General features: G+C 41.3%; 5 protein-coding genes and 1 non-coding gene across 12 annotated transcripts; 4 read left to right on the top strand and 2 right to left on the bottom strand.

The window, feature by feature from the left end:
• The first annotated feature begins 3810 nt into the window (after positions 1-3810).
• LOC119743035 (presenilin-1-like) lies at positions 3811-22426 on the top strand. Of its 2 annotated transcripts, none has more exons than XM_038219352.1 (10): positions 3811-4065; positions 9377-9618; positions 13005-13146; positions 15917-15984; positions 17074-17294; positions 18734-18832; positions 20132-20224; positions 20687-20890; positions 21732-21844; positions 22185-22340. In XM_038219352.1, exons 1-10 carry the CDS (start codon positions 3949-3951, stop codon positions 22338-22340), a joined length of 1455 nt encoding a protein of 484 aa, XP_038075280.1. In that variant the 5' UTR covers positions 3811-3948. The 2 variants fall into 2 exon arrangements, with proteins under 2 accessions (XP_038075280.1, XP_038075279.1); XM_038219351.1 differs by lacking the exon at positions 3811-4065 and adding an exon at positions 7438-7548 and having other exon boundaries at positions 22185-22426.
• A 4505-nt stretch (positions 22427-26931) lies between these two features.
• LOC119744134 lies at positions 26932-27036 on the bottom strand. Its single transcript, XR_005273544.1, has one exon. It is a non-coding gene; the product is annotated as a U6 spliceosomal RNA (small nuclear RNA).
• A 7603-nt stretch (positions 27037-34639) lies between these two features.
• LOC119743575 (WD repeat-containing protein 64-like) lies at positions 34640-73356 on the top strand. Of its 6 annotated transcripts, none has more exons than XR_005273059.1 (28): positions 34640-35432; positions 37886-38016; positions 40704-40809; positions 41898-42004; positions 42547-42579; positions 42842-42952; positions 43588-43799; positions 45011-45053; positions 46068-46165; positions 47073-47163; positions 47327-47455; positions 48933-49059; positions 50023-50171; positions 51063-51186; positions 52192-52364; positions 52905-53090; positions 56755-56879; positions 58230-58358; positions 58860-59056; positions 60702-60910; positions 62108-62213; positions 63491-63552; positions 64344-64456; positions 65110-65325; positions 66492-66669; positions 68979-69113; positions 71846-72076; positions 72454-73356. XR_005273059.1 is itself a non-coding variant. In XM_038219997.1 (28 exons), exons 1-28 carry the CDS (start codon positions 35279-35281, stop codon positions 71991-71993), a joined length of 3534 nt encoding a protein of 1177 aa, XP_038075925.1. In that variant the 5' UTR covers positions 34640-35278; the 3' UTR covers positions 71994-72312. The 6 variants fall into 6 exon arrangements, 2 of the variants coding, with proteins under 2 accessions (XP_038075925.1, XP_038075924.1); XR_005273058.1 differs by having other exon boundaries at positions 72425-73356; XR_005273057.1 differs by having other exon boundaries at positions 71846-72279.
• Positions 73357-74875: 1519 nt separating this feature from the next.
• LOC119743555 (testis-specific serine/threonine-protein kinase 4-like) lies at positions 74876-76413 on the bottom strand. The gene is made up of 2 exons (XM_038219978.1): positions 76178-76413; positions 74876-75767 (listed from the first exon to the last, which is right to left on the bottom strand). Exons 1-2 carry the CDS (start codon positions 76286-76288, stop codon positions 74883-74885), a joined length of 996 nt encoding a protein of 331 aa, XP_038075906.1. The 5' UTR covers positions 76289-76413; the 3' UTR covers positions 74876-74882.
• Positions 76414-76821: 408 nt separating this feature from the next.
• On the top strand, positions 76822-79011 carry LOC119743554 (testis-specific serine/threonine-protein kinase 1-like). Its single transcript, XM_038219977.1, has 2 exons — positions 76822-77674; positions 78203-79011. Exons 1-2 carry the CDS (start codon positions 77062-77064, stop codon positions 78667-78669), a joined length of 1080 nt encoding a protein of 359 aa, XP_038075905.1. The 5' UTR covers positions 76822-77061; the 3' UTR covers positions 78670-79011.
• Positions 79012-82353: 3342 nt separating this feature from the next.
• LOC119743284 (TPR and ankyrin repeat-containing protein 1-like) lies at positions 82354-102964 on the top strand. Its single transcript, XM_038219686.1, has 20 exons — positions 82354-82456; positions 82845-82912; positions 88550-88793; positions 89284-89454; positions 89714-90007; positions 90785-90910; positions 91252-91575; positions 91733-91915; positions 92579-92709; positions 92883-93075; positions 94164-94328; positions 95309-95514; positions 96260-96400; positions 98232-98378; positions 98776-98935; positions 100073-100195; positions 101338-101376; positions 101690-101737; positions 102481-102519; positions 102876-102964. The coding sequence occupies exons 1-20, from the start codon at positions 82354-82356 to the stop codon at positions 102962-102964; spliced, it is 2994 nt and encodes a 997-aa protein (XP_038075614.1).
• Positions 102965-106383: the final 3419 nt, after the last annotated feature.

Genomic DNA, 106383 nt, shown 5'->3' with positions numbered 1-106383 from the left:
TGTACTGCAATGCATTGTGCAAAAAGACTCCTCTGCTATAACATTTTCATGGTTTAGATAAAACAGCGCCCTCTTGTTGATCTGAGTGAATGCAAAATGTTTCGTTTTTTAGCAGAGGGCGCTATGTTCATTTGGCCATTGATTAAAAAACAAGTAAGCTGCAAGGCTCTTCCTACACCTACCCAGAATACATTGGGAATCACACACCCATTTCCAGAGCATGGAGATTGACGTGGGTGGTTTTTGAACTGCCAAAACCTTGCCTTAAAGGTAGAGTCCATCATTTGCAGCCATCCGAAAAGTAACTGGCGTAATTATTGTTGAAAAACTAACTTGGTTGAAAGATAGTAAGGAGACTAAACTCCCTGTGAAATTATTCTTTCTGGGAAGCTGTCATTTTGAAGTAATCAACGAAAGAAGGCATTTCCAACGGTGATTCTTAAGAAGCACCGTAGGAAAATTTAAATTAGTAGTTCGTTTTGTTATTCAGCGCAGCGCGCACAAGTATTCGAACGACGCACACGCGCGCGCGGTTGTTATAATTCGTCGGATCAGTGCGCGACGTCGCGTATAGTTGCAATTCAAAACAATTCAAAAACATGATTCAGCAACTTTTGATTTGAAATTGAGATCTTAGAATGCTGTTTTTCTCAGAATGTACAGCTGAAGCTTAGTTGAAACTTCATCAGGTTAGTTGCTCAGTATCCTTCATTAGATTTTGAACTCTTTTGTTGCTTCAAACGAACAAAATGCACAAATTACAAATGATGGACTCTACCTTTAAAATTGGATTTAAGGTCTCAAATTTTGCAGGTGACATGCTTGCAACTATAGCATTTTGATGTATGTGTTGTGTGGGCATTAATTAGCCAAATGGTGAGTAAAAAAACGTCAGTAGTAATTTTGCACGTTTCTATGCACTCACGGTCCCAGTCTGGCGCAGCTGGTGCTCGGCAGCGACAAGACCGTTATCTTGTCGTGCATTCTTAAGAATGTGCCCTCAATCTGGAAGAGGTTTTTTTTTGCGAAGATTGCGCAAGGATCCAGTTGCGCAATCATAAGAATGTGCATGCGCATTCTTATGATTGCGCAAATCACAAGAAAGCACACAATAGCGTCAAAAACAAGCGTCAACGTTCGTCAACCCAAATAAGTTTTGGAACATCAAAAAAAAACTTCAATTATATGGTAGAAATAGCGACAAAGAACACCTTCAGCATATAAATTAAACTTAAAATTATTTGAAAAGTTTTTTAACGCGAAACATAGGCCTACGACAAGTTAGTGTTGGCCGCCATCTTGTTTACGTGATGCATGTATGAAGTGTACAGTGCCAAACCAAACAAGATGGCGGCCAACACTAACTTGACAAACTCGTTGTACGTTTTGCGTTGAAAAAACAACTTTGTGAATAATTTAAACTTTAATTTATAAGCTGAGGGTGTTCGTTGTCGCTATTTCTACCATAGCATATAAAGCATTTTTTGATGTTCCAAAACTTATACACAACATGTTGATGCTGGGTTGACGACCGTTGACGCTTGTTGACGCATTTTAGTAGGACCCCATGCAGACTTGCCCTGTATGCACTGTCATGACTGTAGTGCAGTGGTGTTCCCTACATGTGTATTTACCTGTATTAGTTACCAGATTATCATTATGTGGCGCACTTCAACGTTTTCCCCGACTTTCCTCATGCAGTGTTGCCAAACCTCTTTGCTGACTAGCTTGAGTAACTCCAGCTGACATGCTCATAATCATTCATAAGTAGCGCTGGAGACATAACTAGGGAGAGTGTGGTAGCAAGAGACCCTTCCAGAATGGCCTCCCAAAAATTGTCCTTTTTCACCTCTAATATCCCACCCCAGATTTCATTTACATACCTCATACATTCAGCTGTCATTCACGAAGCTAATGATCGACTTGAAACAGACCACACAAAAAACAAATGTGAAAAATCTTGACGATTTCGGTGGCTTGTCCGTAAAAAAACATCCAGTTCCAACGGCTGTCGTCCATTTTGTTTGGTTAATTTATGTAAATGTATGCATCACGTGATGACATCGAAAAAAAATCTGCGCGCGCGATGTATGTGGGTACCACACCACTTTCAGGCGCCGCAAGAGAGTTCAATTTTCGTCTGGTGCGTTGTCGTGGAAAGCATTCTCGTTGTCTTGCTTTCCGCGACAACACACCAGACAAAACTTTTACCCAAGCATCCCACTTTTTCACCAAAATTAGGACTTCCCAATGGTTCCTTCATGTGAAATTTGTCTCTATATTTGCCAACCGAAGTGGATTCCGTCATTGTCCATGTGGAATGAAATGCACACAATTTGACAAAATATGCAAGTTAGGCTAGTGGCAAATTAGGAGACCCATTTCGGAAAGAACGTTGCATCCTGACGCCACTTTTTTCACCATGTATCTCAATGAAGGTCAGTCTAAAGACATGAATCTGGGACTGAAAATTATTTCCAATTTTGTTAGAAAATACTTTGAAAATGCATGCAACTCTCCATAGACCATGGTGCACAGACTTTGTAAAAGATGTGGCGTCTGAATGCTACATTCTTTGTCAAGTTTTGCCAAAAGGGACTACATGTATTGTAGTCCCTTTTGTCCTAATAAGTGAAAAAGTGGGATGCTTGGGTAAAAGAACACGCCATGCCGAGTTTATTTCTCGAACTTTCAATGGCATAGGATCTATCATTCCAAAGAAATTATCAGGGTGAAAATGGAGCCCATACGAACGTGTAGAAAATCTGGTTTGACGGCATCTTGGATGGCAGCGCATGGTACCCAGAATCCTTTCATTGCAAAGTAGTAGGAACCCTCCGATTTATCCGGTCCATCCACCCAGCGCATGCTCACAAGTCACATGATTCTCCAGTGTTGTTTCCACAAGTTAGTTAACGGCTGTTTCATGTCTCAACAATGCAGCCAAATGAATCGATCAGCTCAGCTCAGTGTAGTGGGACATTTGATTGTTCTAATTTCAGGTTAGCTTTTTCATTTGTACTGACAAATAAAAAACCTAACCTGAAATTCGAAGAATTTAGACGAATGTCGTACTGAACTGAGCTCAGCTGATCGATTCATTTGGCTACATTGCTTTCAAGGTATGTATTTTCAATGTCTTTATTTCTCAAAATTTTGTTAATTTTTTCTCGGCGTACTGAAGTGGAAGCTGCCATTTTTGTTGATAAACATAGTATGCGACCACAACCCTCTGTTGACTGGTTGTCAACTGCAATGCTCTCCGTTCTAGATTGAGCGGGAACCAGCAAAATACACATCGATACCTTGAAATGTGTGGATGTTTATACAATAGGGAGGTTTCGCAAGCGAACGGATACGCTTACACTTACGTTTAGCTATCCGTATCCGTTCTTTACTTATGTGTAGCGAGTGAGATATGCGTGTCGTCTGCAAGCTTAGCGGACAGTGAGTGGCGTATGACGTCATAACTGATGACGTATCCGTCGCACTAAACGTATCCGTTTGCATGCGAAACCTCTCTAATAATAAAAAAAACCCAATTTTGCAGAGTCACCCGAAAAAGGTGACTATTGAAAGTATGCAATACACTGATTTATGTTTACTACTTGGAAGCCTGATATAAATAATAATTGGTTAACTTTCCTACATGTATGTGAAAGTGAAATGTGTATGTACTTCCTACATACAATAAAACATGCCAAAAGCAGTGTGACTATTTCGTGCATGATTATTTCAGGTAGTGAACTGCGTGTTCCTTATGAAGCCCATAATTAACAATATCCTCTTTCCTGTATCCATACAGTTTAGGAACAACCATAGTCTGTAGTCAGGCTGCTGTGTCAGCACGTCTAAAGACCACACCCTGGACGCAAGGAACCAGACAATACAACCGAGCCAAACCCTTTTGCATGCCTTCAAGGCTTCCACGTGATATGACAAAGGCTTATGGCTAATTTGTGTGCAGACAACGATTCTCTGTCGGAAAGAACAAGCCTTATGGATTCCCACGCTGAGGCTCGCAACCCCACCCAGTCATTGGCAGCCGGAAGGCCCTCCACTGGGGTAATTTTTGGAAGCATTTTCCTTTTGTTTGTGTGTGTGCAGTGTGCATGTTTATGGTGTAAATCGAGGACACGCATGTGAAGCATCATCGAGCAGAACAGGAGTCAAATCGAGGACGACCTCGATTAGAAAACGTGTGCAAAACCAATGGGAGCTGTTGCAAAAAAAGTAAAACAAAAGATCGATGATGAGGAACAATAGAAAATCCTTGATTTACAGCCTGAACAAACGTGTGTTGGTTATGTGTCACTCTGAGGGACACAAATAAGACGTTTAAACAAGCTTAGACTGAGCTCCGTTTGGTTGTACATGTATTGTGTTGGCATGGTTGGAGTGGGGTTGACATGAATTTATGAGTGCTCCCTAACCCCTAGGGTATGGCTAGAAACCCTGCTGAACACAGCAACATGCAACACTTGTCAAAATGACAAGCATGTTAGCAAAATCCATCAGGTCAAAAATCACAATGCCCAAACTGCCTCACTCAGAGTCTGTGGTCATCAACTGCATCATGATGCAACTGTATGGCATTTTTCAATGGGACTAGCTCTCATTGTTTCAGAATTGGCCCTTTATGCACTGGCTTTGACTGTCTTGGGACAAGACGTTAATTGTATTTATTGGATACACGATCACCCCCAAAAAGCAGGTTATCACGTACCGGTATCTAATATACAACAACAACGTCTTCAGCCAAGACTGTTGCATTGATGGCTCACTGCAGCAAGGTCCCACATACTATTACACCTGATGAACTGTGTTGCGTCCGGCATGGTTAGGGTTATCCCATCTTGTCCATTGTCAGGGACAGATCTTTGTAAAGGTCTGTGTACAGTTATAACCTCTCAAGGTGACATGTTCCCATAGATCCATCTTTGATCAGGTCAAATTTTCAAAAAAATATTGCATCCTATAGTTTCAAGTTTATTTCCCCTAATGCGGCATGGAAGCATAAATTGTGATTTTGCATTGCCTGCAACATGCATAGCGTACAAATGTGCATGTACTATTGTTGCACTATCCGCATTTCTTTCAAACATAACACAATCCTCTGTCTGCCTTCGTATACATGCCAACATTTTCCATTTTGAAACTTTATGTTAACCACTGTAGCAAGTTAGCATGTGGTGGCAATTTTAATTTCAAATATAGGCCTAAAAGGCTCTCAAACATTGTTGCGGAGTATAGTAAAAAGTGGAAAAGCAGAAAACACACAAAGCTGTCCGTCCGTGAAAAAGTTTCAGAAAATGGAAGGGGAAGACACCAGCTTACACTTGGTTTGTTCATTGCAGAAACTGACATGTGTGCACTTGAATAATACAAGTACATGTACATGTACATGTATCCATTTTGCTTTCATTTCTGCTGAGGATGTGTGAACATTTTAGAACACACATTGAAAAGTTTACCCCAACTCCAATTACTTTCATGTAAGATCGATCTTGGCAAGATGGCATGTTGGGGAAAATTTGAACACAATCGATTGTAAGAAATGTACAAAGATGTATGGTTGACCCCCCAAAAGATACTTATTTTGTTGGTCGTGGACAAATAATCAAACCTCCTCCCATTGTGCAGGCATTTGACCATGATGATTGCCATTGCAATTCTTGGATGTATTTACTGACACTGGTTGTTCTCTTACAAAACAGCCTACTGGGCTAGCAGGTTCAGTTGTCACACAGATACAGGTAAATGATGCATTGGTTATGATGTTTGTGAGAAGTAAAACAGACTATAAATTGTGACTCATGGCAACCCCTTTTTATAAGCTCCCTCTATATGATGCCGTGTAAAACATGGTCTGTGTCATGCTTTCCATTCTGTACAAAATGTACAGGCTTAGTACGTGCATGGAATTTGGAAAAAACGTACTGTATTTAAGGAACAGTACAGGGCAGCGTTCCATTCTTGCAAAAGTTCCCAAGTTTGCGACCAGTTTGTGCATATATTCCAATGGAAAATCATTTGCCGACGTTGTCAAACGTTTGTGTTGTAAGTAACGCACCCAGTAGATATGTAGAAGTAGATGCAGATGTGCATGAATGTGTTTGGTGTGTACATTTGTATGTTATGCTGATTGCACCATGTGATGGGTCTTTCATTACATTCATTATCATTGTGAGCCCTTAAGCTGATAATTTTCTGACATTGAGCATGTCACCATATGCGCAATACATGTATGTCCAAAGTGATGTGATGGGTGTCACCAAATTTATTCCTTTTTGTCGGATCATATACATGTATTTTGTGTGTCTGCTTGTCTGGTGTCTGCTTGTCTGTATTCTGTAAATTTGCATGTGATTTTCCACTTAGGAATTGTCATTGCATTTGTTCTCAAATGAGGACTTTTTGTAGTTTACATGTACCCATGCATATCTGTTGTAGGTTAACGTACACAAAGTACATTTAATGCGCAGTTCCAAAGTTTGTATGTATTGTCTTATGCACAATGTACCGGTACATAAAAGGATACATGTACCTTTACTGGCCACACATGTGCCAAAAAACTGTCTTTGATTTTTAATCGACGTTTCTACGAATTAAGTTGATTCTAGAAAAACATGTTGCTTCATATTTTACTTGTGTTCATTTGCACTGTCATACACCGTACACTGTACGTTGTTACTATGAATGTCAGACAAGTCGACCGTTGAGACAACTCGACTCAGGACAAGTCGACCGTTGAGACAACTCGACCGTTGAGACAAGTCGACCGTTGAGACAACTCGACTCGGGACAACTCGACCGTTGAGACAGCGCTACTTAATGGAAATGTATACACGTGGAGCGGAAAAAGTTGCAAAAATCTGTGGCAGGCAAGTGGGCGCACAGGCCCGGCAAAAACGATGTCACCGTGCACGGTACAGCCACGTTGACCGGGGATAACGGTGCGCGCACACGCCCGGCAAAAACGATGTCACCGTGCACGGTACGGACAAGTTGACCGGCAACGGTGGGTGCAAAGGCCTGGCACAAAAACGATACCACCGTGCACGGTACGGCTACGTTGACCGGGGATGCACGCACAGGCCCAGAAAAAACGAAAGATGTGCACGGACAATCTCGCTGCGCTATATCGGCTCTGTTAGTGTTATATGCAACAAAAAAACTCAGCCGCCGTCAAAGATCCCCGGTACTATCCCCAAAACTAGGCCCAAAAACATGCGAGGCGACTTGTCTCAACGGTCGACTTGTCTCAACGGTCGACTTGTCTTTCCATTTATCGCACATACGGTCGAGTTGTCTCAATGGTCGAGTTGTCTCAACGGTCGACTCGTCCCGAGTCGAGTTGTCTCAACGGTCGACTTGTCTGACCCCCGTTACTATGTAATGCGTGTGTAAAACAAAATGAGTTTTGCTTTAAAAACCAAAAAGCCTGATACAATGGATGGCGGGTGTGCAGAGTGTGCTGTGCTGTTGCTAGATACAGACCGACATGATGTAATCTTTGCCAGGAATGGATTGGAACCCATGAGAAAGGTTTGTCTACGTGTACTCATGCCCCTACGTGTAGTCATGTCCAGTGGTAATGGACTTCGTGCACAAGTACCCCCTCAATAGTTGCATAGCATGCATAGGGAGAGTTGGGGAGACAGGGGGGGGGGGGGGTTGAATGCATTAGGACTGTCCATTTTCAAATAATTTAGTATTCGATTACTTGAAACTGTGTTGGACCGTATATTCGGATATTTTAAGCTGCCAGCTGCAACTACATGCTGCGCCCGTTAAAAGTTGACGAAGAGTGCGCTATTGAAAGTTTGTGTGCGGCAATCGATATGGGGCGCTGGAGTGTTTTGACGTATTCTATACCGGAACAAGCTTGTAAAAGGGCTTTAACCTGCTAAAAGGATGGGAACAATGAACTGGCGTTGACAAAAAATTACAGTCAACAAAAACAGTGGCACCTGACAATAAAGCGCCGCAACTTTACAATAAAATAACATTGCAGTCGTGCGTGTATGTGCATAGTTTTTTTTTCTCTCGAATATTCAAACCGGCTAAAAGCTATATGAATATTAGGTTGATGATCCAACATTCGACTATTCGGTATATTCAGGACAGTCCTACGTACATGTAGAATGCATTCCCAACACAACATGCCAGGACGATCATGCAAACCTTTGTGCACATTCATAATAAAATAAGTCATGCTTACATTGCACAATACACGCACATGCAGTGTGTCCCTGGCCCTCCTACTGGGGCTGTCGAAAGTGGTCACGAAGCGCCATCTACATGCATGTATGGAGTCCATTAGTTCAGTGAAGGTGATGTGGTTTGCATGTATGCTGTCTCAGAGTGAGTCGAGAATTTTGAAATCTGTCTGTCAGTGAATTACCGTACCAACATGCATGCATTGATGTTTTCCATGTAATACTATTCACATATATCGTGTAATGTGATGGTTGGCAGCTCCTCAGATAGCAATCTTTACTGCAGACAATGCTTGGTTCAAATTTGAATTTGGGGCTTGTCATAGTATTTGTGGACGCCATACAGAATTAACTTCATTAAGTTAAAACCCTCCTGCTGTTTGAACAGTCACAGACAGTAAAAAAAAAAATCCCATGCCATGCCTTTTAGTCCGGCTAGTCACCAACAGTCAGATCACAAGCAAGCACTGAGACTAGTCAAGAGCAGGCAAGAAGTAGGCACAGCTGGCTTATCAGTCACCTGCAGTCAAAGCATAGCTATGCATCAAGTTACATAAACAGTCACAGCCAGTCCATCCTGCTTTACATGTATGTAGGATGGGAGCTCTTAACTGTTAAAAAAACGAGTCACTTGATTGATTTTGACGGCAAGGACAACTTCGCACAGAATGTATGTTGTTTGCACAGGAGGGTTAAGAACATCGTTTGCAGATTGTTGTCTGTGAAAGGATTGCGACTTTCAAACTTGCAACCACAACTTTTGCCCACTGCTGCCCTGTAAACTTTTTATATACTCAGTGGAGAACACCGCAGATTTTTGCAAAAGTCCTTAACCCAAACAGAACTCAACCCATCAAACCCCAACAACATGTTTTGTTGGAATCTGTCAGGATGGGTACAGTACCCCTAAACTGACAGTCTTTTACATCGGTTTGGCACACCTCCAGAATCAAAATCAGAAATATGTGTGTACAGTTTCCCATATGGTGTTGGAAATTTGCCAGGATGGGTATGGTTCCAAGTAAATCATGCTAAAGTTAGGGTTAACATAGGTTTGCAACATGACATGCAGTGCATTGATGGTAGATTCCTAGGGGCTCATATCTTGAACATGACACCTAATGGATACTTCTTTTTTCATCCCGCTTCCATAGGATGGAGAGGCGACCGAAGTGAGACGCAGCCGGAATGCAGGCTCTGGGGATCAGAACAGTGAGAGGAGCCGGGGCCAGCGGCAGCGCAATGCCAGCGAGGAGGCTGAGGACGAGGAGGAGATGCTTAAATACGGAGCCAAGCACGTCATCATGCTGTTTGTTCCTGTCTCGCTGTGCATGATTGTTGTAGTGACCACCATATCTACTGTGACGTTCTACACAGCGCCTGGAGGGGGTTACCTGTGAGCTTATGTCACCACACAATTCCATCACAAGTCCATCAAAAGTTTATCGCAAGTCAATCAAAAGTTTATCACAAGTCAATCAAGAGTCAATCACAAGTCCATCACAAGTCAATCACAAGTCCATCACAAGTCCATCACAAGTCCATCACAAGTCCATCACAAGTCCATCACAAGTCCATCACAAGTCCATCAAAAGTCCATCACTAGTCCATCACAAGTCCATCACAAGTCCATCACAAGTCCATCACAAGTCCATCACAAGTCCATCACAAGTCCATCACAAGTCCATCACAACTCCATCACAACTCCATCACAAGTCCATCACAAGTCCATCACAAGTCCATCACAAGTCCATCACAAGTCCATCACAAGTCAATCAAAAGTTTATCACAAGCCAATCAAAAGTCCATCACAAGTCCATCACAAGTCCATCACAAGTCCATCACTAGTCCATCACAAGTCAATCAAAAGTCAATCAAAAGTTTATCACAAGCCAATCAAAAGTCAATCACAGGTCCATCACAAGTCCATCACAAGTCAATCAAAAGTTTATCACAAGTGCATCACAAGTCCATCAAAAGTCCATCACAAGTCCATCACAAGTCCAGAGATGCCAACATACACGATTTGGGCGTAGCATTTACGAATTTGATTCGTGAATACGACTCTACGCTTATAGTTCATTGAAATACGATTTTTATAAATTAATTGACAATTGTATTTATGTAATTGTTACATGTACAAGTTAACAGTTTATGAAGTATTACATGTAAATGGATATAGAAATGATAAATGAAATAAAATATAAATAAAAACCTTTTATTTAATTAAAAGAAGATTATGAAGACCGCCGTCAAAAGCATTGCGATCGTGGAGGTGTTTCTTACCACCACGTTCGAGCGGCGAGCTGCGACTGACTATTTGACAACCATTAGTCGATTTTCCATGGTAACCTATGCACAAGATACATATTGGGTACCAGGCAAAATCGACCAGTGGTTGACAAATAGTCGCCAGGCGAGGCGAATTCGCATATGTACATGTATACATGTATATACACATCCGCGTTAGACTCGATTGCCAGAAACCAGCCCCACTCTAGACTTGATTTCAAGTCTGAGATCGCGGTTGCGCCGCGCAATATTTTGCAAAAGTTAACTTAATACAGTACCACTGTGCTATCATTCAATATTCGCTCCATAAGCCCAAAGAGGGCGCTATTTACGATATGGTTATGGAGAACAACCATAGACCCACAATCACAGACTTGAAACCAAGTCTAGTTTTACGCATGCGGGGCGTGATTGTACCCAGTGATTTTCATTGCATATATATAATACAGAATAGTGAGCGTACGTATGGGGAACGAAGTTGCCGCACTGCTGTACGGGTACGACGTACTGTATGTAGCTACATGTAGCTGTGCACGTACTAAGCTAGCTGCATCGATTCACCATCGAAGCTTAGCCCGGGAAAGCTGGAATAATGGAGACTCCTCTGAAAAAAAAGGAGACTTTCTGAGCAGAAATACCTTCCGAGTACACAACTGAGTGGCCTGTAATCGTGCGATCTAAGCTTGACGGTTTCCATGCATTCTGTGTTCTTTGCAAGTGCGACTTCAGCGTCAGGCATGCAGGAAAGAACGACGTGGCTAAGGCCAAAAAAAAAAGTCTCCGGTTTCTGGTATGGAGCTTGCCCAAAAAGTGGTGCGGTGACGCAGCTTTTTTTTTTTTCACCTCTTTTTTTGGCTTCAAATGTCGGCTGATGACTGCAAATGGTGCCCGACTAAACTAGGTGCAAATATTATGGGAGACCAGAGAGGCCACATAAAGCTTATTCTCGATCATAACCCCATTTAAAAACACGTTAAAATTGTGCAGCAGCAGGATTCCAGTCAAACCAGTGAGTTTGGCGGTTTTGAGACATCATCTTTCATTGAAACAAAATTTTTTTCATTTTGCCGACAGGCATGGCTACAGCGACGCGCGCGCATACCAGAAACCGGAGACTTTTTTTTTTTGGCCTAAGCATATTAACACTGCAAAACACTAGTCTTACCAGACGGCTGTGGAGTCAAATTTAGCATTGACAAAAACGAAGCATTTACTTAGAAAACACTTAAAATTTTTCAGAGCAGTCTCATACTAGGGTTTGTGCACAGGGTGTTGTAACGAGTTCCACTCGGAAGTAAAAAAAAAAATCACTTTTGATGACACACCCCCTCAAAAATCTTGCCTCCAAGCTGAAAACACAAGCAAATTTGATTTAAACAGTCGGGGAAAAATGGCCCTGAAATGCCTCAGATTTCACCACAGAGCATCTGGAGTCCAAATTCGTTTTCTTAACTGCTATTTTTCTAGCAATACAAAAGTTATTCACTTCTGAATGAGACATCGATCGAAAAAATAATCGGCCCATGTTTAATTATTGAATTATTACTTTACAATTGCTAATTATTGGCTGCCAGACAGTACTTCCATTCTCGCGGGGTAGGCTGGTTCCGGCCCCACAATCGGTATCGATAATGTACGTACCGGGAGCCAGTCTGCTCGCAAAGTGGATCTATTTGTGCATAAAATGAAAAACCCTTTTCAGAGGGTTGCAGAATGCAGATGGAAAAAGGAGATTTTGGTTGGAATACAACATAAGGCCAAAAAAATAATAGTTCTGCTTCCGGTTTCCCTACCTACCCTATTCTGACAGCCCTTACCCTAATTTTTTTATGGGAAAAATGAGGGGAAAAAACACCCAAAATCATCAATTTCTACCTTTTACCCTCATATGATCGTACACAAAAAAAATTGGCAAAAATAATTTTTCCCTACCTACCTACCTACCTACCCTATTTTCAAATGCCATGTAATCGGAAGCAGAACTATTATTTTTATTTGGCCTGAGTTAAAAATTTAAAAACATCAAATTTGTTGACGAACACAGGGAATACAACTTTAACATTGCCTGACATTTTCTTTTCTGGAGATCCAAGAACAATTACTTGCACATTACCTTGTTTGACAAGATTTGTATGTGGCTCCGAAAACTAGCTGGTTATATCACCATTTTGTGTGGTATTCCTACATCTAAACATTTTGATGTGAAATGTGCATTACCCACAATGTGCCAAATGAAAATAACTAAGCAAAATTGTGATTAAACAAGCAACTTTTTTTCCGAGCCGCATACATATCCTGTAGACGTACCACTTCTGATGGTCCCTATTATTTTGTTAAAGACTGATATAAGATCAACACTGTAACACATCGATGTATCCTGCCAATGCTGATTGAGTTGCTTTGTCCCATACAGAACCTCAAAAAGAAACAAACTGCAGGAAAGTTTAGTGTTAAATTTTTGTTTGTTCTCTGCTTGTTGCATTTACACAGTGTGTACACGCCATTCCATGAAGACCAAGGTGGAGCAGGGACCAAAGCCTGGAACGCTGTCGTCAACGCCCTCATCATTATTGCCATTGTCTTGGCATTGACTGTCGTGCTGGTTATGCTCTATAAGTACAGATGCTACAAGGTACGATGTTACCCGCAGCAGCAGTCAAGTCCATCACTTGTCAAATCACAAGTCAATGTCAAGTGGGGTTTCAAGTAGCAGGGATTGTATTTGTCACAGTTCATTTCTATATGTACATGTACTTGTACATTTATATGTACATGTGCATGTACATGTGCATGTACATGTGCATGTGCATGTGCATGTACATGTGCATGTGCATGTGCATGAACATGTGCATGAACATGTGCATGTACATGTGCATGTTCATGTGCATGTACATGTACATGTACATGTACATGTACATGCACATGAACATGAACATGCACATGAACATGCACATGAACATGCACATGAACATGCACATGAACATGCACATGAACATGCACATGTACCTGTACATGTACATACAGATACCGCAAATAAAGAAAGTCCACCTTCATTGGAGGGGTCATAATTTTGAATTTATATGGACCTTTGGAAAATTTTGTTAGCTTCATCTTGATACCCCGTTTGCTACCAAAGACTGTGAATTGACAAAGATTGACAACGGTGTATGAAAAATGATGCAGTTTGGAAAGTTGCAAATTTAAAGATTACGGGCAGAGAAATTGCTAAACATAACCACGCATGTCCGTAATGGGTCCCTATGGACGGCACAGTGCCCGAACAAAGCGCAGATAATTCAAATAACGTGCTCCCATGCATGCAAGCACTGTGCGATCGGTATCCCCTGCCGTTCATTTCGGGCAGTGTGACATTGCCATGCAGCAATTTCCATTGGCGTAATCTTTAAATTTGCAACTTTTCTAACTGCATCATTTTTCATAAATCGTTATCCATGTTGGACAATTTACAGTCTTTGGTAGCTAAAAACATTCTCCAATGGTCTATATAAATGACACTATCATAAGACGAGCAGATTTTAAATTTTGACCCTTCAAACGATTGTGGACTTTCTTTTTTTTGCGGTGTTTAGCAACATAAAGAGACTTGACTTGCTTAAGAATGAATGACTTGAGATTGGCTTGATTACAAGTTTTCAAGCAAGGCACTTAACCATTATTGCTTCGTCCTTTGGATGGGACGTGAAGCCGTAGGTCCCGTGTGTTGTGTAATGCACGTTAAAGAACCCAGTACACTTATCGCTAAGAGAAGGGGTTCGCCCCGGTGTTTCTGGCAGTGCAATTATCTTCAGGCATGAAGTCTGCACTTGTAAGGAAGAAAAAGAAAAAGAAGAAAATCCGCAATTGGTGTAAAAATAACAAAGCACTGTTTTCAGGACTGTTACTTCCAATCCTGTTGTCACTTTTTGTATTTTTTTTATATAAATTTATGTTGTGCTAAAGTAATCACTCGGGGTCTACTATGCCACATTATTGTTTTTGTCTCAATATTGGGTTGTGCCCTTAACCAACGTATTTTATAAACACTGTATACTCTGTGTTGTCCGGAGTGATTGTGAGAAAAATTCATAGATTATGGTTTATCATCACCCGATGAATGTTTTTTTTGTGGTAACCGTTGCTGTATCAGATTCGAACCGGCTAGCTGACCCCAGCAAGCTCGGTGGTCGAGTGGTAAGAGGTATGCGCTAGTATGCAGGAAGTCGTTGGTTCAAATCCCACCTGAGTAGTTTTCTCACAATTCGTGAATTTTTCTCACAATCATGGATTGCCTTGAGCGCATCCAATATCGTGCTGCCCGCTTCATCACTGGCGACTATAGGGGTGCATACCGGTAAATCGATCCGCCAAGCTCATGAATAAAAGTTATACCCTCAAAATATTCTATATTAGAGAGTTCTGAGCGCCGTAAAATTGGGGAATTGAAGAGATATGGTAGTGAACCTCTGGCCCGGACTTGGGGCTTTCAATTCTGAGCATTTTGGATGCTATTGGGCTCGAAAGTGGCGCTATTTTGCCATGTTGTGGAGGGATCGTTTTTCAAGATGGCTACTTTTCCGCTTTGGGGAAAATAGGGGTCGTCTTCTTTGCGTGAAAATATCTCGAAAAGTCAATGGTCAACCCACCATAAATTGAAAAGAAAATGAAAGATGACACATTGATCATCATTTTTCTGTGCAGCTTGAATACCTGTGAGAGTTTTGAGTATTTTTAAAAGAATTTTGAAGTATGGGCATTTAGCACTAGTGTCTATGGGAGTTTATTTGCAGGTATGCACCCTATAGATCACGGCAAACAGGATGTATTACTAAAATGCTGCAAACCCTGAAATTACCATCCGTTCAGGAAAGACAAAAACATCTACATGTACGCCTGATACTCCTTTACAAAGTAGTTGCAAGGCTGGTACCGGCCATCCCCTCACATCTATACCTAATACCCAGGAAACAAGGCAGAAAAATTCGGCCAAGAAAGATTGACGGTACATCCTCATCGAATACCATTGAAAGTTCCATCGCCATAAACTCCAAGTGCTTCAAAGTATCCTGGTGCAACACAGATCAACTTAAAAACTCATTCTTTAACAAATCAATTATTGACTGGAACCATCTTGAGGAAAACCTTGTTCAAGCCGACTCGGTCAAGAGGTTTAAAATTCTCCTCGGCCATGGACCTCACTCAGTGTAACATCCCAGCGTACACCCTCTCTCTCCGTTGCGTTAATGCCTGAATAGGTTTCTGCAACGTACCCATACAGATACAGAATCACTTGGGACAACACTGAGTATACAACGTTTATAAGATGCGTCAGTGAAGGGCAAAATCCAGTTTTGAGTTCACATCACTCGCAAATTACATCTTACGAGTATTTTGTCTTCCTGTAGGTGATCCATGGCTGGCTGATATTGTCGTCCTTGTTGCTGCTGTTTTTCTTTGCTTTCTTATATCTCCAGTAAGTTTTTCCTCATCTCAAGAAATTTGGAATTTTAACAAATCCAAGGTGTCAAGTTGGCCTAGTCAGTGGTACTCTCCTTAGGCACACATGTGGATTAGGATTTCAGTCCCTGCTGAATTCTTTGATAGTCACTGATTGTTCTTTCAATATGGTTCAACTGTTTCTCCAATAAGTTCTTCAAAATATTTCTCTTTTAAATTTCTTCTAGCAGTTAAACAACTGTGCCGCACATATGTGCACATTTGTATGTATTTTTCCCACCTGAAAGAATTATATGAATTTAAGTAAATGAACTGATGAAATGTCTGACTGCACTGAAGCAGATCCTCTATCATGTACCTGGACAAGATTTATGAAGGAAAATCGAGAGGATCTGAAAAAAAAATATCCTCTGCTCCCCACCCATTAACATCTGGTTCACAAAGATCAACTTTGGTCGGTCAGTTTCTTATGTCTGCCCATGCCGACATCTCTATGGACAAAACTGGCTTGAACTCATGCTTAAAATACATACTACACTTAGGTCGAAATTAAACTATACAAGTCACCAGCATGGAAGTGTCACTGAATGGGATAGCGCCATCATTTTTCATTACCATAGAATCAATATAGGTAATGAGAAGAATAGATTCTGCGTAGGGAAATGGAGAGGTTTTCCCCCTACATTTCTGATACATTACGGGAACCCATTTGGCCTTGTAAACGGCAAGCTGGCCGTTGTCGTTGCACAGTTTCATGGTGTTCATATATCGTTGTGTCCGTGCAACAAGGTAGTATCTCCTAAAATGACGTGTGACGTCATGTACATAAAACGCGAGTTTTCAATGTCAAAAGGTCGTATCTCACTAAAAATAACCCGGATGTACACACAAAGTCAATGGACGTCGCGACACGCCAGATACGACCTTGTTGCATGGAGCGCATACGCGCGAGATATGACTATGTTGCAGAATCGAGTTATGACCTTATTGCACTGATGCGACGATATGCACTTCCATGTTGCAAAGTTAATCTCAGGTGTACACATTCCTGCAAAAACAGAAGTGTAATTTTGATCATTTATTTTCCATACGCATCACCCGCCAGAGAGCTGATGCTAACGTACAATGTGCCCCTGGATTACTTCACCGCCTGCCTGGTCATGTGGAACTTTGGCGTGGTAGGAATGATTTGTATCCATTGGAAGGGACCACTGCGGCTCCAGCAGATCTATCTTATCGTCATATCCGCCCTGCTTGCCTTAACCTTCATCAAGTACCTACCTGAGTGGACACTGTGGACTATACTGGCAGCCATTGCTATATATGGTGAGTTTAGTACTGTTGCCTTCTGTGTACATGTAGTCCAACTGCAGAGCTGGTAAAAAAAAAAGTAAAGGGGACGAACCTGTGTTCACAGGAACGGAGTGCCCATCTCTCTTTCATTAATGATTGGGCCAGACTCGTACTGCTGTGGGGGGGATCGCCACACCTCCTCCACAGCGAGTCTGTTACCTTCCCAGCATTGAATAATGCCGGTATCCATTTAGCACCTGGGTCGAGAGGATAATTGAGGTGAAGCGCCTTACTCAAGGGCACAACACGCATGGCCACGGCAGGGCTCGATCCCACTACCTCACGATCGCGAATCCTGTGCTCTACCGCTAGACCACACATGCCCACCAACTGCAGAGCACCGCGCCAAGTTGTGCACACCTGTATGGGTTGACCCTGTGTCGGAGGTCATGAGGCAACAGTTTGTTGGTCATTTCCAGACTGTATCTGTAAGAGTGCTATACGCCTCTGTACCGATGACTTTGTTTACATGTGTGTTTTCTTATGGGAGCTTGGTGGGGACGACGGTTTTGTGGCCCCATAGAAAAGCGTACACGTTAACAAAGTGTGACGTCATCAGTACAGAGGCTTATTGAGGCTGTGATCAGTATATGCTGCCTGCTACAGTGTGATATGTATAGATTCATAACTCCAGCTATTACTACCCTCTAAAGCCAGGTCAAAAAAGTTAACTAAACTTTTCAAAACCATTTTCTTCTGACAAACACTCTTAGTCAAACTACTTCATGGTAATAAGATGGATTTTTTTATGTTTAGCTCGGTCGTCGAGTGGTAAGACATCTGCACTAGAAAGCAGGAGGTTGTGGGTTCGAGTCCCACCCGAGTGATTTTTTTCCAACTTTCACTCGGGAGGTAACACACTGAGTATACAGTGTTTAAACGTCAGTGAAGGGCAAAACCTTATTTGATTTACTTCATGGTTAATATTCATTCTTGTTGAATGGCTTCTCTTTTACTGACTGGTTCCATCATGTCAGTATCAGTCCCTCGTAGTTCAAATTTTGGCTGGTACCAGAGGGCCATCCGATTGTCCCCCGTACCTATCTTATTGACTGTCACTTGTGAGCCGGGCAGTGCTATCCTATAGGGTCACCTTGCAACCCCAACGAATGAGCTAAATCCGGCCCATTGTGTAGACCAGATGCATGAAAAGACTTCCAGTGAACAGCTATTTTGAGTCAATCGAATAGAATGCCGTGACGAGCCTAATACTAAGCAGAAAGCCTGCTTAGTCTTGCGATAAATTGTGTCAAGTTGTTGAAAAATTAACCACTGAAGATGAGGGGTCGAAACCCTGGTATGTTCTGTCCCCAACTGCACACAATTTTGCATGGCCCAGCTTACAGATGCATATCAAAAATATTAAATGAAATATCAATTTGTAAGTGTAATTTTCTTTTCTTTATTTGCAGACCTGTTTGCCGTCCTGGCGCCCAAGGGGCCGTTGAGGGTTTTGGTGGAGACAGCTCAGGAGAGGAATGAGCCTATATTCCCTGCTCTCATTTACTCGTGTAAGTAGTTACTTGGTAGGAATTCTTCAAACTTCCAATTTGGATGCATGTCGTAACGTTTGACGGTAGAACGTGATCAGTACTATTTCAGTTCAGGAGAAACAAAATTTGTAAATGTCAAATTTTATCGACTGTGAATCCAGGCCTACTCTGGTCAAGCAATGAGATGTCCGCACTAATAATCCTAACCCTGATCACCCAAAATCCATATCCTAAAAAAAATTTGTGTAGAGTTTGTCAAGGATTTTTCGTGATTGAGGAAGGTAACTTGTAGCTTATTTAATGGGACACAGTGTTTTCTGAAAGTTTAGTTCTAGAGAAAGTGTTTAGTTAGCTCGTGTGTAGTGGTGAATTTTTGATGATTAAGGAGGGTTTCAAGCAAACAAAAACTAACTTCTGTGGAGTTTGGGTTAAGTGCATGTAGGTGGTGTAAGTTTGGAAAGCCCTAAGCAAACGGTGCCTTTATCATTACATTTGTGGGGAGCAAAACCAGGTAATATAATCGAAATTGTTGCTGTTAAGGAGTTTAAATGGCTCTTCTGAGTTTTGTGGGTCCCAAAATATGTTCAAATGAAGGATACCCAGCGCCCCAATCCTTCAAAATCGTCAAGACAGTCCTGCCTGTCAAAATGCATTCATCCTCAATCCTCCAAAAAAAAAATCATCCACCTCTTCAAACACTATTCATCCTCAATCCTCCAAAATCCTCAAAACTGCCAGGAGGATTTTGTAGGATTGAGGTTGGTTAGGGTCAATGATAATAATGTAGTTAACAATTATTACCCCTGTTCATTAGGCCTTGAGACCATTTTTCTGCAGCAGCTTGAGATCTGCACAATGTGGTCTCTGCCGACACAAGTACACATTGTTATACTCCTGGTTGAAGGGAGGCAATTGTAGTAAAGTGCCTTGCCCAAGAACATAGGCACCATGTTCCTCATCAGGGTTTGCATCGGCAAACCATCTTACATAAGTCAGACACTCAGTAATCATTGCACCAGAGTGCTCTAGAATGTCACTTATCTTTTCATAAGTGCTTCAATTTCTTTGTTGACCCTAACTTCCCAGCATAATTTACTAGGAACCATACCCATCCAGGCAAATTCCAACACCCACATGGGAAATCGTACACACACTGTTGGACTTAGTTTCTGGAGGTATGCCAAACCCAAATTTAAAAGACCATCAGTTCAGGGGTACTGTACCTATCCCAACAGATTTCAACAAATACCTGCTGGGTGGACTTTGATGGGTTGAGTTCGGTTAGGGTTAATCACAAGTTTCTTTTATGTACTGCAGCAACCATGGCTTGGATGGTTGGAATGGCAAACAATGATCCCAACAAGCCCAGATCGGACGGGTGTGAAAACCCAGGCCTGGAAGAATCAACAGGTAACATCAGTTTCTTGGATTTTGAAACAAAAATTCTGTTGTCTCAGGGATCAGAACATTATTGAAGTTGTAGATGAAGCTGAAAATAAATATGAACCTTAAGACCAAGTGTTGCATAAAAAAACTGCCAGTGTCTATAACAAATAACACAAAGAATGTGTACACACCAAGAACAACTTGTTGGACCAAATCGTATTGCATTCTTTCTAAAGTAAACTCGTCTTAGGAGTCTAGTGTATTTGAAGCATGTTGAAATTCAACCGTGCTGTAGTTCATTGATGAGCATGGTTGAAAACAAAAAAGACCCGCCCAGGATTGTATTTCGGATCTTTGCCGGGTAAAATGAACTTTTTTGGGTCTAAGCTGACTGAAACCTTGGAGGTAAATTTGTCCCATCCAAAGGCTCATCCTGTGAATTCTTATGTTTTGTTCTTGTCTTGGTTTGTTTATTTGATAATGAAGAATCAGGCGCAGGCAACACAGAACCGGACGAGGAGGAAACTGCAGGAGGTTTTGACGTTGAATTCCGCCAGCGGCAAGACCGGGACCTGCAGAGAGATTTGAGCAACTCCGAAGAGGCTCGCGCCGCTGTGAACGCCCTGCGCCAGGCCCCTGAGAGGAGTCAGAGGAGGCAGCAGACCGAAGATGATGAGGACGACGAAGAACGTAAGTTGCTGAAAAGTGGACAAAGATGGAATTCCCCATGTGGACCAGAATGTAGCCGAAGGTCGCCCTCTGGTTGACGTTGTGACGACACAGAAAAGTCGGCAACTGACTTGACAAGATCAAGCTGCGTCTGAGCTGCGAGCGTCCTGAACATTTTTTTTTCAATCTAAGTACAATTGCGACATTATTATTGACAATCGGCATCAGTCAGCACTGAAATAAAATCGACAGTCCCAAAAGTAGAAAAATATCAACTGCAAAGGAACGTGTTCCAGAGAGGCGCAAATCAATAGCAGTCGGCCTGTATGAAGTTAGGACATTCTGCGCGCATCCGGATTATTTAATTAAATTGTGTAGATCGTTTGATGGGAGGAGAAAACAGGACTCGAAGAATTGTTGAAGTACCAAAAGAAAAGCTCTAGCAGAGCTTCCGGAGGCGCGTAGTAAAATGTATTAATGTAATAATACAATAAATATTACAATTTTCAATCTTTTAGATAGAAAATCTCGGTGAAATACACAGTTTTAAACACCATCCATTGTCAACATATGTGCCGCCATTTTGAACAAGTCACGTTATAACGTCTGCATAACTTTATTCGTGTCTTGGTTGACCTGAGCATGGTTGCGGACTTGCGGTTCTTCTGTGGCGAGATACTGCTTACTCCAGGATAATCACACTATTACTCAGTTTTGTGAACTGAACATAAATGTTGTGCTTGATGCTGATGGTTCTGTTGCGGCGTAAGCAAATCGCAGGGCGACTTAATAGACGAGTCAAATCCCTTGTTACATGTCTGTCAGCCTCAAGTCACAATGTGTTTAATTTTTTTGTGTTTAGGTGGTGTGAAACTAGGTTTGGGAGATTTCATTTTCTACAGTGTCTTAGTCGGCAAGGCTTCAGCTCAGGGGGACTGGACCACCACAGTCGCTTGCTTTGTAGCCATTCTTATCGTAAGTACACATGCGCATTATTTAAATTAGTATCCGGGGCACACCTTGGAGTATTGAAACATATGAGGTTTCGGCAAGAAATATCGTACAAATACTGTTGAAATCACTCTTGCAAATCAGTATTTTGTGGAGTTTGGCTATATATCAGAAGTTGGCTGGGAAATTTTGCCTTTCGAAAATTTTGAAATTTTCGGCAAAAATAAACCCGGCGCGAAGTGGTTAAGAGACCTCCAACCTTGTCTTTGTAACCATTGAGGGGGTGCTTGTTCAAAGTGCATGGAGTCCACTGACCATTACTCTTCATCGTCATTAGTGTTCTGTTGTTTGCATCTATTTACAGGGACTCTGTCTGACCCTGATCCTGCTGGCCATCTTCAAGAAAGCCCTCCCTGCTCTACCCATCTCCATCTGCTTCGGTCTGGTCTTCTACTTCTGCACCAGCCTTCTAGTGTTCCCCTTCACCGACTCCCTGGCCAGCAGCCAGGTCTTCGTATAGTACCGCCTCTTTCCTCACAATCACAAGTGGAGCATTTGGCTGGGCTTTGTGTCGCATCTGTCTTGCTTGATACTTTTTCTTTTCAAATGTGTGAGGCGTTTTGGCAAAATGAGACAGAACTGGGCAGAGGTCAAATTGAGGGTTTGTGGGTATTAGAAAAGAGCATGTAATTCTCCTTACAATACCGTTTGTCGCACTACAGTCGGACATTCCATTGACAAGTTATGGCTGTTTACAGTTTGAATTTAACGAAATACTGAGAAAAAGACCTTTAAAGTTTCAAGTTTTGTTCTTGGGAAAATGAAAGATGCAAGTTGTTTTCGTTAAAACCCCTTTATGCCACTTGTTTATACTATTTCTTGAATACGTGTGTGGTAGACATATCAAAGATTACAAATATCAATCAATCTGAAAAAAAAAAAAATCACCCCCATTCGGTTTTTGCATTTTTTCAAGTTCAGCCTCTGCCCAGTTCCATCTAATTTTGCCAGAATACGGTACCTCACATATTATCTTGTGCCCTTTTTTTCTTATTTCCCAAATTTGTGTATGGACATTGAGCTGGTTTGGCTTAATGACTGTGGTAGAAAAGTAGTTTCTTACCGCACAATTCGGGCAATTCACAGTGCAGTGCGCCACCATGGGTTTGACACCGAGAGTCAATTTTTCAAGTTCACGGTCGACAAAACATGGCCCAATCGAATGAGTGTCAGTAGACAACTTGAGCTAATTTGTTATAGATTAGGGGCATAGTGTTCTGCCGCCTTACAAAAAAACACCATATTGATAACAAGAAAAGAAATGGGCAAACAGATACTCGAATCATACGCTTACAAAACCACTGACTGGAATAACTAACAATTTCAAATGTCCTGCGCTGCGAATTTGTCGACCATCTCCCAAACTCTTGGTGGGGCACTGCATTGTGAATCGCCCAAATTGGTGTGCTTATTAATTGGTAGTTAAATGTGACATGGTTTGTCAAAATAAGTCAGAACTGGGCCGATGCTCACAAAACGAAGCAGCCATGGTTTTGACATTCCTCCACCTCTTTATATAGTTACATGTATGTCAATACTTATTGTTAGCCTGAATAGGTCTTCAATCACCCAAACTTTGATTTGTGATTTCTTTGTCCCTGAATGAAAATTGATCGCAATGTAAAAAATGAGATATTAACCCTCCTATGTAAACATACATTCTGTGCCAAGTTGTCCTTGCAGTCAAAATCAATCAAGTGACTGTTTTCAACCCGTAAGATTTCCCAGCCCACCTAAAGCAGGATTGACTGCCGTGGACTGTTAAAGTAACTTGATACAGCTATGCTTTGACTCCGGGCGAGTGATAAAACAGCTGTGACCACAACTTGCCTTTGTCTGTTGACCCAGTGTGACTAGACAAAGTACGTGCTTGACATACGATCTGACTGGTGGTGACCAGCCTTTGTTAAAAGTATAGAAGGGGAAGTGGAAGTGATTTTTGACTGTCTGTGACTGCTTAAATAGCTGGAGGGTTAATGAGAAAGCATTTTTGAACAGACCTATATGGCATGTAATGTATTAGTAATGTAATTGAAGTTATCTATTTGTTGTCGTGTAATGACATTGGAACCCTTGTAATTGCATGTGAATGGTTAAGTCCCGCAAAGGACTCTGTGCAACTCAATTCTTCTCCATTTTTTGCAAGGAGAAGCAAACTTTGTTCGAAGTGTTTATTTCCTATTTGATGAAATGAACCACATATTAAGAGGACCCTAGAACATTGACAAGGTTGCAGTTATGCATTGGTTTATTACACATAGCAATGATACAGTCCTAATTTTCATGACATTATTTCCTTGAAGACAATTATTTTTTCAGCATTGTTATTTTTTGTGTATAATGTATTTGTTCCTTTTCAGGTATTTGATTACCAAGTTGGTGTGAAGAGTACCACATTTTTATTATTCATAAAATGGCATTTGCATCGGGATAATGAAAGATCAATATTGGGGTTTGCCCCTCACCGACATATTTTATAAACACTGTATACTTGGTGTTAAATAAAAATGTTGAGTTGCTGTGTTGAGTTTCTGCTACGCCATGGATCTTGTTTGGTACTTAAAAAGAACCCACTTTCTGGCAAGTTGTGAAGCAGTAGTAATGAATAATTGGGATGTTTTAAAAAATTACATCAAACAAGTCTTACTGTCAAGACTTTGTGATGGGAGAGTCGGACTGAGAGAAAGTGTTTGTTTTTTCTTTTTAAAGGGCCCGTGTAATGGAATATTTGTAATGTAATCATTGAAATGTACGTTGGAGTTTCATGTAACTTTATTTTGCCATTGTAAGGTCATTTTGGTGCCTTTTTGGTTTTTATGCTAATGCAAATTTCCATATTAATGAGCAGAACTGTGATGTCCTTCAATCAAGGCGGAAACTTAAGTTTCACATCTGCTTCGGCATAAAAAGTCACCAGAAGTTTAGGGGTTTGCTGTGGTTATTTTTCTGCTTTCAGTGGTTTATTGTTGTTTCAGTATATGACAGTAAGACAATGTGAAAACTTTACGCACTGAATGTTTTTAATAAGCAGAATTTTGGGTTTACAATTTGAAGAGAAATACCCTCATCAGAAAAGTACGTTCTTGAAGTGACATCACAGCAACAGCGCCCTCGGTTGTCAGGAAAAGAATGACACATTTTAAAATGTTAAAAAAGTGCACTTTGCAAATACTTACCAAAAAGAGATGTCTCATAGTTTTTTTTATATACATTTCAGAGGAATGGATATTTGCTACAAAAATATGCTCCCATGTAAAATTCTTTTCAAGGACCCTTTAATGAGAAAATTGTTCAGTGGAACGCCGCTATAACGAACACAGCGGGATCCACACAAATTGTTCGTAATGGCGATCATTCGGTACCGGTGCCCCGGTGTCATATGAATATCCAACTCCTATGAAAATCGGACCCCTTTTCCCTATTATTGGTTAATCCCTCGCACGTGACGGGTAACTCTCCCCATATGATCCTGAAAACAGTATTATCGTTCTTCCGCATGCGCAATACTACCAATGAGTCCACATTTCATGGAGTCGGATATTCACGCTACACCGGTACTCACTTTTCAATAAATGGCGCCCTTCAGAACTTCACCCTGCCTCCACTGGTAGTTACTGAAAGACGACTTTGAACACATGCCGATTATTGAATAATGTAGTTACACAGTTTTTGAGCTTACTACCTACAGCAATGGATGGCGTTCCCCAGCTATTCCTTGGGGAAATAATAGCCACTTGTCGCTTTTCTGTTGACATTTGTCAACAACAATTTTCGGTACGTTTTGTACACAAAAATCGGGAGCCAAAGACGATGTTCGGTATAACCGAATGTTCGGTATAGCGGTGTTCGTATTACCCTTGATTGAGTTGGGTAATCCATCTTGTGATTTGTTGCTCCCTGTATCTCATTAAAGAGCAACCATCTGTAATTTTCTTCTTCAATCTTGTAACATTGATACTTTAAAAAGATATAGATCTTATGAAGGTATGCTCAATAAGCCAAAATGTCTAATTGCGCATTTATGAGCACAATAAATCCACCTAATTTGCACTAACATGTAAACTTGCTTGTAGCTCAAATTGGACGGACCATCAAGTGGTTTTTTGGTTTTATTTGGATTTCGGAGGACCAGTCTTACATTTTTTGAAATTATTCTGTATAATTGGTCACATGTAAACAGAAATTGCGTACATTGTACAAAGTACGTGTTTTTATGTACATTGGAAATGAGTGTATATGAACATTGTAAAAACTGTGTAAACTTGTGTTGTTTATACAAATAGGCTTGAAGATTGCTTGGTTTTCGTTATGGTTAATTTTTGTCAGTTTTTAAACTAACAATCATCCGTAACATGTGTATGGGGTCGTCTTGTTATGTAATATGGTCATCTTTTGTATAACAACATGCAAGATAAGTATCATTTTCTTAATTATTTTAGTTTTTCAAAGCCTATTTTGAGGGGAAATCATGGTGAATAAGGTTATACACGAGTCGGTCATCACAATTGACTTGATTTTATTGTTTTGATTTTGTAACAAGAGTTACTCAAATGTATTGCATCCAGAACTTCAGCTGCAAAATGAAAGGAAGATTGACATTTCTGCAGTTTTGTAATAATGTGCTTAGAATAAATTAGGCTCAGATTAACTGTACTTTCTGCATAACTTGTATTTGTAACTTACTCCGATTCTTCTTCTTTTTTTGGGGGGGGGGGGATGGGAAAAAGCCAACTGTAGTTTAATAGCTGAAAACAACACAAACTATTCAGACATCATCAGATTGATGTGTCCTTCATATGTCATATTCGGTTTGAATTTAGGTTTGCTGGAACGAATAACCCTACCGTATGTCAAAACTGAATTTGGATGATGGGGTTAAACAAATGAACATGTACATGATATAGGCCTACTGCACGTTTTCACTTTAGGATAGTATTGCGTACAATAATTTGGTCGTAAATGTTGACAAAGTTGAAGAAAAAGAATCCCCCCCCCCAAAAAAAAAACCAAGAAAATGAAAACCTGTGGATGCCGGGTGGAAGGCCAAAGAAAAAAATTCGGAACGCTTCACGATTGTGCGTGTCATCCTTGGGCAGGGGCTCGCTAATCTTCTCTGTATCGTTCCAATTTTGAAAATGTGCAGCTTACGCTCGCACACTTTGATAGAGAACCTGCTTTGCTTTTAAGTGCCGTTATTTTCCATCCTTTGCTATCCCGGTTAACAAGCGAAGCACGCGCGTGTCGACATTAGCAAAACGTTTCAGTGCCCAGCTGTAAGGGCGGAGGTTACGCATGCGCGCATACGACCAATGTACCGTGCCCACTATTATACAAATAACGAATGTTTGTGAGTGCGATGGTAAGAATAATTTTATGAGGTGACAGATTGAATGTTCTATTCCACGAGGCGAAGCCGAGTGGAATAGAACATTCAATCTGTCACCGAATGAAATTATTCTTTCCATCGCACGAACGTAAAACATTCGTTATTTGTTTTATACAACACCTGAATAAATTCTCGTCATTTGATTGGTAAATTATAAACTACAATTTATTTTGATTTTAAAGATGTTGAACTACCCCTTCACGAAAATGTTTGAACCCAACGCTGTAGCGCTGGCTCTTTGGAACAATACGCGCTACGCTGAACGCGCACACCAGCATGCATTTTGCACGCAAATACCGCGTCATGGAACAAGCGCAAAGTGAACGCATGGTCGCACCGTGCATTATACCGAATAATAATATGTCACGTGATCTACAATACACCAATCAGATGACGGGGATTTATTCAGGTGTTGTATAAACCAAGATATACATGGACATAGTACGGCTTGAAATTACACACTATAGAGTTATTGAAATATAACTCTTTGGCTATAGTACACACTGTGTATGCAGCCGGGAAGCGGCTCATACTAGTGTGTGTAATTGCAAGCCGTAGTGAAGTAATTCGGACACGGCCAAAAGTCAACGCGCAAAATGATGTCAGCCGCAGAACGTTAACTGTATTATTTTGTAAGGGAAGATTAATGTGGAAGCCGGATGGGTACGGTACCACTGGATAGGGGAAGAATATATATTTTTTGAGACGCCTGGCAATATTATTTTTATGTTCCGTAATAACTGTCAGTCGCAGCGGCCGCCACATGTAATATCTGGCAGCGGCCACATAATATCTGGCGGCAGCCACAATGTCTGCATGGCGGCCGCAACATAAATATCTGGCGTATGCTACTTTATGTGGCGGCCGCTACATAAGTATCTGGCGGCCTACAACCGTGGCAATGGGCCACATTATGATAATAATTACTGATAAGTACATAAGTATACTATATAGCGGCCTCCAGCTGTTATGTGGCGGGCGGTGCCGGTAACAGCACAACAAATTATAACCATGGGGGTCTAAAAATATATATATATTCATCTCTCATACCCGGTGGCAAAAATTAAGTATCGATGTGGCGGTCGCAAACCGTAAATATACGTGTATCTATATATTCCCGCGCGAAAAGAAAATATAGGCCTAGTCATTGTCTTTACCCCAGTGGCATCATCCGATAATTAAGTGGTGGCCTCCAGATGTTACGGGTGCGGCCGCCAGATGACGTTAAAGAACATATTCCCGTGCGTCCTCGAAAAAAAAATCAGTGGCACCATCCGACATTGTGGCGGCCGCCAGATCGACTCCGGTACAAAAAATAAGGGCCACGCCTTTCAAAAATAATATGCTCAAAAAACGTATATCTCGTTAGGTGGCACCGTAATTTTTGGTATAGGGAATTATAACGACCGTTGTGTTCCTTTTTACCCACCAACTCAGTGCAATAATTGAAATAGACATAAGTGATGGAGCGGTTGATCCACAAACAATGAGCTATAGTTCTTTGAGTTTTTTATATTGGTGCCTAAAATAATCCTATAATTTTAAAGTATGGTCATTAATAGGGAAAAGTTCCATTCCGCTATGAATAGCGCTACCTACACTATGGTCAGATGTACGTAATTTCGCATTTCAAGAGCGCACATATTAATTATACAGCCCGATGTCAGTCAGGAAATTTGCTTAAAAGTTAAAGCAAAAAAAAAAAATTAAAAATGAGAAGATGCCTTCACTATGCCCTTTTAATACGGCGACCACAGTTCAACTCCCCCCCCCCCAAAAAAAAATCCCATTGCTTGTTACGCGACAGGTCTACTGTATTTTTGGTAACAGCCGATACTCCATCCAAGGTTGAATACTTGCCTGAAAGTAAACCCATTCAAGTCCGCCGAAGCGTAACCAAGTAGCACTCGATGCAGGTACTGCCTGATAATGGTATACTCCGCGTAACTTAGGAGTATAGTTTTCAATAATACGGCTGTTGCGCGGTTGGCATAGGCCTATTGGTTGGAGACTGTTCTCGATGCGGAGTAGCTATACGTTGGAATTAATTACATCTTGCACTCTTGTTAGTTCTGCCATCTGCCAGCGCGTGGCTGACAGATGGCATTACGGTATTTATTGCATGCACTGCATTATGGTATGCTCAGTGCAAGGTCAACCGATGACCCCAGTCTAGAATCAGGAACCAAACTCATTTCCAGAACTTGGCGCGGACTGTAACGTGTGATGATCGCGGCCTTTCACATTTAGGTTACGAACATTCCGACGGCCCAGCGAAAGGCAAATCTTCGTACAGTTGAAGGGTGAACTAGTGGACTGTTGAATCCCAGAGTTGGGGGCCTTACTCTATGGTTGGATGAACGGTGATGACTAATAAGATTACTACATGACTTGGTTACATGCATGTGGAGCAATAATGCAGTAGAAGTCAACACAGTCGCGGATCGCATGCAGGACGGAGGACGTGCTTCAGTGTACATGTACTACAATGTACATGTACATGTACATGTACATCATACCACCATCAAACACGAACGTTGAAGTCTAGATCGACAAGGGCTTTCCTCCATGGGTACCGCATGTTGGCATTTTGGATAACGAGGAATTAGGAGCATGAGATGAGTTCGGCTCCCGTGATAATTCCGAGGCTCAATCTGAAGATGCTTGAAATAAATGCCGAAACTGAAACTGCAAATGCTACCGTGTCGATCGTCGTGATGAAAAGATATTATTCTGGTTTATTTAAACCTTCAAGTTCAACCAACTGAGAAACGTTGTAGGTCCAGGCCAGTTCGCGAAGTTTTACTTCAAAATGCCGACTCGTAAGAAAAAGGGCGAAGCGAAAAAAGCCGGCACCGAAACTAAGGGAGGGACACGCCCATCTCGTGGTACGCGTCCAGTCAAACTGGAAAGAGATTTAACTTCCTCCGATTATCCTACTTCTGGCGAAGAAAGACTGGAAGTTGAAGGGGAAATATTCTTTGATGCTACCAATGATCTGACAAAAGCCAGAGACTGTGCCACCGCTCTGGCGCCCTCTGTTGACACAACTGAAAGTAAAGGCCACAAATCTCGGTCACGAGTGACTGAAATTGGGCAAGCTCCACAGAAAAGGACACCTTACTTCCCGAAGTATTTTTCACGACCTACCAGGTATAGCGTTGGCGTCCAAACCGTACCCCTGGAAAAGAATGGTGGTGGAATCAAAAATCCATCAGTAGAGACACTTCGATGGGGAGGCATCGACCCGGAAGAGATGGAAATGCTCCATCGTGAGAACTCATCTGAAGAGGAATACGAAGACGCCAGGGAGAACTTGGCCGAGAATCCCCTATTGAGACAGGAGGAAAGAGGCCGGGAACGGATGAGGTCGAAGGTCAAGTCCAGAGATCGCAGGGATCAAATGGTCCAGGTATCGTGCCCGAGAGAGACTTGCCAGGAAACGACGGACCTTGGAAGCCGGACTACCGGCAATCGTCTTGAGAAACATCCTCGCCAAGCCGGAGGCCCGGATAACTCGGTCGAGGAAGGATACCAAGACTCCCAGGAGCCTTCCTGCTGTTCTTGCTTGCTGACTGTACTATACTGGCTGGCTCTGATGCTCCTCATATCTTTGTTGCTGTCCTTGTTTCTCACTGTCTTCCTCCTGTTTTCTTGCAATCACGGTCTGGGGATCGGACCAGGCCTTCTGTACTCAGACGTGGGGCACATCCGGAACCAGGTCGACCCATATTTGGACCTCCGTCACAAGGGCCCCCCTCCGACGTAATACGTATTGCGGGTAAAAAACACAAAGAAACTGAAGCTCTATTGTATAGCGAGCCACAGACAAAATTAGGAGGCAACATGCCCCTGCTAAATGTTTTTGCAGTATTTTTGCCACTTTTTTATTCCGAAAACCAAATGTTTGATTTTTATGAATAATACAAAAAACACGACTTTGTACTGCAGCCTGAATAAGCATCCGACGATTGTTACGATAGTTTCAATTGTAGCTTTTTGAAAGTTAGTTAAGGACTGGGTATTTAGTTAATTTTTAAATTGTAATTATACTTTTAAAAGACAATTTACAGTACCCCATGACCCACTGTATATATCTTATCCAATAAGTTAACTTCAAAATAGTGCGGGTGTCTTTCATTCTAAATCCCCACTCTGTATTTAATTTTTTTAAAAAGAACTCATGAACGGTTCTGTCAAAGATTTCTTCATGCCTTGAATTGACATAGAACTTTTTCAGTAAACATAAATTATGCTTTCTTTGTTAATAGCGTTGTTAACTGTAATTGTAAACTACTGGCGCATTTCAAATTGATTTTCAAAGATTTTTTTTCAAACATTTTAACTTGACATTTTTTTGAGCTGAAAACTCAAATATCTGTTTATATTATATTGCTGCAAATCAATAGTTTTTGTATCGGCTTATTGAAGTGGACAGAGGAGCGTAGAATATTATAATTCAAAAATGCGTAATGTACCTTTGTTGTACCTGTGTGTTATTTCATTTCCAAAAGAAGGGCGAATCTGGGTAGCCGGCATTCCTCTTTTATCAATATGCAACTATCATGTACATTGTATTTTATTTATGGACCTTCCTTTCCCAGTTGGCAGTAGATATCCAGTTTTGATGTCGGGGGTGGGGGGTGGGGGGTGGGGGGGGGGGTTCAGCCCGCACGTCCGCGCCGAAATGTAGACTTTTTTTCTCCGGACAAAAAACTGGCCTCCGTAATATAAAAAAAAACGGGGGGGGGGCGCTCTTCAAAACTGACCATTAATACTATGCATAATCGAACATTTTATGCCGATTTTAACGGCGCGTTGTTATGGTTTTTGGAGCTGGTTTTCTTTTTTCGTGGTTCATGTCAGATCTTACTTACCCGCCCCCTGCCCCCACCCACCCTCTGGTTACGCCACTGTTTCCTAGAAGATAACTAGAGGTCACCCTGCAGCGCCCTTGGCTAATCGACCTAAAAAACACACACACACGAGGCCGAGAACATTCCAACTCCCATGTTCCTCATTAGAAAAAAATGATGATCGTGGATCGCATGACACTGCTTATGATGGTGACTACATCATAAAAGTGGAATGAAGAAACACATAACGGCGAACAGTGTGATGAAAAGGACGATGTACATTGTATATTACTCAGAAACCGTAATCGTGTATTGACGAAATTTAAATCTTCGACAATGTCCGCCTTATACTTATAGTAATATGTTAAGATTCTGATCAACATTTTCTATACTGTTAGTTGGCATTGGAGCAATACAGCTCATTATAATGATGTAGAAAGTAATTTTTAATGGGTGATTTTAAGAAAAATGTTTAACGTCAAACACAAAGTGTAGTAAAAAGTACGGAGGTCACTAATTTCCAACTTGTCCGAAATTTCGCTCTCTTTTGTAGAAAATACCAAATAATTTGCCAAGTAGGCTGCGACCGCTCGGCACACTTCAGAAGCTTTGTTCAAGACAGTTACTTTTACTACATTTTGTGTGAATTAATCCTCTGCCGTAATAATTAGAATCCTTAAAGTAATGATCCAGTGAAAGATTTACTGTCCGTGCTATTTTTCGTTTTACACCCCCCCCCCAAAGAAATACTGTAGTTTCGAAACAAATAAGTCTTTTTATTTGTTAACATTGTTACTTAGTGGAGCAGACGGGGGACGAGAAACATGTTATTCATTTTACTTGGCCCAATTGCTTAATTTTCCCCAGAAATACAAAGTTATTCACTATCGCCTCAAAAATACAATGTAGAAACAAAAGTAGCCATTTTTTCCCCGTTGAAATAAAACAGAGACCCCTGTCACTTGGAAATTCGCCAAGAGAGATGTTTGTTCCACTGCAGAACACGGCAGCCTGGGATATGGGACCTTATTACCTTTAACATTTTAGAAATTTTAGGCAATGTGATCTTCATTTTAACCCTCCTTAAAAATTGTCAAAAAATACCCCTCCCCACCCGTACCCTTGAGTTTGTTTCTGCATTCAAGGTTTTTTTTACATTGGTTTAAAATATACTCTTATTTTACAAGCCTTTTAGGTTTCTTCTGTTCTGCATTTGATAACCATGTATTTTCGTCTGCATAATTATTTTCGTGAATTTTATTTTTGAAAAGGAATTGTACAGACTTAGTTTGTAAACTGTTGGCAATGTTGCAAGGATGCTTTCTCATGACATGTTTTGTTTCAAGTTGAAAATTTCAGTTTATCAATAAGAACAAACCGCTTGAAGATGTATATTGAATTCAAGTTTAAAATGAAATTTCCACTTCCGCTGTGGTTTGATTGAATAGTCTACACACTGCAATTCTATTCCTCGAAAAACGCAATTTATGAAAGGTTAATTTTAATTTTAGGGTTCAGCGGGGTCCAGTGGCCCCCGCGGCGCCCCCCCCCCCCCCCCCATGGGCGTCGCGAGGGGCGCTTGCCCCCCCCCGGAAAAGTAACCAAAAAAAAGAAGAAAAAAAGAGAGAAAAAAGCAAAGAAAAAGAGGCGCGAAGTCATAGTGGTGTAAATTTAATGAGGGGGGGGGGGCAAAATGTCCCTGCCCCCTCTAAAACTGAGAAATCGAGAATATGTTGAGAAATACAGGATTTTTTTGGGAAAGATATATGTTTTGCCCCCCTCTAGAAAAAATCCTGGCTACGCCCATGGCCCCCCCCCCCCGGTTCCTACGTGCCTGAGGGTTCTGTCCTGAGTCTTACTCCACACCGATACGGTAAAAGAAGGACCTACTACATGTATATTACACAAAGTTTCTATAGCCTAAGCCTTATCCCCTGCGTTCCATCATCTTTTATTTAGTTAATTTACCTTTTCATTTATTTAAACGGATAACACAGGGGACAATACCCGGCACTCGATCGAAGTATCTTGCCTGGAGGTGCTCACATCACATAATCTCCGGCGGACATTATATGTCTCGTTTGCGGTCAATATTTTCGATTTTGTTCACTGCCCTTCGCAGCTCGAATCCTCCAGATGGTCACGGTTTCGGGATCACCGCATGCGGGTTGATCTCATTGATTTCGGACATTTAAAAAAAAATCTTCCTACTCAAAAACTGCAATTAAAAAGTTCAGAATTCAGAACACTTCAGACACAAAATAATTTTAATCATCGTTCGATAGCCCTAAAAAATGCGAGATATCGGCAAGAGATAGCAGGCTAGTCCTAGCTAGATCAGCGTTTCGATTTATAGTCACATGCGAGGCACCTGCTAAAATCACACCCACTCAAGCTGAGCGTCTGTCTCCATGGGTACAGCACTGAGGTCATTGGACCATGGCAGACGTGGTAAGCGCTAGCATGCCGTGTGTGCAGGCGTACCGCGTACGCACTGTGTACGTACATTATGACAATGATACAAAATGCATGCTAGCCGGCCGGTTCGCAATTCAGCAGGCTGACACCGCACAGAGAATCTGTCGTCATTTTGGATGGCTTAAGTTGTTCATCGAGTGTGACCATGGTGTGACAGTGTAATTCACTATTTGATCTTCACTCATTTTGGCCGATATCTAGTATTGGTGGTAGGAACATAATCAATTGACTGCAAAGGAACATTTGCACTTCTTAGGCCTACATTGCAACTGCAGGCCGACCACTGTCAGCTGACTGGAGTGGATATCTCGGATTGATCACCATGGGCTGTTGTGGTACACTGTTTGTGGACATGGTGGCCGAGTTTGACTATATAGGCCTCAAGTTTTTTCATCAACTTTGTGAAGCAACTTACTGCTGCTAAAGTGCTAATCTTTTTTTTACTACACTCTGTGACACAAAACCTGCCTTATCCTAAAGCGTAAGGCAACAACAAGCTGAATCCGTTTTAATTACCTCTTCTGTTTTTGACAATGACATAGAAATAGCATCTTTTTGACATATGATTGAAATAGAATGAGCTCCATTTTGAACAATGTTGATGGTGTCTCGTTGATCCAGATTCCAAGTTATGACATTTAAGTAGTAGCAGAACACTTGCATTTAATAGGCCTATAAATGGCATCAGTGGAGAAGGATTTCGGTGGACTGGGACGTCCCTACACATCACAAACGTTTACTCTGAAGTTGAAGAAATTTGAGTCGTACATTGCAGAACTGACCCAACAGGACAGTGAGGCTAGTGCGGAGGAGAGACGCCAAATTCTAAATGGTAAAAACCAATAAGGTGTAATATGCGCCATCTTGCCCGCGGCGGGGCAATTTTAAATGCGTTGCTGTGTACGCATCATCAGTGGAACACTTTCGCGCTTCCGAGTCATCACGCATTCACTCCAAAATGCGCCCGCGTCTAGCAACACGTGTTCTTTTTGTCCTGTGAACAAGATGGCGTATATTACTGTGAAACACCTTGTTCATGATGATATTGTTGGAAAATAATTAAAGGGGGGGGGGGGGGGGGGAGTGGATTCCTTCCCCTTCCTCTGCTGAGGACCTTCCACAGCATCCCAAATCAGGAACCACTTTCACACTAGCATTAATCCGACACAGCTTCTCATGGGTCTGGCAGGTAATCTAAAACCTACAGCTGACCATGCACATCGCACTGTGTAAGTGTGAACGGAACGCCGCAGCGTACCAGGGTTTGATTGTACACATGTCTGCTTCAACTTCTGGTTGACCCGTGTTGATTTCAACATGTGTAGGGGAGAAAATACTGAAATAGTATGGAAAGACATTTATTGAAAGGGAATGTACAACATTTGCTCTTGCTGCAATTTTCAGTAGTAAATGGATTTGGGGGATAAGAATAATCCCGGGACATACCGTTATTTCGTTTTACCGTTTTGCATTTCCTCAAAAACAAAAACAGTAAACGCACTGTTGACCGTTTTTTCGTTTTATAGTTTTGTAAAAGGTCAAACGGTATTAGGTCACAAAAAACAATGACCTTTTTGTTGTTTTTCTTAATTGTTGAAAGCGATAAACGGTTAGTTGCTTCATTTCAGAGTGTTGTTTTACAAGAACATGACAATGAAAAACGGTCAATAATCCTGTCGACCATTTTTTGATTTAGGTTTGGCAATTAAGCAATGCACCTAGGAATGTTAATGCGTCCTCATGGGATCGAATCATTGCCTGGGACCCAAATTACCCTCCTCACATTTCGTTCTCACGACATAGTTTTCGAACTGGCTATTGAAGAGCCGCGCCAAACTCCAATTTCCTTCAAATATCTGCAACTTCTTCAAACGTATTACCATCCTGTATTCATTGTAAAAAGTAATGTCATCCCTTGAAGTTTTCCAGCGCCATTTTTGCTTGCAACTCTTAAGCCCCACCAACTGAATCGCGTGAGAAGGGGGGTCAGGGTCACGCCAGGAATCACACCACGCATTATGCCGAGGTAACACTTTTTCATGTAACGCATGGTCACCCTCCATCCCCCTTGCCCAGCACCACAAAATGCACCACGGACTGCTCACTATGACACTGAAATAAAAAAAAAAACAGTCTGTATTCAATACTGACCGTTTTGCTGTTTTTCAAAGTTATTTGTGTAAAACTGTAAAACAAAAATCATTGATCGTGATGCTGTAATGAATTTTATTAAACTTATAAAACAGAGAAACCGTATTTTTTTTAATACCGTTTGACCGTTTTACAAAACTGTAAAACGACAAAACGGCCAATGGTTTGTTTACTGTTTTTGTTTTGAGGAAATGCAAAACGGTAAAACGAAATAACGGTATGTCCCGGGATTTAGAATGTTATAGCAAACATTGCTAAACTGACTTGTTTCACGTTTTGGGCTTGAAGATGCTGGAAAAACCAAGAAAAACATCATGTTCTTGGAGTTTGGTTCTCTGACCCCACTTGAGATGAAACAAAGCAGTTTGTCAACTTTGGGGAATTGTAAGGTCAGAGAATTAGTCCGGCAAGCTTGTACCCCTTCACAGGTGTGTAATCAATTGCAAAGAAAATGCGGAAAAAAACTAATTATGAACATTCAAGAGCAGTTTTTGAAAAAAGCCAGTTTTTAATACAATTTTCTTGAAAATGTCAGCACACCAGGAGCCACGATTTTACAGGATGCTTTAGAATGTCATTCCCTAACATCCCAGTAAGATATTTCGTAATAATTTGATCAGTTTCGTTTTTTGATGTTTGCAAATGTTGTATCTTCCCTTTAAGAATACTTCTGAATCCTTTGCCTACACCCATGTGTACATGGAGTTGTAGAGCTTTAATACTCTTTTGCACATCCAACAGATTTTCAATGGCATGTTTGAACTGACAGAGTTTTGGCAAACTTTTCTAGAGCTTGACTCTAAAAAAGTTTCTGGAAACACTGGACATGTTTGTAGCATAGGCCACAACAAAGTCTATGGAGAGTCACTTGAGTGCATTTTCAAAATGTTTTCCAGCAAAATTGGAAATGTTTCTCAGTCCCAGATTCATGTCCTTTCAACATTTTTGCAATGATTGACCTTCACTGAGATAATAATATGATGAAAAAGGTGGAGTCAGGATGTAATTCTTTCCAAGTTTCCAGAGAGACAAAAGTTTTTGGAAAGTTTCTAGAGCTTGGTTAGAATTGTCTGTTCAACCACAAATTAAAGTCTGCTTCAGATATTTTCAAAATGTTTTATTTTCAAAATGCAGAGAACCTTCGTTTTGACGTGTTCTGTGAGGCGATCCGTTCTTTGTTTGGCCCGGATATACGCAGTCAAGACTTGAAGGCCATTTTCAGAAAGATCAGCACCAACCCTGATGCTAAGGTGGACTGGAGTGAGGTATGATATTGGATTTAAGGAATGTTCTTCCTTTTTCTAATACCAACAGAAGCCAGCGCGGCAACGCTGTTAGATGGTGTTGATTTTCAATGCAATATAACTTAAAGCTATAGTCCATCATTTGCAGCCATCCGAAAAGTAACTGGCGTAATTATTGTTGAAAAACAAACTTGGTTGAAAGATAGTAAGGGAACTAAACTCCCTGTGAAATTATTCCTTCTGGGAAGCTGTCATTTTGAAGTAATCAACGAAAGAAGGCATTTCCAACGGTGATTCTTAAGAAGCACCGTAGGAAAATTTAAATTAGTAGTTCGTTTTGTTATTCAGCGCAGCGCGCACAAGTATTGGAACGACGCACACGCGCGCGTGGTTGTTATAATTCGTCGGATCAGTGCGCTACGTCGTGTAAAGCTGCAATTCAAAACAATTCAAAACATGATTCAGTAACTTTTGATTTGAAATTGAGATCTTAGAATGCTGTTTTTCTCGGAATGTACAGCTGAAGCTTAGCTGAAACTTCATCAGGTTAGTTGTTCAGTATCCTTCATTAGATTTTGAACCCTTTTGTTGCTTCAAACGAACAAAATGCACAAATAACAAATGATGGACTATAGCTTCAAGGCCAAGTACAAAATAAGCCAGTTTCACGTCCCCACCTGCTTCTTTTTTTCACGGTCAGTCATCTTCCTTTTAAAGGGAATATACATCATTTGCTTTTGCTGTAATTTTCAGAAATGGATGGAATTGGGGGGTTGGAAATATAAAGCAAATATAGTTACACTGACTTTTTGGAGGTTTTGGGTTCGAAAATGCTATAAAAACCAAGAAAAACGATCATTTTCCTGTAGTCTGGTTCCCTGACTCCATATAAGAAGAAACAGAGCAGTTTACATACATTTGGGAATTGTAAGGTCAGGGAACCAGTCTAGCTGGCTCGTACCCGTTCATAGGTTTGTAATCGATTGCAAACAAGTGCAATGGTCAATTGGGGCCAGTATTTGAAAAAAAAGCCAGTTGTTTCCAACGCTGATCGGCCGATCAGCGTTGGAAATTGATACAAAAATACCACTTTTCTTGAAAATGACAGTATACCAGGTGCCATAATTTTACAGGATGCTTTAGACTGTCATTTACCAACATCCAATTAAGGTATTTCGCAAAAACTTGGTAGTTTTATTTTTCGATGTTTGCAAATGTTGTATATTCCCTTTAATTTTTAAAAAAATTAAATTCATACATTGCAATATATAAGAATCCATCCGCCATCTTGGAAAATCAACCATCTTGGGGGAAAAAAATATAGAAAAAAATGCCTGCCTCCTTCATTTTTTCAACTGTTGGCAACACAAGAAGAATATATAGTTTTCTATTTGTCCAAGTATCATTTGATTTCGATGGAAATTTCATGTACATGATGTAAGTGCATGTGTTATAGTCAGCAGTTGTATGTGGAATTGTTGCCATAAATTGTCTGGCTGTTTAAAACAACGTAGGTACAATATCTTTCATTCAATGGCATTTTAAAATGGGGTTCTCATTTCTTGTAAAGTTCAGAATTGTGCCTTCCTGTTTCACTTGTATAGCTTGTTCCCTTAAACCTCAAATCAAAACCTGTTTTTGAGCATTGGCTATCTGCTGTTCCTAGCTCCATGGTTCTAGTCAATCTAGATAGCTAAATGGTCAGCTAAACAAACTTGACTTTTTGTTTGATCAGTTCACTGTACTACAATCACTGAGTCAACATGGACTTAGTTATAGATGCGTGGCAACTGGCAACCATTTCAAACATGCCGGCAATATCTGGGGGCTGGAGAATGTTTTGATGGACAAAGTGCCTCATTTGTTGAAGAGCCCAACAAGTTGAAATGTCCACAACAAAGAAAGGAGTAGACATTTGTTTTGGATTTAGTTGAGCTTCTGGCTGAGTATTCATTGCAACTGTATGTTTGAGCAGGGGTTAAAAACAGACTGGAACCTTCAGTGCAGAAAACATGCAAAAGAAATTCAGGCCAACATTACTCAACTCTTAAGCTGATAAAATTCTCCAAAATTTTCACGAGGAGAAATTAGGCAAGGTCCTCAGTATTTTACCAGCCACGTTTGAAGTCTCAATTCAATTTTTCAAGGAGACTTTTCATCAAAGGTTTGCACCTGAGAGTGAAGCCAAGTGATTTCAATTTGAAGCCTAAGACTAGACTGGTTCATGTCCAACTGTTTGAAAAGATTGATCCTTCAGTGGTCTAGTGGTGGACTATGGAGAGATGTGTAGAATTAGACTGCGTACCAGATGTTTCTTTTGACACGGTTGAAAAAGGGGTGTTGGGCTGGTTGTTTCATGTGCCAGTCTATTTTCCTGTGTTGCATGTTTTCAGTACCTCAAGTTTTGGGGCTCTCATACACGGTATTGAGAGTCCAAAATTGTTAGACTATAGGGGTAAAAATGGCAACTTGATGAACACTAGATACATTTGCATGTCTAGTTTTCATTCCGAAATGTTTTTCTGGATAAATATTGTCTTGTTTGTGTATTGTTTGAATAAATTCCAAGCAACTATAGACATGTTTTCTTCTATTCGCATCACTGTTAAAAATACTTTATCCACTTTGCTAGACAGACATCCTTAAGAAAATAAGGATTAGTCTGCTTACTGTGTGATTGACGCTTTTTTGTCATTTTTGCCATACAGCTCTTTGGCTACTTCCAGTCTGAAGATGAGGAACCAGACCAGATTCTTAATGAAGACATCAGTGTCTTCACAGTATCTAAGAAGCACCGCATTGGCGAAGCTGCAGGTACATGCACGACTTAATTCTCTCTGTAAAGGCACATTTGCAACGTGGCTACCAATTTAAGAAGAAAATCCTTACTCAATGTGAAGGTACCGGTAGAACTGGTACCAAATACCCTGTGAAATTATTCTGTCTGATGTGGTGTCATTCGGAAGCAAACAATCATTGAAGGTGGTTTTAGAAAATGTGTCAGTGTGCACAGTTTTTTTTTTACGTGAGCTAACAATGGAATCCATGTTACAAAACCCCCAAAATTGTACATGCATTTTCTCTGTTTTCTCAAAATGTATAGTATCCATTGAGCTGAAAGTTCAACAAAGTTGTTAGGCACCCTTCAAGATTTTGAGAAATGTTGAGAAATGTTGAAAAATGCACAAAAAATAAATAATGTTATGTACCTTAATTCAAATAATTAGAGTGCTAACTCCTCATTCCCTCACGCAAAATACTTTCGTATGCATTCTTGTGGCAGATGGTTAAATGAATGCGCATAATCGTAGAACATGACATGACTTTTAAGCCAGTAAGCTGTTTGCTAAGCACATTTTTATGCACTTAGCAAAATTCTGTACTTGGCAGCCGAACGAAATTGCCCCGTGTACTGTCCTCACTTGTCAGATAAATTTGTCATCCGCAAGGTTGCTTTTTGTTATGGATATAGCAAAATTTTATTATTTGCCAAAAAAGCCTTATTGTTGTTTTTTAATTTGGTGTTTTGAACATGTGTGGTCTAGCGGTAGAGCACAGGATTCATGATCGTGAGGTTGTGGGTTCGAGCCCCGCAGTGGCCATGCGTGTTATGTCCTTGAGTAAAGCGCTTTACCTCAATTTCTCCTCTCAACCCAGGTGTTAAATGGGTACCAGCATTATTCAATGCTGGGAAGGTAACAGACTCGATGTGGAGGAGGTGTGGCGATCCCCCCACAGCAGCATATGAGTCTGGCCCAATCGCTAATGAAAGAGAGATGGGCACTCCGTTCCTGTGAACACAGGTTCATCCCCTTTTGAGCATGTGTACTCATTCTTTCTTCATTTGATAGTATCTGAGCTCATTAAAGTCGCACTCTTCAATTTTGATTTCTCTTTAACAGGAGACAAGAAGCGGCGTGATGTAATCAGTGCCGTCAACTACAATCCCAATGTGGACATCTACACCTCTGCCTCACAGAAGGGTGCCATATCTGTCTGGAACAGCAAAGTAGGGTTTGCTATTAGGATCAGTAATCGTAGTGTGCATTTATGGGTGGTACGGGAACCGGGTACCCTATTGGAGTAAAACATGGGTACCTGGGTATCTGTAAAACCCCCAACTTCAAATCCTGGAAGTTCTCTGCGGGCTTGACAGCTTTACGGTGTAAACTGCAACTTATTTCAACCGCAACTTTCACAAGTGTTATCAGTCATGCGTGAAAATGCACATAAATGTGAAATCTGCTTTGGTTTTCCATGTAGCCTGGTTTTCATTTTGAAAATTCGCCATAAATGGCATTCAAAACCTTTCTGTTTCATTGTTTGGGAAGTAATTTGCAAAGTTGTTACGGGTACCCGATCCCATAATCTGGAACCGGTTCCTGACATCGACGGTCGGGTACTCGGGTACCTTTGTTCCAATGCACAGCCCTAATCGGTGATGTAGACGAAACCGTTTTTTTTAAAACAACAGGTAACTACGCTTTTGGAGGTGTAACAAATTTTTACAAAAAATTAACCTTTGACCTTACAATGTTTTTTTTTAACCAGAACCTGAGGCTGCAAGCATGCTGTGATTTAAATGTGAGTGTTCCTTCCCCCCCCCCCCCCCCCCGGAAAAAAAAACCCTCTTGCAATTTTTTCTTTTTTTGTAATATACTCAGGTGTGTGTTGTCAATTCGTAATGGTTTAAATTCAAATCTTGATAATCTTTTTGGCAACAAAAATTTGGTAGTGCTTTGTTTCATTGATCAATTTCATAAAGTTTGTCTGTATATTTCTTTCCCTAATCATCTTGCCTCAGACCTTTTTCTTTGTATTTTGGGTTTGGTTTTTGTCAATACAGGAAACATCATGGGTGACAGGTATTGACTATTTGCCTAGCCTGAGAAGAGTGACAGCAGCCACCGAACGCAGTATATGCATATGGGATCACAGGGCCAAAGGAAAGAACCAGGTTAGAAACCTTATAGGCTCCGTGCACAAGTACTCCCTTGTGCAATCAGTTTAATACAGAGAAAGATGGGAGGGACTGGAGTACATTACAACCATATGCCTGGGGCTGAGGCAAAGCCGAAATGGGTTTGTGTACATTCAGAATGAAATGAATTGTGTGTGCTTGGCATGGTCGATGATCTTGGCAAAAAAATTTGCCAGAGCCATGCTTAAGAAGAAAAGGGTGAAATGTACTTTATCACAAAACAGGACTTGATTTAATACAATTTAGGGAAGAAATTTCACTTTGGGGTAAACAAATTGAAAATGTAAAATTCCTCCATGATTTCAACCTTTAAATGTTGAAATAGTGACAGAAAATTCTCTTTTAATTGGTTCAAAGAATCAGCAAAAAGTCATGAAAAGGTCACAAAAAGGTCGTGCTGAGATTTTGGCTCTGAAAAACAATGTTAACCTGACAATGAATGTTGAATCAAATATCAGTACTTACTCCTTCATCAAATAATAAAAATCAATTAGGCTACCGTACTTCTTGACATATTTTGTCTCTGGAAATTTATCACTTTGACAGAAATTAATTGTGCCTGTGCTTGGGGTGTATGTAAAATGACTGGAACTGTCTCTTCTTCATTTCAGAGTATCTTTTGCATCAAGCCGACAGACAACTCCGTTCAGTGCATGACGTACGTGCCGTACAACACCACAATTCACGAAGACTGTCTCCTGTTCGGCGATGACCTTGGTTATGTCAGCCTGCTGCGAATAGCGGCTAAAGACCTGAACACAAAACACGCTAAGATTGACAAGCGCAATGGGAACTTGGTGATTGAACCATCCACATTGACCTAGTAAGTCACTTTACAAAACTGGACGTGTTAACATGCTTTGTTGCGATACATAGTACACAGGGGGCTGTATGATGTACATGTATCAGTCACTCTTAAAGAGGTTGTGGAATGCTCGAAGACATTTCCGTCATTTTTTGGGTATATGTAGCCTAAGGTGTGATGAAATAAAAACGACTATTGTTTCTGTCATGAAATGAGTACAAAGGGTACTTTTGAGAGCTATTTTTCAGGCCCTGTTTCGACCCGAACGTGCAATTTGTGTAAAAGTCGTTGTTGCGGGCAGCAAACAAAACACAGTAAATCGTGACGTAATAAACAGGACTCGTTTATGCTACTCTGCATCGGGAGTCCTGTTTATTACGTCACGATTTACTGTGTTTTGTTTGCTGCCCGCAACGACGACTTTTACACAAATTGCACGTTCTGGTCGAAACAGGCATGACAGGACTTGAAAAACAGCTCTCAAAAGTACCTTTTGTACTCATTTTATGACAGACACAATAGTTGTTTTTATTTCATCACACCTTAGGCTACATATACCCGAAAAATGACGGAAATGTCTTCGAGCATTCCACAACCTCTTTAAACCAGAATCACATATTTGTATAAATATTGTACAACAGACGGGTAGTGTATTGTTGTTAATAGCGGCAATATAAAAACAGAGGCGATGAACCTTGTGGTCTCAGTAAAATGAATTTGTGTCTCTTTTGGGGGGGGGGGGGGGGGGGGGGGTATTTTTTCTCCCCAAAATAGTGGACACAATTTCGGAGGATTTTAAGGAATTTGAAAATGGGTAATTCAGAACTTCTATCACTTAAGAAAACACAGGATGAAATGTGTATATAATCAAACGATTAATACAAGTTTCTTATTTATAATTATCATCCTGAATTTATCTCTTTTTTTTTATCGAAATGGTATTCTGACAAATGAAAGCTATAATCTTGAAAGTCTGTTTATTTAGCAGTCTCTATATGGATGTAATTTTGATTGATAGTGTTTTGTAGATTTTTCTTTAAAAATGGTTCTTGCAAGGAAACTGAGTCATTGAAAATGGAATTTCAAAGCAAGTAATCTGCCTAAATTTTTGGTATGTCAGTTATGACAGAAATATGAAAAATATATAACTTTTTTTCTTTTTTTACTTGCTTATGCAGAGATTTTTTAAAGTCATAACGTCCCACACGATTTGTTCTTTCTCTGTGCAGCCCGATTCAGAAGAGGAAACTTCACGATGATTGGGTCTTGAAGGTAAGAATTTGACTCATCGCTTGTACTTCAGTTTGTTCACTTAGCCATGCAGTACTTTGTAGAAGGCCATCGTTTATTAAGGTTACAAGCAAGCAAATTTGTGAGGTTGAAGGGAATATACAACATGCAAACATCAACAATCAAACGACCAAATTATTATGAAATACCCTACTGGACTGCTAGTGAGTGACAGTCTAAAGAATCCTGTAAAATCATGGCACCTGGTGTGCTGTCATTTTCAAGAAAAGTACTAATTTTATATCAATTTCCAATGCTGGTCAGCCGACCAGCAATATTTACTGTACAGATCGTTCATAAAGGTCTGCACTATATTATCATGCAGCACGATACAAGTGTGTGCACGAGCTCAATATGTAGCTTAACGGTGTAAATTGCATTTTTGCTAGCGTCATTATCGAGAATCTGTTTTGGTTTTCCATGTAGCCTGCTTTTCATTTTGAAAATCTCCACAATTGACATTCAAAACCTTTTTTTTTTTCATTGTCTGAGCAGTTTATACTAACATGAACACACATTCTGGAATTTGTATTCTTGTGGAGACATTTCTTTGGTCTCGTGTAGTAAAGTTCTCGAGTTTGAAATTGAAGTTTCAAAATGCTCTTATTTTAACCAGAATTAATTTCCTGGGCTGAAATTTGGACTAAATATCCCTTTTCTAAAACTCTTCCATTTGCGACAAATCAACCTACCTTGGAAATTCCTAGTTTTTGAGTAAAATCCATATATCTATTTTGTGAAATTCTTGTGGAGACGTATTCATCTATAGAAATGTTCTTGTGGAGACGAATACAATCTTTTGTTCCCTATTGTGTGCATGTCTCCGTAAGGTAGTAAATTCCAGCACGTTTATGCTAAGTAATAAGTGAGGTTGGTTACGATGCACAGCCGTACCTCCCATCCCAGTGGCCTCCCTCCAACTTTCTCTGTTTAACTGTTGAAGGAGTACTTGTGCATGGCTCCATACATTTAATTTCTTTGTGTTTTTCCCAACAGGTGAAGTATCTACCTGACCTTCGATGCTTTGCCTCATGCTCTCCAAGTAGCAACACATCCTTTGTCTTAGAATCTGTGGACAGATTAACAGATACTATGTAAGTGTGAATGAGAATGTATTTCATGTGTATCCATGCCATCTTGTTTCTTCTCAATTCGATTTACATTAACTCGTGAATCTTTGACAAAAATTAATTTGCAATTGTATCATACACACTGTCTTTGAATGATCCTATTTGAGCCACTCTCAGTGTCAACGTGAGTTTTAAAAATATAGTTTGGACAGTTGAAACAGTTATATCCGTTGTTTTGTTAAGGCAAAACCTTTTCCCGTTAACTATTTCAGAATTTGTTGTCCTTCTCAAATAGAACATGACTTTAAGTGTCTGGATGAGGGGTTCACTTGGGTCAAAGGTCTAAATTGACTTGTCAATGCCTGGCTTTGCTCAAGAGTTAAAGGGAATATACAACATTTGCAAACATCGGAAAATAAAACTACCAAGTTTTTGTGAAATACCTTAATAGGATGTTGGTAAATGACAGTCTAAAGCATCCTGTAAAATTATGGCACCTGGTATACTGTCATTTTCAAGAAAAGTGGTATTTTTGTATCAATTTCCAACGCTGATCGGCCGATCAGCGTTGGAAACAACTGGCTTTTTTTTCAAATACTGGCCCCAGTTGACCATTGCACTTGTCTGCAATCGATTACAAACCTATGAACGGGTACGAGCCAGCTAGACTGGTTCCCTGACCTTACAATTCCCCAATGTATGTAAACTGCTCTGTTTCTTCTTATATGGAGTCAGGGAACCAGACTACAGGAAAATGATCGTTTTTCTTGGTTTTTATAGCATTTTCGAACCCAAAACCTCCAAAAAGTCAGTGTAACTATATTTGCTTTATAATTCCAACCCCCCAATTCCATCCATTTCTGAAAATTACAGCAAAAGCAAATGATGTATATTCCCTTTAAACAGGAACTTTCTTTTGTGTATTTCTTAGACCCTGCAAGTCACTGAGCATTCCGAAGGGGGTCAACTGTTTTGCATTCTGTTCCCATGCCAACGTCATCGCAACGGGCGGCAACGACAAGATGAAAATTGACTTGTCAATGCCTGGCTTTACTCAAGAGTTAAACAGGAACTTTCTTTTGTGTATTTCTTAGACCCTGCAAGTCACTGAGCATTCCGAAGGGGGTCAACTGTTTTGCATTCTGTTCCCATGCCAACGTCATCGCAACGGGCGGCAACGACAAGATGATCCGCATCTGGCACCCTCACATCTTCTCCCGACCCACGGGGAAGATGATCGGGCACCTGTTCACAATCATCGACATTGCTGTCAACGAGAAAGATCAACACGTGATCAGCTTATCGACAGCCAGGGTCTGTAGATATCCATGTCAAAAATGGTCCAAGTATGGATTTGCATTTTATTCCTCTAGTCCAGCCGGTACCTGACAAGTGCAGTAAAGCTGCCGAGGCAGTAGTATACAAATATAACATGGGTTGAGGGTGGATAGTCGATATTAGCTCCCCGAGGCATTGGAAGTTGACAAAGTTTGCCTTGGGAACTAGTTTGTCAACTTCCAATACCAAGGGGAGCTAATATACAAATATTGAATGCTTCGAGTGGTGTAGTAAAACTAGCCTCCGAGGTGATCCATGGACCATTCTATTTTCCCGAGGCAAAGCCGAGGGAAAATAGAATGGTCCATAGATCACCAAGGGAGGCTAGTTTTACTTCACCACGAGATAAAGCATTCAATATTTGTTTTATAACACTTCACCCACAGATTCTGCTTGATTTTAATATTTTAAATTATTTAAATCTGAACACAGTTGAAATAAACTTCAATTTCAATACAAAATTGGTGGAAAATGTATCTCTCTCTTCCAAACTACCCCTTCACGAAATGTTTGAACCGAAGTCTGCGACGCGCTCTCTTTGGAATAATACGCGCTACGCACAACGCGCAACGCGCACACCAGCATGCATTTGCACACAAATACCGCGCCGTGGAAATAGTACTTTGGTTGCTAATGGTATAGTACTTTGGTTGCTATGCGCATAGTACTTTTGGCTGTGCACAGAAAGATAGCAAAATTAGAAAGTAACATGTGACTCGCTCTCGGCCAATCAAGACACAGAATCTGTGGGTGAGGTGTTATAATATCAACTATCCACCCAAAATAAACCATGTTATATTTGTTGTACTATACCTCATACATATTCAGTTGCCGACTGAATTTTCCCGTTGCAGTATGCACCTCGGGGGCTTAAAATCTTTGGAGAAACTTGTCCAGCTCACCAGAAGAATATTGCTCAACCTCAGAAAAGTTGTTGCTGAACAACTAACCTGATGAAGTTACAGCTCAGTGAATGCTGTATATTCCGAGAAAATTATATTCTAGGATCTTGATTTCAAATCATAAGTTGCTGAGTCATGTTTTAAATTGGGCCTGAATTCAGCGTCCGAGACACGTTCTCACTGAGCCGATTGCAGCTACGTGATGTCGCGCACTGAACCTAGCAATTATAGCAACCGCGCACACGTGTGCGTTGTGTCAACACTTGCGCGAGCTTTGCCGAATTAAAAACGAACTACTAATGGAAGTTTCCAAGAATGCGTCTTTAGACGCATCGTCAGAAATGGCCTTCCTCCATTGATTTCTTCAAAATGACAGCTTTCCAGAAAGAATAACTTCACAGGGAGTTTAGTGCAATTACTATCTTTAAACCAAGTATGTTTTTCAACAATAATTACGCCAGTTACTTTTTGGATAGTTGCAAATGATAGACTGTACCTTTAATTGACATAAGAAGTTCAATCATCGTTACTGAATTCTGCTCTGGTTGCAGGTATTCCGTGTATGGGACATCCACACACTGACTAGCCTGCAAGTCTTCACTGATAACGAGGAGAGACCAGGAGAGAAGCGGATTCACTGCATGGTGTATGATGAAAGACACGAGCGACTCATTACAGGTGACTGTACTATTATGCCCAAGTGTATTGCATCTTCTACATTTATTAAAAACTTCCAACAGTTGTTTGTGTGGTTATTACTTTGAAAGTTGAGCCATTGAGCATTTTGACCCTAGTTTGCCATTCAGACTCTTGATATAACTATTCAGAATATTGTGACAGGCATCGGTGCTTTAGTACTGACTGAGGTGGCATAATGGTTAGTGGTGGTGAACCAAACGTTAGGCATCATCTAAACACTGCAGTCTTGATCATACCTTTTACCAACACTAGGGCATGCACAGTAGCCTAGTGTTGGATTTTTCTTGGGGGAGGGGGGTTTACCCAAAATTTTGTTGGACTTGGGCTGGCTGTGAAAATTTGAAAAGGGGAGGGGGGGGGTTCACTGTTCATAAAGGTTTGTAGAACACCATGGTCCAGTGGTTACGGTGTTTGACACTTGTACGAAGGTGCGTGGGTTCGAACCCTGCCCAGGAACATGGTGTTTGTGCCCTTGGGCAAGACACTTAACTACAATTGCCCCTCTCAACCCAGAAGTATAAATGGGTACCTGTGAGGGTCGAGGACCGATTGAGCGCTGATATCGGCTGCCGCGTGATCCCATGGCCTGATGAGATTGAGATTGTTGATACGATGGAAAGTGCTATATAAGCACAATTATTATAATTATTAATTATTATTATAATACAGACATGTAGGATGTGTGCACTGTATAGCAGTATTACTGCATTTAAGGTATGTCCATGCACTTTTTAATATTACATTTCCTGACTTTGAATAGCTATAACTTCTCTAAAAGCATCTGTTTTTTTCCTTTGAACACCGCCCCAAGACGTGACTGCAAAACATAGCGGAACAATGTTTCTGCTTCGTGTCAACCACCTCTATGAAACTGGCTCCCAGTATGGAATATGACTTCATTCACACCACGTTTAAACTTGAGATTTCTTCCTTTGGTTGTAGGGTCCAGTGTGCTGGATTTATGGCCACTGACCAGGACAGTACAGGACACAATGCAAGTTCCCCACACCCATGACCGACCAGTGGCTCAAGTACTCTTCAATCAAGAACTGAACCAGGTTGTCACTGTCTGCACTGAGTCTATCATCAAGGTAAGACCACTGCTCAACGTGCCCCTGCTTAACTGTAAGCGAAAAAATCCCACTTACGGCTGGCAAATGTCACAGTTTAGTAAGGAATTTGAGCTTATGTGCATTTTACCTTTCGTAACTAAGGATTCTGTGCTAACAGAGTTAGCATATCATTTTTTGACTAACGCTGTTAACACAGAATGGTGATCGTAGGCGCAGAATGCTGTGGTTAGCAGAGCCGTAAAATTGGGCCCAGATCCAAATTTCATGGCCCTGCTGAACCATAAGCACAAATACCTGCTTACTGTAGCAGGAAAACCAATGCTTATAGTTAGCGAGGATTTTTTGCTTATGCGCATACGTTTATCCAGTAACTATAAAGATTATGTGCTTACAGGGTTAGCACAGAACTTTTTTCTGCTAGCACTGTTACTGGAGAATGGTGATCGTAGATGCAAAAATACTGTGGTCAGTCATGAAATTGGGCAAAGAAGATGGGGCTGTTATAAACATGGAAATTCTTCTAAACACCGAAGATATTTGTGAAGCAAGAAAACAGGGGACAAGTACACGAAACTCATCTTTTATGACTCGCCTTAGGAATTAAGACGAGCCCCCGTTCTAAGATCGATCCTAGCTTAAGATGCGTCCTCAGACCGATTTCACTAAATGCATCTTAAGCAAGATGTAACAGAAATACAGTTAAATGCCAACTATGACAGCTGTTTCATGTTTGTTACTGCTGGACGAAACGGTCCGTCGGTGAGTAACGCGCAAAACCAATTTTTTTAGGGCGTTATTAATAGAACAGAATTTTCACCTGGAAAACAATTATGGCGTTTTGAAGTGGAGACTCATTTCTTTTACATTTGACAATAAGAAAAAAGACCTTTCACTTTTTTGTTAATCTAGGTGTGGGAGTTGGAGTCCGGCAAGCAGGTTTATCATGTGACTGAGTCACATGGTCCTAACGTGGAGGTCACAGCCATTGCTGTCGACAGAACAGGGTACAGACTAGCATCTGGGGCACTCGATGGTAAGGCATTGTGGGCTTGGCTTTCTTCACTGGTTTTCGAATAGCTCTGACGTGAATAGGCTAATTAAAACATTCACAATAACCTTAAAGGTTACATTCAAACTAAAAAAAACCCCAACTTTCTTCAATCAATCAATCAATCAATCAATCAAAAGAAATTTATAAAGCGCCAAAATCAAAAAGTTGGCTCTAAGGCGCTGATGGGGCACCAAAAAGAAGAAAAATTATTGATGGTACACCTCCTGAAACTGGTGAGCTTTCAGGAGTGTCTTGAATGTATGCAGTGAGGTGGTATCTCTACTGTATTCTGGAAGTTTGTTCCAAATTCTGGAGTAAAGATAGGACTGGTACAAATCATCCTTTGCACTAAGCCAGTTCGCAATCTCGATGAAGTAGTCCATGTCAAAGGTCAGTCGGGATCAAATCGCTGACATGATAAGTGTTACGCGGATGCACATTCTAGTTGTTATTAGCGCAAGAGCGTTGTGCGCCCATCTCCGTGCGCGTTCATACGCCTCAATTATCCTGACTGACCTGTGACCCATATCGTTGTGCATATGCCGTAGCTGAAATACCGAACTGGCGTATTATTTTGACACACCCAAACTGGCTTTTTGCACTTTTAAATGCACAAAAAGGTCTGCCTGATATATTGGCGGGTCACAAGCTATAGGAAATTTGTAAAGTATTTATTTTCTCATTCAAAGTGTCTCTCAAAACTGGTAAAACATTTGTATACCTGAAAAAAGAATCCCATTATTTTTATTTTTTATATATCTGTTTTTTGGGTGTGTGTTTTATTTTTTTTTTTTTGGGGGGGGGGGGGGGAATGAAGGATCTCAAAAAGAACTACGACAGTACATATTTCACAAGCTTAGCCCTGCCCCTTTAATACTAGAAACCCAAACACAGGAAAATACTGAGAAGTAAGTATTTACATTTAATGACTCCCCAAACAAAAAGTATATTTTAATCAAGACTTACAATATCCGATTGTATTGACAGGCTCCCTGAAGGTCTGGGACTTTGGCAGTGGCCAGGAGATCAGGTCTTGGATGCCCAGTCAGGAAGCAGAGAGAGACGAAGACATCGGTGTCACCAGCCTACTGTACATTGAAGTCAACGAGAAACGCTGCATTGTGGCGTCGGGGTGGAACAACAAGCTGAGATTGCTGGAGGTATAAGGACAAGAATCAGTCCCCTCCCCTCCCTGCACTTCCAGTAAATGTCCAAAATAGCCAAACCAGCATTAAAAGTCAGTTGGCTTCGTTAAGTCTTTTGTCCAGCTAGTTTTCTTTGCTAGTTCCTGATGACCGTACTTTCAAGCAATGGACTCACTTTGCTGCCTTTATTACTTCCATTTACTGTCATAGTTCCTCAGTCTAGCACTGTGAGATATTTGTCAAGTTTTTCACTTCGTACCGCCTTTCTCTGGAACTCCTTACCTGAATCTTGCTTCACTTCTATGTAATGTCTTTTGCAATTCAAACGAAATGTGAACAGATACCACCTGTCACTGTGACTTTTTCTATTCTTTTTCTATTCTCTTTGTAGCTAATTGACTATCCTCTGCCTTCCACAGAAACAGCATCCAGTTTGTAAACAAATGTAAAATGGCCTTAAGACCGTCTCAGATAAGTCATGGAGATTTGATGTCCCCTTCTGTATAAAGAAAACTTAACAAAAGTAACACATCCTTTTTTTTCACATATCTGCAGGACTCACTAGACGTCGGTGACTTGACACCCTACGCGGAGTTCTCGGATCTGTTCTATCTGCCGTTGGACACACCATCCAATCACCCACTGAGCATGAGCAGTCGGAGTTCAAGCCCATTCAGTCGGACCAGGCCGTTGCCAAGTATCGGCCACGCATCGGCGCAAGTCACAAACATCACCAGAAAGGTATGGCAAGCACGAGACGAATACCGTAATTTCCTGCGGATAAGGCGCGCGGCGGATAAGGCGCAGGTCCCTAAAACACCTCAAAAAAATTCAAACGCCAACAGATAAGGCGCACCGCCGCATAAGACGCATGTTTGACCGCACACAGAAGAACACCAGGCGTCACCCGGTGTCGGTACATCGCCACAAAGGGGCCATTGTGTTGCCTTAGAACGATCACACTATTCGGAGGATGAATTAAACCGTAACCACATTGGCTGGTCACATGTAGAGCCATGAAGAAAAGACCAATGTAAATTGATACCGACCTTCATCCATTCAGCCAACGCGCGCTGTGCATGCTTGCTTGCAGTTTCCAATCCTGGCCTTCCTTGGCCTTAAAAACGATGGTCCACGCGCTGTCTTAAGATATTGCAACACGCACGCCGGATCAGATTCGTAGACTTGCCCAGTCCCTCCGAGCCAGATGTTGCGCCCTCTACCGGTGACTAATACAAAAACTAGCGAGTGAATGCGATTTCCAAACGTTTAAGTAATTCTGATTGCAGCATTTTCGGAATGAAAAAACGGCCACAAAGAAAAACGTTTGTATGACGGCATTGTTGGAACGAAAGCACGATCACTAAGGGGGATCAACGCATTGCAGCATTGTTGGAATGAAAGCACGATCATGGAGGATCAACACATCGCGGCATTGTTGGAATGAAAATACGGTCACAATGTCTGGAGAGTTGAGCCTTGGTTGACCGCATTATTGATTGCGGCATTGAAAGAATTCTTCACACAAAGACCGTCACTTTGAACTCAAGCGACACCAGATAAGGCGCACCTGTAGATAAGGCGCAGCGATGTTTTTGTGGTCTAGAAAGTCAGATAAGACGCGTCTTATCCGCAGGAAATTACGGTAAGTACATTCTGGTCTGAAAACCTTGTATGTGTGTCAGGGATGTAGTGGAAGGTCATTTGAATAGCTTGTGAGTTGAATTGGGCTGGATGACTTGTGATGGACTTGCAGGGACTTGTGATCAAAGGCACAAAATCGTGCTTGGGTGTGTCGAGTCCATCACAAGTCCCTGAAAGTCCGTCACGAATTCTCCAGTCCCAATTTGTCATCGGCACCACGAACTGACACTCACATGTGCGTGAGACCAGGATATTTTAGGTTTCACGAACTGACACTGACCTTAATTCCACCTATTGAAACGGTTTTTAATTAAATTTTTGTGTCAGCACACAAGTATACGGATGGATTAAATTCGTGTGAAACCTTTCAAACCGTTTATTGCAGCATCATGCTTGGGTGTCAGTTTGTGAAAATGAAAATCTTTCTATTTTGCATCAGTGTCTGATGTGCACGCGCACTACTGTGTGTCAGTTCGTGAAACTGAAATTGTTGATTTCATGGTTTTCACGAACTGACACCCACTTGCACGTGAGTGTCAGTTTTTGGTGCCAATGCCGAATTCAATTCATATTAAGCTATTCAAATGACCTTTGATATAGGTATAACTTTGTTGTTGTTCATCCACTGTTTCTTGTGACTGGATTTGTGATAGACTTGTGGTGCTTTCGATAACATCCATGGTATGTGTATAAACAAGAATAACTTTGAATGCTAGGTTTGTTTTTAATCCTGTGAGCTTAATGATTGTACCATACCCCCAGCAATTAAAATGTGTATTGCCAAACCAACAGAATGTATTTTGTTGGCCTCAGTTTTGTAGTTTAGTCACTTAACCCCTTGCGGACGGGGCGTAATGGGGGCATTCCTCCATACATAGAGCAAGTGACCCACATGACTACACAGCCTTTGTGTGGTAGCGGGACTGCACAAAAGCAGCAGCTGTAGAACTACCCATTGGCCGTGTGCCACGGCATACCACAGCTGGCAACTGCATTCCAATGAGGATTAGCGGCCGGGTGGCGATAGCCGCTTCCCGTTTTGACTTTATAGAATAAGAGCATTATGCTTTGACTTTATAGAATAACAGCACAGAGATGACGGAAAATTGAAGAGTTGAACGAGACTTACCTGGGGAAGTCGATGTTTAACTGTAGTTCTATACTGCTCTCTGGACGGATTTTAGGGAACCGCCTTTTGCGAGTTGCCATGTGTGAGGGGCCTTCTGGCGGGGGGACTTCAGGGAAGGGGGGCTCCGGTCTGGTTCTGGAGTAAGGGAAGAGGGGGGCACGCAGGTTCTTTGTTGGAGTGAGTGCTGACACGGAAACTGGATCTCCCTTGCTCTGACTGTTTATTTAGACTGAATCGGCCCAGGTGGGGCCACCTGTAAAGATCGGGCAGGCACTCATAAGTTTCATTTCAAAATACAAACAATGTACATGTGTAACTCATGAAATAATAAGCGTACATGTATTAGAAAGATGTACACACATTACCCAGTTAATTACCAAGAGTGAAAAGCCTATATGCAAGTATGGTGACCGCATCGAACACCCAAGGATGGAATCACAAACAGACAGGCCGGCCCTGCGCACTGACTGACCAACACTCGCACACACTATCACACACCACAAGCACCCACATCCGTCCCTAAAATGCACAATATGATCACCAACTTACATGAACTTTCCAAAACTATATGACAGTGACAGTTGTAAGCATTTCTATAAACTGGTCTCCAGACAATTAAGTGCCCAATAATGCAATATAGGCCTATGTCCAAATAAAATCACTCTTAAACCACAAACTACTGTAAGTTACATATCACAATACATGTACTGCTCACGCACGCGCACTGCACATGGTCACACTGTGTGTGCCATCAGTGCAAACATGGGTTGCTAACCCTCGTGCATTTGGTCACAGTGCTCCCTAAATCTTACAGCAAAAATCTCTCCAAAAACTTCATTACATTCTCCAAAACTACCACCATATTACTGCTCACGCACGCGCACTGCACATGGTCACACTGTGTGTGCCATCAGTGCAAACATGGGTTGCTAACCCTCGTGCATTTGGTCACAGTGCTCCCTAAATCTTACAGCAAAAATCTCTCCAAAAACTTCATTACATTCTCCAAAACTACCACCATATTAATCTATAATAATTTGCTGATACAATAAAGGGCACATAAGTAATAATCATCTGGATTTTTGGTGAAATAATTGCATTCAAAAATGACCTAAAAAAGTACAATACATTTACCTGTAAAGATCGGGCAGGCACTGCCTAGCCTAGGCCTTGCCGGGACCGCATGGTTTGGGAGCTGTGAATTAACAACGTGCAGTTCACGTCAAGTGAACAATCCACAAAAGTGATCTAAAGCCAAACCTATGATGACAAATAATTTGATAATACACATTTCTAATCAAGATAAGCATAATTCTTCTTTAAAATCTAAACATAATGTTCATTTTCCTTGACTAAGAAATATTCACAAAATACAAGTTCAAAATCACAGCTCCATAAATCAATACTATTTTTGGCTCCACTAGAAAAATCAATACTTTGTATAGCCTTGTCTCGAGTCACACTGAGTAGACTTCCCTCAAGTCACATGAATAAATAACAAGGTAAATGCAAGGTTTGAAGTGAATAAACAACCAGAGAAAGGGGTCATTATAGAAGAACAAGAAATATAATCAACACAACCATTACACATGGAATAATCCATTACAAGTATTCGCTGTTTTTCCTTCTCAGGATAATGTCTTAGAGAGTCATGAGGTGACGTGCATGACACCCCTCCCACCGGACTGCTTAGCCACTGGCTGCACTAATGGTAACATCATCGTGTGGGATAACGTCACAGCGGCGGTACAGCAAGTGTAAGTCATTGTACAATTGTTGTTTGCTGAGATGTAGCCCATGGCGTTTTGTATGCCCGAGGGGTGGAAAGGGCACCGAGGTGAAGACGAGGGTGCCAATTGCCCCACAAGGGCATACAAAACCCATGGACTGTGTAACAACGGACTTTTGTTTTAGTCTTTATAAAGTTACAATAGCATAAGTCAATAAGTCAATGTTTGTAAAGAAGAGATTACACATTTCTAATTCGCATTTCTAATTCTGAAGTCCTATTCTTTGGTCTCCGGTATGCGTGTCTGCATTGCACGCAGTTCCGTGTTGACACGGCATGTCCCTGGGTACCTAATTGTGCCAAAGGTTTATTCTACCTGTGTCATGCAAAGCAAACGTATTCAGTCTTTGAGAATTATCAAGGTGATGTGCGTGCCTTTGGTTCATTAGAAGACGTACTCGGCAGGGTCCATCAGAAAGACATACATGAACTTCTGAGATACGTCACAGCCCTCAACCAACCAATTCATTAATGCTTGAGACAGTTTACCCATTCCTATTGGTCGAGGGCCTTCCACGTGGGTGGTTAAACACCACTCAGTGTTTAAACAGCCATATTTAAAACCAGTTGCGAGCACTCGCGCTCCGCATGAGAGCCACTGATATGATCTCCCACGGCTATATCTCCTGCCGTGCTCACCATATGAAAGTCCCAAACATGGAGTAAAATAAAGGTAAAATGGTGTAAAAGGGGGATGAACCTGTGTTCACAGGAACAGAGTGCCCATGTCTCTTTCAAAGCGATTGAGCCAGACTTGAGTCCATGAAATGCTGCTGTGGGGGGATCGCCACACCTCCTCCACAGTGAGTCTGTTACCTTCCCAGCATTGAAAAATGCCAGTACCCATTTAACACCTGGGTTTAAAGGAGTAATTGAAAGCGCCTTATACTCAAGGGCACAACATGCATGGCCACGGCGGGGCTCGAACCCACAATCTCACGTTCATGAGTCCTGTGCCCCACCGCTAGACCACACGTGCCCCAAAGAGTAAAATGGTAGAACACAAATCGTTGGAAGTTTGTCAACTTTTCAAATTTGTATGGTTTTTTTTACCAAAAAGGTATTTACGAATGGGGATAATAGTGTGATGGAGCAGTTATAAATGTGATGTTTAAAACCAATTAGGGTCCTGGTTGCTGATACTGGCCTGAGCCGAAATCGGTGGCCAGGCCCCTTACCGTTTTTAAAACACTCGTTTATAACTGCGCCATATCATCGCCTTAATCTTTTACCACGGCCTCTGTTGTGTTACATACATTTTCTAGCAGTAACACTAACAATCCTTTCCTCATTTATTAAAAAAACCCTCTATACTTAGGTTCCGATTGTACGAAATGCCACCAAACAGCAAGAATGAACACAGTGAGAAGACTGCGCACCCGCGACGAGTGAACACATTACTGCTGATGGTACACAGGACAAGGAAACCAGACCCAGCCTACATCAAGTGAGATTAAAAAATATTGTAAACAAGATTCTTTGCAGTTTTGCAGCGTGATTGATGATTGTTGCCATCCATTTTTCCCCATTCCAATTCTGAATTTCAAGTTGCCCTCTGAAAATATAATAAGCAAAAAAAAATAATAACTAAAAATATACTTTCAATCCAGATGTAAGGATAAGAATGAAAAGGGGCATTTTTTTTAAAAAGTAAATACATGTATTGTCATTATAAACTATTAGTATTAACAAACTTTCTGTCCATGTTTTACTTACACAACATTCTGAGCATGTATATCTTTTAAAATCTGCCCGGAAAGTCTTAAGTTCTCGATGAGCACAATCCTTAACAAAGGGGTGGGAATGTACAAGGGGAAAAGAGGACAAACAACTTGATATTATTATCCTGCTTCATTTCCCAATCCCACCCATGTTACACTTTTGTACCCATTTAGAGTGGAACGATCAATTTCTTATTCATCCATTTCCCCCTATCCCTAACTTTCAGGAAGCTAACAGGCCATGTCTCGCCCAGCTTCCCCACCCCCTCCGATGCTGATGAACGGGAGATGGACGCAGACTCAACGGCCGACACCAGGTCACGAACGGTGACCAGCTCCTCACGCATGGGTACCGGGATGGCCCCGATGATGGACCCAGTGGCAGAAGAGATGGAAACCGGCCAAGACAAGCAGGACCCACTCGGTAGGCAGAAAATGTAGATGATGCATCACTATAATAGTTTGGTCCTTCTCCTTGTTCCCAATTACACCGAAATATGTGTGCATTTATGGGTAGTACGGGAAACGGGTACCAGACTGAAAAAAAACATCTACCCCAAAATTCAAATATCAGAAGTTGGTGTTCAGATTGTTTATAAAGGTCCGCACGATAATACTACCGCATTGGTGCATCAATACAGCCAGATACAATTGAGTACAGTGAGCTTTATAACTTTATGGTAATACGGTGTAAGCTTCAACTTTTGCGAGCATCATAATGTGAAATATGTTTTGTTTTCCCATGTAGCCTGGTTTTCATTAAAAAAATTTCCCCAAAATGACATTCAAAACCCTTGTTTTTCATTGCCTCAAAGTTACTAAGTAATTTGCAAAGTTGGTTACGGGTACCCGATCCCATAATCTGAACCGGTTCCTGACATCGACGGTCGGGTACTCGGGTACCCCGTTCCAATGCACAGCCCCATACTGTGGTCTCTGAGCACAAGTAACCCTCAATGGTTAAAAGGGAGAGTTGGGTTGAGACCCCTGGGAAGATCTCTTGAAAGGATTTCTGAAGGCGTGTGATGCTCACACGGTGGCGCTACATGCATGTGCAGATTCAGAATACAATTAGACTTTCGCACAAACGCGCGCAAACCATTACGCGCATGCGGTGTGTCCCTCCCAGTTGTTGAAAGTGGTCAAACTGTGCCATCTCACTGTTGGTGCGTGGAGTCCTAGTGGAATCTGGCGACCAGAATTAGAAACTTTTACTGCAGTAGTGCCACGCTCACGCACATGCTCCACGCGTTCTAAAGCCAGCCTCAGGTCGACCTTGCAGATCGACACGACACAGATCAGACTTTTTAGGATCAAGCTGCGCCTGAACTACCACCGTCTCGAACAACTCAGTCGCCGATTTTGTGTGACCTGAATGTAACTGTGACGATATTAAAATGATCGGCATCAGTTGGCGCTCAAAAAAATCAAGTCGCAAGAGTAGAAAAATGTCAACTTCTGCGACGTGTCCTGCGATATCAAGATCAATCACATGATTTCTCAGTTTTGTGACCTGAGCATAATTTGTGTGCTTGATGCCGACGGTTCCATTTCGCGCAAGCAAATCGTTGGTCGACCTGAGGCCGGCTTTAAAGACCAGGCGCATTCGCATTTTGGCATTCCTTATTGGTCGAAGGAACCCTGAGTGCGTGTGTACTACCTGAGCGCGACTCACGCGAGCCTGGTGCCACCGCAGAAAAATAGCTGCCGACGGATTTGTCCTAAGCACCAAGTCTTTGCTGACACAGTTCTCCGAACGAGTACGAATATGAATGCCTGGATACACGCTGCTGACACAAATATGAAATAAAGCATGAATATTTGTAAAAGGACTCGGACTTATTTATTGGCTTAAAACATTGTTTGGTAGAGTGAGTGTGAACATCTAAGTACAATTTGAAATTTTTTGTTAGTAAATTAAACAAATACAGGCCACGTTAATCTGTAGGCTAAGGGTACACCAATTAATCTGAATTTGCTTTTTGGAATACAAAACAGCATAGTGCAGAACAGCATTTAGTATCTCGCGTATTAAACTGTCTTGTTTTCATTTTTGTCATCATTCGCAGAGGAGGACAAAATTGAGACTGATGAACAGATGGAGGAGGAGGTCGGGCAAGACGAAGGACTGGACAGGCAGCTGACACCGGAGGGCGATCACAACGTGGACGAGGAGCTGGAGAACATTGACCCGACGGCTAAGATGATAGTCACGACCTATGACCCCATCCTGGTGTCGTGTCACTCGGATGCCTTCATACGTTTCTGGGACATGAAGGTATTAACTAAAATCTGGGAGTCAGGTTGGCGCAGCCTGTGCTTTCCATGCCTTCCATTCCTCTGTGGCCAGGGTTCGAATTCCACCCAGGCAGGCGTGTGGGTTCAGTTTCCATTCCTTACCTAAATTTTTTCCAATTCGTATTCAAAGTCGCATTTATTTCCATACCAAATGAGAAATAGAAGTATAGAATACACGAATAAGTAAACAAATTAGTAAATAGAATTGTCAAAAAGGTGTAAAATTCGAAAATATATATATATGTATGGAGGCATCTTCTAGAAGCCGAGGCTTGTGGCGAGATGTCTTGGACGGACTAGTACAATACAGAAACAAGAACAAGTACACACGGACAGTTGGACCAAGACAGAACCATAAGTGAAGAGAGAACACAAAAAACCATTTGCTGAAAAATCAAATGAGAAGCAAGCTATGTCAGATATTGAGAGATGAGAGCTCTTTTATAGGCATGGTTGAATCGACCCACAGATGAGAAAGATTTAATAGATTTGTCAATGGCATTCCAGAGATGAGGCCCATGAATCTCCTTTGGGGGGGGGGGGATCTTCCCATCTCTAACACTGGACTTTCTTCATTTCTTCGTCGTCTTCTCCCCCCAGGTTTCTTTAGGCTTCTGAGCTGCAGTTTGTTTTCATTACCAGAGAGAAATACAATCATTTTTCAATGAGTCATGCTGTGGTGTTTGATATTTGTTAGGGTAGTATGAAGTTTAATGTAAATAATTTTTTTGATAAAAGTGGCTGATGGAAACTAAGTACCCATGGGTCTCCGTGAACAAGACTTGGGGGGGGGGGGGGGGGCTTGAGCCCCCAAGAGGTTGTCAATTTTTTTTTTTTTTGGTTAATTTTTTTTAGTCCCATGATTTGACCGTAGTGATAGGTATGTGGCTCAATGTCAAAATAGTCCTCCCCCCCCAAAAAAAATATACATTTTCTGCAGCCAAAAATTGTGGCCAACATTTTTTGAGAAACTTCTAAAAAAAAAAACGTTCACAAAAAGAGAGTTGAGGGAGACAACTGGGAGGGACTCGTGAATGCATTTGCACCATACGCCTGACGCTCGCACGAAGACGCGATAGGTTTGTAAACATTCTCCCCGCCCTGTTTTTCTGGAATAATGAGCCTTTTCCAAATGTTCATATGTGTAGTTCCTGTTCGGGTTGTGTTTTTGTTTCAGGGTGAGATGGTGCGTGAGATCTCTGCCATGACAAGGCGGCAAGGTTCCCCTGTGACTGCCGTGTGCTGTGACGAGGACGGCAATGTACTCATCACAGGAGATAACAGTACGGCTCATTTCTATCCCTCATTCATTACAACTCTGTTGAAGAAGTCCGTAGTAAACTAGAGAGGGTCAGCGGTAACACCGTGTGGAAGAATCTCTTTAGAGAAGATGTGTGGTTCTGGAAAGTCACCTGAAGATGATCACAGTATTGATTGGAATGTGGAGTTTCACAACCATCCAGATCTTTTCAGAACCACACATCTTCTCAAAAGAGAATTCTACCACAAACCCTCACAAAATTAAAACCGGGATACATGGAAAATCAAAACAGATTTCTCGTGTATGCACATTGTAACGCACAACAGATGGCGTTTGTTTATGGTGTAAATCGGGGACGACCTTGATTAGAAAATGTGTACAAAACCAATGAGAGCTGTTGCAAAATAGTTAGTGTACAAACAAAAGAAAAGGGAAGAGGAACAAAAGAAAATCTTTGATGTACACCATAAATAAATGTGCTAGCGCTCGTGAAAGTTGGAGTTTACACTGTAAAGCTATAAATTAAAGCTCATTAACTTCCGGGATTCAAATTTTGGAGTTGGATTTTATGGATACCCGGGTACCTGTGTTTTACTTCAATAGGGTGCCCGGTACTCGTACTACCCGTAAATTAAAGTCACACCACTATATAGGAACGTGGTTTGTATTTTAAACCAAAACTTGACGGCAAACAGATTTACAGGGGAAACAAAGTTTTCCACATTTTCCTCAGTCAATTCATGCCTTAAGGCGGGCTCATGCTTCTAACCGTGAATGACTAATAAATTTGAAGTTGCAAAACATTTGCTGTGGTCGAAATTTGCCGTATTTGAAGTTCCTGTGTTCCACTTATGCAGATTCACAGTATGAAAACCTTCCATGACTTCACAAGTTTGCGTTCTGTTTTGAACTGAGTATCAGCCAGACTTTAATCGAATGGTCAGTGCTGCATTACTTGGTAATCCTTACACTTCCAACAAGTGAAGGCGCTGCACAGAATTAGTGGACACAAGAGAAAACATAGTGTAATGATCAGTTCAAAAAGTTGCGCTTTGTTCATTTCAGACTTTATGTTTGTCAACACTTGATAATTCAGAGTCAGTGACAGAGATTTAAGAATTACATGATTATCTTGGGGGGGGGGAATTTAAATGGATTTATTTTGGACATCCAGATCCTTGAAATGTGTTCCCTTTAATTAAATAATCAAGCTTCCAAAATCTTTCATCCATAGCCATGCTTCTTGTAATGTGCTTGGATTTACATGTGTATGCATCCTGTTGCATTCGTTCTTTTCAGAGGGCTACATCACCATGTGGAGTGTGGACATGTTTCTAGAAAACCCTCAGTCGGAAGACAATGTAAGTCACTTAAGCCCCCTGTCAGTAATTTGAAAAAAAGAAAAGAAAATAGTTTCACTGCTTGCATTAGATTTGCTTTCAGAGGAAGCTTAATTTATTTGACATAATTTCACTTGATTTCATTGACTTTTGGTTACTCAAATCAATTTGATACTTAAAACCATATTCACACTTTAAAATGTTGCACACTGTCACAAATCAATCGCTGTCACAAATCGATCTCTAGTTGACCAGTTGTCCATGTTCAAACCACTGATCTCTATGTAAAGACTGTGTAAAGCGTACAGAGAACTGCAAAAGAAAACCATTTGATGCCATATTGGGGAAACTGGTTGGTGTTCTACAAGTACAAGTAGGTCAAGTGGCCGTCTTTAAGGCACTTGTGATTCACGGCAATATCGTGGTGTACCTTTTTGTCCACCACCATCACCTACCGCGGTTCAAGTTTTCGAAACTTCGAGGTTCACTTTATGAACGCTGCAGTTCACTTTTCGTGACTTTTGGAAATATAATCATGACAGAAACATGTCCTTTTTAGAACGTCATAATATGTGTAACGTGAACAAAATGCACGTCAAATATTAATACATCGCACGCTATATGTACATGTAGAACATTTGTATATCAGCGGCCATTTTTTTATTACCGGGGCGAACCGGTCAATAAGTGAAAGTATATGTAACTGTACGGCGTATGGGCATACGCTATCCAGTCTTTATCTCGAGATCAGTGGTTCGAACATTTTCTGATTTTGATTCTTGCTTTGACTTTGATTTGATTGAATTTGATAGGAATTGATCAAACAGCTGATCAGCTGGCGAGGCCATCTGAGCAGGATTGTCACCTTAGTCTATGCCAATCATATGAAGTCTGTCATCTCAGGCTCCATGGATGGGTCAGTCAGGTAAGACGCGCCATGCTCACCGATCACGACACCGCTCATTATCATCACGCCACTTTGAAACGTTGTTCCAGAATGGTTGATCCATGGCAGCTACAGTGTGGTATTACGTGGCTTTATACCGTATTGCACAATCTGTATTGCACCACACGTATTGCACCCTCTTCTAAGATCCATGTATTTTCCTGCTGCGCTAACGTGCATCTTAACGTTGCATCAAGTTTGTTTGAAGATAAATATGTGTCCCTTTTGCATTCGTGGATGCAAACAAAAACAAAAACTGAACAAACAAAGTTGTTTGTCTGTGTACCATATCACCTCATGATAACAGGACACAGACGAATTACATTATATAATTACATTGGTCTTATTGGAACTGCTCAAGAGCAGTTGTGTAGAAAATTGGAGTGCTACTTGCAGTGTAATGGCAGTTAACCCTCAGCAAATGGGTACTGCATTGCATTCATCTTTATATAGTGAAGTTAACTATTTAGCTAAGTAAACTATTTGTGAAACATTGATAGCGATCCCAAAGGAAAAATTGGCTGTCCCCAAATTGATCAACATGATGTGTTTAGAAACTGTCTCTAATCTCTGCTTTTTTTCCCCACTGTGTATTTCTTCCCACTTCCTTCCCCTTCCCCTTTCCCCTCCAGGATGTGGTACGGGGAGGACCCTGCCAGAGGCCATTTCATGGGCTTCTTCAGTCAGCACCGCCCCTGGAACCTCCCGAGTCTTGAGAGGAGCAACACCCCCGTGCTGCCCTATGACATCACCGAGGGGCCCCTTAAGCCCATGAGAAGTACCAACGAGAAGAAGCATAAGACAACTCAGCAGAGCTACCAGTACCCACTGGTGTTTGCAGACGATAAGTAAGACACTCGGGCGAGCTTCCAGGCCCTGATTTACAGGCCCATGGAACCAGTTAGGGAAAGAATGCAAGATTGAACAAGCGGTTACTGGAGGTTGAACCCCGAGGTAGCCCACAAAAACCTCGTAGGGCCTGAGGTGAACCTCGGTTTACGGCCAGTTTAATGTCTCATTCTTCCCTAAACAGAATGTATTGCTCAGAAAAATATTCACTTTAATAGCAGAAATTGGCACTGAACCAGTCAGTTGCAACATATGATAGTGTGGCTGGTAAGCTGTTTTACTGAGTCCTTCTATAAATTTAGAATTCAAGTGTGACATTTTTCCTGTCCTGGTTACCTCTGAGCTTTGTTATTTGCCATTCAGATATCATCAAAAATGATACAACTGATCCAAAATGATGTGTTGTTTTCAAATAGTGGTTGACAATCTCAATTTCTGTCACAAATCTGACTTGATAATGAAGGAAGACCAACTGGATGTTCCTTTAAAATAAAATCCGATAATGACTTCAATAATGATTACTTATTCTTACTTTTCCAAATAAAATTGTTTATGCATGTTTATGATGTACATTATATTATATTTATGCATGTTTATGATGTACATTATATTATACAATGCCTGAACAAATCCCCGTCATCTAATTGGTGGGTCCTTGATCACGTGTCATTGAATTTTTCGTCCCGGTGCGGCCGTGCGGCAAAAATAGAAGTTTGATTCCAAGGTACATGGAAGTTCCATTGCACGGTAATGCTTTTGGTGGCCCTGACTAATCAGATGACGATGATTTTGTATTCAGTATTGTATAAAACAAAAAATTAATGTTTTGCATTCGTGCATTGGAACAAAATAATTTCATTCGGTGACAGATGGAATGTTCTATTCCACCCAGTGACATTCCATCTGTCACCATTGCACTCACAAACATTTATTATTTGTGTACTGTTTGTTGTCCACTGTGGTATATTAAGTAACTGCAGTATCATAATATACAACACAGTATATGGATGGCCGTGTCCCAACAATAAGAGGACCTCTTTTAACATTCTAATAATATTCCAAATGAACTTGTTTGTAATGATTGATGATCTTCACACTTACAGAATTGCAGAACTTTTCCTTGTTACTTCTGACATAACTTGTCCTCTCTCTCAACTCTTAACAGATGGAAGCCTTTCCGGCGCTCAGCCTACGCCCAGACTAGGACCAAACCCAAGGAGCCTGAGGACATGAAGTTCTTTGAGGCCCTCCAGAAGCCGCAGTTTTACAACGATCACCTCAAGAGTTGCAAGACTGGGGAGATGAGCTTGGGCGCTGTGTTCAGGGCACTGCCAGTCTACACGGTCAGTCCAGAGTTCAATTAAGCACCCCTCACTCCAGGGGCATGGCGCTGCATAACAGTTAGCAAAAAAGTTGTGCTAACCTTAAGCACTTGTTCATGGCATGAATGTGCTAATGGTCGCGCATGCATGCGCGCATGTATGGGGATTTCTATTGTTACGTCACTGATTTAAAGCTATAGTCCATCATTTGCAGCCATCCGAAAAGTAACTGGCGTAATTATTGTTGAAAAACAAACTTGGTTGAAAGATAGTAAGGGAACTAAACTCCCTGTGAAATTATTCTTTCTGGGAAGCTGTCATTTTGAAGTAATCAACGAAAGAAGGCATTTCCAAGGGTGATTCTTAAGAAGCACCGTAGGAAAATTTAAATTAGTAGTTCGTTTTGTTATTCAGCGCAGCGTGCACAAGTATTGGAACGACGCACACGCGCGCGGTTGCTATAATTCATCGGATCAGTGCGCTACGTCGCGTATAGCTGCAATTCAAAACAATTCAAAACATGATTTAGTAACTTTTGATTTGAAATTGAGATCTTAGAATGCTGTTTCTCTCGGAATGTACAGCTGAAGCTTAGCTGAAACTTCATCAGGTTAGTTGCTCAGTATCCTTCATTAGCTTTTGAACTCTTTTGTTGCTTCAAACGAACAATTACAAATGATGGACTGTAGCTTTAAGCACATGTTCATGGCATGAATGTGCTAATGGTCGCGCACGCATACGGGCATGTATGGGGATTTCTATTGTTACGTCACTGATTTAAGCAACTTTTTCCTCTCAGTTAAGCATACCTTTTGCTGTGATATACTGCTAACAGTCTCCATGAAATAGACGGAAGCTCTATTGGCAGAAAACTGTGTGCCTAGCAGTGCCATGAAGTTGCGCCCGGGGCCCATGACATGAACGTAGCTGTGCTTAGCTACTCCATTTGTAGTCTATGGAATACATATCTCTCAAATGATGTCACTGCATACATATTGTCACGTGCATCGGCATTTTGGCTGTGCCTTATTTTGAGGAAATAGTGAGCAACATACGCGCGTGTTTAGAACATTTTGCACACTGCACACACACACACACACACCTGACGAAGATGGCCGTCTCTGAGATGGGTCTATATCCTCTTGCACAGCAAGTGCCTATGATATGTGAGCAGATTCGGCGATTAATTGTGCAAAACAGGACTGGGTCTTGACCTGATGATTCTGATCATTCAGCAGGTGCCTTCTATCGGGTGGTCCGTAACCAATTGTGTTACAAAAAGATGGCAGGCATATTGATTAATCAACTGCTGAGTCCAAATTTCTGATCGAAATTATGTCAACATTTCCAAAACCTACTCCTTCTACTGAATGTTGCGACTTTGCCCCTTAAGACTGTCACTTTTAGTCTGGGTACACCTGAGATGAAATTTGCAAGCTTGCTAACACCCAAGCCTGCACACAACTTAGGTATGCACAACAAAAGTATCATGTGATAAGGCCAAAAAAAAATAATATTTGGTCTCTGGTCAGACCAAAGTTCCGGAATTGACGCGGCCATGCGGCTTTTTTTTTTTTTGGCTTTTTTTCTTTTTTCTTCGGCTTGGATTGTACAGACAACGTGGGGTACTATTTTGCTTTTTGGGTGTCCTCATGTACATTGGTGTCCTCCATAATTTGCCTTGGTGCTTTCGATCATTTGCCTTGGTGCAATTTCCCATTCCTTGGTGCTCTTTGGTATAAAAAAAATTGAGGAGGTGCAGAAATAGAGGGCGCTGTTGGAGCTACCGCGGAACATTTTGGAAAAAAAAAAGATCGACACACATGATTAAAATCGACGCGCGCGCTGACCAGAGACCAACTTTTTTTTTTTGGCCTAACATGCATTATATAGAATAAACACAGATCATTACAATCAGATTTCTAGAAATTCCAGCCTTAACCATTCATATTTCATAAAAGTCTTTAAAGTGACACGTTATTGTATATATTCATATGCATATAAGACAAACTTTAACATTGCTGGTTTCCCAAACAGAGCTCCGAGAATGACAAAACAACATTGATGGGGGCTGTCTGGTTCTTTTCCTTATTTCCTCTCACAGAAATATTCAGTAGGTTTGTGCAACATTTACTTGAAGAAACTAGTTGAATCATCCACTTGAAGTGTTTAACACTAGCATAGTGCAAAGATGAATGCCTTCACATGCCAACCACCCCACCCCCCCCCCCCCCAAAAAAAAGCTAGTTGCATTGAACCCAGGTCGCAATAATTAACTTCCTCATGAAATTTCCCTCTCGATAATTGATGTTTATTCATCCATCTTATAGGTCAGCACTCCAGATCGTATGAAGACCCCAGCCATGGAGTATGGTAATGCCTCCTGGACGACAGACTCCTTCCTCTTTGCACCACCTCCATCCAAACCTGTCAAGGCAACCTCACCCACCAAGGACACAGGAAAGGTACCTCATGATTCCAATCTTTCACAAGCTTTTTTTCTTCTTTTTTTTCACTGTATCCAGAGGGCCTGCCTAGTGTTCTCTTTGTACCTGGATGTAACAGACCGACTCGCCGACTGACTGACAGATTTGCCACTTGTGACTTTACTGGTTAAAGGGAATATACAACATTTGCAAACAAAAAAACTACCAACTTTTTACGAAATACCTTAATAGGATGTTGGTAAATGACAGTCTAAAGCATCCTGTAAAATTATGGCACCTGGTGTGAAGTCATTTTCAAGAAAATGGTATTTTTGTAAAAATTTCCAGCGGTGGTCAGCCGACCACCGTTGGAAAAACCTAACTATTTTTCAACTGCTCCAAATTTACCATTAATTCAGTCCAAATTTTGTTTGCTATTGGTGACATGTTCATGAACGGGTGCAGGCCAGCTAGACTGGTACCCTTACCTTACAATTTTTGGGCATCTGTAAATTGATCCATTTTATATTTAGTGGAGTCAGGGAACCAGACTTCTTGAACAATTTTGTTTTTCTTGGTTTTTCCAGCATTTTCGAACACAAAACTTCAAAACATGTCAGTGTAACAATATTTGATCTATTATACTACCCCTTCAAATAGTTCATTTCTGAAAATGACAGCAACAGCCAATGATGTATATTCCCTTTAATACCGTCTCACTGACATTCACTAATACCTGGGTCATTCCATAAATGTTTGGGTCCAGTTTGTTGTGTCCCTGTTACATCTGATATAAGATGTTGTAAATAAGCCAGTTCAGTATTTCAACTGCGCATGCACACAATGATGTGGGTCACGGGTCATTCGGGATAATCCAACGCTAATCGAAGGCCTGCACGCGCACGGATAGTCTGGTTCCCAGACCAAAAGATTCTGACTATTCCTGATGAATCTTAGGTCAGGCAGCCTCCGTGGCTAAAAATAAACATGACGACATTGATGGCCCTTTTTCAAAGCTCGGCTTCGTTTCCGATTTCGCTTTATCACTTTTAGCTTTTAATGTTCGATGTGATCAAATTTTTAAGTAAATCACTCGCTTAGTAATATCATACAGTTATGATAATACAGTTTGATATTTCTGTAATCTTCAAAATTAGGCACCGAAATAGCACTGATAGCAGGCGGAGCTGAATGAAGACTGAGTTTTAGAAAATCTCAGTTAACGGTCGTCAAATTCAAAATTGTACATGACGCAGCAAAAAGTTCGCCCATATGATCCGAGTATATTTGATGCACAAAATCGTCGTTGAATTTCAAGTTTTCTAAATGAAAGCAATGAATATTAATTATCAACTCATTTAAAAAAAAATTAATAAGCAATTAGCAGTTAATTAAACCTATATTATATTCGGAAATAATCGGGTGCTATCCGATTGTCGATGAAACGAATTCAGCAAACTTCGGAAAAAGGAGGAATTCCTCTCGTTTTAGTCACGTGACGTAAATTGTAATACAATGTATTACCGGAGGCTACCGGACCTAAGATTCATCGGGAATAGTCAGAATCTTTTGGTCTGGGAACCAGACTAGCGCACGGAGACCGGCACACGATGCCCGCGTGTTAATTACAAGCAGAATGAGCATCCGCGTAGCATCACTTACATCACGTCAGAGATTTTATCCCGAATGACCTTTGACATGGACTACTTCATCGAGATACAAAACTGGCTTTAAATACTCAGGACACATTCTTTAATTCTCTCATCTCCAAGAGTGATTATGTAATGCAAAGTACCTACCAAACAAATAAAACATAGTGTGAAGTCAATTTTGATGATACTTGCATGACAGATGACGCAGGTCAGGTGTAACAGGGACACAAAAAAGGTCAGACTTTTGGACCCCAAATTTATGGAATGACCCACCTATCATGCGTGTGCTGCAGCATCCTATACTACATGTGCATTAGTCTGGCACTGCTTGTCTCGTGTCTTTTCATGATACATGTGAAGTCTCCATGTGAACAGCGAAAGTGGATTTTCCATTTTCGTCACCTTACCGCAGCTCAATCTTCAGCCTTTTTAGCCATTGAGTCAATGGAAAAGAATTTTGTGCCGCCTTGGATCAGCTTTACTAGAATTGCAGTCTTGATAAATAACCCCCAAAAATGTGTCTGAGTTGGGTTCCTGCCGACTTAAAGCGTGACCTTGGCTAGGCTTTTGTAGTCTTGATTTGGATTTTGCAGGCATGAGATTTTTCAGACATTTGTCTGAAATCAGACTTTTTGAATCCGCTCAGAGAATGACATAATCGGTATAGAAAGCAACACATCTTTCAGACCTTTCGTCTAATTTTCAGACTTTGTTTTTTAATTGACAATCTCATCCCTGACTTTGTTACCCTAATGCCTAATGGATCCAATCCCCTGGTTAGTGAGGTTAATCTGCTGCACTGGTAGAGGACATATCAACAAGATGTTTAAAATCCAGGCTTGGGAATTTTGGCACTTGGACCCGAGAAAATCCGAGCAGAATTATGTGCTCACATTGGCTTGAATGAGTGCTCTGCTACCATGACGGCTTGATAGAGGACTGGATGCATTATTAGGAGAGCAAAATCCAAATAAAGACTTGGACCAAGACTAAGCTGTTGGTGTAGTGTTCGTGGTGATGATTGCCCTCCCTATCCATATTTGAAATCTGTGTTGGCTCAGATTTAATTTTGGTACTAACAATGTTAATCCACAACTGTGTTATTTTTGTTGTGTGCAGATGAAATCTCAGCAAAAGCGCAGCGCTGCCAAAGATTCCACAGTTGCTCTGTCCAGCACCAGCCCGATGCCATCTCCTAGGAAGAGGTAGTCCCCATGCCAGCTCCACGAAAGAGGTAGTCCCCATGCCAGCTCTAAGGAAGAGGTAGTCCCCATGCCAGCTCCAAGGAAGAGGTAGTCCCCTTTCCAGCTCCAAGAGAGAGGTAGTCCCCATGCCAGCTCTAAGGAAGAGGTAGTCCCCATGCTAGCTCCAAGGAAGAGTTGGTCCCCATGCTAGATCCAAGAGAGAGGTAGTCCCCATGCGAGCTCAAAGGAAGAGGTAGTCCCCATGCTAGCTCCAAGGAAGAGTTAGACCCCTTGCTAGATCCAAGAAAGAGGTAGTCCCCATGCTAGATCCAAGGAAGAGGTAGTCCCCATGCTAGCTCCAAGGAAGAGGTAGACCCCATGCTAGATCCAAGGAAGAGGTAGTCCCCATGCTAGATCAAAGGAAGAGGTAGTCCCCATGCTAGCTCCAAGGAAGAGGTAGTCACCATGCTAGATCCCAGGAAGAGGTAGTCCCCATGCTAGATCCAAGGAAGAGGTAGTCCCCTTTCCAGCTCCAAGAGAGAGGTAGTCCCCATGCTAGCTCCAAGGAAGAGTTAGTCCCCATGCTAGCTCCAAGAGAGAGGTAGTCCCCATGAGAGCTCAAAGGAAGAGGTAGACCCCATGCTAGATCCAAAGAAGAGGTAGTTCCCATGATAGCTCCAAGAGAGAGGTAGTCCCCATGCCAGCTCCAAGACAGAGGTAGTCCCCATGCCAGCTCGAAGGAAGAGGTAGTCCCCATGATAGTTCCAAGGAAGAGGTATAGTCCCCATGCTAGCTCCAAGGAAGAGGTAGTGCCTGTGCCATCTCCTAGGAAGACATAGTCCCAATGCCATGTCCAAGGAAGATGTTCAAATCACATTTATCAAAAGTAGTCAGTATTTGTTCAACCAAGAATCAGGTACTTTATAAACTATATAACTTCAATAGAAATTGAAGTTAATTTTGAGTATGAAAATTGCACAGGTTCAGTTTTCAGGTTTTTTTTGGTGGGGTGGGGCTGGGAAGACTGCCAAATCATAATATGGGACGTTTGGAATATTTGGATAATGTCGGACATTTGGAATCCAAATTATACACTTTTGAATTTTCATATCAGGAATAAACAATGTGAATTTTGAAAAAAAATTATCTGTATATATTCTTATCTTCAAAGCACAACTCTCGATTTATGTACAGAAACATATTTTCTATGTTTGGCTGAAACTTTCTGTGTCTAGTTTTGATACCCATTAACCACTTGTATTGTATTTACTAGTGAAAAACTTTTATATATTCCTGTATTGTTTGAAGTGTGCATTCAAAGGAAGCAATTAGCAAGTTTCTTTCTTTTTTTTTACAGACAATCATGCATTGAGATCTAAAAACTAAAAAAGGAGACGATAACATATAAAGAGAAAATGATAAATCACTAAATTGCTCAGACTTACTTTGTTCTTGTGTTTTTATACGTGGAGTTGGTTTATTGTGAATTACAGGGTTTTCAAAGTATTTAATGGTCCTGTGAAGATGTATATACATATTTAAATTTTAAAAAGGTAGAGGGCCTAATTCGATCCTAGTAGGACCCTTGTCAAAGGCAAAATGGTCATATTTCCCTCTGACAAAGGTCCTGCTGTAGGATCGAAATACTAAGCACTCTAACTTATTGTGATTTGAATATTTCAGGTCAATCCAGTCAGTAAGCAATTTGCAGCAGTTTATTAATTTTCAGGATTGTATTGAAGTTCCTTGAGAATTGGGGTATAAGCCTTTTCGGAGTTCCAACTGCGCGCATTCGTAACCTGTGACAACGCACATTGTTTGTCTCAAATGCCCTTTGACAGTACCCACAATGCACAAACAGCCTTTTTGTAAAGTCAGTGGCGCGATGATGTCAAAGGCCATTTGAGACGAACAATGCGCATTGTCACAGGTTATGAATGCGCAGTTGGAACTCCGAAAAGGCTTATTGGGCTGCAGTCCACTTTCTCTCATTAAGTCCACTTATTTACCAAGATGAAACATTTTGGACTGCAATTTTGGACTGTTGTTGTCCGCTCCTTACTGAATGAAGAACGGATTAGATGACCGTACACCCGATGTCAAAAAAGTGTCAAAATTGAAAGCAGTAAATGAAAACCAAATTTTCGATTGAGTGATTGGGAAATAGAGAAAATAATACATGTACACGTTATTAAAGGTCATTTCATAATACAAGTCTCCCCACTACCCCTGAGTTAGGTCTGATTCCCACAATTCACAACCAGCCTGCATCAACCACCCATCACACAAACAGCAAACAGCCAACAAAGAAAGTCGTACTCTACACCGTCGTTTTATTTGGTGTCAAAAGCCCACTGATGCATTCATAGATAAAAATGAGTAATCTTTACAAAGAGTTTATTGGTTAATGTTGGTGCTTGAGTTTCGTTTTAAAAACTAGTATCGCCAAGGAAGTTAATCTGGGTGAATCTTTCCAACAAACGTCGGAGTACTGTCTCTATCCCAAGGCTGCAAAGACAGATTTTATTCAATCCCAAAAAATAGATGATTTTTTTTTCACATGTGGATCCCTAGACAAAAATTAGATTTTTGTGCAAAATGAAAAGGTTGTTTTTATGTCTAAAGATTACTAATGTTATGTCATTTTTAAAACAAGTTATACGCGCTTTATGTAGCCCAGACGAACGGCATGTAACCAGTCGACTGCATACAAAAGGCCTTGTGTATACTCTTTTAACTATTATCGTGTTTATCGCGGCCAATTTTAGGGATTTTAAGAAAATTAATTTAAACCCAAGTTCAAAGGGAGACACCCTGCTTACAAATGATATGTTTGATTGTTTCATCAAAGTCGAACAACCCCTCTAGAATAAACCCCGCACATTAAACAAGATACGGTCAGTTACGATCAAACTGCAGTGTCAGTATTGCTTGTTTGTTTGTAGTCCGGAAGATGTTCCGTTCGAAGATGTTTAATAAGACCAGCCGTCGTCGTCGTCAATTTCAATTTTGCGTATCAACTCCACAGCAGCTCGATCATAAACCTCGGGTGCAGAATCACGGAACCACTGGTGGGCCAAGGCTAGCTGTATGTCTAGCCTGGGACCGGGGTCCACGGTAAGCATACCGCGTATCATCGATTTGCATCCCTCACTGAGAGCCGGCCCCGAGGTGGGGAAGTGAACCCCGCGCTGCTGTGCCTCAAGGATCTTAGCCACGTTACGGACATCATCCCCGAACGGCATGTAGCCAGTCACCATGATATAGGACACCACCCCGAGTGCCCAGACGTCGCTCAGGAACGGGCAGTAGGGCTGCGAGCGGATGATCTCCGGTGCCGCGTAGGCCGCCGAGCCGCAGTAGGTCTGACTGAGATGCAGAACATTCATGAGGCGGCAGAAGCCAAAGTCGCTCAGCTTGATGTTGTTGTTGGCGTCCAGCAGCAAGTTCTCGCACTTGACGTCCCGGTGCACGATGCCACGTGTGTGCATGAAGGCAATCGCACGGGTGGTCTGTAGGATCCACTTCTGTGCCAGGAGCTCGTCCACAGGGCCCTTAGATACTGTCCTTATGTACTCCAGGACATCCCCGCCCTCGGCAAATTCCATGATCTGGAAGATCTTTTGGTTTTCCTCGAACCAATCGTACGTGCGGATGATGTGGACCGTTTTCAAGAACTTGATCACATGCAGTTCCCTCGGTAGAAATTTCTCTTGATAATCGCTCGGCGCTCGCCGGCGATCTATGATCTTCACCGCTACCTTATCAAACTGGTTTTTGGTGACGGCGAACTTGACCTTGGAGTAACTGCCTGAGCCAATCTTCCTTCCCAGGTAGAACCCATGCTCCAACATAATCTATACAGTGCCAAGGAAAAGGTGAATTGTGCGTGAAACTATAGTGCAGATCTCTTGGCAAAACTAGTATTTTTATGCCTGGCAAGAAGAAAGCGCATAACTGATCATTTGAAGCAGACAAGCATTGGTAACCCAAGAAGCACGAAAGATCAACTACATGTATGAGAAATTGGGTATATTGCACGATCGATGCTTTTTGATGCAAACAAAGAAACAAGATTGAATCTTCTATAGTGATTTAATGCGGACGACTCAAAACTGTACGCCCTGACACTACTCACAACTCTCGATTCATCATGGATGACCGAGTTTCAATTTTAGTTTTCAGCGTATAGAAAAGGTCTCCAAATTTACTTTCTTCAACTATACAATCACGTATCAGTGGCATTGTAATACATGTTATGATGTACCTCTTTATCAGAAGGACCGTTCTTGACAGCACAGTCTTTCTTCGGATTGCCAACTGCTGTATCGCTCTTGGACTTGCTCGGTTTGCTTGAACTTGAATGTGAAGAAGACATGTTTTACGCCTTAAAATTCAAACGTTTTCTGATGAAATTACACACTCGTCACTTCAGATATCGACCCATAATAATGCGAAGGGTTTCAATGTTTTGCGTTAGTGTTGGTTAGTGTTTTAATGGTTACCATGTCATAGTTGGGATACTTTGATTTCGTTTATAAACGCCGCAAAGAATTGAGCGCGTGCAAATATCACACACTATGACGTCATTTAGAAAAGGCACATGCGCGCTTTATGCGCGCGCTGAAATGTCACCAAGAATATCTAACTATGAATCAATATTATGCGCAAGTTCACTATTTCAAATTTCCCAGTTATAAGAAAAAACATCGTACCACATTTACATGTACAAAATGATTATCTTTAAACATCAACTTTGACACTACATGTATTTTTATCATTCGTTATATATATGTTTGTTCAGAATTTACTTTGTTGCAGAAAAACGCGTTAAGGAATTCATCTTTTACGTCACATGGTATTGTCCATTCGGCCAATAGGAGAAAGAAACGTGCAGTTGCGTTGTCAAGAATTCACGAACGGCGCGCCCTCTCACAACATTGAAGCGAGCGCATGGAGTCCACATGCGCTGATGCGCTCTCTACAAACTTTCCTTTCTACGAATAGAGTAAAACTAAAGTTTTAAAATTGAAAAATTTTAACATTAAAGACACTTTTTTTCTTATAAGTCAGGTTCTTTGACGGTAGGAATATAAGAGAAACTAGAATACTTAGTCTCCGGTCTGTATACCGGGCCGTGATCTTGATGACATGGCCTCGGGCTCCGTGGCCCAGACTTTCGGCAAGTCAACTCAGCCGACATCACTCCGAAAGGCAATCAACGAGGAACACATTCTCCTCAAGCGAGGCATCGTGGTCGGGGACCTCCTTGGAGAGGGATCCTACGCCTGCGTCTACTCCGGCTACCTCGAGAAGGAGAGGATAAAATGCGCCATCAAAGTCATCAACAAACGAAAGGCGCCCAAGGACTTCCTCCAGAGGTTCCTCCCGCGGGAGCTGGAGATCCTGAAGGCCATCAAACACCCGAATGTCATCCGCTGTTATGAGATAGTGGAGATTGGGCCCAAGGTGTACATCTCTATGGAGCTGGCCGGTCATGGGGATCTTCTGGAGTACATCAAGCTCCGTGGAGCTCTGACGGAGGTGAAGGCCAGGGACTTCTTCCGGCAGCTGCTCGAGGGAATCTCCTACCTTCATGGCAAGAATATCGTGCACAGGGATCTCAAGTGCGAGAATCTTCTACTGGACGCCCACAACAATATCAAGATCACTGACTTTGGCTTCTCTCGTCTGATCACCAAGAATGACCTCAGTAAGACCTTCTGCGGGAGTGCTGCCTACGCTGCTCCAGAAATCCTCCAAGGTATAGTTACATCATACGTAATTATTCCGACCAGATCGCTTTTGAAACCGGCAAAAGGGCTAATATTTTGTTCGCTTCGAACAATACTAGTACTTCACCATCGATGGCTTAGGAATGAATATTCTTGTATCGAATTATTAATGAGAGTTCAATTCCTTAAAATTGCATCCACGTTATAAACAGTGGCGCACCCAGGATTTGGCTTGGGGGAGGGGGGCTCAATTGTTTGTTTTTTTAAATGTTCCCCAAAATGTTGGGACTATTTTGACTTTGGTGGCGCCACTTACACCCCTATTATACTACTCGAAAATAGGCTACAAATTACCAAGGTCAAACAAAAGAAGAAAAAAAGAAAGATTGAAATCCTCTTGGGGGGGGGGGGGCTGGGCTTGAACCCCCCCCCCCCCCCCCCCCCCTGACCCCCGCCACCCCCCCCCCCCCTCTTTGGTGCGCCACTGGTTATACTTAAATAGTAACATTTGTCTAAGTTATTCAAATTTAAAGTGTAAAACACTATCACCGCTGCAGGGAGACCGTACCAAGCATTCCTGTACGACGTGTGGAGCATGGGGGTTATTCTGTACATCATGGTGACCGGCTCCATGCCGTACGACGACTCCAACGTCAAGCGGATGGTCAGAGATCAGACGGACAAGAAGCTGGGCTTCTCCCGCTCCAAACAGCTGACCCTGGACTGCAAGGATCTCGTCTTGAGAATGCTGACACCAGACCCGGCACGGAGAGCCACCCTGTACGACATACACCACCACAGCTGGATGCAGGAATCCAAGGGAGCGTCACCTCCGAGCATGTCCAAGGAGAACTCTGTGGGGGTTGAGCCTGGCAACACCAAGCAGTCATCACCATCTGCGTCTGACGGCCCAGGACACAACTCCTCTGGCAACGATGAGCAGGTTATCCAGACAGTCGATCATGAACAACCGCCGACACACAAAGAACGCGCCCCTTTCAATCCCAAATTCCTCCCAATTTAAAATTCGACGGACCCTCAAGTATATTCTTTTTGCGCCGTTATTTCAATATCCTAATCAGAATTATAGCATCGTGTGAAATAATGTAAAAAAAAAGTGAAATTAAACATCTACTCTGGTCATCTCACCAAACATACTGAACCAGTCTTAATTAACAATGAGCGCAGCCCCATCACCGGACAGGATGGTTTCAAATGAACCGTGAACCGTCTTGCCAGGTATTTTTGTTTTATATTAAGTTTACATGTACAAACTTCAAACGTATTTTAATGAACAAGACAATGCTACCAAACTCAATTAACTATTACAATAAATAGAAGCATGACTTCTACCAGTTGAACCAAAGTTTGTCAGTGTGAGAACTACTTGTTACCATCAGAACGTTAAAGGGTTGTAAAGTTTCAAGATTTTCAACACAGAACAAGCCCGAGAAGGTAAATTTAGAGCATTGGTTGGTATAGAAGGCATACCGGGTAAAGTTCATTTTACCCCCAAACAGCTGGTTTTGTGCAATACACCGAGGAAAAATTATATTCAATTGATTCTTGTGAACAGTCTGTACAAAAATGATCAAAATACTGCACAGAGAAACTTTGCTTGGCTAAACATGTACACTAGTTAACTTACATTAGACAGCCCGGCTGTATGAACGCTCAAGCGCGGGCCACCATCACAACCCTTGCGTGATAGACTGAGAGCTGGATAGGGTTTAATCAAAATTTTGGAAACAAAACCTTAATTGTTGTTCATTTATAGTCTCATCTATGGATTTTCTGCTATGTTCCTAAAGCTCCAGACAGCATTATCCAAAGCTTGATAGGCCTCGTCGTGTGTCTGACTTGTTTTCATTGTTTTCCGTAACATGAACATCACGTGGCTGGCTTCTCTAGCCAGTTACTTCCAATCATTGCTGGTTGCAAAGCTCGAACGATCTGCTGGATTGTTCGTAATCGATAGCATGCTCTTTTTTTTCATAGAGGGAAATGCTTGCTCGGCGTATCTCCTGGCTTGTGCCCCCTTCCCTTCTCTGCTCGCTGAAAATGTGTCAGTATTCATATTTTAATATTCACGTTTCTCGAATGTTTCGTATGATCTCAGGCAAGCTACTGACTGCTAGTATGGGGCTCGTACCATACTTCCAATGGGGAGCGCTGATCAAATCCTACAATCACGCACAATATTTCGCCTAAATAGGGCCTGTCCGCTCCGTTCACAAGTACCCCCTCACCGGCAAAGGAAGTACAGTTAGGGGTGCGCGGCCACTGCGTGTACATAGAACAAATCCCCTGGTGTACGCGCGTCACACACAAGGAACGGTGCGCGTCAACCAGCGAAATGTACCGCCCATGGGGCGTCGTTGCTAGGTAAAAGGGCGCCCTCTTTTGGTAGCGCACGGAGCTCATAGTTTACCCCCTTCGCACTAATGGCTACGCCTCTGGCGGATGATGCATGCACGTTATTATTATCAATACAATTTTCAACGGGGGGGGGGGGGGGGGGGGGGTTGACACAAAACCCACCCTCTGGTTCCGCGCCTGGCCGGCTAAAGCGAATCTTATTATTATCATCATGTGACGTCACCTTCTTACATTTGCTACTGATATTTCATATCTTTTTGGCATTTTTGGGGCAAGTTAAATAAGAAGGGTTTGGGGGGCTACCCCCAGGCCCCTCCCGCCGTAGACTAAATGAATGAACAAATAAATGAATAAAAGGGGAACAAAAGACCTGTCAGTGACAATAGTGAGATTTAACAATGCTTGAGAACGCAATTAGGCTATGTACTTATGGGGGGGGGGGGGGGAGACAGACCGGTCAATGCAACTAGGTTTCAAGCGGCGATTGCCTCAAAAGTCCACAACTATCCTAAAGTTGTTCAAACGTGGAAACCAGATTCAATTTTTCGCTTTGAAAAGAGAAAATCCTCATTTTATTTAATCATTAATTATGAATACAATCAGTTTCCAAGTACAGAACCCATTGCTCATAACATTAATGCTTGTATGTTTCTCTTCAATTTTTGGAACTTAATAATAATAAACAATATAATTTTGAAACGCCTTACATGTCATTGCTACACCACAAGCGCTGTACAATAACAAATAAATACACACATTCTTTAAAAAAAAATAAAGTCATTGTAATTTAATAACTTGATTGAACAATCAATTAAACTCTTGCTTATTAAAAGAAAGTCCTAAACAATTATATATATTTGAAACGTCTAAATATTATGGGGGAAATTGTTCATACTACCACCCCATCTCTGAATCATGTACGTACAGTATAACATTCAGCTCATTAACATAATGTAGATGTATATTGCATGTACACTGTCATTTTGTAATATTTTTTGGAGGCACATAGACAATTTTCTCGTGAAGCACATGGGTGGTGCTATATATTCAAAGAAAACTGCTTGAAAATGTTACATATCTGCATGATTTACTAAAGAAGAAAACAAACAACGTTTAGTGGCTTGGCACAACCATAATGGAGGTCTAATTCTACCTCCATGGCACAACTAAGTTCAATCTCATTGAGTGCGTGGAGCAACTGTGCTTTCCTACCCAACGTTAAATGGCGCCCTCCCTCACGGAGCAACTACCGGTACTTCCTGTTTCCCTCCCCCCCCCCCCCAGCGAACTGTCTGATCTTTCCATTTAATACGATCTTTGAGTTTCCTGCACTGCCTTTTATAGGCCTCACACACAACTCACTAGGTGTACAATTCTTATTTCACAATTGAAAACTTGCACAAAGTAATAACCCAATCATAATCTAGCATTGCCATACAGTGACTTAGGGACACGCCCACTCAAATCTGGAAGCCAACCAGGTTTTAGATCTATGTATTACTATAGCGATCCTGCTACTCAGTAAGGCCATTTTTGCAATACAGTTTTAGCAATACCTAACACATACAACAGATGTGACTTCTCAGGGGGACGTCATCGAGGTGGGTAGAATTTGGAGATCGTATTCGTAATGCATTCCCGGTATATATATATCATGATATATTATATCCCGCACAATGGGCGTGCTGGCTATTATTTTGGAGTTTCACCCCGAAAACCCTTTTTTCTCCTTCATCGTCAACTTTTCTAGCAATAGAAAATGTATTCACTTTGAATGAGACATGTAACGAAAAACATCCACCGACATCTTTACAAAAATTTGGGTCATTGGCAGCACGACAATATTTCTGCTCAGTGCGTGGTGGGTTCTAGCCCCATGGCCGCTCACTGTAATAAACTCCATGGAGTGGGGTTTGGATTGGGTAGGGGTAGGGGCCTGGCATAACGGTTGCTGGGGGATGTCCATTTATACATGTTAGTTGCACGTGTACCCTTACACAGTAGTGTTTTAGGCGTTTTCAAATGTACACATGTATTGTATTCTGCTAAAATTAAAGTGCACCATATATTGACCGTCTGTAAATGCTTCCTCTTCTCAAAAAGGTATCCTCATTTTTCATGAGGGGACAACTTTTAATACCCTTAATTCCTTACAACTGCATTCTAAAGCTTGTGAGGTGAACCTTACCTGGGGTGCAGAAGGGCCTTTTTCCCTCTGATGATGGGTTGATCTGATCGAAGGATCGAATAAATTGTAACAGCGTGACAGTTCAGAGGTGGGCATGCAGTGAAGTGAAAGGCAAGAACAGCGATCAGAAGCGGCAATAAAATGGAAAGGAGAAAGTGTCAGAAGCAACAGGGGGAAGCGGTAGAGAGAAAGAAATCGCAAAAGTCGAGGCAGGAAGAAAGGAGGAGACCACAGCAATCAGAAGGTAAGAGTAAAGCAAATATCCAGGGAAAAAATGAATAAAATAAAACACACACTTCGGTATAATAGTCAAATTTTGGATTCATCAAAATTACAATTGACATGAACTCTTGCAGAAATAATAAGAAAATGCTATTTTCAGCACCAAACTTTGCAGACTACGGGCCGGTTAATTTTTGATTCAAATTTCATTGCAGAGCGAATACGCACAATGATTTCTCTATTTGTTGAAGTCGTGAAAGTTGCTCCGCTTTCAGTAAATCTTGTGTAAAGTAAGAATTGGCCTTACAGCAAGTTATGTCCATTTATCAAAATGTCCATGTGAAGCCTTCCGAATGATATTATGGCAAATTAATTAACTTTGTTTTGCCATCATTCCTTGTTTCAAAAAGATGGTAAAACTGCAATTGATCCCAATGCCTTTGACCATCTAATCTGGGAGGTGGAGCTGGCCCAAAAGGTGTGTTTTCATTATTATCTTTTGCTTCTGTAAACACTTTTAAACGTCGTTATGGGAAGATGCATGCATAAAAGAGCTCATGATATGAATTTTACTATTTTGTGCAACTATCTACTACTCTTAAATGAACGTTAACTTTTTAAACAACCCTTTTGGTTAATTATTTGAAAAGTGCCAATTGTCCATGCTTTTCCTGACAAATGAGGGCGCTGTTGTTGTGATGTCATTAATTTTCAGGAAGACACTGTTCAGTTTTGGGATTTTCTGTTCAAATTGTGAACCCAAAATTTGATCATTAAAAACATTTGTGAGAAAATGTTGCTCATTAGCCTAATGTCATGTACTGAAACAACAATAAATTCCCCTTAAAAATCAAATTGACGACGGCAAAATGTCAAAAATTCTGGCATATTTTCTGCCTGAGATTACATCACACTTATTCTCATGAATATGCAAATTTGCAAAACAAAAAAGTCACCAAAATGCTTTTAAAAATGGCAAAATGAAAGTTGAAAATAAGGTTGAATTATACAACATTACATTACATGAGCCCTTTAACTATTGCAGTTGCTCAAATGGATGCATAACAAAGGAAATTTAACAGAACATCTGGCATGATTATCTGCAAATATCCTTCAAAAGTGTAAACCTGACGCTCGCCTCTTTTCATCAAGTAAAACTGATGAAAATATTGATTAGCTGTTCCATACCTTTAGCCATGTTGTGCCACACATAATATGCTTTACCATTCCTTTGTGGTTAAAGTCTGCATCATATATATAAGCCTAAAACTAACAGAAAGATAATGAAAACAATGTTAATTTTCAGCAGTATAGGAGTGAGAACCCCACATAATTATTTGGGATCGTGGACTGCAGGGTTGGGACAATAGTAGTACCTGGGCATAGAGGTGGAAAGCGATGAAGCTTCAATTTGTAAAATAAACAGCTTCAGCAGCTGCAGTGTTCCAGTTCTCTTGTGTATATTAGGTCCCAATTATAGCGATAATATCCCAACTAAATTGTTGGGCATGCCCAACATGCCCAACTAGAACTGTGTTGTTACAGTTGGGGCGAAACGCAGCAGGGAGCTCAACTTCGCATGCACATCGGCATGCACACAATTATAATAATTGTCGCTTGAATGATTGAATCTGAATATGCAAAGCATGATGTGAACATGCATATATTATGCATGATGTGATCTTGCCTATCAATAATTACTGATCAATAATTACTGATCAATAATTGCCATACCGGAGCTGAACAGAGTTGTCAGTGTGGTTTCCGCAGCTAGGGATGGAACATCGAACGCTGAATTATGAAGCGTTCAACTGTTTTTGCACGGACAATTTCTGTGATTCAAGGACTAGTCTTGGGCGATAACAATTGGAATCCCAGAATATAGTCACGTCACATCACCTATATAACCAAGAACATATATATTTTCATTTTTTTAAGAATAATTTCTCTTGTCCAAATTCAAAACAAATCATGCATTCGAAGTATACAATTATACTTGCCTAAAACAAAAAAAAATCCCTAATTAATCGAGGGTGATTAAGAACGTCAGTGGTTTTGTTAAAAAAAACCTTGTTCATTGAGATCCTCCCAAGGACATGTGGCACTGCATAGGCGTAACCGGGGGTGTTAAGGGGGTAAACCCCTCCCTCAATATTTAGTAAAGAGTGCCATTTTTTTTTACAAGTGCCCTTTTTTTCTAAACAAGTGCCTTTATAAAAAGAAGTCGTGCCCTATTTTTTTGCCATTGACAGTTCCGGGTTTTGTGTGTGTGTGAATTTCACGCATGTATCGCCCTGAAAAGCACCATAATTGTCCATTAGTGCATAATCGTCGGTTTGAACAGCTCCCCCATCGACAGAGGGTACCAGAAACCCCCTGTAACCAGCCAACTTAATTAGGACTGTCCCAACAATAGTTCGGGCAACCGCTATAGTTGGGACGTAACGTACATGTAGCCACTGCTACTATTGAAAGTCCGCTGATTTGGAAAGCCTCTCTACATAAAGGGAGCTATAATGATTCACGTATCGGTCATTCGAAAAAGGTTGGCATCTTAAATCGTTCACGATATAACCAGGTAAACACACTAATTTGGGAGTTGCAAACACTGTTTATTTCTACCTGACTTTCTCAGACGGTAGCCAAATTGGAACACACAGTTACAGGTTTCCTACTGTCTAACAACACAGGGCGTTATAACACGTTCAGTCCTGAACAGGTCACTACAACTCCTCCCCCTTTAGTTAAACCTAACATTTCCAGATGCATTAGATTGTTTGGAAATTGGGTGCTTTACAACAGACTGCTTTGTACATAAAACTGGCCCCGATCAAGCAATGTCCAAGTTTGAATATGAGAGTATGGCTCACAATCTTAACAATGTCAACTTTGAAACAGTTCAGAACAATAAACAGGAGTAACCTAAATAACGTCAAATGTGACAACAATTGAACAGTAGAGGTAAATCAATATGTGAAGTCTAGCCAACAGTTACAAATCTGGGAATCCATATCGATCTGGTTTATTATGCGTGCGTTTTAGATCGAAGAAGAAGTTGTAGTGTTGGTGCATCGTTCTCAGATTTCTCCTCCTTCCTACTGGACTCGTTTATGTCCGACTCCTTCACCGTGGTGTAGGCATAGGTACGACTGGATAAAGACGTGTGTCGCAGGTACCTGGCGGGGTCGGATGTGGTCTACAAGTCGTCTCCATATACATGTAGACGACTATCCTCAAGCTGAATAGTGTACATGCAATAATTTACCGATCGCGGCGGTGATGAAACCAGCGTCCAACGAGGACCAGAGGCGAAGTTTTCGGCGCAGACCACCTCATGAGTATTGAAAGTACGAGGTCGACACGCACCTGTCGTGGTACCTCTTCTGTGCTAGCTGCAGTGTGCATAGCGTGGATGTCCAGCCACTTGCTGTGTGCATCGACTATGACAAGAAGCATGCGGCCCATGAATGGACCAGCATAGTCCAAGTGTAAGCGCGACCATGGATGACTAGATAGGTCGCTCTCACGGATTGGTTGGAACAGTTGGTGTCGATGTCCGCGAGAATTGACAGTATGTACATTGCTATAAGCCTTATCTTCAAGGTCTTTGTCCATACAAGGACACCAATCGTAGCTGCGAGCGAGTGATTTGATTTAATTTATCCATGGTATGAATCTTGTAGTTCTTCGATGATCTGTGATCGGCCTTGAGGGGGAATGAGGACTCGCAATCCCCACAAGGTGCAGCCATCTTGCACGCTTAACTCCTCTGAGCGGCAAGTGTATGGCTTCAGTCCTTGATCTTGACAGTCACGTGGCCAACCGTTCATAACTTAGGTACGCACGAGTGACTTAGGTACGCATGATCGTGACGTAGTCTGCTGGAACCGGACTACGGCTGATGGTCTCCGGCAGTGGCAATCTGCTTAAGGCGTCATTAATTGCTATTCAAGTGTCCTGGTTTGTACGCCAAGTCATAGTCATCAGCTGCGAGTGTGAGGGCCCAACGTTGAATTCTGGACGACGCCATGGGGGATATATACTGGTCGCTCCTCACTGAGCAGCGGTGTGTGATCGGCAGCCATCTCAGAGTGGCGACCGTACACGTAGGCTATACTGGTGAAATTTCTTCACTCCGAAGATCACTGCTAATCCCTCCTGATCCAGCTGTAAGCACTGAAGTTCACTATAGCGATAACGAACACGAGGCTTAGGCAAATGGTGCTCAGATCCATCAGGCATGCGGTGGGCAAGCACGGCGCTCACACCGTACGGGCTGGCATCACAGGCGTCATAGTGCACGGCATTCTGGCGGTCAAAGCTAGGAAGGATTATTCATGTTCATGTACAAGCCTCCTAGACTAGCGGACGTTTTTTCAGAACTGATGACAGATTTGGCAAGAATTGGCCATAATATAGTTCAGGAGACTCAAAGCTGTCACGTTATGTGTACTGGCGCATCCATGACTGCTTGAACCTTCTCTACTGTAGGATGCACACCTGCTGCATTGATACTGTGCCCAAAATACATCACATCCGGGGGCAAAGACGCATTTTTCTCGCTTCAGACAGAGTCCTGCACTCCTGAAGTCGACTCGGGACCTTGTTCAGATTTGCGACATGTTCTGCTTCAGTCTTTCCCGTGACTAGTACATCATCAAGAAATGCATTTGCCTGGGGATGTCTGCCAAAAGTCTTTCAATAGTCCCTTGGAAGATTGCAGGTGCAGCAGATATGCCAAAGGGCATACACGTGTACTGGAAAAGCCCTTTGTGTGTGTTGATAGTAAGGAGTTCACGTGACTCCTCCTCAAGTTCAAGCTAGAGTTAGGCATGACTGAGATCCAGCTTGCTCGTGCCAAGCTTCCGACTTTTTACGGGCCTCGGAAACGCAAATGTCGGCTAGACTTCATTTTTGTGAACAAGAAATGGACACGTCTGATACGCAAGGTGCGCAACATCAAGCCACATTGCATTCACTCTAATCACACACTATTAACACGCTTCCACAGTCCAAGACTCTTCGTCTTCGACTATGGAGGCCGACGAAACACTGCTTTAAGATTGCCCGCAATACGACATCGTTTCATCGACGAAACCTCCCGACAGCGTGACCAAAGGTCAGGGTATGCTGGCTATGTTGAATCGGTTAGCCATGCCGCAACCAAAGTTTTACCTAAGCGTCGCCCTCTGCCGAAGGTCTACTTATGGGATACAGATCCGGAAGTGGAGCGAGCCAGACGTCAACTGAAGGTTGCATACCGAACAAATCTAAACTCAAATCACCGACATTTGGAGGCGAGCCTCAAAAATACCTACGTGCGATGAAGGGATGAGCTGATAAATCAAATATCCAACGAGATCTCGCAACATCTATTGATAAGATCACCGGCAGAAAGGTGCGCGACCCAACGACTCCGTCGCTGCTGAGTCCATGCAACACTTGCATACATTTGTGGTCATATTGGTTTGATTTAATGTCCGAATCAATTCAATTTTATAGATAAAATATTTCTATCTTGTGTAGCTTTAGCCACAATGCATTTTAAGTGCACGCATGATCGAGATTTCATTCATTATAGATTTGATATTAAATCACAAATGGTGACTTCTACGTGATGTGCCATGCTGTCACCATTTGGAGATCAGCGATTCTTGATTCTGTTTTTAAAAGAGCTTGTGAAATAGGTTTCACCATTATATTTTCTTAATAAAAAGGGCATTTTTTTAAAATGAAAAAACAATCCAGCTGCTGGCCATATGTTGTCTCCGTGGGTAGAAATCCTTTGCACTTCACCCCACTAGCCTCTCTCAACCAATGAATTGAGTAGGGCCTACTGGCATGGTTGGGGAGTAGTACCTGCAATGGACTGAGATAAACACTAGCCTGATTCTTATTGACAAACTTAGTCTTTATGAAAAAAATCAAATCCTGCCTTTGCTATTAATTCCTCCATTTTGTCTGATTGCCAACAACACTGTGCTCAGTGTCCACACAAATACATCATATAATTATGTGGTTCACACATAAGTGGACAAATCTAAGATAATCAAACAGTTTAAAATGTAACAACATATTATTACAAATTAAGCTCCATATGTTGCTTTTGTCTAAGGTTTGGGAGTTTCTTAGGGATAAGAAAAATCCCCGTTATATCAAGGAAACTGCTATCAGGAAGATCCAGACTTTAGCCACGGGTGACTGGCATCGTGGGCTCAGCAAGCGTTTCGTTGGCTCTCCTTGTGACATTAAACTGTATGAAACCAATCTGACCAAAGCCGGACGGATACTGTGGGAGCGGACGGTCGTGTTCTCACCTCGGCTCACCAGTACAGAGTACGAGAAGATGCTTGAATCAGGTACATGTAAGGTCTTAGCGCACACATTCTACCTCAAAGGTTTCAAGAGAAAATTTAGAGGGACCACCAGGAGAGTAAAATGGGATTTCCCGATGCTCACGCAAAAAAAGTGTAGCGAACTCTGCGCCATTTCAACAGTGCGCCCGCGTTCTGTTCCCCTCACGCTCTTTGAGTTTCTGGGAAAGAAAGAGTAAAATCTAAACCCTCTTTCAACTTCATCACTTGTCAAGTAGTTGACGTCAAATGAAAGTAGCTCAAACTTTGCTGCCCAAGTTTCCCTACAGAAATAACATAAGTCAATTATTACTGGTTCCTTTTATTTTTGTTGGAATTATACAAACTTATAGAAGACTAAGTTACGTCGTTCCTAACTATTTGTATCGACTTACACAGTTAATTTCGTAGGGGCAACTGCGTTATCCATTGTGAGCGTATCCATTTTCAATAGAAATTCATTTGCCCAATGCGCCCCTATTGACCGCAGGTACAGACGACTCGACACAAATTGCACGCTACTCTGAGGTTATCCGTGTATGGGACATAGTGCTAGACCACTCCAAGGTGCCACATGCCATAGAAGTTATTACACAGGCGGTGAAGGGAGGCCAGAAGTGTAAGATCCGCAAAAGTCTGGAAAGAATCGACAAAGGAAAGGCTTCAAGTATGAAAGAATTGTGCATATTCTCAAGAGTATAGGGGTATAAAGCCTGGAGGTGGAGGGAGTTTTGGGTGTTAAAGCAGAGGATGGGCAGTATAATAATTTTGATCTTTTAATCTGAATTACATTTGAGTCTGAAATCAATATTAGGTTGAATGGTGGGATACAATTAATTACCTGAAAGATTAAATGTTCAAAGTTTGGAAGCAGGAAGTGTTCCCACAATTTCAGATTATTTTTTATCATGTGTCATGGCTTCCAGGGGGGACGAATGAGAGTAAGAATCTGTCCTGCTGTCCTGCTGTCTTTCGAGTGGCTCAGTCCGCACAGCATGCAAGTAATGACATGATGTTACGTCAGTGGTGTCCTCCAGCCGTTGACGAGTACCGCATAATGAAGATGTATTCCTTCACGTCCATGCTGGTCAATGCAGTGCTTAAGGACAGCCAGTTGGAAGTAGAGTTTCCCTTCCGAGTGACAGAGTTGGAGCATGCGATCATCAACCTACAGCCCGAGCCGCCGTCCTCAATCTTGCTGCTCGGTCGAAGTGGAACAGGTAATCAAAAATCAAAGTCTTTCTACAAAATAAATATATATACCAGAGATACCGATACCATTCCTCCGGCCCTTTAGCTACAAGACCCCAACTGCAACACCATGTCTCAAGACATTCCAACGAGTCATCTATACCCAAGGACCATACCAGTACCCATCCAAAAGATTCCCCCACTTGTGAGTCTCCCATTGGCCATGTTCTCCTCTGCTGCCCTTCATTGCACTGACGACATCCCTCACTGACCAACCAACATTACTCGCTCCAAGTTTTGTCTTCGATGCTTCACTGCTTCCACTTCCTTCACACGTACGTAACCACCCATCTGATGAAATCGGGTAGAGTTTACTGTCTGACTGAAACATTGAGTTTCCTCGGCTGGTATCCTTTTGAGAACCACACAATATCCATAGCATAATACATTTGTTGATTTTTGTATTATTTTACACTTCTTGCATGTATTTGATTCCTGTTGCCTAATATTGCATATGCAATGGAAATAAATGTGATATTGAATTGAATTGAACTTACAACAGACATTTTCCTAGAATTGCTGACATTCCTGAGAGAACGATATATTTGTTTAACTTCGCAGATCTTATTACGGAACCTGCTCTGAATATCAATTTAACCATTAAAACAAGTCTTGTTAAATACCTTGGGATGCTATTTTCCCTTTGTAAAAGGAACAAAGACTGGCATGAAAAAAAAACCCAGAAGTTTTAAGCACTGTTAATACTTTCTGATAATTACTGAGATATTTAACATTTTTTGATGTAGGTAAAACTACATGCTGTCTTTATCGAATGTGGACGAGATTTGTCAGATATTGGCAAAATACTTCAGAGGGGCCATGTTGGATTCCCAGGGATTCTTTATTTACTCATCTGGAGATGGCAGAAGAAGATGGTAAATCAACTGTACGGTACTAATCTTGAAGGGGGACAGGGATAGGGTGGGGTTGGCGTGGAGTGTTTAAAACCCAGCTAAATCAACAAGGAATGATTGTCTCAGAATCGGAATTAAATGCACTGAGAATCAAGATTCATTTTTTTCTTCATAAGCAAATCACTCCTCATATGAGTCTAATCGCATAACTTGATCCAATTCCAGACTCTTCAAAGCATTAAAAATGTTTTCCAACACTTGTTGCTGCATTAATTCTGAGTCAAATTCCGAATGTAGGCGTATAGACTAGCTGACTTGTGATTATCATGTGAGCTGATTTATGATGACGTAATGACAACTTACAGAGACACATGCATCCATCAAGAAGGCTCTACCAAATATGGACCACCTTCACCAGATCTTCGTCACTAGGAGCCCAAAGTTGTGCGCCGAGGTCCAGCGAAGCTTCTGCAACATGGTTCGTGGCTGTCAATTTGCTGAGGAGCCCCTGTCCCAGCTAGACAGGCCAATGCCTCACCGGCTCCAGGATGTTCATCAGGCGCAGTTCCCCTTATTCCTGACCTCTCGCCAGCTCCTTCTACTTCTGGACGCTTCGTTGCCAAATCCCTTCTTTCCACGAGAAGCTGATGGCTCACTGGAATTGAATCAAGGTAACAAGTTTTGTCAATTTCAAAAGGAAATCCGGTGCATATTTTGTGTGCTTAACTTTAAATTCTGTGTAAAGTACAAGTGGTTCGCTCTACCTTCCTCAATCCTCCAAACATTTAGGGCTATTATTAAGTCCACTTTCCTCCAGCCACTTTCCTCCATTCTCAGCAGCATGCAACCATCCACATCGAAAGAAAGCAAACCGAAGAGGTCTGGTAGAGAAAACCAAGTTTGATCTACGGAGTGAGGTCACTTATGAGGTATTTGCCAAGGAGCTGTGGCCGTGTATCAACAAAAAAAAGTTGAAGTGTCACCCATCACTGGTGTGGACAGAAATTACATCGTTCATCAAGGGTAAATTCATAGCTGCATTTTTGTATGATTTTTGAATTTGACATTCGGTGCTGTAGTTGAGAATGGGTACAATGCCCAGCAGGCAATAACAGTAAAAAAAAAAAAAAAAAGGCAAAGAAAGAAAGAGGTACACTTGATTGTCCACTTGCTTTCAAAAAATGGAAAAAAGGCTCAGGTCCTGACTTACTTGAGCCCAAACTTTGGGTTCATGCATACTTTTTTTAAAGGTCGTAACAGCCCGAGACTGAAATCTGAACTTGTCGATTTCTGAGTGCGAGCTTTCTTTGTCCAAACTTAATTATATAAGTCCGAGATTTGGCATTATTATCAATTATATCACGTCTACCTTCTAGCTCTAGCTCATGTCAAGTCTGGACTGGAACTTGGAATTCCAGTTTGGGATTCAAAATGGCTTTTGTTAATCCTTGGAATTACACTTAGACTTGACTACAACACTGAATGTACGTATTTTTTTCTGTTCTGTTTTGTTGTAAAAGGGATTACTCAGAATGTAGCCATTCAAACGCAATTTCAAAGTTTGTAAATTTATGTTGATTCCGATCCTGTTGTATTGAAACTATTTACTGATGTTTTAGTTTTGGTTTCCATTACAGGATCATTTGAAACTATTTACTGATGTTTTAGTTTTGGTTTCCATTACAGGATCATTTGAGGCACTGCATTCAGAGACTGGCTTTCTATCCTTGGAGGAGTATTTGGATATTGGTAAGAAGATGGCCCCTAACTTCTCCACCGACAGGGAAGAAATCTACAACATCTTCAAGATGTACAAGGTATCTAACTCATGTGTTTCATTGTTTTCTTAAGTTGCTGCCTCGGGGCCTAAAAGTATCTGAGCTGCTTGTTGTTATCTGGACGTAAGTATTGCTTATAATATCGGATACAAAATAATGTTGTGAGTGAATGGTTGCGATGTTTTCAGTGTGTGTTCTATTTCTTAACCCAGCATGGAAACCAGCAGAAGAACCTCTTTGACGAAGGGGATCTCGTGTTTCATGTCTACCGTCGTTTGTGTGAGTTCCGGAGGCTGGAATGGGCTATCCATGAATTCTACGTTGATGAGACGCAAGATTTCACACAGGCTGAGTTATCGCTGTTGATACAGTGTGCACAGGATCCAAATTCACTTTTCTTGACAGGTGGGTAGCCAATTAGCAGGCAGAGCGTGGCTATAGCGCAAAACTTAAGAAGAAGAAATCTTTAGGCTGCAATAAACTCTTGCAATTTTGTTGTACAATCCTCAGTTTTTAAGTACTCATTCTAATTTGGTAATGCTGTAACGGACAGTTTATGCAGCACTTTTGTTGTCATTGCTTTCTTGCACTAGGGGCGGTGTAGCGTGAATATCCGACTCCATGAAATATGGACTCGTTGGTAGTATTGCGCATGCGTTTATTTGATAATAGCCTATTTATAGGCCCTATATAGGAGAGTGATTTGTCACGTGTGAGGGGTTAAACAATAATAGGGAAAAGCAGTCCGATTTCCACAGGAGTCGGATTTTCATATGACACCGGCTCCAGCGGTGGGCTCCGGTGGCGCGCACCTGAGCTGGTTTTTGGTCTGGCTAAGGTTGCTTTGTAAGACTAGCAGAGTTATTTTAGATTCCAGAGTTAGGTTGTTCGGTCTGTGTGTTTTCGCTGAATTAATAAGAGTTTCTCTTAAAGTTGGAAATCACTGGTGTGCGTCCCTTTTTCTTGCGTTTTGCTGGATTTGGAGGACAAGAACCCAATTGAAAACTATTTTACTGAATCCTAATCTCTGAACGGTTTTATTCGCTTATTAAATTCTCAAGTTCCTACCCTGAACAGTAATCCAAATTAACAATCTATGGCAGCCGATACTTAATGTAGTCCGGAATAGTAAACTAAACCAGATACTTTACTGGAATTTTTGGTGGATCTCAAGTAGTAAGAGTGAATGATAACTTGAAGGATGTTTCAGGCAGTACTGTAGAATGTTTAGCACCACCCCGACACCCAAGTTGAAGTATTTGTATCGATCCTAATGTCACTGATCTGACGCACCGTACTGACACAGCTGTTGATACTGAATCATACCGTCTCTGTTGAGGTTGGTTCCAGTACTTGTACAAGTTTGACGAAGTACAATACAATGAATCTTTAAACATTCTGTTGAAAGAGTTGAGGTCTAGTCGCAGTAAGCCTTTGTGCAAAAGCAAGTAAAAGCAATGATGCCAGTCACTTCTTTTGTACCAACTTTTTAGGAGACACTGCACAGAGCATTATGCGTGGGGTTGCTTTCCGATTTAAAGACCTGAAATCGCTCTTCTACTATGCGAATCAGTCTGTAAAGGTCCAAGGCAAGTCTTCAGCTGTAAGCGTACCAAAGAACGTCTATCACCTCACATACAACTATAGATCTCACTCTGGTAAGTTAAGGCCCTGTCACACTGTCTGCAATCTTATATGCGCTCTCACTGCGTCCTTGAAAAATAACAGTGGGGCGCAAAAACAACTACTAGATCGCAGCGACAACTATAGGTTGCCAGACGGGCGCCAGAGGGTCTTAATGGTCTCCGATGAGCGCCAAGGTCTTTGAACATGCTCAAATTAATCGCAACACCTCTGCGCCCTGGCCAGGACGCCGTAATGACGCATCTCGGGCGCTGTGCGAGCGTGAATCGTGCGACATTGAGGCAGCTTATAGGCGCAAGGCAGTCGACGTAGTCTCCATGAGAAAGTAACTCGACTGCGATGAACTTGTAGAATAATTTTGAAACCGGACTGTGTATTGACCGTTTTGTCGTGGTATTTAAACAGCGCAAGTGACGTCACATGAGCGTATTTTGGTCGAATAGAAAGCGCGACGCGAGCTTCTAGGACGTATCAACAGCGAGCAGAGAGTAGTGTGAGCGCAGTGACAGCGCAGCGGCAGCGACTAGATCGAGTAATTGAGCTTGATAGGGGCGCAGATGCAGAGTGAGTTGAGCGCATCGTAAGCTCGGGAAGAGCACAGTATGAGCGTAGCTTGAGCTTCTTTGAGACAGAAAGTTGTCATTTTCTTGCGTCCTCACTGCGATTGTTAATTTATGAAATATTTTTGGTCGCCGTAAGGTCTCCTATGAGATTGCATATAATGTGACTGGCCCTTTATAAGGTGCAATATGCTGTTGACTGAATAGACGCATTATGAAACTCATCATCTTGCTCAACAATGCAGCTGAATACAGTAGTTGTGTTTGAGCTGTCCTTTCTTGTTATTTCAGGCCAATGCAGTGCCTACACAGTTTGAGCATTACTCACAATGTCACTGCTGTTTACTTGTGCATCTTTAGTTTGTTGGCAATTTGGTAAGTGGGATACAATTAATGTTCCTGATCAATCTGCTTGTATATCTTCTTCCACCAAGGGATTCTAAATCTGGCAGCCACTGTTGTGGACATTCTGGGCCATTTTTTCCCTTTGTCCTTCGACCGTCTGTTGCCTGATCAGGGCCTGTTTGACGGCCCCCTCCCTGTAATCCTGGCTACCAGCAATGTCAATAACCTACCATCACTGCTGCAGAAATCGAAAAACCATGAAGAGACGTCCGGTATTGACTTTGGTGCCGACCAGGTGGGTAGAACAAATCCAGGAAAAAGACACAGATTAGCAAGAGATCATTTCCTTTCCATAATCATCCTATCCTCCCATTGAAAAAAAAATATACCCAAGAATTACTGATGAGAGATCAATTATTTGGATTCAAGTCTGCCAGCTCACTTGGGCAAACTCATTCCATAAGGACCGAGTGAGAATTAATTCCAAAATATCGCAAAATACGATCATATCTTGGGAATTTTTCTCCAGTATATTTTGTTGCGCCGCAGAAAAAAAAGAGTGCAACTGTATTTGAATATTCATATTCTGAATAGTTCTTTATCTTTACGAGGCTTTGCCGCTCCGTCTGCTTCTCATGGGCGAAAGCCCGCTTTGAGGGCGATCAACTATAATGAATGATGTCATGAACAATAACATGAACAATAACCATGAACAATAACCCGTAAACACACATGTACACATGTGTACACATACCTATTGCGCTTTATGGTATAGCGGTGATTTATGTACAACGAACATGATATTTACTTTCTTTAGTAACTAGTTTTGCCCTCCATGTCCTTGCATGAGCCTTGGAGAAATATCACTTTCTGTTAATTTTACAAACTAGTTATTATAATATGTAAATCACATTGGAAAACTCTGATTGTGTAGCTGTGAAATCACGTCTCTTTTTCAAATCTTACCTCAGAGAAATATTTGGATTAAGCCGTGCAGTTTTTAACCAGTAAATCTCTTCATAATATTCGTGCTTCAACAGGTAATCTTGGTTGCAAGTGCTTCGGTGAAACAGCAAGAGAAACTGGCGATGTTCGACAAGGGCATAGTCATGACCATAGAAGAAGCCAAGGGATTGGAGTTTAATGACGTCCTGCTGTACAATTTCTTCAAGGATTCAGGGGTAAGACTGCTTTGTATCCAAATATTTCCCCAACTTCTAGTTAGTGCTAGTAGTCGAAACGCCGAACTTGAATAGCGCATCCATTCAGACCCGTCGCTAAGATGGGGCCCGGAGGGGCTTGTGATGTGCCCCCTAGCTGATACTGTGCCCCCTAAAAATGTTCAGTTTACGGTATTACAAACTTTACACACACAACTAACATGAGTGTCCCACTTCAAGTTTTCTTGCACATTGATGCCTTTAACACTTTTGCTAGCATCCCCAATGAAAAAGTTATAGGCAACGCTGCAGGTAGTCATTGAAAACATGAAATCATGACCTGACAAAGTTTTACCAGGTGGTTGAGGTCCATACCTGTCTGTTCTGAATCATCACAAATTTGAGACAAAGTCATTTCATCTACATATTTATAATGAGTATTATGTATGAGTAACGTTTGAAACCAGAGACAAAGTCGTTAATCATGGTATAAAAAACTACCTTACTCCTTAGGCCTACCAAGCTTGGTGCCCTGTGGGCCCCCTGCGTCGGTCAATTCTAAGATTAAGATAACACCATTCAAACGAACAGCTTGTCTTCTATTATCAGATTGTGAAACCCTCCAAGGAATAATGGACGGTCTAACACCAAGGTCAATAAAGTTTTCTGTAACCATTTGGTAGTTAAGATCAAGAGCTTTACAGAAATCTATAGTTACTTAAAAAGAGAGGTTTGTTTAGGCTTATTAGTGGGGCAGATAGGGAAAATCTTTGAAGAATTGTACCTTTGATTATACAAATATGAAATTTGGCAGACAGTCAGAGTATGTTATGGGAAAGTTTTTGGCTATAGGGCCATCGCAAATTGTGCTTTGAAAAAATATAGGTAGAATAACAACCAATTTTCAAAATTTTCAAAATGGTTGCTATTGCTTGTTATTTTTTTTTCTAAAGGACAAATCTGCTTTGACCTACAGCAAAATTTCTTTCTCATGACATACTCGGACTGTGTGCAAATGCCATGCTTGTATCATTAAAGGCACAATTTCATCACCTGTCTGCCGTACTATATATTATATCGTCACCGTTTTCACGAAGAGGCGATTGTAGCATTTAACGGTCTTAACAAACATTCTAGAAAATCGCGTGTAACGTTGGTCCTATTTTTATTTAACAAATTGAAACGTAAGGATGCATAAAAATATGTGCCAGATTGATATCAAAGGAAAGAAGAGATTATAATCTTCTTAAATGTAGCAAACTTTAAGAAAGGTGTTTGGTTTTGCAGAATTAAGCAATTAAGAGAAGTGTCGTTCGTTTAAACGAAAACAATGATAAATTAGCCAATTTGCCCCTGTGGCTGTGAAATTTGTCCCTTCGTGAAAACGCTCCGAGTCAGTAGGCGCAGATTTTGCCCCACTGCGCCTTAAATTCACCCTTCGTGAAACGCTTAACCAATTTGCACATGGTCTTTATTGTATTACAATATATTTATTCACTGGAAATTCACCCAAACCATAGTATACTCAGGCTGTTTCGGGCACTAGTGAACGGTAGCATTAATAAGAAAATGTACTGCGATTTTGCCAAAAAAAAAAAAAAAAAAACTATCGTTTTTTCTAAATTTGCTGTTGGTGACTTTACTACTGGTATTTTCTCATCCCCTGCCTACCACAAACATTGCAGGGACACATATTTTTTGTTGTTAAATTTACTGTATTACAATATATTTACATTTGTGGCTAATGATAGATTTTTATGACATTCGAAACCTGTTTGGGCTACCACTTATTTATCCAATTTAAGGATAAAATCACAATGTATGCATGCTTAATATTTTACTTCCATTTCAGGCTGGCAACATGTGGCGAGTGATAACTGGTTACAAACCCGGTACCATTGGTGATCAGCAAAGAGAACACTTAGAAAAAACCGACCTACAGTGGCTCTGCTCGACAAATCCATCACGTCCTTTGGACTTCAATCCGGATGAACACAAGGTTTAGCGACGTCTCTTATTTTCTTGCTTAATAATCAAAAAACAAAACATGTCTTCACCGCACACGAAATCTTCACTGTTGAAATTTTGGACGTAATTGTTCCCTGCATATTTGTCAGCTCTGCCAATAAATTACTATTTCATTTAAAGGTAATTTTGACATCTTTACCAAGATTAGCCTAAGGGTTCAAGTCACACATGAATTTGGAGATACATCTCTAATGTTCATAGCAACTTAATTGTTTTGCCTCAGGGACAGTATACAGTGTTTTCGGTTTATTCTACGGATTGGATGAATCTGTTCATCAAGTTAGCATTTTAGCCATAGCTTCAAAGTAACCGCTGAGTTTTGTCTTCACGTGGTTAAGATGTTGCTGTATGCTTCATTAATTCCAAAGGTACTGAATTCAGAGCTGAAGCGTTTGTACACTGCCATCACGAGGGCACGGAATAATGTCTGGATCTTTGACGAGGACGAAAAGACGCCATTGCCGATGTTTGAGCTTTTTTGTTCCAACGGATTGGTGGAAGTGGCAAAACCTGAGGACGTAAAATCTGGTACTGATTTCCGAATAATCTTGCCATTATGTCACGTGGACGTTTTCCATGAGCAATGGCTAACGCTTTACGGACACACTATAGTTCGCACACGTACGGTGCTGAGCAGGCACTATTTATTTTAATCTGAATATCCACAGATAAAGCCCTTTCTAGACGCTGTGCTTTACTGCGGCCGCGCCGAACGAGTGTTCATCTACAGCACTACACTTACAATAAACGCCGAACGTGATAGTCGAACCTTAATGCATCTGGTGTAATGGTTCAGTTAAGCAGTTATAGCAGTTCAATTGGATGAACTTTCAGCGCGATTAAAATATTTACACCAATTTCACTCCCCGTGATGCGGACGCGAGAGAGGGTATCGTGAGCATCCCCATTCCTGAAACATTGGCCCCAACTTTGAATTAAACAATAATTGAGTTCGGCACAGCAATGGCACGGGTGCGTTTAGAACAGTGCCGTGCCACTGCCATGCGGATTGACGATAGCTTATTACCCTACCAGCTACGTCGCCCTAAACGCTGTGCCTATCGCCGTGCCGAGTTCAACGGTTCAAGTTAATTGAGTTCGGCACGGCGCGGCAGTAGCTCGGCGTCTAGAACGGGCCTGTGAGACCTTGTCTTTGCGTGAGCGAAAGGCGCAGCTATCGGCAATCCCTCCTGTGGTCCTCCGAACCTTTCCTTTTATAACCGTTCAGGGGTTACTGGTGCACGGAATCCATATGAAAGTTTCCATTAGACATCAAATATACAAAGTGCACTTCTCGTTTTAATTTGTGTTCAGCTAACTCTAAATTAAAAGGTGATCAGGGGCTCAGGGAACTTTGGACAGACCCAAAATCCAAGTTAGCGGGGAGTATATTGCTCCTCATTGCTGATTTCTGACCAAAAACAAATGAAGCATGCGATATTTGAAACTTGTCACCTCTACAAAAAAAATCACACAGTAGCGATGGTAATAGGTATCAAAACAGCATTCGAAACCAAATGTTATATTTACAGTTTAGTAGTTCGTAACTGTTAGGGCTTCAAGGTGATAATTATGTATAGCACAACATTCTTAAAGATAACGCTCGCTCCACATAATCCTAGGCGTACATGAACATATAATACTGATACATATAATTTCTCTCAGAGTCTTACACGGGATTTGTAAAACCATCATCGCCGTCTGAGTGGAAGGAAAGGGCCAAGTACTATACCGAGAAAGATAGTTTGGAGGCGGCAGAAAAGTGTGCAAAGCTTGCCGCCGATCAAGGTATAGTTTAAAAGATGATAAATATATATAGTGTATCAAAAAAAACTAAGCAGATGTAAATGCAAATAATAAAAAGTTCTAATAAATATTTTCAAAAAAGTTAGAGATCATGTGAAATACCAATGTGTCCTCTTTTCAATGATATATTGATTTTGTGTCCGTGGCCACGGATGACTGAGCTGCATTCATTGTTAATCTGTCAAGGGTCAAAACCTGCACTGGGCCAAGTTTGTGCAAAAGGGTATTCTGGGCATGTGCAACGGCTTAATAAAGGGAATATACAACATTTGCAAACATCAACAAATAAAACTACCAAGTTTTTTACGAAAAACCTTACTAGGATGTTGGTTAATGACAGTCTAAAGCATCCTGTAAAATTATGGCACCTGGTGTGAAGTCATTTTCAACTTAGAAATGGTATTTTTGTATAAATCTTCCCACACACAGAACAGCTCTGCACAAAGTCTACTCCATTTTTGCCTTTGCATAACAAACCAGCCAGCAATCTTATAACTTGGCCAAGTACAGGTTTTGACCCTTGACAGAAACAACGAAGGCTCAGTCATCCGAGGCCACAGACACGCAATCAAGGTATCATTGGAAAGAGGACGCATTGGCGTTTCACATTGATCTTTAACTTAGTTAAACATATTTATTCGACTTTTTATAATTACATCTGGGTTTCCTTTTTTTATACACCCCGTATAACCAGCTTGTCGGGCCCCTAACAAAAATATTTGTGTGGGCTTTGTTTTGCTTTGTAAAAAAGTTGTATATTCTTGAGCAATGTTATCTAGATATAATAATAAATAATACTAACATGGATAAAGTGGGCATACACCAGCAAAATCATGCTAATGGCACTACATCAGTATTAACCCTGCTCATCGGACCATGAGAGCATGTATTAGATCGTCCGTAGCGATCCAGTTAAACTTAGATGCCACTCAAGATTAGAAAAGAAAAAGACAAATAAACCAATGCCCAAGCAAACATTGTGATGAAACAGTACATTTTTGTGTCGTTCACATAATGTGGTCAGTTTTCTCAGAGATTTGTTGTTACTTTTACAATATACCAGTTTTTAAACCAATCTTTGCTTATGATGATCTTGTGTATATGTTATTATGTTCTTTGTTCAGAGGAAAAGGAGCGAATACGAGCCGAGAAAGCAGCAGCGGGTGAGACCAGGCTTGTTTCACACTACAATTATGTACTGAGGACAATTTAGCATTTAAATTTGTAGTTGAATTGAAATTGGGAACAGCTAAAAAGGACAAAATAAACTTTAACAAAAACAAAAGCTATTCCCAATTGACATTGGAAAAGCTAACAAATGCCAAACAAAAGGTGTTATGAAACAGTACATTTTTGTGTGGTTCACATAATGTGGTAAGTTTTCTCAGAGTTTTTCTGTTACCTTTACAATATACCAGTTTTAAAACCAATCTTTGCACATGATCTTGTGTGTATGTTATTATGTTCTTTGTTCAGAAAAGAGGCAGCAGGAGGAAGAGCAACGAGCCGAGAAAGCAGCAGCGGGTGAGACCAGGCTTGTTTCACAATTTAGTATTTAAATTTGTAGGGGGAGTATTAGTTTGAAGCACTTTTCAAAAGTTAACAAGGTATTTCTCTTCAAGTTCACATTAGCAGTCTTACAGTTTGATGTATGCTTTTTATCCTGAGCAGCTGAAAAGGCACGGGCAAGAAGGAGGGAAGTTAACCCCCTCCCAGGCGATTTTTTTCCCTAAACAACAGCCGCATGACATGGTTGTTGAGCGCTCTCTGCGACACTTTTATGATACGTACTCGGGTATATATTGCCATGAATTTCCAAGATTTGCCGAGCAGTTCGATAGCTTACTTGGTAGAGTCGTGGTTTTGTACCGCGAGGGATCCCCTGGATGTTTGTACAAAACACCATTTTACCATTTTTCTTTCTTTCATTATCGGAGGATTTGGTGGCATTTTTTGTTTCATCCGGAAATAAAGTCCGAGGTTCATTATGTTAGAATTCATTTCTTTTTTTTTTCTATTTTTTTACCTCATGTTTTTAACAGAAGTAAAGTCCAAAACGTCATAGCGTACACCATATGCGGATGTCGTTTGGGGAAAAAATCGCCCCCGGGAGCACATCGCGCCTTAGGCGAAGCCGAGGGTGCTGTGGCACTACATAGTTGGAGTGTAGTTGGAGTATTTGTTTGAAACAATTTGCAAAAAAAAAAGATCTTTCAAGTTCACAACATCAGTGTATAAGTTTGATGTCTACTTTTTGTCCTCAACAGTTGAAAAGAAGGAACAGGCAAGAAGGGAGGAAGAGGCTGGTAAGTCCCATTCTGAACTTTATTGCACTTGTAAAGAGAAATGTGGTAATTAGCAATTGCTGACTACTGTGTATATGCGTCCCCCCCCCCCCCCCCCAGCACGTCGCGCCTTAGGCGAAGCCTAAGGGAACTGGGACACTGCATCAGTATTACCCCCTGCTATCGGATCATGAAAACATGTACTACGTGTCAATAAAAACATTATCCTAAATAACTCTGTTGTTTACGAATGGAATTAAACAAAACATTAAGATCATGTAAATAAGCCGTGTCAAATTTTATGACGCGTCTTTTATAAGCTTCGTACAAGAGGGTGAGATTTAAACGCTATACGAAAAAAAAATACTCACTTTCAGAATCTGCCGTTTTCGACTTGGCATCCTCCAATGTCGATACAGCGCTGGAGACGGTGGCGGAAGGCGCGTGGTGTGGCCGAAGCTTCTGAAGGAATGTAGGATCACCCCTGATGTCATTACACACCTCCTCGATCGGTTGGCGCAACACACAATAGAGGAGGCGTGCAATGACACCAGGGGTTATCTTGCATACTTTTAGAAGCTTTCGGCCGCATCACGTGCCTCCCTCCGCCTCCGTCTTGAACAGCGAAGTATCGACATTCTGAGTGTTTAAGTGATTGTTTATCCCTCAGGCGTTTAAATCGCACCCTCTTGCACATAACTTAGCTAATGAAACTTGCTCCATAAAATTTGTCGAGCCTTGTTTACATGATCTGATATTTTGGTTCAATTCCATTGGTACAAACCGAGTTATTTCGATCAAAATTAATGTAAGACATGTTTTTTCTTACATTTAGTATAAGACACCGGTAGCGATCCAGATTATACTCAGATTACTTACATGTCACTCAAGATCAGAAAAGGCAAACACAAATAAACTAGAGGTGGTTGTAACTGAACAACCGCAAGGCTGTTCCCAAACTGTTTGGATGGTACAAAATGATTTGATGATTTATGAGCAAAGTCACTTTTCAAAATTAATTATATTCTTCAGTGATTGCACTTCCGGTAATACCGACGTAAGGGTCACATGACCTTAACATTCCAGCAAGCACACCTCTAGACCAATATAATGCAATGTGCAAAGAACGAGAATCATGTAAAATAATCCTAATGCTGAGATGTGGTGACCGCAAATATGCCTCATTAAATATTCATGACGTCATAAAATGAGACCAATAAACTGCACAGTATAATAATATTGTAATTTATTGCGTCATGATATTATAAGGTATTATATTATAAGGTATCAACCCGATCAAATTTATAATTCATTAGATATGATTATTAGGGTCTAAAATTTACACTTCCGGTAAAACCGGATGTGAGGGTCACATGACCTTGAAATTCCAGGAGGTGCATTTTCAGTGTAATATGAAGAATTGTGCAAAGATCTGGACTTATTGTTGAGATATGATTGCCACAAAAATGCCTCATTAAATATTCATGACGTCATAACATGAGAAAAATAAACTGCACAGTTATAATAATACATTAAATACTTTTTCAATATTGCTTCATACTATTTTAAGGCACCATCCCAATCAGATTTATAAGTCATGAGATATAATAATTAGGGTTTAATATTAACACTTCCGGTGACACCGGAAGTAGGGGTCACATAACCTTTACATATTCGTCTATAACTTTGCACTTCCTTGTCTATATACCTATATACCAAATTTGAGATTAATCGATGTAATAGTTCTATAGTTATAAGACTGTCAAAAGTGAACCTTTAAATAGATGTCACGTGACCCCGTTGACGTTACGATGACGAATTGTTTCGGCATACATGTTCATATGATGGTAATGACTATGTAGAGTTTAAAGTTGATCGTAAGTTGGGAAAACGTCCCAAAGTGACTTGAGGAATAAAAACATATGGGGAAAAGTGGAAGAGGAAAAAACCCAGAAAAAATAGAGGTGGCTGTAACTGAACAACCCAAAGCTGTTCCCAGAATGCTTTGAATATCCATTGGACGGTACAAAACAATTGAATGATGTTTACCAAAAAAATGTAACTATTCAAATTGATATTATAATCTTTAGTTATTACACTTCCGATAACACCGAAGGTAAGGAACACTTGACCTTGGCATTCAAGGAGGTGCATTTTCAGTTCAATGTGAGGAAATATGCAAAGAACTGGAATCATACCTTATCGTATTGTGGAGATATGGTGGCCACAAAGTTGCCTAATTAAATATTCATGACGTAATTACTGCATATAATATGCAATATATTCCGCTTTTTACGTTGCTTCACGAAATTATGCAAATGTAAGGTATTATCCCGATCAGATTTATAATTCATGATAATAAGGGTCTAAGATTAACACTTCTGGTAACATCTGAAGTAAGGGTCACATGACCTTGACATACCAGTTTCCATCTTCCCTAGTCCGGCAGCCAATATTTAAATATTCAAGATGGCGTCCAAGATGGCTGCCGCGAAGGACTAAAATTCAAAAAATCCAATTATTTTAACGTTTTCTGCCAGAAAACGATGATGTTTTAGAAAAGATATATGTTTTTGGGTCCGATTGATTTAATTTACATGTAAAAGGTTTGAGAAGTGTTCGATGTACCGTTGCTATGGTTACTAGCAATATGGTAACCATTAAGCTGGTTAAGGGCGTTAAAATGACGTAACTGCAATAACGTCTAAGATAACATGAATAGAACACTCTTTGTATGTCCTAGGTATATAATATTGACTAAAATAAATGACTGAAAGTAAACAAACTGTCACAGCATTAAGGATGAACACCATATAGAGCAATATAATTTGTTCCTGGATATTATCATTTAGGGCCGTACAAGATGACCACAGGAAATGCCTGATCAAAACTGACCAACAACCCTGGCCACCTACATGCACAAAACACTGAGCAGGCAAGGTTTGCACTGGTTCAACCATATCTTTGTGTCTTACAAGGGATCTCACTACTGCAAGAACATCTGACGAGTTTCAGTATATCGTCCGGTGTTAGGGTGTTACGGAGATGCCACTAGTGGGAAGAGTTGTTTGGCAAAGTGTTTGCAGCACTTTGCAAAAGTTTACAAGGTATTTTTCTTCAAGTTCACAACAGCAGTCTTACAGTTTGATGTATGCTTTATATCCTGAGCAGCTAAAAAGGAACAGGCAAGAAGGAGGAAAGCGGCTGGTAAGTCCCATTCTGATCTCATTACAACAGGTTAAGAGAAATGTGGTAATTAGCAATTGTTGACTAATGTGATGTGGTATAGGCGTTTTTACCCCCCCCCAGCACATTGCGCCTTAGTTGGAGTATAGTTGGAGTGTAGTTGAAGTATTAGTTTAAAACACTGTGCACAAGTTTACAAAGTTATTCCTCTTCAAGTTCACAACATCATTGTGAGAGTTTGATGTATGCTTTTTATCCTGAGCAGCTGAAATGGAAGAGGCAAGAAGGAGGGAAGCGGCTGGTAAGTCCCATTCTGATCTTAATATAACTTGTAAAGAGAAGTGTTGATGTGGAACATGGCGTTGTTTTACTCCACGGAGCGCATCGCACCTAGCTTATAGGCGAAGCCGAGAGTACTATTCGCCCCGAGGGTCGGAGTTAAAACAACATATCCCTCATCACAAGTCAACAATTACTTTGTTATATCGTAAAAGTAAAACGGAGAGGCTTGTTACATATGCAAGCAATGAATTTAATCACTCCGGTGTAACTTTTGATAACTGCAAGCTTTCCTGCCGGACATGAGACTGAACAATTAAAATAATGTTCTCAGTAGCGAGGTGCGTGCGCCTTACATGCGCGCGCAACGCAGAGGTAATATGCAACGAGGTGTACAAATATCCTATATTAAAAGATCAT

The sequence above is a fragment of the Patiria miniata genome, unplaced genomic scaffold (genome assembly GCF_015706575.1).
Source record: "Patiria miniata isolate m_02_andy unplaced genomic scaffold, ASM1570657v1 HiC_scaffold_6, whole genome shotgun sequence".
NCBI classification, from domain to species: domain Eukaryota; kingdom Metazoa; phylum Echinodermata; class Asteroidea; order Valvatida; family Asterinidae; genus Patiria; species Patiria miniata.
Note: the sequence above shows the minus strand (reverse complement) of the source record. Positions and strands in the feature narration are given on the sequence as shown.

Bases quoted from the DNA above. Each gene is read 5' to 3' on its own strand.
- LOC119743555 (XM_038219978.1), bottom strand. From the start codon at position 76,288: ATGTCTTCTTCACATTCAAGTTCAAGCAAACCGAGCAAGTCCAAGAGC. The intron at 75,768-76,177 runs GTACATCATAAC...GGCACTGTATAG, and splicing joins ACGGTCCTTCTGATAAAGAG to ATTATGTTGGAGCATGGGTT.
- LOC119743575 (XM_038219997.1), top strand. From the start codon at position 35,279: ATGGCATCAGTGGAGAAGGATTTCGGTGGACTGGGACGTCCCTACACA. The intron at 38,017-40,703 runs GTATGATATTGG...TTTGCCATACAG, and splicing joins CTAAGGTGGACTGGAGTGAG to CTCTTTGGCTACTTCCAGTC. The intron at 42,005-42,546 runs GTAGGGTTTGCT...TTTTTTAACCAG, and splicing joins TATCTGTCTGGAACAGCAAA to AACCTGAGGCTGCAAGCATG.
- LOC119743284 (XM_038219686.1), top strand. From the start codon at position 82,354: ATGGAAAGGAGAAAGTGTCAGAAGCAACAGGGGGAAGCGGTAGAGAGA. The intron at 91,576-91,732 runs GTCAATTTCAAA...CATTCTCAGCAG, and splicing joins GAATCAAGGTAACAAGTTTT to CATGCAACCATCCACATCGA. The intron at 101,377-101,689 runs GTGAGACCAGGC...TTCTTTGTTCAG, and splicing joins AGCCGAGAAAGCAGCAGCGG to AAAAGAGGCAGCAGGAGGAA.
- LOC119743035 (XM_038219352.1), top strand. From the start codon at position 3,949: ATGGCTAATTTGTGTGCAGACAACGATTCTCTGTCGGAAAGAACAAGC. The intron at 18,833-20,131 runs GTAAGTAGTTAC...TATGTACTGCAG, and splicing joins CCCTGCTCTCATTTACTCGT to CAACCATGGCTTGGATGGTT. The intron at 21,845-22,184 runs GTAAGTACACAT...ATCTATTTACAG, and splicing joins GCTTTGTAGCCATTCTTATC to GGACTCTGTCTGACCCTGAT.
- LOC119743554 (XM_038219977.1), top strand. From the start codon at position 77,062: ATGGCCTCGGGCTCCGTGGCCCAGACTTTCGGCAAGTCAACTCAGCCG. The intron at 77,675-78,202 runs GTATAGTTACAT...TCACCGCTGCAG, and splicing joins TGCTCCAGAAATCCTCCAAG to GGAGACCGTACCAAGCATTC.